General features: G+C 43.0%; 4 protein-coding genes and 1 long non-coding RNA gene across 13 annotated transcripts in view; all 5 read left to right on the top strand.

Annotated features, from left to right (window-relative positions):
* Positions 1-9,282: 9,282 nt before the first annotated feature.
* LOC115176796 (CUGBP Elav-like family member 3) lies at positions 9,283-20,145 on the top strand (the record flags this gene model as incomplete). Of its 5 annotated transcripts, none has more annotated exon segments than XR_003872282.1 (9): positions 9,283-9,444; positions 10,597-10,732; positions 11,254-11,454; positions 11,745-11,810; positions 12,770-12,874; positions 13,019-13,162; positions 14,485-14,630; positions 16,534-16,623; positions 19,126-20,145. XR_003872282.1 is itself a non-coding variant. In XM_029737106.1 (8 exon segments), coding segments are annotated over 7 exon segments (882 nt in total), but the record flags the coding sequence as incomplete, so codon positions are not given.
* Positions 20,146-30,941: 10,796 nt separating this feature from the next.
* On the top strand, positions 30,942-80,105 carry LOC115176538 (ceramide synthase 2). 2 transcript variants are annotated; one of them, XM_029736582.1, is made up of 11 exons: positions 30,942-31,524; positions 46,900-47,073; positions 62,999-63,116; positions 63,663-63,781; positions 72,460-72,517; positions 72,956-73,006; positions 73,508-73,600; positions 74,278-74,406; positions 74,731-74,837; positions 75,049-75,202; positions 76,432-80,105. In XM_029736582.1, the coding sequence occupies exons 2-11, from the start codon at positions 46,901-46,903 to the stop codon at positions 76,561-76,563; spliced, it is 1,134 nt and encodes a 377-aa protein (XP_029592442.1). In that variant the 5' UTR covers positions 30,942-31,524; position 46,900; the 3' UTR covers positions 76,564-80,105. The 2 variants fall into 2 exon arrangements, with proteins under 2 accessions (XP_029592442.1, XP_029592443.1); XM_029736583.1 differs by lacking the exon at positions 30,942-31,524 and adding an exon at positions 37,016-37,126.
* Positions 80,106-80,493: 388 nt separating this feature from the next.
* On the top strand, positions 80,494-93,222 carry LOC115176537 (aryl hydrocarbon receptor nuclear translocator). 4 transcript variants are annotated; one of them, XM_029736577.1, is made up of 19 exons: positions 80,494-80,809; positions 81,751-81,844; positions 82,035-82,085; positions 82,208-82,252; positions 84,495-84,708; positions 84,895-85,108; positions 85,228-85,330; positions 85,415-85,480; positions 87,113-87,198; positions 89,199-89,275; positions 89,363-89,497; positions 89,863-90,089; positions 90,466-90,588; positions 91,050-91,131; positions 91,378-91,571; positions 91,650-91,824; positions 92,320-92,494; positions 92,616-92,752; positions 92,902-93,222. In XM_029736577.1, the coding sequence occupies exons 1-19, from the start codon at positions 80,773-80,775 to the stop codon at positions 92,983-92,985; spliced, it is 2,319 nt and encodes a 772-aa protein (XP_029592437.1). In that variant the 5' UTR covers positions 80,494-80,772; the 3' UTR covers positions 92,986-93,222. The 4 variants fall into 4 exon arrangements, with proteins under 4 accessions (XP_029592437.1, XP_029592439.1, XP_029592438.1 ...); XM_029736579.1 differs by having other exon boundaries at positions 82,186-82,252; XM_029736578.1 differs by having other exon boundaries at positions 80,495-80,809; positions 92,323-92,494.
* A 6,449-nt stretch (positions 93,223-99,671) lies between these two features.
* On the top strand, positions 99,672-100,534 carry LOC115176615 (uncharacterized). The gene is made up of 2 exons (XR_003872252.1): positions 99,672-100,055; positions 100,115-100,534. It is a non-coding gene; the product is annotated as an uncharacterized LOC115176615 (long non-coding RNA).
* An 18,154-nt stretch (positions 100,535-118,688) lies between these two features.
* The window catches only part of crabp2a (cellular retinoic acid binding protein 2, a), an 11,900-nt gene continuing 8,420 nt past the window's right edge, over positions 118,689-122,168 (top strand). Inside the window, exon 1 of the mRNA XM_029736590.1 lies at positions 118,689-119,238. Coding sequence (XP_029592450.1) covers positions 119,157-119,238 — 82 coding nt within the window. The 5' untranslated portion in view covers positions 118,689-119,156. The remainder of the gene's footprint in view (positions 119,239-122,168) is intronic.

The raw sequence follows: 122,168 nt of genomic DNA, 5'->3' as shown, positions 1-122,168 counted from the left end.
AGCGTGATTTTCACTATCTGCAGGTGGCAATATGACAATAGCTCTAGGCTATTTTTAACAACTTCCGGTTGTCACAGGAAGCTCTTGCTTCACACACGTTGTCTTTGGGGTAGACAGAAACAGAATCCTGAATAAGAAGTCTCTACCTTAAGAATTGACTGAGTAACAGATGGTTGAGTTGCGTGATTTTCACTATCTGCAGGTGGCAATATGACAATAGCTCTAGGCTATTTTTAACCACTTCCGGTTGTCACAGGAAGCTCTTGCTTCACACACGTTGTCTTTGGGGTAGACATAAACAGAATCCTGAATAAGAAGTCTCTACCTTAAGAATTGACTGAATGACAGATGGTTGAGTTGCGTGATTTTCACTATATGCAGGTTGACCATATGACAATAGCTCTAGGCTGTTATAACCACTTCCCGTTGTCACAGGAAGTTCTTACTCAACACACGTTGTCTTTGGGGTAGACATAAACAGAATCCTGAATAAGAAGTCTCTACCTTAAGAATTGACTGAGTAACAGATGGTTGAGTTGCGTGATTTTCACTATGCGCACGTAATATGACAATAGCTCTTGGGTGTTTTTAACCACTTCCGGTTGTCACAGGAAGCTCTTGCTTCACACACGTTGTCTTTGGAGTAGACATGAACAGAATCCTGAATAAGAAGTCTCTACCTTAAGAATTGACTGAATAACAGATGGTTGAGTTGCGTTATTTTCACTATCTGCAGGTGGCAATATGACAATAACTCTAGGCTATTTTTAACAACTTCCGGTTGTCACAGGAAGCTCTTGCTTCACACACGTTGTCTTTGGGGTAGACAGAAACAGAATCCTGAATAAGAGGTCTCTACCTTAAGAATTGACTGAGTAACAGATGGTTGAGTTGCGTGATTTTCACTATCTGCAGGTGGCAATATGACAATAGCTCTAGGCTATTTTTAACAACTTCCGGTTGTCACAGGAAGCTCTTGCTTCACACACGTTGTCTTTGGGGTAGACAGAAACAGAATCCTGAATAAGAAGTCTCTACCTTAAGAATTGACTGAGTAACAGATGGTTGAGTTGCGTGATTTTCACTATCTGCAGGTGGCAATATGACAATAGCTCTAGGCTATTTTTAACCACTTCCGGTTGTCACAGGAAGCTCTTGCTTCACACACGTTGTCTTTGGGGTAGACATAAACAGAATCCTGAATAAGAAGTCTCTACCTTAAGAATTGACTGAATGACAGATGGTTGAGTTGCGTGATTTTCACTATATGCAGGTTGACCATATGACAATAGCTCTAGGCTGTTATAACCACTTCCCGTTGTCACAGGAAGTTCTTACTCAACACACGTTGTCTTTGGGGTAGACATAAACAGAATCCTGAATAAGAAGTCTCTACCTTAAGAATTGACTGAGTAACAGATGGTTGAGTTGCGTGATTTTCACTATGCGCACGTAATATGACAATAGCTCTTGGGTGTTTTTAACCACTTCCGGTTGTCACAGGAAGCTCTTGCTTCACACACGTTGTCTTTGGAGTAGACATGAACAGAATCCTGAATAAGAAGTCTCTACCTTAAGAATTGACTGAATGACAGATGGTTGAGTTGCGTGATTTTCACTATATTCAGGTTGACCATATGACAATAGCTCTAGGCTGTTTTAACCACTTCCCGTTGTCACAGGAAGTTCTTACTTAACACACGTTGTCTTTGGGGTAGACATAAACAGAATCCTGAATAAGAAGTCTCTACCTTAAGAATTGACTGAATGACAGATGGTTGAGTTGCGTGATTTTCACTATATGCAGGTTGACCATATGACAATAGCTCTAGGCTGTTATAACCACTTCCCGTTGTCACAGGAAGTTCTTACTCAACACACGTTGTCTTTGGGGTAGACATAAACAGAATCCTGAATAAGAAGTCTCTACCTTAAGAATTGACTGAGTAACAGATGGTTGAGTTGCGTGATTTTCACTATGCGCACGTAATATGACAATAGCTCTTGGGTGTTTTTAACCACTTCCGGTTGTCACAGGAAGCTCTTGCTTCACACACGTTGTCTTTGGGGTAGACATAAACAGAATCCTGAATAAGAAGTCTCTACCTTAAGAATTGACTGAATAACAGATGGTTGAGTTGCGTTATTTTCACTATCTGCAGGTGGCAATATGACAATAACTCTAGGCTATTTTTAACAACTTCCGGTTGTCACAGGAAGCTCTTGCTTCACACACGTTGTCTTTGGGGTAGACAGAAACAGAATCCTGAATAAGAGGTCTCTACCTTAAGAATTGACTGAGTAACAGATGGTTGAGTTGCGTGATTTTCACTATCTGCAGGTGGCAATATGACAATAGCTCTAGGCTATTTTTAACAACTTCCGGTTGTCACAGGAAGCTCTTGCTTCACACACGTTGTCTTTGGGGTAGACAGAAACAGAATCCTGAATAAGAAGTCTCTACCTTAAGAATTGACTGAGTAACAGATGGTTGAGTTGCGTGATTTTCACTATCTGCAGGTGGCAATATGACAATAGCTCTAGGCTATTTTTAACCACTTCCGGTTGTCACAGGAAGCTCTTGCTTCACACACGTTGTCTTTGGGGTAGACATAAACAGAATCCTGAATAAGAAGTCTCTACCTTAAGAATTGACTGAATGACAGATGGTTGAGTTGCGTGATTTTCACTATATGCAGGTTGACCATATGACAATAGCTCTAGGCTGTTATAACCACTTCCCGTTGTCACAGGAAGTTCTTACTCAACACACGTTGTCTTTGGGGTAGACATAAACAGAATCCTGAATAAGAAGTCTCTACCTTAAGAATTGACTGAGTAACAGATGGTTGAGTTGCGTGATTTTCACTATGCGCACGTAATATGACAATAGCTCTTGGGTGTTTTTAACCACTTCCGGTTGTCACAGGAAGCTCTTGCTTCACACACGTTGTCTTTGGAGTAGACATGAACAGAATCCTGAATAAGAAGTCTCTACCTTAAGAATTGACTGAATGACAGATGGTTGAGTTGCGTGATTTTCACTATATTCAGGTTGACCATATGACAATAGCTCTAGGCTGTTTTAACCACTTCCCGTTGTCACAGGAAGTTCTTACTTAACACACGTTGTCTTTGGGGTAGACATAAACAGAATCCTGAATAAGAAGTCTCTACCTTAAGAATTGACTGAGTAACAGATGGTTGAGTTGCGTGATTTTCACTATGCGCACGCAATATGACAATAGCTCTTGGGTGTTTTTAACCACTTCCCGTTGTCACAGGAAGCTCTTGCTTCACACACGTTGTCTTTGGGGTAGACATAAACAGAATCCTGAATAAGAAGTCTCTACCTTAAGAATTGACTGAATGACACATGGTTGAGTTGTGTGATTTTCACTATCTGCAGGTGGCAATATGACAATAGCTCTTGGGTGTTTTTAACCACTTCCGGTTGTCACAGGAAGCTCTTGTTTCACACACGTTGTCTTTGGGGTAGACATAAACAGAATCCTGAATAAGAAGTTTCTACCTTAAGAATTGACTGAATAACAGATGGTTGAGTTGCGTGATTTTCAATATCTGCAGGTGGCAATATGACAATAGCTCTAGGCTATTTTTAACAACTTCCGGTTGTCACAGGAAGCTCTTGCTTCACACACGTTGTCTTTGGGGTAGACATAAACAGAATCCTGAATAAGAAGTCTCTACCTTAAGAATTGACTGAGTAACAGATGGTTGAGTTGCGTGATTTTCACTATGCGCACGTAATATGACAATAGCTCTTGGGTGTTTTTAACCACTTCCGGTTGTCACAGGAAGCTCTTGCTTCACACACGTTGTCTTTGGGGTAGACAGAAACAGAATCCTGAATAAGAAGTCTCTACCTTAAGAATTGACTGAGTAACAGATGGTTGAGTTGCGTGATTTTCACTATCTGCAGGTGGCAATATGACAATAGCTCTAGGCTATTTTAACCACTTCCGGTTGTCACAGGAAGCTCTTGCTTCACACACGTTGTCTTTGGGGTAGACATAAACAGAATCCTGAATAAGAAGTCTCTACCTTAAGAATTGACTGAATGACAGATGGTTGAGTTGCGTGATTTTCACTATATGCAGGTTGACCATATGACAATAGCTCTAGGCTGTTATAACCACTTCCCGTTGTCACAGGAAGTTCTTACTCAACACACGTTGTCTTTGGGGTAGACATAAACAGAATCCTGAATAAGAAGTCTCTACCTTAAGAATTGACTGAGTAACAGATGGTTGAGTTGCGTGATTTTCACTATGCGCACGTAATATGACAATAGCTCTTGGGTGTTTTTAACCACTTCCGGTTGTCACAGGAAGCTCTTGCTTCACACACGTTGTCTTTGGAGTAGACATGAACAGAATCCTGAATAAGAAGTCTCTACCTTAAGAATTGACTGAATGACAGATGGTTGAGTTGCGTGATTTTCACTATATTCAGGTTGACCATATGACAATAGCTCTAGGCTGTTTTAACCACTTCCCGTTGTCACAGGAAGTTCTTACTCAACACACGTTGTCTTTGGGGTAGACATAAACAGAATCCTGAATAAGAAGTCTCTACCTTAAGAATTGACTGAGTAACAGATGGTTGAGTTGCGTGATTTTCACTATGCGCACGCAATATGACAATAGCTCTTGGGTGTTTTTAACCACTTCCCGTTGTCACAGGAAGCTCTTGCTTCACACACGTTGTCTTTGGGGTAGACATAAACAGAATCCTGAATAAGAAGTCTCTACCTTAAGAATTGACTGAATGACACATGGTTGAGTTGTGTGATTTTCACTATCTGCAGGTGGCAATATGACAATAGCTCTTGGGTGTTTTTAACCACTTCCGGTTGTCACAGGAAGCTCTTGCTTCACACACGTTGTCTTTGGGGTAGACATAAACAGAATCCTGAATAAGAAGTTTCTACCTTAAGAATTGACTGAGTAACAGATGGTTGAGTTGCGTGATTTTCAATATCTGCAGGTGGCAATATGACAATAGCTCTAGGCTATTTTTAACAACTTCCGGTTGTCACAGGAAGCTCTTGCTTCACACACGTTGTCTTTGGGGTAGACATAAACAGAATCCTGAATAAGAAGTCTCTACCTTAAGAATTGACTGAGTAACAGATGGTTGAGTTGCGTGATTTTCACTATGCGCACGTAATATGACAATAGCTCTTGGGTGTTTTTAACCACTTCCGGTTGTCACAGGAAGCTCTTGCTTCACACACGTTGTCTTTGGGGTAGACATAAACAGAATCCTGAATAAGAAGCCTCTACCTTAAGAATTGACTGAATGACACATGGTTGAGTTGCGTGATTTTCACTATCTGCAGGTGGCAATATGACAATAGCTCTTGGGTGTTTTTAACCACTTCCGGTTGTCACAGGAAGCTCTTGTTTCACACACGTTGTCTTTGGGGTAGACATAAACAGAATCCTGAATAAGAAGTTTCTACCTTAAGAATTGACTGAATAACAGATGGTTGAGTTGCGTGATTTTCAATATCTGCAGGTGGCAATATGACAATAGCTCTAGGCTATTTTTAACAACTTCCGGTTGTCACAGGAAGCTCTTGCTTCACACACGTTGTCTTTGGGGTAGACATAAACAGAATCCTGAATAAGAAGTCTCTACCTTAAGAATTGACTGAGTAACAGATGGTTGAGTTGCGTGATTTTCACTATGCGCACGTAATATGACAATAGCTCTTGGCTGTTTTTAACCACTTCCGGTTGTCACAGGAAGCTCTTGCTCCACACACGTTGTCTTTGGGTTAGACATAAACAGAATCCTGAATATGAAGTCTCTACCTTAAGAATTGACTGAATGACAGATGGTTGAGTTGCGTGATTTTCACAATCTGCATGTTCCTTATATGACAATAGCGCTAGGGTGATTTTAACATTTTCCAGTTGCTCCAGGAACCTTAGAATCGACACAGGTAGACCTCACAGTAGCCTGATGGATTGTTATAGAAGACAGGTTCATAAGGCATTCATAACCCACATAGACTTCAGGTTGAATTTAGGAGAATTGTCAATGTATTCCTATGGGGAGAGAAGTCATTGCACACAGTTTGATCTAAACACCTTCTTTTCACTGTGAAGGGTTAATGCCACAGGGTCAAGGTTAGGCTTGCACAGATCGGGAGGACCTCAGGAACGCTCCTGAGGTTGAATTGTGCTTCTAACCCTAATGGTTCTCTCACTGTCACCCATAAGCACTTGACATATTGGTGCAGGCCTCATTTTGGGCCTAGTTTTCTCACGGTCGCTGCGCTCATACCGAGCAAGCTACGGTCAAGCGGGGCATCTCATTGAACTCGTCTCAGCCTAGAGATAATGGTAATGCCATTGCAGGCTCTTTGTGTCTTTAAGCACCGCACTGTGTCACTCCGTCCTTGCTGTGTGTGTGTTTGAGAGAGCTTTTCTTTGACATCTGATGGGATAAATGACTGATTTACAGTTCATGAGGGTTGCCTAGTCACACATATGAAGTTGTGGAAAGATCTGACCTTTTTAACCCTTCAAAACAGCCCCTATGACACCATTTTAAGGCATTTCTGGTTGACACAGGAATCTGAACGTTAGGCTCTTATAGAATATTGAGTTTTAAGTGTTTCTGTTAAGAACTGACTTATTTACAGAGGGTTGAACAAGTGTGTGTTGTTTCAGAAAATCACAGAAAATCACAGAAATCTCGCAGAGCTCCGAAACCTGCCTTAACGGACTCATCTGAACACGCTGCAACTGGATATGTAACTTTTTGGAAAAAAAACCTCTTGTTGTTGAATATCACCAATGTGTCATTGTACAATTTCTCTGAAATGAACATTGGTAAATGCATGGTTCCTTTTCTCCTGACACCGTAGGCTCATGTAGTTTGATGTGAAGCGGTCAAATCAGCACTCTATTTTCCTGTTTGACTTTCAATCCCAGAAAAATAGCCTTAACTCGAAAAGGGTTGAGGCCTCGACTCCATCCTGTTTGGGGCCAACTGCCCATTATGCCAAACCCACGCAGACCGAGTTTCGTCTTCTAATTATTTTCCGTTTAGGAGAAAAAGCCGTGTCGCGATTGGTGATATATGTTACATTTGCAATATGATTCCATTCGCCCTCTCGTGGAATAATCCGGGACTGCAAGGAAATGACCAAAATTTGAAAATTTAATTAAACGGAAACGGAAGGTCCGAGAGACTCCGTTCGATGACTTCCTGGAAGATCCGGCCCCTGTGAGCGGCCCGACGCCGTCCGCGGATTTATCGGACGTAGTCAGACGTCTAGTGAGGGAGCGTACATTTGCAATATGGACTTTCTCACTAACCATACGGATGGCGCACGTGATGTCCCTTCATGTATGTAAGTCACAGACAAGTCATCCTACCTCTCTATCTGTAAGTCACAGACAAGTCATCCTACCGCTCCCTCTGTAAGTCACAGACAAATCATCCTACCTCTTCTTATGTAAGTCACAGACAAGTCTTCCTACCTCTCCCTTTGTAAGTCACAGACATGTCTTCCAACCTCTCCCTCTTTAAGTCACAGACAAGTCTTACTACCTCTCCTTTGTAAGTCACAGACAAGTCTTCCTACCTTTCCCTCTGTAAGTCACAGACAAGTCATCCTACCTCTCCCTCTGTAAGTCACAGACAAGTCATCCTACCGCTCCCTCTGTAAGTCACAGACAAGTCTTCCAACCTCTCCCTCTGTAAGTCACAGACAAGTCTTCCAACCTCTCCCTCTGTAAGTCACAGGCAAGTCTTCCGAACTCCCTCTGTAAGTCACAGACAAGTCACCCTACCTCTCCCTCTGTAAGTCACAGACAAGTCTTCCAACCTCTCCCTCTGTAAGTCACAGAGAAGTCTTCCAACATCTCCCTCTGTAAGTCACAGACAAGTCTTCCGAACTCTCCCTCTGTAAGTCACAGACAAGTTTTCCAACCTCTCCCTCTTTAAGTCACAGACAAGTCTTCCAACATCTCCCTCTGCAAGTCACAGACAAGTCTTCCTACCTCTCCCTCTTTAAGGCACAGACAAGTCTTACTACCTCTCCCTTGTAAGTCACATACAAGTCTTCCTACCTCTCCCTCTGTAAGTCACAGACAAGTCTTCCAACCTCTCCCTCTGTAAGTCACAGACAAGTAATTCTACCTCTCCCTCTGTAAGTCACAGACAAGTCATCCTACCGCTCCCTCTGTAAGTCACAGACAAGTCTTCCAACCTCTCCCTCTGTAAGTCACAGACAAGTCTTCCAACATCTCCCTCTGTAAGTCACAGGCAAGTCTTCCGAACTCCCTCTGTAAGTCACAGACAAGTCACCCTACCTCTCCCTCTGTAAGTCACAGACAAGTCTTCCAACCTCTCCCTCTGTAAGTCACAGACAAGTCTTCCAACATCTCACTCTGTAAGTCACAGACAAGTCTTCCGAACTCTCCCTCTGTAAGTCACAGACAAGTTTTCCAACCTCTCCCTCTGTAAGTCACAGACAAGTCTTCCAACAAATCCCTCTGTAAGTCACAGACAAGTCTTCCTACCTCTCCCTCTGTAAGTCACAGACAAGTCATCCTTCCTCTCCCTCTGTAAGTCACAGACAAGTCTTCCTACCTCTCCCTATGTAAGTCACAGACAAGTCTTCCTACCTCTCCCTCTGTAAGTCACAGACAAGTCTTCCGAACTCTCCCTCTGTAAGTCACAGACAAGTTTTCCAACCTCTCCCTCTGTAAGTCACAGACAAGTCTTCCAACATCTCCCTCTGTAAGTCACAGACAAGTCTTCCTACCTCTCCCTCTGTAAGTCACAGACAAGTCATCCTACCTCTCCCTCTGTAAGTCACAGACAAGTCTTCCTACCTCTCCCTCTGTAAGTCACAGACAAGTCTTCCTACCTCTCCCTCTGTAAGTCACTGACAAGTTTAACTACCTCTCCCTCTGTAAGTCACAGACAAGTCTTCCTACCTCTCCCTTTGTAAGTCACAGACAACTCACCCTACCTCTCCCTCTGTAAGTCACAGACAAGTCTTCCCACCTCTTCCTCTTTCATTGTTATGTGGTAAGTTAATCTATTCTCTACAGTAACAGTATAGAACATGTCCTGTCTCTTTAAATCGTTTGAAAGGTACTTTATTTACCTTTCAAAATAAATACGCGATTCAAAACAATGCACCAAATCTTGGTTTATTGTATTCCCAATAAGGGGTAATTCAGTAAATCCATGTGTTTAACCTAAAGACCGGTGTGTGTTTCCTTGTAGGGTGCGTCGTCCAGTTTGGTGGTGAAGTTTGCGGACACAGAGAAGGAGAGAGGGCTGAGACGGATGCAGCAGGTGGCATCTCAGCTGGGCATCTTCAGCCCCACCATGACACTTAACTTCCCTGCTTACAACGCTTACACACAGGCCGTCAGCGCACAGGCGGTAAGCACACACACCGTTACACACACGCCGTTACACATGCACACATTCACGGAGGCACTCATATACAAACATTCACAGGTTTGAGTGGTGCTTTTGGTATGAGAGGATGTGATGTTTTTCAAGGGGCTATCACTGTTCTAATCTGCGCTAATGTTATTACTGAATGGACACGTCATTTAGCATTAGCCATCTCTCGACAAAAACCACAGCAACACACACACACACACTTCCTAGTAACCCCAGCTTTTCTGCTGCACAGCCATTAACCACGTGGCTGGATATAATGTAATTACATCTCTATTCATCCTCTCTCTCTCTTTCTTTCTCTCTGTCTCTCCCTCTCTTTCTCTCTCTCCCTCTGTCTTTCTCTCTATATTCCTCTCTTTCTCCTTCTCTCTCTCCCTGTCTCTCAATTCAATTAAATTGAAGGGCTTTATTGAGATGGGAAACATATGTTTACATTGCCAAAGCAAGTGACGTAGATAATAAACAAAAGTGAAATAAACAACACAAATTAACAGTAAACTTTACACTCACAGAAGTTCCAAAATAATAAAGACATTTCAAATGTCATATTATGTCTATATACAGTGTTGTAACGATGTGCAAATAGTTAAAGTACAAAAGGGAAAATAAATAAACAAATATAGGTTGTATTTACAATGGTGTTTGTTCTTCACTGGTTGACCTTTTCTTGTGGCAACAGGTCACAAATCTTTCTGCTGTGATGGCACACTGTGGTATTTCACCCTATAGATACATGAGTTTATCAAAATTGGGTTTGTTTTCAAATTCTTTGTGGATCTGTGTAATCTGAGGAAATATGCATCTCTAATATGGTCATACATTTGGCAGGAGTTTTTTTTTCTCATGATTTGGTTGGGGCTCTGTTTGTGTTTGTGAACAGAGCCCCAGGACCAGCTTGCTTAGGGGACTCTTCTCCAGGTTCATCTCTCTATAGGGGATGGTTTTCTTATGGAAGGTTTGGGAATCGCTTCCTTTTAGGCGGTTGTGGAATTTAACGGCTCTTTCCTGGATTTTATAATTAGCGGGTATCGGCCTAATATCTCCCTGTCTTTCCTCTCTCTCTCTCTCACTCTCTTTCTCCCATTTCTCTCTCTCCCCTCTCTCTCTTTTTTTTTCTTTCTCTAGATTGTCCAGCAGCAAGCTCTTGTTGCTCAGTCAGCGTACCTGTCTCCCGTAGCAACAGTTGCCAGTTTACAGATGCAGCAGATGGCAGCGCTCAACGCAAACGGAATCCTCACCACGCCCATCACATCTTCCTCTGGTACACACACACACACACACACACACACACACACACACACACACACACACACACACACACACACACACACACACACACACACACACAGACACACATAGACACACACACACACACTTACAGATGCTTACGGATACTGTATGTTAGTAATAACATGGATTGATCTTATGTTTACTATGCAGATCAAGTCTGTCTATTTGATGTACATTTACTTGTGTTCATTAGTTTCTAAGTTCATCTGCTTATAGGTGCATCTCAATAGTGTAAAGTGGCTTCTTCTCCTCATCTAATCAGCATCCTTTACAGTCTACAATAATCGATTCTACACTCATCTGAAAGCTGGGAATTACCTTTTACCAGTCCAGTTTTCTTAACATTAATTCAGATTGAGGAAGGTAGACAAGAAGAGGAAGCCACTTTACAATAAGATGCACCCTTCCCTTAACTCCCTTTGCCCCACTAACCAATCATTGCTTCTCCCCTGCATTTATGCCCTGCCTTTTTCTCTTTCTTATACACTATAGAGTCTAGTAGCTGTCAATCACAATATCTCCTCCACTGTGATTGGTCCTCCCGGTTTGCAGGTACGAATACCCCTCCAACCATCTCAGCCACGCCCGTGCCATCACTACCTCCACCTCTAGGAGTCAATGGTTACAGTCCACCAACCAATGGACAGCAAGCATCGGAAGCACTATACACCAATGGCATTCATGCGTACCAAGGTACGAGCTGAATTACCAAAGATAGAATTTTTACCACAGAAATACTGATATCTCCATTTGTTCCCTATATTCACTCTCTCTGCTCTGCCACTCCCTCCATACTTCCCTCCCTCCCTCTCTCCCTCCCTACTTATCTCCCTTCCTCTCTCTCTCTCCCTCCCTTCCTGCATTCCTGCTTCCCTCGCTCTCTCCCTCCCTACTTATCTCCCTTCCTCTCTCCCTCTCTCTCTCCCTCCCTCCCTGCCTCCCTCCCTCCCTCCCTCCCTGCTTCCCTCCCTCTCTCCCTGCAGCCCAGAGTCCAGCATTATCTCTAGACCCTCTCCAGCAGGCGTATGCAGGCATGCAGCACTACACAGGTGGGCCACAGTCACACACTACCAGCTCCTATGACACTTATAATGACTGGGTTAATTTTGCATTGTCAGAATGGAGTCCTCAATGCTCTCAGAGTAGGACAGTAATTAACTGCTACAGCAGGGTTCCCCAGCAGTGATTTTATTTAGCCACCCAAATTTTAGGAGATAAAAGAACAAAAACACCAGCAAGTGATTTTAATTTTGCAAATCTAGTTGATGATCCCTGTGGTACAGAGTCAGAAGTGAATCTAGTTGATGATCCCTGTGGTACAGGGTCAGAGGTGAATCTAGTTGATGATCCCTGTGGTACAGGGTCAGAGGTGAATCTAGTTGATGATCCCCGTGGTACAGGGTCAGAGGTGAATCTAGTTGATGATCCCTGTGGTACAGGGTCAGAGGTGAATATAGTTGATGATCCCTGTGGTACAGGGTCAGAGGTGAATCTAGTTGATGATCCCCGTTGTACAGGGTCAGAGGTGAATCTAGTTGATGATCCCCGTGGTACAGGGTCAGAGGTGAATCTAGTTGATGATCCCTGTGGTACAGGGTCAGAGGTGAATCTAGTTGATGATCCCCGTGGTACAGGGTCAGAGGTGAATCTAGTCTATGACCCCTGTGGTACAGGGTCAGAGGTGAATCTAGTCTATGACCCCTGTGGTACAGGGTCAGAGGTGAATCTAGTCTATGACCCCTGTGGTACAGGGTCAGAGGTGAATCTAGTCTATGACCCCTGTGGTACAGGGTCAGAGGTGAATCTAGTCTATGATCCCTGTGGTACAGGGTCAGAGGTGAATCTAGTCTATGACCCCTGTGGTACAGGGTCAGAGGTGTGCTCCTCCCTACCATCTCTGCCACTGAGGGAATGTAGGGTAATCTGATCCTAGATCTGTGGTTAGGGGTGACTTGGACCTCCAACCAGTGTTTCATCATCTGATGTCACTCTCTCTCTCTCATCACAGCGGCGTACCCTGCTGCCTATGGATTGGTCGGCCAGCATTTTCCACAGCAACCTACCCTGGTTGCCCAGCAACACCAGCAGCCCCAGCAACAGCAGCAGCGAGAAGGTGATGTCACTTCCTGTCTCTCAGACAGCACCTGTTGTGTGTGTGTGTCTCAGATTAGTGTGCATGTGAATCACAGATCCTCATGAATATTTGTGTGAGTGTGTCTCCCCATCGCAGACCCTAACGTGTGTGTTCCTCCCCTAGGGCCAGAGGGTTGTAATATCTTTATCTACCACCTGCCTCAGGAGTTCAGTGACAGTGAGATGCTCCAGATGTTTCTGCCCTTTGGAAACGTCATCTCAGCTAAAGTCTTTGTAGACCGCGCCACCAACCAGAGCAAGTGCTTCGGTAAGACAGAGAGAGGGATTGGAGGGGGAGAGATAGGAGAGAGGCAGAAATGGTGAATAGTGAGTATCCAGGAGAAAAGGAAAGAAAGGAGGAACGGAGGAGAAATGGAGGGAGATAAGAGAGAATTGCAATTCCACCTGTTGCTATGATACATTATGATCATAACTGACAGTTGCTGGTAGCATATTGTATGACTGTATCTCTGACTGTTGCTATGATACATGATGATCATAACTGACAGTTGCTGGTAGCATACTGTATGACTGTATCTCTGTCTGTTGCTATGATACATGATGATCATAACTGACAGTTGCTGGTAGCATACTGTATGACTGTATCTCTGACTGTTGCTATGATACATGATGATCATAACTGACAGTTGCTGGTAGCATACTGTATGACTGTATCTCTGACTGTTGCTATGATGCATGATGATCATAACTGACAGTTGCTGGTAGCATACTGTATGACTGTATCTCTGTCTGTTGCTATGATACATGATGATCATAACTGACAGTTGCTGGTAGCATACTGTATGACTGTATCTCTGACTGTTGCTATGATACATGATGATCATAACTGACAGTTGCTGGTAGCATACTGTATGACTGTATCTCTGTCTGTTGCTATGATACATGATGATCATAACTGACAGTTGCTGGTAGCATACTGTATGACTGTATCTCTGTCTGTTGCTATGATACATGATGATCATAACTGACAGTTGCTGGTAGCATACTGTATGACTGTATCTCTGTCTGTTGCTATGATACATGATGATCATAACTGACAGTTGCTGGTAGCATACTGTATGACTGTATCTCTGTCTGTTGCTATGATACATGATGATCATAACTGACAGTTGCTGGTAGCATACTGTATGACTGTATCTCTGACTGTTGCTATGATACATGATGATCATAACTGACAGTTGCTGGTAGCATACTGTATGACTGTATCTCTGTCTGTTGCTATGATACATGATGATCATAACTGACAGTGGCTGGTAGCATACTGTATGACTGTATCTCTGTCTGTTGCTATGATACATGATGATCATAACTGACAGTTGCTGGTAGCATACTGTATGACTGTATCTCTGTCTGTTGCTATGATACATGATGATCATAACTGACAGTTGCTAGTAGCATACTGTATGACTGTATCTCTGTCTGTTGCTATGATACATGATGATCATAACTGACAGTTGCTGGTAGCATACTGTATGACTGTATCGCTGTCTGTTGCAATGAAACAATGTGATGATACATGTTATATTACATTTCAGAATGTTCCTCTCTCGTTCCTCGTTCCCTCCCCAGGTTTTGTGAGTTTTGACAACCCATCCAGTGCCCAGACTGCCATCCAGGCTATGAATGGGTTCCAGATCGGCATGAAGAGACTCAAGGTGCAGCTGAAACGACCTAAAGACGCCAACCGGCCCTACTGAAGGAGAGAGGAGAGAGAGGTGAGAGAGAGAGAGAGAGAGGAGAGAGAGGAGAGAGAGAGAGAGAGAGGTGAGAGAGAGAGAGGAGAGAGGGAGAGAGAGGGAGAGAGAGATGAGGAGAGAGAGAGAGAGAGGTGAGAGAGAGAGAGGAGAGAGAGGAGAGAGAGGTGAGAGGAGAGAGAGGAGAGAGAGGTGAGAGAGAGAGAGGAGAGAGAGGAGAGAGAGAGAGAGGAGAGAGAGAGAGGTGAGAGATGAAGAGAGGAGAGAGAGGGAGAGAGAGGGAGGGAGGGAGAGGAGGAGAGAGAGAGGGAGAGAGAGGTGAGAGAGAGAGGAGAGAGAGGGAGAGAAGAGGTGAGAGAGGAGAGAGAGAGAGAGAGGAGAGAGAGGAGAGAGAGGTGAGAGAGAGAGAGGAGAGAGAGGTGAGAGAGGTGAGAGAGAGAGAGGAGAGAGAGGTGAGAGAGAGGAGGAGAGAGAGGGAGAGAGAGAGAGGAGAGAGAGGAGAGGGAGGTGAGAGAGTGAGAGAGAGAGAGGTGAGAGAGGTGAGAGAGAGAGAGGTGAGAGAGGAGAGAGAGGAGAGAGAGGAGAGAGAGGTGAGAGAGGTGAGAGAGAGAGAGGAGAGAGAGGTGAGAGAGAGAGAGGAGAGAGGGAGAGAGGGTGAGAGAGGTGAGAGAGAGAGAGAGGTGAGAGAGAGAGAGGTGAGAGAGAGAGAGGAGAGAGAGGAGAGAGAGGTGAGAGAGGTGAGAGAGAGAGAGAGGTGAGAGAGAGAGAGGTGAGAGAGAGAGAGAGAGAGAGAGAGGGAGGGAGGAGAGAGAGGTGAGAGAGAGAGAGGTGAGAGAGAGAGGTGAGAGAGAGAGACAGAGAGGTGAGAGAGAGAGAGGTGAGAAGTGATAGGGGCTGGGAAAGAGAGAGGGAGGAGAAAGAATGTGTGGATAGAGGGATGGAGGAATGGGAGGCAATAAAGGGAAGAAGAGAATGAGGGAGGAGAGGAAGGTAGAAGAGAAGGTAGGAGAGAGGAGGGTAGAAGAGAGGAGGGGAGGAGAGAGGAGGGGAGGAGAGAGGAGGGTAGGAGGAGGAGAAAGGAGGGTATGAGGGAGGAGAGAGGAGGGTAGGAAGCAGGAGAGAGGAGGGTAGGAGGAAGGAGAGTAGGAGGCAGGAGTGAGCCGGGGAGGAGAGAGGAGGGTAGGAAGCAGGAGAGAGGAGGGTAGGAGGGAGGAGGGTAGGAGGCAGGAGAGAGGCGGGGAGGAGAGAGGAGAGAGGTGGGGAGGAGGGAGGAGAGAGGAGGGTAGGAGAGAGGAGGGGAGGAGAGAGGAGGGTAGGAGAGAGGAGGGTAGGAGGAGGAGAAAGGAGGGTATGAGGGAGGAGAGAGGAGGGTAGGAAGCAGGAGAGAGGAGGGTAGGAGGAAGGAGAGTAGGAGGCAGGAGTGAGCCGGGGAGGAGAGAGGAGGGTAGGAAGCAGGAGAGAGGAGGGTAGGAGGGAGGAGGGTAGGAGGCAGGAGAGAGGCGGGGAGGAGAGAGGAGGGTAGTATGGAGGAGAGAGGAGGGAGGAGGGATACTTAGGTGTGTAAGAGAGAAGTGATGGGAAGGAGGAGGGATACTTGGGTTTGGGGAGGAAACAGGAAAGAATGACAATGGAGTTTATGCAAGATGCTGTCAGTCACAGCTTTCTAAAATGCTGATTGGTGAAAGGGCTATATGGAGCGAATGGGCGGGATCTTAAATAAGCAGTGCATATGTGGTAAAGAATATTAAACACATGAAATAACAAAACATGCTTTGTAGATAGTTCAATCATTTATAGATATTGTAGCCAAATTAATCAAAACTAAATTATTGAAATATTGTTATCCAACTTTATATTTTTTATTTATTTTTATTTTCTGATGTTTTTTAATCTTTTCCTGAAACAACAACATACCTCACCCGAGATCCTCCCGTCCAATCATAATTCGCGGGATCCCATCACTATGGTTACCTAGCGACCGATAAAGCCCCGACCCCCCTTCCTCTCACGTGTTGTAAGTTGATTGGTTGGCCTGTGTCTGGGTTGCTGTGGAGGTGGATTGCCTGTGCTGGTTGCCCTTGGCGATTTTTTTGTTTGTTCCGTCACCCCGAGCAACCGGCCATGCGCTGACCTGCATGCCCTGTTGCCGTGGTGACCACAGACTGTGTTTGGTGCATTGTGACTTTCTTTTGTATTGACCTGTGCACATACTGATCAATAACTGTCAATAACTGGGATCAGATTAATTTAGTATCAATTGATTCGATTGAATATCCGCATTGACTGATGGATAATTGTAATGGATATTTGGATAAATTCTGTATTAATGGTCGTTGTTTTTCCGCAGTTTAGTTTTTGATCAGTTTCTGTAGTGTTCTGTTTGGTGTCATTATCATTATAGTGCTACTGTATATTTGGGCTAGACTGAGGTGGGCAAGGGGGCTGTGTGTGTGTGTGTGTGTGTGTGTGTGTGTGTGTGTGTGTGTGTGTGTGTTGTGTGTGTGTGTGTGTGTGTGTGTGTGTGTGTGTGTGTGTGTGTGTGTGTGTGTCCAAAGTTAGCTGTGTGATTACAGTAGGTTTATGAATGTTTTCCTACAGTCTCTAACCAGGCCATTCAGTGTGTAATGGGGTAACAGGTAATGGGGCCCCTTCATGTGTTGTTGGGTTTGAAGTACAGATTTACGCCGTAAACTATCCCAGTCTAGCCTAGAACTATCCCAGACTAGTCCAGCCTAGTCCAGCCCAGCTCAGTCCAGCCCAGCTCAGTCCAGCCCAGCCCAGCCTAGTCCATCCCAGCCATCTGCATTTGGTGCTGATCATAGCCTGATCATAGCCTATGTGGATATAGAGGTGGGTAACCCCTTTGTAAGGAAAATGTGTGAAATTATTTAGCATGTGTAAGCTAAGCAATGAATTGTAAATAACTCCCCATAAACAGCACACATTCCTAGGATAAGTCCAAGTCCATCTCATAGTTTAAAGAGCCTTCATCACCTGGTCGCATTTCCTTCATCTGCACTGAAACCAAATAATAGGTGAAAACAATATGGTGGAAGATGAGCAGATGAGCGTAGAGAGGAAAGAGACAGGGAGAGGAAGTTACTTCAGACTATTCAGATGCAGCACTGGACTGTGGACCTCTGATGACACTAAACTCTGCTGAGCTGGATTCTGATTGGTAGGCTGTGTGTCCTTGGCTTCTGATTGGTAAGACTGTGGACTGGCCTGACTTTCTGATTGGTGTCTATTTCCCCTTCTTTTCTACCAGCCTATTTCCCCCTTCTGTTTTATATCTCTCTATCCCTCCATCTCTCCTTTTCTCCCCTCCCATCTTTCTTTCTCCCCTCCTCTCTTGCTTCCTTTCTCTCTCCCCTTCTCTCACCCCCCTGGCCGGTGTTTTGAGGTAATGGTATGTGGTTGTGATGGTGCTAAACATTGCCTCTTGCCGATTGGAGAACAGACATAAACTATAGGAATTCTGGGAGAATTAATATACATGGGGGAAAAAATTGTCTCTTGGTACGGGTAGAGGTTACCCATAGAGGCAGATCTAGGATCAGCTAACCTGCCCCAAATCAAAACGTTAACCATATGGGAGAAAACACAAAACTGACCTTAGATCAGTTTTTCTGAATAATCTAATAATAACATTAAAAGACTACAAATTAGAAAAATGTATTTTAATGGCTTTAATTTACATGAGAAGCTACCACACAGAATTCTAGGCTACTTGTGGACTCAGGGAGACTGTTACCCAGAATTTCTATACTGCAACTGCCAGAGAGTGATGCATGTTGGGAACCTTTGCTTGCCGTGATCTAAGACACAAGTACAACGTGTGCGTGCACGGACACACACATACACACAAACACACAGACATACATACAATTACAGAAAAGGCAAAAGGCCTGCCAAATGACAACAACTTTGATGTATATTTCACTGTGTTGAGTTGCATGCCCTGGACACTCTGTATGTCTATGTGTAAAAGCACCATGACGTTATCCCTGTTGAAAAACACAGAGGTTTACTATAGTAACCAATGATGCAGACTTAGTAGAGGTAAACTGTTTTGTGCAAATGGTTTCTGGTAATAGATTTTTTTGTTGGAAATCTCATCCACATGAGGGATGAATTGTTTCCATACTGTTATTTCTTTGTTCTCTGATATATAGAGGATTACAGTAGAGGGAAACCAGAAAACTATATCCATGTCCTAACAAGCTCGCTCTCTCTCTCTCTCTCTCTCTCTCTCTCTCTCTCTCTCTCTCTCTATCCCCCTCCCCCTCTCTCTCTCTCTATCCCTCTCTCACTCTCTCTCTATACACCTCTCTCTCTCTCTCTCTCTCTATACACCCCTCCCCCCCACTCTCTCTCTCTCTCTCTCTCTTTCTCTCACTCTCCCTCTCTCTCTATCCCCCTACCCCTCTCTCTCACTCTCTCTACCTCTTTCTCTCACTCTCTCTACATCTGTCCCCCAACCCCTCCCTCCCTCTTCCTTCCTTCGCTCTTACAGGTGAAGTTTTCTGACTCCGCCTGTGGTGGAATCCCAGCGTGCATTGCGCCCTCAGACCTACTACCTTTCTTTTGAGCGACGGGGAACAGGACACACATACACACACACACCACTCACACTTTGCACTCGAAAAGGACCAAGGCACAGCTATTGACCAATGTACATATTATAGTCCTCACACACACATACTTTCAAATACATATATGTCAGTAATCGTACCCATTGAACTGGACTCAGTTTGAAAATAGTTTGTGAGGAGTTTGTCTGGAGTGTGTAGGGCAGTGAAGATCACACACACGACCCAGGAAGTACTTACTAAAGTCATTGATGAAATGATGAATAATGGTGATATATCACTTCTTTGGACCATAACATGTCATATAACATGGCTATTACATGTGTATAACATGATACAAATAGGAAGGCCTCCATTTCGTAATAAAAAAAGGAAAACAGGAAAAAATATTGCGACAAAATGAGTAGTTTAGAGAAACTTTGGAGAGAGATCCTTATGGCCTGTAAATAATTTACTTTAAGAAGAGTAACATTACAAAAAAACGCAAAAAGAAGAGTACTTTAGATAAATCACTGAAAAATTACACAATATTATTATTATTATTATTATTATTATTATCTTCGTTAGGGGATATTGTATTAGAAATAAAGAAAGGGGAGAATCACAAACATATTTTCAATTTCTACTTAGATTTTAGGATAAATGTGGGTGGGAGGGACTGCACCTTTTCTGAGAGGTTTTAATATTTTAACAATTTTTTATTTATTGACTAATTTATCAATTATTTTTGTTAATAGGGAGAAATGATGAAGGGTTTAAAGGGCTTACGAGTTTCTGATTTTAGAATTTTTTAGAGCAAAAAAGGGTCTGTTTCTGTCAGACTGGGTCAGAGTAATTATAATTATGAATGAATTATTACAACAATGATATTTATTTCTTATTTATTGAGTCTGTTTTTGATCCAATCTCTTTTTAAGTTAAAATAAAAAGTATTATACATCAAATACGTTTTTCATGATTTATTGTGTGTTTGTGTGAGAGAGAGAGAGAGAGAGAGGGGGAGGGAGAGTGCGGGACAGAGGAGAGTGAGAGAGACAGAGAGAAGCGTGTGAGAGAGAGGTAGAGGGGAGAAGGAACAGTTAAAATATGTAAAAGAGAGAGAAGGAACAGTACAGATTGTAATTGACCAGTAGAGGGCGAGACAGGCACAGATTCCAGTCTCCACCTCAGTAGGTAGTTCTCTCTCAAGAGAGGGTCTGGTAGATATGGTAGGTAGGCTATAGCCCTGCCCCAAACCACCAGTAGTTATCTAGGTTGATGTGTTTAAGGGTGAGAGAGTTTATCAGTCATTCTTTATGAGAGCCTGAGTGTGCATGGTGTTTATAAATAGTTGGGAAAGCTACTGCATGATGGCTATGTGATTGTAATCAGATCACAGTCAAAGGTTGGCTCTGCACTGAAGTCTGAGGTGGTGTGTTCACTTAATAATATGTAGCCTAAATGTGCATTAAATAATGTAGTTAAACTTGTTTGCAATACATATCTCAACTTCAATATATAAATATAATAACATAAGGTACGCCATGAGTAGCTTAGGCCCACACAGCAAATTCTCCAGTGTTAAATCAACACTAGCCAGTGTCTATACGGGTCCACACTTTTGAGTGTTAAATTATTAGTGTGCTAGTGCTGACGCTGTTACACTTCCTGGTCCCTTCCTTTATGCAAATGATTTCACAGCTGTTCTTTCAAAATAATATTTATTTATTTATTGTAAGACACATATTCATGTAATCAGTTAATGGTGCCACCTGTCAATGCTTTTATAGGGCAGGATAATTATGATTCAAATGGTTTCTCTGTCCAGATCTGTCTACACTTGTACGATATACAGACAAAATATGTCTGACTACCTCTGGAGGCGTATGGGGTCTTTTGATTGTCTACACCTGTCTACAAATGTGGACACTATGAGAATGTGGACAAGATCAGGACAAAGGACGCAAGTTAGAACCATGTGTTAACAGAGCTAGAGTCAGTGTTTGGGAATGAACACTTTCAGTGTTATGCACATACATACTACATGTTAATATCTTTAAATGTATGTAAATTGTAAAGTATTTTGTCTGTAATGTCTTTCTCGTTATATGTCGGGCCCCAGTAATACTAGCTGTCACCATTGGCATCGGCTAATGGGGATCCTAATAAATCAAATGCAATAACAACTCATATAGTATTTTGATCACTATGAAGTGTATATAGTTTACAACAATGGTGTTATGCAATAACACCTTATATAGTATTTTAAGTCTTTATTGCTACATGCTCTTATGTTTCTAAAGACTTCAGAAATGGCAGCAGACATGCTCAAATGTTAATTACCATAACCATAGACCCATAAAACTGGTACATCACTTCCATTTACGGGTGGCCAAAAATAATGATTTGAAAGCCACACCCCCACGAATCCAATAAATTTCCCAGTGTGCCTTGCCTTTTCGAGTGAATTGTAGAGTTACCGCCCATGACTGTATTTGTTAGTGAAAGAGACATGGTTGTTGAATTCGTTCATTTTCAGTTCCGTGGAATTGATCTGGTGAGTTTCTACTGTATGCGAATGTTATCATTAAAACTAAACTGTTTATTACAATATATCACAATTATTCTGGCTTGCAAAGTGACATGTAACTCCTATTGGAATCCAGCCAGAGTTAGGACATCCGACAGTTTACATTTTTATTCACACGCAACCTGCATTCAGAACAACTTTCAGGGTTAGGAACATTGATAAAGGAGACTACCTAAACCATTTAAACTGGAACAACCATTTCAGTAACTCTGAAAAAAACTGTTTTTGCGTTGTCATTATGGGGTATTGTGTGTAGATTGGTGAGGTAAAAAAACTATTGAATACATGTTTGAATAAGGCTGGAATGTAACAAAATGTGGAAAAAGTCAAGGGGTCTGAATACTTTCTGAATGCACTGTACATATAACGTGGGTAAAACAGTATGTAAACATTATTAAAGTTACCAATGTAAGCTAGTGACATTGTCTAAGGTTCAGGGCAGAGCGCTGCTCCTTTTTCAGTATAACATTTATAATGTTGATTCAGGCGTTAACTCTCTAAGAGTGCAATTAACACTCATTGGTGTAACTCAATAAATCTAACTAACTGATTGGATAAGTTAAAAAATATATATGTTATTTATCTTTGTGTAGCATAAGATTAATCAATCAATTAGTGTAATGCAAAAACACAGTTATTAAAAACAATCCTAAAAAAAATGTAGTTGCAGTAGACATGCTGGGAAATATGATAATGTTGGGCGTGGTTTTGATGGGAACGTTTTATTCTCCACTGAGTAAAACTGACACAATCAAACAACAAAGGAGTGGCTCAAGAAGAAGCACATTAAGGTCCTGGAGTGGCCTAGCCGGTCTCCAGACCTTAATCCCATAGAAAATCTGTGGAGGGAGCTGAAGGTTTGAGTTGCCAAACGTCAGCCTCGAAACCTTAATGACTTGGAGAAGATCTGCAAAGATCAGTGGGACAAAATCCCTCCTGAGATGTGTGCAAACCTGGTGGCCAACTACAAGAAACGTCTGACCTCTGTGATTGCCAACAAGGGTTTTGCCACCAAGTACTAAGTCATGTTTTGCAGAGGGGCCAAATACTTACTTGCCTCATTAAAATGCAAATCAATTTATAACATTTTTGACATGCCTTTTTACTGGATTTTTTTGTTGTTATTCTGTCTCTCACTGTTCAAATAAACCTACCATTAAAATTATAGACTGATCATTTCTTTGTCAGTGGGCAAATGTACAAAATCAGCAGGGGATCAAATACTTTTCCCCTCACTGTACGTAAGTAATTTCTAAAAACCTGTTTTCGCTTTGTCATTATGGGGTATTGTGTGTTGATTGATGAGAATTAAAAAATATATATATTTTAGAATAAGACTAATGTAACAAAATGTGGAAAAAGTCAAGGGGTCTGAATACTTTCCAAATGCATTGTATATACTGTATTCTAGTGATGGCTTATCTTATATAACTACTGCTGTACACACCTTTTCTATTCACATACTGTCCATACTGTCTTTACACACACCATTCACTTAGGGTGAGTTCAGAAAGAGTGGGACATCATATAAACTGGCACAGCTTAATCCTAAGGGTTTATTTATTGGTCTTGGTTACTAAATCCTTGCTGAGAAACCACATGATCGAAATCACATCAATTCATTGGTGTGACCTCATCGAGGGGGGCAGAGCAAACTTCAAAGGTTTTTTTCTATTTTTTCTGTTAAGGTATAAAACTGTCAAATAATGCACTGTGCCAAGTGGTGATGTAAATGTGCACACTATGTACTGGTGCATCAAAATACATAAAAAAGTTGCTAATATTGTGTTTCCATTTTGTAATTCAGTAATTGTTTTTCGACCATAGCTAGCTAAAGTAGGACGGCATGGAGTAGCTAAAGTAGGACGGCATGGAGTAGCTAAAGTGGGACGGCATGGAGTAGCTAAAGTGGGACGGCATGGAGTAGCTAAAGTGGGACGGCATGGAGTAGCTAAAGTGGGACAGCATGGAGTAGCTAAAGTGGGACAGCATGGAGTAGCTAAAGTGGGACAGCATGGAGTAGCTAAAGTAGGACAGCATGGAGTAGCTAAAGTAGGACAGCATGGAGTAGCTAAAGTAGGACAGCATGGAGTAACTGAAGTGGGACAGCATGGTGTAGCTGATGTGGGATGGCATGGAGTAGCTAAAGTGGGACAGCATGGAGTAGCTAAAGTGGGACAGCATGGAGTAGCTAAAGTGGGACAGCATGGAGTAGCTAAAGTAGGACAGCATGGAGTAGCTAAAGTAGGACAGCATGGAGTAGCTAAAGTGGGACAGCATGGAGTAGTTGAAGTGGGACAGCATGGAGTAGCTAAAGTAGAACAGCATGGAGTAGCTAAAGTGGGACAGCATGGAGTAGCTAAAGTGGGACGGCATGGAGTAGCTAAAGTAGGACGGCATGGAGTAGCTAAAGTAGGACAGCATGGAGTAACTGAAGTGGGACGGCATGGAGTAGCTGAAGTGGGACGGCATGGAGTAGCTAAAGTGGGACAGCATGGAGTAGCTGAAGTGGGACAGCATGGAGTAGTTGAAGTGGGACAGCATGGAGTAGCTAAAGTAGGACAGCATGGAGTAGCTAAAGTGGGACGGCATGGAGTAGCTAAAGTGGGACGGCATGGAGTAGCTAAAGTGGGACGGCATGGAGTAGCTAAAGTGGGAGAGCATGGAGTAGCTAAAGTGGGACGGCATGGAGTAGCTGAAGTGGAACAGCATGGAGTAGATAAAGTGGGACAGCATGGAGTAGTTGAAGTGGGACAGCATGGAGTAGCTAAAGTAGGACAGCATGGAGTAGCTAAAGTGGGACGGGACGGCATGGAGTAGCTAAAGTGGGACGGCATGGAGTAGCTAAAGTGGGACGGCATGGAGTAGCTAAAGTGGGACGGCATGGAGTAGCTGAAGTGGAACAGCATGGAGTAGCTGAAGTGGGACAGCATGGAGTAGCTAAAGTAGGAGAGCATGGAGTAGTTGAAGTGGGACAGCATGGAGTAGCTAAAGTGGGAGAGCATGGAGTAGTTGAAGTGGGACAGCATGGAGGCATGGAGTACCTAAAGTGGGACAGCATGGAGTAGCTGAAGTGGAACAGCATGGAGTAGCTGAAGTGGGACAGCATGGAGTAGCTGAAGTGGGACAGTCTTATAGGCTTTTCCAATGGAGGAAAGAGATCCAGTTTACATTAGGGACCTCCTGTACTTAGGCTAGACAGGGCTCTGGTGTTGTATAGCTATATCCTGTTCATGTTTTCTTGTAGTACTGTTATTAGTTCTGCTATTTGAGTGAATTCAGAAAGTGTGACCCTTTTTGCATTTCCCTCTTCTGTTACCTCTTCAGACCTCAAGACAACAAATTAGCCCAAAACATGATACATTTCTGAAATCCTCAGATGTCTCCTAATCACACAAAATGTAATTGTCATTGGGTTACAATTAACACTATAATAATGGGTTCTAGTTTACCTGACCTGCTGTCCCAGTCTACCAATGCAAACTGAAAATATGGTTTTGACTCAGCGTACACAAATGTGTGTGTTATGACTCCTGTGAATATGATATTTTTTGTGTGTGTGTGATAAGGAAACGTCTTGAGGATTTCAGAATTGTATTATGTGGCATTGGGATAATATGTTGGACAGATGTTGAAAAAGGTTACAAGAGACAGAAATGCAAAAGTGTCCCACCTATTCCAAATTCCCCCTGCCTACTGTATTTTTATATTCCAGACTCTGATCCGGAAGCTAAATTCCTGCAATTCTATCCATTTTGACATGGGATTAGCCTTCCCTGTAGCTCAGTTGGTAGAGCATGGTGTTTGCAACACATGGTGTTTGCAACGCCAGGGTTGTGGGTTCAATTCCCACGGGGGGCCAGTATGGAATTTTTTTTTTTTTTAAATGTATGAAATGAAATGTATGCATTCACTACTGTAAGTCGCTCTGGATAAGAGCGTCTGCTAAATGACTAAAATGTAAATGATTATGTACTGTGTATTTAAATACTGTATTCTCCACAAAGCTCATTCTATTATTTCTATTACTGTAGCATTTTGGTTACATAGTTTATGCACACCACATATTTACTAATATACTAGATTTTTGACATAGAGTAGCTCACTGTAATATATCTACTGATGTACATTGTTGTGTTGGCTGTACATGGCATTCTTAGGATATCTTGTGTAAATTCATCAGGTGTATATCCTTATAGATTGCATTTGGATAACTGTTACAGAGCCATTTGGGTTAACTGGATTCATTCCGAATTTCAAGATTTATTTATAATATTTTATTATTTGTGGAGCCTACTTGTTTCACATTTTACTGCATTGTTAGGAGCTAGGAACATAGGCATTTCACTGCACCCACTATAACATCTGCTAAACTGTGTATGCGACCAATAAACAGTGATTTGAGCATATATATGACTTTACATTAATTACCGCGATGTTCAGCACTGTGCTTGTCTGGTCTCATCTCGTCGTCCCCGAGACGCAGAACTCCGCTGACCTCGCCCTTTGAACCCGATGTTCAGCTTCACGTGCAAATTGCCCGATCAGCCACTTACTATCTGGTTGCATAGAAGTCAGTGATGTTTTAACTCTTGTCTCCATCTGCCCCTCCCCCCTCAGCTATGGGAGAGCAGTGGTGACATAATTCAGAATGCTATTCCAATTACGCGCAACTTTTGGTATCGCCTACAGGTCTCAGTGGAAGTGGTGTAAAAGTACTTAAGTAAAAATACTTTAAAGTACTACTTAAGTTGTTTTTTGGGGTATCTGTACTTTACTATTTATATTTTGGACTACTTTTACTTTTACCTCACTACATTCCTATAGAAAATATTGTACTTTTTACTCAACCCATTTTCCCTGACAACCAAAATGACTTGTTACATTTTGAATGCATAGCAGGACAGGAAAATTACGAAATCCATGCACTTATTGAGAGAACACGTGGTCATCCCTACTGCCTATGGTCAGGCTGATTCACTAAACACAAATGCATCTTTTGTAAATAATGTCTGAGTGTTGGATTGTGCCCCTGGCTATCTGTACATTTTAAAAATAAGAAAATTGTGCTTTCTGCTTTGCTTAATATAAGGCATTTTTAATTATTTATACTTTTACTTCTACTTTTGATACTTAAGTATATTTTAGTAATTACATTTACTTTTGATACTTAAGTATATTTAAAACCAAATACTTTTAGACTTTTACTCAAGTAGTATTTTACTGGATGGTAATTTTTCCCCCACTGCTCAGTGGCATGTATTCATGGATGCCAAGGGAAACCAGGCTTCCCCACATATTTGACCAATAAATAAATAAAAATGACAAAATAATGTTGCTTTCCTCGCTCTCTGTGTTTTCATCATTTTCCGTAATTTCGCAAGTGGCTGAATCTCACCGGCGAAATCATCCAAGCAAGGGAAACATCGTCCCTCTGTCTCAGTATGTGTAGCCCATGTATCTGATCCTATCTGTATCAAAATAGTATAATATGTTTCCGCTGCAGCATTTGATTGATTGATGCCAGCAAGCGTTTGGCCACCCTTGATCCTTTTTTAAAATAAAATAATTAGCCAATCAGCATTGAGCAGAGCTCAACTGTGGGTTGTCCTGGTACAGAAAAACGCCCCCATGAGAGGCCAGTTTGGATTTGGCTTCAGATCAATCAAATCCCTTCCTTTGCAAAACACATTTTTCAGAAAAAGGTGTCTATTCTGGTCTGTGTGTGTTGATGTCCTGCAGTAGCTAGCTTGCTAAATTGGCGCTTTCCTAAACCATGGATGGAGATGGGGATTTGGACTTGTGGTTTTGACTTAATTCGCTGCACAGGCCAATGATTATGACACCAATTCTAATCTAACCATAAATTAATGTTGTGCTACTGGCCTGAGATGATTTAAGTCTAGTAGGTTCACGTTAACTAGCTAAATTTGAACATATTATTCCAGTGCTAGCCTTTCTACACTGGCTTCCTGTTAAGGCTAAGGCTGATTTCAAGGTTTTACTGCTAACCTACAAAGCATTACATGGGCTTGCTCCTAACTATCTTTACGATTTGGTCGTGCTGTACATACCTACACGTACACTACGGTCACAAGACGCAGGCCTCGTTACTGTCCCTAGAATTTCTAAGCAAACAGCGTGAGGCAGGGCTTTCTCCGAAACAGCTACATTTTTATGGAATAGTCTGCCTATCAATATGAGAGACGCAGACTCGGTCTAGACCTTTAAGTCTTTATTGAAGACTCATCTCTTCAGTAGGTCCTATGATTGGTCCTATGATTGAGTGTGAAGGTGAAGGCCCAGGAGTGTGAAGGTGAACGGAAAGGCACTGGAGCAACGAACTGCCCTTGCTGTCTCTGCCTGGCCGGTTCCCCTCTCTCCACTGGGATTCTCTGCCTCTAACCCTATTACAGGGGCTAAGTCACTCGCTTACTGGTGCTCTTCCATGCCGTCCCTAGGAGGGGTGCGTCACTTGAGTGGGTTGAGTCACTAACGTAATCTTCCTGTCCGGATTGGCGCCCCCCCTCCCCTCGGGTTTGTGCCGTCTGGGAGATCTTCGTGGGCTATACTCAGCCTTGTCTCAGGATAGTAAGTTGGTGTTTGAAGATATCCCTCTAGTGGTGTGGGGGCTGTGCTTTGGCAAAGTGGGTGGGGTTATATCCTGCCTGTTTGGCCCTGTCCGTGGGTATCGTCGGACGGGGCCACAGTGTCTCCTGACGCCTCCTGTCTCAGTCTCCAGTATTTATGCTGCAATAGTTCATGTGTCGGGGGCTAGGGTCAGTCTGGTTTATCTACAGTATTTCTCCTGTCTTATCCGGTGTCCTGTGTGAATTTAAGTATTCTCTCTCTCTCTTTCTCTCTCTTTCTCTCAGAGGACCTGAACCCTAGGACTATGCCTCAGGACTACCTGGCCGGATGACTCCTTGCTGTCCCCAGTCCACCTGGTCGTGCTGCTGCTCCAGTTTCAACTGTTCTGCCTGCGGCTATGGAACCCTGACCTGTTCACCGGACGTGCTACCTTGTCCCAGACCTGCTGTTTTCAACTCTCTAGATACAGCAGGTGTGGTAGAGATACTCTGAATGATCGGCTATGAAAAGCCAACTGACATTTACTCCTGAGGTGCTGACCTGTTGCACCCTCTACAACCACTGTGATTATTATTATTATTTTGACCCTGCTGGTCATCTATGAACATTTGAACATCTTGGCCATGTTCTGTTATATTCTCCACTCGGCACAGCCAGAAGAGGACTGGCCACCCCTCATAGCCTGGTTCCTCTCTAGGTTTCTTCCTAAGTTCCGGCCTTTCTAGGGAGTTTTTCCTAGCCACTGTGCTTCTGTACCTGCATTGCTTGTTGTTTGGGGTTTTAGGCTGGGTTTCTGTACAGCACTTTGTGACATCAGCTGATGTAAGAAGGGCTTTATAAATTCATTTGATTGATTGATTGATTGATTTATTGAACTTAGCTGGTTCATTGTCCATGCAAGGAAGTCAGGCTAGCAAGCATTTTAGCTATGTAGCCTATGACAACCAAAACAAAAACTGTACTGTGTGACAGAGCCATAGACTACCTTAAAAAAAACTAAAAAAACAACGTCCTCTCTGGGCAGCTATAAAAATAAAGCAAAAATATGTTTGATGTCTTCTGTGCCCATATGAATAACCCCTATGATGTAACTGGAATGATGAGATAGATGTTCTTCTTCTGTTTTTGTTGTATTATTTCACTGCCATACTGTGTTGGATCTTGTCCAGCCATCTTGTGTCAAGAGGACCACAATGGAAATAAGTCCCAGACTTTATTGTGTGTTATCCTACATGATTTTATTCATGTGCATGTCTTTTTCAAGTTTTATGTCTGCTTGTTTTTAAAATGGTCGAATTAATAAACTAAACTAAACTAAACTAAATAGACCGTTTTGCCAACATGAAAGAGAGGAGGATGGCATTGGCGTTCAACTAGTCTTCAAGTAGGGTGAGTCAACATTTATTGTTTTACATGCACACATACACACAGAAATCAGTACCATGGACAGCCACAGGATATTTAGCATTATTGATTGGACTAAATTTATTTAGGTATCTTTAAGTTTGTTTTTAGTATATTAAACTAAGCATATATAGCCGTGTTGATTTGATGTTTAAATGTTAAAGTCTAAATGGTGCTGGAATAATGAAGGCAGTGTTCCTGTTGTCTTTGTGCTAACTTGGTAACTCAGTGGTTCTACATCAGTAGTTACTTAGTAAACTGTCGAAAGCACGAACTTGATTGACCCTGCTGCAGGTGATAAAGCTGATTGTATGCAATATTTGCTTTGTGGACTTCACTAGACAAGTGTTGCGATCCTATTTTATGATGAAACAACCGTATGTGTTGTTGAATTTATTCCGCCAATGTGTGACATCTTTTTGCTGTCACAGCCTTACTGAATATCACCGTGGGGTATGAACGAATGGGTTATAGAGCAAGCAACACAATTATCACAACATAGGTTGTAATATGGCTTGTTTACTGGCTTGGCTGCCTCACTGATTTTATCCACACACAGCTACTGATAGGCCTACATTCAAGTCACCAAATAATGTCTAAAGTCCAAACCCTTAAAATAAGTTACTTTTAGACTACTATTTGTTTATAATTGTATGTATTTAGATGGCCTCTTGCAGGGGTCCCAAACTACATTCAGCTGCCAGACGATTTTTTTCTTGAGTGGATGGTTGGGGGGCCGGAACATAATTACAAATAACATTGTACACTGTAATTGACCACAAGAAGTCCAAACATATATAATATTTGACCAAAACAAACCATGATTACATTGGAATACGATCTAATGTGTCTCTCTATTACACGTGGGAATACATGAAAATCACTTAGAGCTGATTTCATGGTGTTTTTACAGTCTTTAATGTCCAACAATGAAAACTCAGCTAAATAAAATCCCCCCGTGTGCTGCCAGTTGGGGAACCCTGGGCCCTATTGTTTTTCTAGGTTAGCCTATATTGTTTTTTTGTCATTTACGCACTAATAGTTGGTAATGTAAATAGCCTTAATCACACCATTATTATAGAGAGAAGGGTAAAAGTGTTTATTGGGGGCCGGAAACAAAATGCGGATGTGTGTGTGTCAGCCAAGTGCTCTCGTGTGCCTAAACGTCATCTGTGACTCTTCCTCCCAGTTATTTTCTATTTCACTCCTAGTCTCACCCCTCTCGCGGCCCGTTCTCCAGACGCAGCAGCTCGGCTGGTCTACGCCTATTCCCGGCCAACCACCCTATCCCCCAGAGAGAAGAGAAAGAATACGTGGGACACAACGAAAGATAAAGTATCCTAGCTTGTAGTTTAGATTTATCCAGGACAATCAGAGCGGATATCCATCGACACAGAAAGAAACCCCGCCTTTACTCGTCTCGTGGTCTCTCAACTTCTCCCACCTACTCTTTCTTTTTTATCTCAATCCTTCTTTCTATTAAAATTGTTTTTGACTGGATGGAAAGATGTGGATAAACGGCGGAAGTGGTCAGGTCGGACCCTAATCTAAAACAACGACACACCCGGGCCGTCACGAGCGCAGCAGGCAGATTATATTCAACAGGACGGAGCTATACTTTCTCCGGTTGGACTGATTTTCTGCTCACCCGTCGAACTTTCTGAAAATTGCATATAGGCTACCGCTGTCTGTTCTGTGTGCTCTAACCTAAAGTCTCATATATCGCCTTGGACCTCAGTGAGAGGGGATTGGGACCAAAGTAAGTACCGTTATCTCAATCACATCAATAGGACTGTTATTGTGATATAAACTGAATAACGGTTTCGTCTGAATATGTAGTGTTTCTACAATAGCCAGCACTCTACTCTGTTGTCTGTTCAAGTGTTGGTTTTCAACCTAATCCTACCCGTAACCCTAACTTTAACCACACGGCTAACCTTATGCCTAACCCTAACATTAAATTACTAACAAAAGGCATCTTTTTTTTCATGAATTTTTTTACAATAGCCAATTTTGACTTTGTGGCTGCGCTAACCTTTCGGTTATCTCGGCATGCAGCCCACAATGAAGCGCGATCACTTGGACTCGCGTCATTACGCAAGCCACGTACGTTTATCCTATGATTAAGGAACGCCGTTTGGGTCATTGCGTGTAAAAAAAAAATACACTTCAAATAAGCTTGTTGGACCTGAATAGGACTGCACGTCACATAATTATTGAACGCGTTCATAAATCTTTTACGTAGGTATTACACATTGATTACACTATCACTCGTATGTCATATGTCACAACGATTCATCGATACGTATGCTATGATCCTGGTAAAGTTGTCTCGCGCACCAACAACGTTTGTCATAAAAAAAAAAGCTGGATGCAAAAAATGTTCTTCCCCAAAAACATAGCAAAACGACATTATCTGTTTCAGTAGCAATAGTTAGACAATTAACTATATAGCTAGATGTCATAAGTTAAAATAACCATAATTTATAACAGTTTATATTTGATTAATGGTGGTCGGACCATCTATGTGAAGCTAGTCACAATAAGGATTAGCCACAATAGTGGACTTGCGGTTTGCCTTCAAAATAAAAGTATGTCATTGACAGTGACGCAAATCGCGGTCAACTATGCCATAATTAAATAGATCATGCTAAACGAGTTTGGAATGTTGTTTTATAAAGTCAAAAAATATATAATAATTTGTTCATTTGAAAAAAAGATGTTGAAATTACACTGGATATATTAGACTTTAGCATTGCATTGGGGGCATACTTATTTCACTGTACAGCCTTACCTATGGATTGTGGATCAATGACATGGGGTATCAGTCTACTCAGTGACACCCAGAGAACATTAGCATCGTAGCTCTTATTGTGGGACTCTGAAACATCTGTGAATTGAACCACATTTATAGTCAACCTACTATGTGTAACTCTGTGTTGTTGTTTTTGTCACTCTGCTTTGCTTTATCTTGTCCAGGTCGCAGTTGTAAATGAGAACTTGTTCTCAACTGGCCTACCTGGTTAAATAAAGGTAAAATAAAAACTTCACAGTCACAGTCATGCGATAAGAGCTACAATGCTAATATTTGCATAAACTCTTCACAGTTGTGTTCTGTGGGTGTCACTGAGTAGACTGATACCCCATTTCATTGCTTCACATTCCAACTTTGTTTAACATGATCTAGTCTAAATATGGCATGATTCCACCAGTAACCTTCTGCATCACTTTCAAAGAGGTACTTTTATTTTGAAGGCAAACAGCAAATTCCACTAGTGTGCCTAATCCTTATTGTGACTAGATTCACAACACAATCCTTCCAGTCAAGCCTCACTCCTCTGTCATCAAATCAAATGTTATTTGTCACATGCGCTGAATACAACAGGTAGACCTTACAGTGGAATGCTTACTTTCAAGCTCTTAACCAACAATGCAGTTTTAAGAAAATCCCCCAAAAAGTAAGAGATAAGAATAACAAAAAATTAAAGAGCAGCAGTAAATAACAATAGCGGGCTATATACAGGGGTACCGGTACAGAGTCAATGTGGAGGCTATATACAGGGGGTACCGGTACAGAGTCAATGTGGAGGCTATATACAGGGGGTACCAGTACAGAGTCAATGTGGAGGCTATATACAGGGGGTACCAGTACAGAGTCAATGTGGAGGCTATATACAGGGGTACCGGTACAGAGTCAATGTGGAGGCTATATACAGGGGGTACCAGTACAGAGTCAATGTGGAGGCTATATACAGGGGGTACCAGTACAGAGTCAATGTGGAGGCTATATACAGGGGTACCGGTACAGAGTCAATGTGGAGGCTATATACAGGGGGTAACAGTACAGAGTCAATGTGGAGGCTATATACAGGGGGTACCGGTACAGATTCAATGTGGAGGCTATATACAGGGGTACCGGTACAGAGTCAATGTGGAGGCTATATACAGGGGTACCAGTACAGAGTCAATGTGGAGGCTATATACAGGGGGTACCGGTACAGAGTCAATGTGGAGGCTATATACAGGGGTACCGGTACAGAGTCAATGTGGAGGCTATATACAGGGGTACCAGTACAGAGTCAATGTGGAGGCTATATACAGGGGGTACCAGTACAGAGTCAATGTGGAGGCTATATACAGGGGGTACCAGTACAGAGTCAATGTGGAGGCTATATACAGGGGGTACCGGTACAGAGTCAATGTGGAGACTATATACAGGGGGTACCGGTTCAGAGTCAATGTGTCAATGTGCGGGGGCACCGGTGTCGAGGTAATTGAGGTAATTATGTACATGTAGGTAGAGTTATTCAAGTGGCTATGCATAGATAATAACAGAGAGTAGCAGCAGCGTGGGGGGGAGCAATGCAAATAATCTGGGTAGCCATTTGATAGCACTGATCTGATAGAAGTGGACAGGACAGCTGGACCTCTAATGAAGCTAGCTGGCTGCTTATAACGTTAGCTTTGGGCAACAGCGTTAAGTAGCTGGCTAACTATTTCGTTCCATGAACTGAAGTTCAATTTCAATAGGCGAACAACAAGTGGCTACCTAGCTAATACTTACTCGCAAGGATTCCTAAATCATTGCTAAGAATAATGAAAATGACTGCAGTTTCGACTGGTCATTGTTTTCAGGCTGGTTGTATTGCTGCTAGCTAGGTACCCTAGAAGTTGCGGTTGAACAAATAATGCCTTATTATTAAAGCGGTATTGTAAACATATCGTTCGTGTCCGGCGTGTGCTTGTTTGCAGACTTTTTATGTACAGCTGACAGTGCTCCTGATACTAGTGGTGGCGCTTTGCTTACACGTGCAAATTCAGCGCACACAACATTCTATAATAGAATTGTGTTATTTGACGTGTCAAATTAAACGCTTATTTAATGTGTCAAATAGTGTTATTTGACGTGTATCTTTTTTGACACACAAAGACCCAAACGGTGTTCCATATATGATGAGACAATTGTGAACTCGGAAAAATATGAAGTCAAATCATGACGTCAGTGATCTTCAGGTCAAAAGGTCTGAGTTCTAGAAAGAGGTCCGTTGGAATTCTGAGTGTGGTTATTTTTCAGAGTGGGAGCTTGTTTTTTTCGAGTTATCAGTTGTTTTAAACGCACTGAAGTCGGAGATTTCCGAGTTCGCAGATGTTTTGAACACGGTATATAGCCTATTGTGTTTTGCTCCTTCTGACAAATTGTAAAATAGAAAAGCTTAAAGGTACAATATGCAGAAATCACTCAGCCATTTCCTGGTTGCTAAAATTCTAATACTTCACCTAATTTCAGTTTGTGACAAAACAAGTGTAGATAATCATTGCACAATCCAAACCACTGTGAAATAAATAACCCAAAATATTGAATTTTCAGCTGTTTGAAGCAGGTGTACAAAAGCGAAGGTAAAAGCGGTAAAAACGAAACGTAGGAATGGGAAGCATATAGAGTGGCATGTAGCAATGAATAAGATCAAATTAATTAGCTTAAACCTCACATTTACTCTTCATAACTTTTATTTTAAACTATATCTTAAACTTTTGACTGTCGGAAATGCATCCTTATTAAAAAGAACAGGCAAAAAGTGAGGTGCTCACAAAGACAACATGATGTCACACAGACAGCATGATGTCACACAGACAGCATGATGTCACACAGACAGCATGATGTCACACAGACAGCATGATGTCACACAGACAGCATGATGTCACTGATCTTAAACACACTGATAGATCAATAGCTGACTGTTAACACATCAAAGATCCGAGTCATAACTCTCTACCCTCCATCTATCCATTAGGCTTTACTCCTTCAATCATTTGTATTTTTTATGTGTACATTTTATTGCATGTCTGTCTGTGTGTGGCCCTCTAATTTCAGTAAAGTGCTCTCTTACAGGGTCACAGCAAGGAGGACAGTCCAAACATCCTCTCCCTCTGCCAGTTGGAGAAGGAGAGGGAGACAGAACAGAATATTGCCGTTAAAAATGTCTCAGGCATGACCTGCATTAAAGTTAATTTGCAGTCATAATAATATAACATCAGTGTGTGTGTGTGACTGGTGAGGATACAGAGGGTCACGCTCTGGATCTCTAAACCTTGTAATCCGAGGTCATGAAATCCCATTTTCAGTTTGAGATTAACCAAACCAGAATGTGGACTTTAGTCTGGTTATGGATTGTATTACTTTATGTTGAAATTACACTGACTCTAAATCATTTAACCTGACATAATTTAGACCCGCTGTTGGACAAAGTCTATCTTGTTCAAGAGATTTTATCTCAGTAGGCCAAATCCTAACTTGAGGTCTGCCTGTCACGCAAACCTCCCATTGACTGGAAGCATGATTTACAACATGGAAGTCTCAGTTATGAACGCTGATCTAAAATTACCATTAAGGTCACTGAAACTAGACAGGTCTCTCTCATATATATATATATATATATATATATATATATATATATATATATTGCTCTACACTTCTCTACTCTACTCTGCTCAACACTTCTCTATCCTGGTCGTCTCTGTGTGTCAGAGGATGTATGATATGCGTTATGACTCACCATGAATAGACGGTTTAATCTGATAGACCAACAAGCACTCTCTCTCCCCTCATCCCCCCATCCCCCTCTGCCCCCCCAGGGGTTGAGAAACTCTGTTAGTGTTAGTCTGCTTTGACTACTCACATTCTCCTGTCAGACAGTGCCACAGAAACAGAGGGAGGAAGAGAGATAGCACTTCCACTCTCCCAACCAGCCAGAGGCATCCTCCGTCTGATTGGCTCACAAAAATGACCAGAGTCCGGTCACATGATCCTGTCAGCCAATAGGAAGGGGAGTTGGGCTTACGTCAATAAAAGTGCTGTAGCAGGCTGGATCCTCTGGCTGACCTGAAAAAGTATTTGTCTTTGATCTGTTGCGATGCGCACACACACACACACACACACACACTGACGCTCTTAGACTCAAGAACACTGGTATTGACTGAAATGTCACCATGTTTCTAATGTTTATCTAAATTAAATCTATGATTCCTCCCATGGAGAGATCTCTAGACCATACGTTAGCATACTGAAACCCCCAGTTAGGCCTACTCTACTGTTTACTGCAGCTACGGCTGCTTTAGGTCCACATAATATTGTGAGTTGGGACCAGTGGTTATTACACAGGGAAGTGAGTCCGGCCTTTATTGCTTCTCTCTGCTGTGTGTGATGTGTTATGATCACCTTTGGACTGCACTGTGGCTCTGTTTTGTAGCAGGGAAGATCCCTGTATCTGTGCTGTTGTGGTTAACTCTGCCTAGAAGACTCACCGATACAAGAATCAACTGCCTAAAGCACAGTAGGACAGAGGCATTTCTATATCTACAATGTATGTTGCTTTTAAGAATTGTCTGTGAGAATGAAAATGTCTAGGGCATTTGGAATTCTTCTTAGGAGTGTGCGGTCGTTGTAAGCAGTGTACTGTACCCTACCCTCTTTGTTCTGTGTACATCTGCTCGTTCCTGTTGTGATCTTCAACAGCATTTTACAGAGTTCCTTTCTACATTTCTGGAATAGCAGGCAATCTGAGAGATGTGCCCTAAAGGCATGGAAAGTACAAGAGTTCAATATCTCTGCTAGTGTGCTCACAGAAAGTCAACGGGGTTCTTCACCTGTCCCCCCCCCCTCCTGTCTTTGTTGTGGAGGTGTTGGTTTCCCAGTGAATACATGGACCCTCCCTCCCTTCCTCCCTGCCTCTGAGTTCAGCAGGATAATGTTGTATCAGTAATCCCATGATGCTAGCAGGAATGCTATGCTGCAGAGAAGTGACGGGTGAAACAAAAGCACTAATGCTGTCTCAATAGCAGTAGCAACCACCCAGGACTCAGTGTCATCAACCTTGCAGCGTTTCTACAACAGGGTGCAGGGTTTTGCCAAAACCTGCATCCTATAGCCTACGTTTGAGAAGCTACTTTTGACACATCAACATGTGTCTATCTCACCACTTCTTGTTTTTAACATCATCTGCACTGATCTCAATAGACTGGATAGGTGGAAGCTTTATAGCAGATGTCCAGCTGTCCTGTCCACTTCTATCATATCAGTGCTGACAGAGGAGATAAGATGACGAGAGGAAGGCATTTTAGAGTATTGAGATACACCCCTGATGAAAGAAAGGAGATGAGGGAAGACGATCGAGATGCACTCTGAGTTGTGACAGGAAATGTGTCTGGTGTTGATGAGTAACCTGCTATGATGTGGAATTAACTGAACAATGACAGTGTCTCAGGGGGGAGTGGTCCCGTGTGGCTCAGTTGGTAGAGCATGGTGTTTGCAATGCCAGGGTTGTGGGTTCGATTCCCACCGGGGACCAGTATGGAGAAAAAAATGTATGAAATGTATGCATTCACTACTGTAAGTTGCTCTGGATAAGAGCGTCTGCTAAATGACTAAAATGTAAAATGAGTGTGTGTGAGAAGTGAAGGCTTCTGTAGCCATAACTTAGTGTTGTAACTTCATTTACCGTCTTGTATGGGGATCCACGCCTACTTAACCTAAGCTAGCCTAGCGTTAGCTAACATTTTTTATTGAAGCTCAAAGGGTCAGTTCTGTATTAGCCGGAAGCTGCTATCAATTTCATGTTCACCAATGTGAAAAGCCCAGTTCATCTCAGTGTATGCTACCGTTGGGTGTCAGCGGCACTCCCTTCCATGGTTGTATATCAGTCTTTAATATGTGTTTAAATCCAGCTGCATAGTTGAAAGAGAGCCAGGCCTGCTCTGTGTCTGGGAGTGATGTTAGGCAGGGAAGGAAGGAGGGAGGGAGGGAGGCCTCGCTCTGCCTCTCAGAGCTTCCATCAGCTGGGGAGGGAACCAACTCAATGAGGCAAGTCCTGGAGGGATCAGGGAGGGGGAGTGGATAGGGGAGTGGTTTGGGGGCTGAGGAGAATCGGGGGAGTGGTTAGGGTAGGGTGTAGGAGGGTGGCGTAAGAGAGGATTAGGGTAGTGGTTTGGAGAGTGGGTGGGGTTTAAAGAGGGGTGATGGGTTTAGGGTGCAGGGTTGAGTGGTGATAGGGGAGTGGTGTGTAGGAGGACATTCTGACTCAGCACAGATGGATGATTAACAGCAAAGAATTCAGCCATGTTTCATACTGTCCCCCACTCAACTCCCGCCCCCATCCTACCACACCCAAATCACAGTCAAAGTAAAGCTTCTCTCTACTTTTCTCTCTCTGAAACCACGAAGCGCCTGTCATAAATCAGGAAGCCAAGTGTTTGTTTCTTGGGCTTCAGGAATGTAACTGAAGAAGTGCCTCAGGCCTTGAATAAGAAGAAAATAACTGATTGAAAGTAAGGTGATATCATCTTGCAATGTGGTCTCAGAGCATTTTGTATTTTTCTGTACATTAATCCAAAAAACTCCATTTATACTGAACATATAAAAATGCAACATGCAACAATTTCAAAGATTTTACAGTTCATATAAGGAACTTGTCAATTTAAGTAAATTCATTAAGCCTTACAATATGGATTTCACATGACTGGGAATACAGATATGCATCTGTTGGTCACAGATACCTTAAAAAGAAATAATTAAGGGTGTGGATCAGAAAACCAGTCAGTATCTGGTGTGACCACCATTTGCCTCATGCAGCGTGACACATCTCCTAATCAGGCTGTTAACTGTGGCCTGTGGAATGTCCTAGTCCTCTTCAATGGCTGTGAGAAGTTGCTGGATATTGGCGGGAACTGGAACACGCTGTCGTACACATCCATCCAGAGCATCCCAAATATGCTCAATTGGTGACATGTCTGGTGAGTATGCAGGCCATGGAAGAACTGGGACATTTTCAGCTTCCAGGAATTGTGTATAGATCCTTGCAACATAGGGCCGTGCATTATCATGCTGAAACATGAGGTGATGGCGGCAGATTAAAGGCACGACAATGGGCCTCAGGATCTCATCACAGTATCTCTGCGCATTCAAATTGCCATTGATAAAATGCAATTGTGTTTGTTGTCCGTAGCATATGCCTGCCCATGCCATAACCCCACCGCCAGTATGGGTCTCTCTGTTCACAATGTTGTGAGGCTAGTTTATGGTAGAGAAATTAACATTACATTCTCTGACAACAGCTCTGGTGGACATTCCTGCAGTCATCATGACAATTGCAACATCTGTGGCATTGTGTTGTTTGACAAAACTTCACATTCTAGAGTGGCCTTTTATTGTCCCCAGCACAAGGTGCACTAGTGTAATGATCATGCTTTTTAATCAGCTTCTTGATATGCCACACCTGTCAGGTGGATGGATTATCTTGGCAAAGGAGAGATGCTCATTTATATTAGCTAGGTGGCTAATGCTAACGTTAGCTAGCTATAAGGGTTAGGGTTAAGGTTAGGTTAAAAGGGTTAGGGGAAGGGTTAGCTAATATGCTACATAAACTCAGCAAAAAAGATATGTCCCTTTTTCAGGACACTGTCTTTCAAAGATAATTCCTAAAAATCCAAATACTTTCACAGATCTTCATTGTAAAGGGTTTAAACACTGTTTCCTATGCTTGTTCAACGAGCAATAAACAATTAATGAACATGCACCTGTAGAACGGTCGTTAAGACACTAACAGCTTACAGACGGTAGGCAATTAAGGTCACAGTTAGGATACTAAAGAGGCCTTTCTACTGACTCTGAAAAACACCAAAAGAACTGCTCATCTGCGTGAATGTGCCTTAGGCATGCTGCAAGGCGGCATGAGGACTGTAGATGTGGCCAGGGCAAATAAATTGCAATGTCCGTACTGTGAGACGCCTAAGACAGAGCTACAGGGAGACAGGACGGACAGCTGATCGTCCTCGCAGTGGCAGACCACATGTAACAACACCTGCACAGAATCGGTTACATCCGAACATCACACCTGGGGGACAGGTACAGGATGGCAACAACAACTGCCCGAATTACACCAGGAACGCACAATCCCTCCATCAGTGCTCAGACTGTCCGCAATAGGCTGAGAGAGGCTGGACTGAGGGCTTGTAGGCCTGTTGTAAGGCAGGTCGTCACCAGACATCACCAGCAACAACATCGCCTATGGGCACAAACCCACCGTTGCTGGACCAGACAGGACTGGCAAAAACACTGAGGCCTGTGCTCTGGAGCGGGATCGATTTGGAGGTGGAGGGTCCATCATGGTCTGGGGCGGTGTGTCACAGCATCATCGGACTGAGCTTGTTGTCATTGCAGGCAATCTCAACGCTGTGCATTACAGGGAAGACATCCTCCTCCCTCATGTGGTACCCTTCCTGCAGGCTCATCCTGACATGACCCTCCAGCATTACAATGTCACCAGCCATACTGCTCATTCTGTGCATGATTTCCTGCAAGAGAGGAATGTCAGTGGTTTGCCATGGCCAGCGAAGAGCCCGGATCTCAATCCCATTGAGCACGTCTGGGACCTGTTGGATCGGAGGGTGAGGGCTAGGGCCATTCCCCCCAGAATTGTCTGGGAACTTGCAGGTGCCTTGGTGGAAGAGTGGGGTAACATCTCACAGCAAGAACTGGCAAATCTGGTGCAGTCCATGTGGAGGAGATGCACTGCAGTACTTGATGCAGCTGGTGGCCACACCAGATACTGACTGTTACTTTTGATTTTGACCCCCCCTTTGTTCAGGGACACATTATTCAATTTCTGTTAGTCACATGTCTGTGGAACTTGTTCAGTTTATGTCTCAGTTGTTGAATCTTGTTATGTTAATACAAATATTTACACGTTAAGTTTGCTGAAAATAAACGCAGTTGACAGTGAGAGGACATTTCTTTTTTTGCTGAGTTTAGTTGCAAAGTAGATAAAAAGTAGTTGCAAAGTTGGCAATTAGCTAAAATGCTAAAGTTGTCTGATGAGATTGAAACACGCAACCTTTGGGTTTCTAGATGTTCGTGTTGCTAGACATTTGCGTTATACTCACACCCATCCACCCCTAACAACCACCCTCCTTTAATTTTTGCTTTAAGTAACCTTATATCTTATGTAAGCATACCAAATGTAACATATCATACTCATTTGAGTGTTCCGGATTTATGTTTACTATGTTACGTCTAGTCTATGAGACCAGACTGGGATATCAGTGAACAACAAATGTTGTGGTAACAGCTATGAAGGTGCCAGTACAATGAGGAGCTTACTCAGTTGTTCAAAAGCACATATGAGACCGAGAGCCTAATGCTTCATAGGGAGTTTTTTAATGAGTTTTAGTTTTGAAAACGATCTCTCCGCAAAAGCGACAGTTACAGGGATGGTAAAAACATCTTGATTGCCATAGCAACATCAGGGGAACTGGGCAGAAGAGTTGTTCTTCAAATACAGCAGTTCTGCAACATCTTTAATTGAGCCTCCCATTCTCCTTAATTGCCGGCCTCAACAGTTTACGGAAAGAGATTAACTGTAGCCTGTTGAAAGCTCTGGGGACAGGTTGTCTGGATACTTAACAGTCAATAAATTGGCAGATGCAAACAGATTATCATCTTTAGCGGCCAACAGTTCTTGAGGGTTTGAACAAAAAAAGCTGTTTGCTATTTTGTTCATACTGGTGAACCGGCATTTGAGTTGTGGGGTTGCAATATCAACAGTGCCTTATCTCAGGCATACCTTGGCATACATCATTCAAGACTGTTTAAATTGTGTGCAGCGCAATGGACATATAATGTCACAGGAAAGACTGTCTGGGTTGGCAATACTCCCGCAACCTGGACCTACAGGCCGTGGGGAAAAAATGTGTACACAAGAAAGCAAGGCGACAGTCGCAAATACTGTAGCTACTATAGGCCTCTACATAGAACAAAAAGAGAGACACAAGCACAGACACAGAGAGAATATTTTCTAAGAGAAAGAAAGAGAAAAAGAGACACAGAGTGAGAAGGTGCAAGGAGGACTTCAGACCAGGGGAGTCTCTCAAGTTGGATTTAATTTAATTTACCTTGAATATTGCAGCCCATTTGTGTAAGCTATAAGCCAGACAAAACCCGCTTAGTTCAACAATCGGCTGAATAGTGGCTGAATTAATCCTCAAGCCGACTTTTTTCCACATTGTTAGGCTATTTGATGTAATTTTTATAAAAAGTTGATGAATAACAGCTAAATAGCAGCTAAATACGGTATATACTGTAGCTATAGATACTAGGCTACACTGCATAATGATGCAATCCCTAGTAAGCTAGTGTTTTGAAGGTGGACTGACTGTATTATTTGGCATTAATACACTGGTTTTACGCACATTTCTTATGGTGTAGGCCTCCCACTAAAAATGTATCCATTAGCTAAAGCAAAGTGAACTCCGACCTTGCGGGGGGGATCCAGAGAAACGGTGTTTCGCCAGTGCTGGCTGTATATAGGCATTGCTATGACATGTCCATGTGGCCATGTCCATGTGGTGGATGAATGAAGAAGTGATTTATGTTCAGTTGTACTTCCCCTCTGTGGGCCACTGGGTATCTCCTACACCTGTTGTGTTGTGTTGATAGTATGTTGACCACTAGTTAGGAGTCTGCAGGTCTCTGTCCTAAATGTTGTGTTGATAGTATGTTGACCACTAGTTAGGAGTCTGCAGGTCTCTGTCCTAAATGTTGTGTTGATAGTATGTTGACCACTAGTTAGGAGTCTGCAGGTCTCTGTCCTAAATGTTGTGTTGATAGTATGTTGACCACTAGTTAGGAGTCTGCAGGTCTCTGTCCTAAATGTTGTGTTGATAGTATGTTGACCACTAGTTAGGAGTCTGCAGGTCTCTGTCCTAAATGTTGTGTTGATAGTATGTTGACCACTAGTTAGGAGTCTGCAGGCCCTGAACCTAAAGATGTTGGATTTAGATTTAAAGATGTAGCATTTAGCAGTAACTTCTTCAGAACGTGAAAAGGGACTACTTCTAAATGGTATTCAGTAAAAACAGCCAAATATATCAAATCAGACTTTATTAACCACAGTGTTAGCCTGTTACAATACATCAATCATGACGGATTTGACGAATATCCACTTTGTTAGATCAGATTTATTGATTGTGCGCTAATCCAGTGTCCTTCTTCTATCCCTCACGGTCTGTGTTCCATGTCAACCATCTGCATATGTAAGCTAGTTTAAATAAATTCTTTGTTAAAAATTTGTAATGTTACAAAACAGTCAGAATACAGAAGATGTTAGCTAGTAAGTAGACGTGCTAGCTAGCTTGAATATTGAACACACTAAGGTTATCATCTAACGTAGCTGGCAGGGTAAAAACGCAACACAACCAAACATTTACCTATCAGTCCATGCGAACGGTGGCCATTTCAGCATCACTCTTCCACCTTTCAAAATTAATTCCTATGTTTATCAGGTTTCTGGATGTGTGTCACTGAACCAGGTTGCTGGTTCAGTGACACACATTTTTAATCTAACATTAAGCACAGGAATTATCCCTAAGGTGTGGAAAGCAGCTTTTGTTCTGCCATTACATAAGGGAGGTGACGGTAGTGATTTGGATAACTATCGACCCATCTCTAGGCTCCCTTGTCTGGCAAAGATCCTAGAATCTATAGTCAACAAACAGTTACAGTCTTTTCTTTCTGCTAACAGTATTCTTAGCACCAATCAATCTGGTTTTAGATCTAAACACAGTACCACATCGGCCACTATGCTTGTTGTAAATGATATTGCAAATGCCTTAGATGATAGAAAGCACTGTGCTGCGTTGTTTGTCAAAAGCTTGTCAAAAGCTTGTCAAAAGCTTTTGACACTGTAGACCATGCTATCCTTTTGAGTAAGCTGTCATCTATAGGAGTGGGCACGGATGCCTGCCGATGGTTTTATGACTATCTTAAAGATAGAACTCAGGCCGTCATGGTCGACGGGGTCAAGTCTGACTCCTTACAGTTACTTAAAGGGGTCCCTCAGGGTTCAATAATTGGCCCACTATTGTTCTCACTTTATATAAACAACATTGGTGATGATGTCAGATATTGTAAATTCCATTTATATGCAGATGACACAGTGATGTACTCTATTGCTCCAACAGCGGACCAAGCTTTAATGCAGTTGGAGTCTGATTTTAGGATACCACAGGGATCTCTTTTACAGCTTAAACTTGTTTTAAACGCTAAGAAAACAAATGTCATGTTTTTTTCTAGGTCTAAACTCTCAGTTAGAAACACTTTTGTAATCACTAGCTTGGATGGTACTCAAATCAAACAGGTCTCTGCATATAAATATTTAGGGGTATGGTTAGATGATAGGCTTTCTTTTAAAAAACATGTTACTGAATTGGGAAAAAAGCTCAAATTCAAGATAGGGTTCCTTTACAGAAACAGGGCTTGTCTGTCCTTTGTAAATAGAAAACAAATTGTGCAGGCTACTTTTATGTCCGTTTTAGATTATGGTGATATTATCTATATGCATGCATCGGCAAACACATTAAAACCACTGGATGCTATTTACCATTGTGCACTCAGGTTTATCACGGGTGATAGTTACAAAACTCATCACTGTATCCTATATACACATGTGGGTTGGGCCTCTCTATCTGTGAGGCGAGAGCAACATGCTCTCTTGTTTATTTATAAAGCGCTTCTTTTAAAACTACCTCCATATATATCATCATTAATTTCCACTAGATATACAAATTTTAAAACCAGATCACAGATGTGGATTACATTAGAGACTCCTGCGGTCTCCACAGAGTTGGGTAGGACTGCCTTTAGTTCCTTTGCGCCTTATTTATGGAACAAACTGCAGATCCAATGTAAGTTAGACCCTCTGGTGTCCCTTGCCCATTTTAAAAATGTTATGGAGGATCAATATGATGTTGTCTGTGATTGTTTCTGTTGAATTGTGTCTTTGTTTTGTATGTTTGAAATGTTCTTGTCTGTATGCCTAAAACTGTACATGTCAACATGTTTACACAGGGCACAGCCGTAAAAGAGATCCAGGTCTCAGTCTGTTTTCCCTGTTAAAATAAAGATTAAAAAAAAAAAAAAAGGTAATGAGCAGTCTTTTTCTCGCTTTTCTCTTTTGTGGTCAAGTTTATTCAGATCCAAGAACCGAGAATGGTGCTTGTTGCTGTCGACATTTTCTGAAAACTTTGTCCCTGCAATCAAAACAGTTTATCGGCAAACAAGTTAGCTAGCTAGTGACTTCCACTCCAGAGCCATGGCGCAACAAGGGTCGTTTGAGTGGGTGGGATTTCGAGCAAAGACACACCTTTCCCAGAAGGCCAGTCCAAGGTGGCTTGGGCTCAACCCCCTTGTTTTTGTTGAAAGTGGGAAAACAGCACAACAAGTGGGGGCAGCATGAGGTTGCCCGCGACCTTTGGATTCCATATTTAATTTGAGCCAGTTTGTTACAGCAGGAAAATAATCCTACAGCAAAATGAATGTGATTATTATGTATATTATAATCAATTGACATTTTTATAGTGGTTGATACATTTTTCGTAAGGGATTATTAAGTCTGAAATTTCTAAATGGAAATGACAAACTTCAGAAGCCTTTTTAAACCTCAAATACACAACAAGTTTTACATTTCCTGCATTGCAGGAAAGTTCTCCTGCACAGGGTGATCAAATGACGATCCTACATCTGTAATTTAATGGGGAAGATTTGCACAATGTCATTACATCTAATTAGTTGGTGCCAATTTTTCCTATTCATTTGGCCTGCAGATTTCTCCCAATGCGTGTTACGTCCAGTTTACACAACAGATGGTATAGATTAGAATATGGATTTGACTTCAGATGATTGTTGAGGTATGAACATTTCCTCTAGACTGATTGGGATGGTTCTTGTTGTTTAACTGAGGTGAGAGAAATGGATAAATAAACATTCACTCATTCAGTTAATGATTTTAACCCTTTCTTTCCATTCTTCCTGTGTCTGGCTAGGATGAGATAGAGAAGGATTAGACAGACATTGTGTCATAAAAGAGACCAGGAAGTAGCCTACACGTGGGGGCCAACTGGTCACATCCTTTCATTCACTGGCAATTCAAATAACCACAAAGGATGATGTAACCACTCCTTCCTCCCATCCCCCTGAGGCAGCATGCTACCAGCGGTGTGCTGTGTTTGTGTGTGTATCTTTGCGTTTGTGTGTGTGTGTGTGTGTGTAAATGCCAGTATATTAACCCTATCTCTGTTCTCTCCCCAGTATGGTGTCCAGTCTGAGCGAGTGGTTCTGGAATGAGCGGCTGTGGTTCCCTGAGGGGCTGGGTTGGGCTGACCTAGAGGACAAAGATGGCCGTGTCTACGCCAAGGCCAGGGACCTCTGGGTGGTGCTACCCATCGCCCTAGCCTTCCTCGTAATACGACAGATCTTCGAGAGGTAGGTCTGTCTGTCTGTCCGTCTGTCTGTCTGTCTGTGTTTGGCTGGCTGTCACCCCTCATAAGATTAATCCTCTGCCTCTTTCCCCCATCTGTCTACATGTTTATACCTCTTCTCTTTCCCCCATCTGTCTACATGTTTATACCTCTTCTCTTTCCCCCATCTGTCTACATGTTTATACCTCTTCTCTTTCCCCCATCTGTCTACATGTTTATACCTCTTCTCTTTCCCCCATCTGTCTACATGTGTTTATACCTCTTCTCTTTCCCCCATCTGTCTACATGTGTTTATACCTCTTCTCTTTCCCCCATCTGTCTACATGTGTTTATACCTCTTCTCTTTCCCCCATCTGTCTACATGTGTTTATACCTCTTCTCTTTCCCCATCTGTCTACATGTTTATACCTCTTCTCTTTCCCCATCTGTCTACATGTTTATACCTCTTCTCTTTCCCCCATTTGTCTACATATTTATACCTCTTCTCTTTCCCCATCTGTCTACATATTTATACCTCTTCTCTTTCCCCCATCTGTCTACATATTTATACCTCTTCTCTTTCCCCATCTGTCTACGTGTTTATACCTCTTCTCTTTCCCCCATCTGTCTACGTGTGTTTATACCTCTTCTCTTTCCCCATCTGTCTACGTGTTTATACCTCTTCTCTTTCCCCCATCTGTCTACATGTTTATACCTCTTCTCTTTCCCCCATCTGTCTACATGTGTTTATACCTCTTCTCTTTCCCCATCTGTCTACGTGTTTATACCTCTTCTCTTTCCCCATCTGTCTACATGTGTTTATACCTCTTCTCTTTCCCCCATCTGTCTACATGTTTATACCTCTTCTCTTTTCCCCATCTGTCTACATGTTTATACCTCTTCTCTTTCCCCATCTGTCTACATGTGTTTATACCTCTTCTCTTTCCCCCATCTGTCTACATGTTTATACCTCTTCTCTTTCACCCATCTGTCTACGTGTTTATACCTCTTCTCTTTCCCCCATCTGTCTACATGTTTATACCTCTTCTCTTTCCCCCATCTGTCTACATGTGTTTATACCTCTTCTCTTTCCCCATCTGTCTACATGTGTTTATACCTCTTCTCTTTCACCCATCTGTCTACATGTGTTTATACCTCTTCTCTTTCACCCATCTGTCTACATGTGTTTATACCTCTTCTCTTTTCCCCATCTGTCTACATATTTATACCTCTTCTCTTTCCCCCATCTGTCTACGTGTTTATACCTCTTCTCTTCCCCCATCTGTCTACATATTTATACCTCTTCTCTTTCCCCATCTGTCTACATATTTATACCTCTTCTCTTTCCCCCATCTGTCTACATATTTATACCTCTTCTCTTTCCCCCATCTGTCTATGTGTTTATACCTCTTCTCTTTCCCCATCTGTCTACATGTTTATACCTCTTCTCTTTCCCCCCATCTGTCTACGTGTTTATACCTCTTCTCTTTCCCCATCTGTCTACGTGTTTATACCTCTTCTCTTTCCCCCCATCTGTCTACATGTTTATACCTCTTCTCTTTCCCCATCTGTCTACATGTGTTTATACCTCTTCTCTTTCCCCCATCTGTCTACATGTTTATACCTCTTCTCTTTCCCCCATCTGTCTACATGTTTATACCTCTTCTCTTTCCCCATCTGTCTACATGTGTTTATACCTCTTCTCTTTCCCCCATCTGTCTACATGTTTATACCTCTTCTCTTTTCCCCATCTGTCTACATGTGTTTATACCTCTTCTCTTTCCCCCATCTGTCTACATGTGTTTATACCTCTTCTCTTTCACCCATCTGTCTACATGTGTTTATACCTCTTCTCTTTCCCCCATCTGTCAACATGTTGTTAGGTTCTAATTTTGAGTAAATAACTCAGACACTAGAGAAGCTTAACCATTCTTCCCAAAGCTGTAATTCAGACAAAAAACATTTCACACAAGCACTAATATTTAACCCTTTCTCCTAGGCTGAGTCTCCTACTCCACAACTGAACAGCCAATGCAGCTCTGTTGCTAGACAGAACCTTAGTGATATCTGTTCTTCCTCACTTCATCTAACCTGACCTCTACCCCAAAGTGCTCACTCCTCCCCAACTCAAGGTTGTCATAGTTATTGATACCAGGCTGTCTCTTCTCCTCCCAGAGGATCCCTGATGTCTAACAATAACATATCATGACATAATGTAAACGTTATACATTACCCTCTCTCCCTCAGTGACATATCCTGACATAATGTAAACATTATACATTACTCTCTCTACCACAGTGACATATCCTGACATAATGTAAACATTATACATTACTCTCTCTCCCACAGTGACATATCCTGACATAATGTAAACATTATACATTACCCTGTCTCCCTCAGTGACATATCCTGACATAATGTAAACATTATACATTACTCTCTCTCCCACAGTGACATATCCTGACATAATGTAAACATTATACATTACTCTCTCTCCCACAGTGACATATCCTGACATAATGTAAACGTTATACATTACTCTCTCTCCCACAGTGACATATCCTGACATAATGTAAACATTATACATTACTCTCTCTCCCACAGTGACATATCCTGACATAATGTAAACGTTATACATTACCCTGTCTCCCTCAGTGATATATCCTGACATAATGTAAACATTATACATTACTCTCTCTCCCACAGTGACAGTGTTAGTTTCTAAGATCTCCACCCGTCTCTCCTCAACAATACCTGCCAAATGTAATCGCTTCCCTGTACTCAACACATTCCAAGCTTAGTTGCACACACTATATAACTTCCTCCTATAACCCTTAACTTCTGGTGTAGACCCTCTAACCCTTAGCACTCCATCAGTGACATGAATAAGTATATTTTCATATTCCCAGAATCCAACAATGTGTTTATACCTCTTCTCTTTTCCCCATCTGTCTACATGTGTTTATACCTCTTCTCTTTCACCCATCTGTCTACGTGTTTATACCTCTTCTCTTTCACCCATCTGTCTACAAGTGTTTATACCTCTTCTCTTTCCCCCATCTGTCTACGTGTTTATACCTCTTCTCTTTCACCCATCTGTCTACATGTGTTTATACCTCTTCCCTTTCACCCATCTGTCTACATGTGTTTATACCTCTTCTCTTTCCCCCATCTGTCTACATGTGTTTAAACCTCTTCTCTTTCACCCATCTGTCTACATGTGTTTATACCTCTTCTCTTTCCCCCATCTGTCTACATGTTTATACCTCTTCTCTTTCCCCCCATCTGTCTACATATTTATACCTCTTCTCTTTCCCCCATCTGTCTACATGTGTTTATACCTCTTCTCTTTCCCCCATCTGTCTACATGTTTATACCTCTTCTCTTTCCCCATCTGTCTACATGTGTTTATACCTCTTCTCTTTCCCCCATCTGTCTACGTGTGTTTATACCTCTTCTCTTTCACCCATCTGTCTACATATTTATACCTCTTCTCTTTCCCCCATCTGTCTACATGTGTTTATACCTCTTCTCTTTCCCCATCTGTCTACATGTGTTTATACCTCTTCTCTTTCCCCATCTGTCTACATGTGTTTATACCTCTTCTCTTTCCCCCATCTGTCTACATGTTTATACCTCTTCTCTTTCACCCATCTGTCTACATGTTTATACCTCTTCTCTTTCACCCATCTGTCTACATGTTTATACCTCTTCTCTTTCCCCATCTGTCTACGTGTTTATACCTCTTCTCTTTCCCCCATCTGTCTACGTGTTTATACCTCTTCTCTTTCCCCCATCTGTCTACATGTTTATACCTCTTCTCTTTCACCCATCTGTCTACGTGTTTATACCTCTTCTCTTTCCCCCATCTGTCTACATGTTTATACCTCTTCTCTTTCCCCCATCTGTCTACATGTTTATACCTCTTCTCTTTCACCCATCTGTCTACGTGTTTATACCTCTTCTCTTTCACCCATCTGTCTACATGTGTTTATACCTCTTCTCTTTCACCCATCTGTCTACATGTTTATACCTCTTCTCTTTCACCCATCTGTCTACATGTGTTTATACCTCCCTTCTTTCACCCATCTGTCTACATGTGTTTATACCTCTTCTCTTTCCCCCATCTGTCAACATGTTGTTAGGTTCTAATTTTGAGTAAATAACTCAGACACTAGAGAAGCTTAACCATTCTTCCCAAAGCTGTAATTCAGACAAAAAACATTTCACACAAGCACTAATATTTAACCCTTTCTCCTAGGCTGAGTCTCCTACTCCACAACTGAACAGCCAATGCAGCTCTGTTGCTAGACAGAACCTTAGTGATATCTGTTCTTCCTCACTTCATCTAACCTGACCTCTACCCCAAAGTGCTCACTCCTCCCCAACTCAAGGTTGTCATAGTTATTGATACCAGGCTGTCTCTTCTCCTCCCAGAGGATCCCTGATGTCTAACAATAACATATCATGACATAATGTAAACGTTATACATTACCCTCTCTCCCTCAGTGACATATCCTGACATAATGTAAACATTATACATTACTCTCTACCACAGTGACATATCCTGACATAATGTAAACATTATACATTACTCTCTCTCCCACAGTGACATATCCTGACATAATGTAAACATTATACATTACCCTGTCTCCCTCAGTGACATATCCTGACATAATGTAAACATTATACATTACTCTCTCTCCCACAGTGACATATCCTGACATAATGTAAACATTATACATTACTCTCTCTCCCACAGTGACATATCCTGACATAATGTAAACGTTATACATTACTCTCTCTCCCACAGTGACATATCCTGACATAATGTAAACATTATACATTACTCTCTCTCCCACAGTGACATATCCTGACATAATGTAAACATTATACATTACTCTCTCTCCCACAGTGACATATCCTGACATAATGTAAACGTTATACATTACTCTCTCTCCCACAGTGACATATCCTGACATAATGTAAACATTATACATTACTCTCTCTCCCACAGTGACATATCCTGACATAATGTAAACGTTATACATTACCCTGTCTCCCTCAGTGATATATCCTGACATAATGTAAACATTATACATTACTCTCTCTCCCACAGTGACAGTGTTAGTTTCTAAGATCTCCACCCGTCTCTCCTCAACAATACCTGCCAAATGTAATCGCTTCCCTGTACTCAACACATTCCAAGCTTAGTTGCACACACTATATACCTTCCTCCTATAACCCTTAACTTCTGGTGTAGACCCTCTAACCCTTAGCACTCCATCAGTGACATGAATAAGTATATTTTCATATTCCCAGAATCCAACAATGTGTTTATACCTCTTCTCTTTTCCCCATCTGTCTACATGTGTTTATACCTCTTCTCTTTCACCCATCTGTCTACGTGTTTATACCTCTTCTCTTTCACCCATCTGTCTACATGTGTTTATACCTCTTCTCTTTCCCCCATCTGTCTACATGTTTATACCTCTTCTCTTTCACCCATCTGTCTACATGTTTATACCTCTTCTCTTTCACCCATCTGTCTACATGTTTATACCTCTTCTCTTTCCCCATCTGTCTACATGTGTTTATACCTCTTCTCTTTCCCCCATCTGTCTACATGTTTATACCTCTTCTCTTTCCCCATCTGTCTACATGTGTTTATACCTCTTCTCTTTCCCCCATCTGTCTACATGTTTATACCTCTTCTCTTTCCCCCATCTGTCTACATGTTTATACCTCTTCTCTTTCCCCCATCTGTCTACATGTTTATACCTCTTCTCTTTCCCCCCATCTGTCTACATGTGTTTATACCTCTTCTCTTTCCCCCATCTGTCTACATGTGTTTATACCTCTTCTCTTTCCCCCATCTGTCTACCAATTTATACCTCTTCTCTTTCCCCCATCTGTCTACATATTTATACCTCTTCTCTTTCCCCCATCTGTCTACATATTTATACCTCTTCTCTTTCCCCATCTGTCTACATGTTTATACCTCTTCTCTTTCCCCATCTGTCTACATGTGTTTATACCTCTTCTCTTTCCCCATCTGTCTACATGTGTTTATACCTCTTCTCTTTCACCCATCTGTCTACATGTGTTTATACCTCTTCTCTTTCACCCATCTGTCTACATGTTTATACCTCTTCTCTTTCACCCATCTGTCTATGTGTTTATACCTCTTCTCTTTCCCCCATCTGTCTACATGTGTTTATACCTCTTCTCTTTCCCCATCTGTCTACGTGTGTTTATACCTCTTCTCTTTCCCCATCTGTCTACATGTGTTTATACCTCTTCTCTTTCCCCCCATCTGTCTACATGTGTTTATACCTCTTCTCTTTCACCCATCTGTCTACATATTTATACCTCTTCTCTTTCCCCCATCTGTCTACATGTGTTTATACCTCTTCTCTTTCCCCCCATCTGTCTACATGTGTTTATACCTCTTCTCTTTTACCCATCTGTCTACGTGTGTTTATACCTCTTCTCTTTCACCCATCTGTCTACGTGTGTTTATACCTCTTCTCTTTCACCCATCGGTCTATGTGTTTATACCTATTCTCTTTCCCCATCTGTCTACATGTTTATACCTATTCTCTTTCACCCATCTGTCTACATGTGTTTATACCTCTTCTCTTTCCCCCATCTGTCTACATGTTTATACCTCTTCTCTTTCACCCATCTGTCTACATGTTTATACCTCTTCTCTTTCACCCATCTGTCTACATGTTTATACCTCTTCTCTTTCACCCATCTGTCTACTTGTTTATACCTCTTCTCTTTCCCCCCATCTGTCTACATGTTTATACCTCTTCTCTTTCCCCCATCTGTCTACATGTGTTTATACCTCTTCTCTTTCACCCATCTGTCTACATGTTTATACCTCTTCTCTTTCCCCCATCTGTCTACATGTGTTTATACCTCTTCTCTTTCCCCCATCTGTCTACATGTGTTTATACCTCTTCTCTTTCACCCATCTGTCTACATGTTTATACCTCTTCTCTTTCCCCATCTGTCTACATGTGTTTATACCTCTTCTCTTTCCCCATCTGTCTATGTGTTTATACCTCTTCTCTTTCCCCATCTGTCTACATGTTTATACCTCTTCTCTTTCCCCATCTGTCTATGTGTTTATACCTCTTCTCTTTCCCCATCTGTCTACATGTGTTTATACCTCTTCTCTTTCCCCCCATCTGTCTACATGTTTATTTCTCTTCTCTTTCCCCCATCTGTCTACATGTGTTTATACCTCTTCTCTTTCCCCATCTGTCTACATGTTTATACCTCTTCTCTTTTCCCCATCTGTCTACATGTTTATACCTCTTCTCTTTCACCCATCTGTCTACATATTTAAACCTCTTCTCTTTCCCCCATCTGTCTACATGTGTTTATACCTCTTCTCTTTCACCCATCTGTCTACATGTTTATACCTCTTCTCTTTCCCCCATCTGTCTACATATTTATACCTCTTCTCTTTCCCCCATCTGTCTACATGTGTTTATACCTCTTCTCTTTTCCCCATCTGTCTACATGTGTTTATACCTCTTCTCTTTCCCCCATCTGTCTACATGTGTTTACACCTCTTCTCTTTCCCCCATCTGTCTACATGTTTATACCTCTTCTCTTTCCCCTTCTGTCTACATGTTTATACCTCTTCTCTTTCCCCATCTGTCTACATGTGTTTATACCTCTTCTCTTTCACCCATCTGTCTACATGTTTATACCTCTTCTCTTTCCCCCATCTGTCTACATGTGTTTATACCTCTTCTCTTTCCCCCATCTGTCTACATGTGTTTATACCTCTTCTCTTTCCCCCATCTGTCTACATGTTTATTTCTCTTCTCTTTCCCCCATCTGTCTACATGTGTTTATACCTCTTCTCTTTCCCCCATCTGTCTACATGTGTTTATACCTCTTCTCTTTCCCCCATCTGTCTACATGTGTTTATACCTCTTCTCTTTCCCCATCTGTCTACATGTGTTTATACCTCTTCTCTTTACCCCATCTGTCTACATGTTTATACCTCTTCTCTTTCCCCCCCCATCTGTCTACGTGTTTATACCTCTTTTCTTTCCCCCATCTGTCTACATGTTTATACCTCTTCTCTTTCACCCATCTGTCTACGTGTTTATACCTCTTCTCTTTCCCCATCTGTCTACATGTTTATACCTCTTCTCTTTCCCCATCTGTCTACGTGTTTATACCTCTTCTCTTTTCCCCATCTGTCTACATGTGTTTATACCTCTTCTCTTCCCCCCATCTGTCTACATGTGTTTATACCTCTTCTCTTTCCCCATCTGTCTACGTGTGTTTATACCTCTTCTCTTTCCCCATCTGTCTACATGTGTTTATACCTCTTCTCTTTCCCCCATCTGTCTACATGTGTTTATACCTCTTCTCTTTCACCCATCTGTCTACATATTTATACCTCTTCTCTTTCCCCCATCTGTCTACATGTGTTTATACCTCTTCTCTTTTACCCATCTGTCTACGTGTGTTTATACCTCTTCTCTTTCACCCATCTGTCTACGTGTGTTTATACCTCTTCTCTTTCACCCATCTGTCTATGTGTTTATACCTATTCTCTTTCCCCATCTGTCTACATGTTTATACCTATTCTCTTTCACCCATCTGTCTACATGTGTTTATACCTCTTCTCTTTCCCCCATCTGTCTACATGTTTATACCTCTTCTCTTTCACCCATCTGTCTACATGTTTATACCTCTTCTCTTTCACCCATCTGTCTACATGTTTATACCTCTTCTCTTTCACCCATCTGTCTACTTGTTTATACCTCTTCTCTTTCCCCCCATCTGTCTACATGTTTATACCTCTTCTCTTTCCCCCATCTGTCTACATGTGTTTATACCTCTTCTCTTTCACCCATCTGTCTACGTGTTTATACCTCTTCTCTTTCCCCCATCTGTCTACATGTGTTTATACCTCTTCTCTTTCCCCATCTGTCTACATGTTTATACCTCTTCTCTTTCCCCATCTGTCTACGTGTTTATACCTCTTCTCTTTCCCCATCTGTCTACATGTGTTTATACCTCTTCTCTTTCCCCCATCTGTCTACATGTTTATACCTCTTCTCTTTCCCCCATCTGTCTACATGTGTTTATACCTCTTCTCTTTCCCCATCTGTCTACATGTGTTTATACCTCTTCTCTTTACCCCATCTGTCTACATGTTTATACCTCTTCTCTTTCCCCCCCATCTGTCTACGTGTTTATACCTCTTCTCTTTCCCCATCTGTCTACATGTTTATACCTCTTCTCTTTCCCCATCTGTCTACGTGTTTATACCTCTTCTCTTTTCCCCATCTGTCTACATGTGTTTATACCTCTTCTCTTCCCCCCATCTGTCTACATGAGTTTAAACCTCTTCTCTTTCCCCCATCTGTCTACATGTGTTTATACCTCTTCTCTTTCCCCATCTGTCTACGTGTGTTTATACCTCTTCTCTTTCCCCATCTGTCTACATGTGTTTATACCTCTTCTCTTTCCCCCATCTGTCTACATGTGTTTATACCTCTTCTCTTTCACCCATCTGTCTACATATTTATACCTCTTCTCTTTCCCCCATCTGTCTACATGTGTTTATACCTCTTCTCTTTTACCCATCTGTCTACGTGTGTTTATACCTCTTCTCTTTCACCCATCTGTCTATGTGTTTATACCTATTCTCTTTCCCCATCTGTCTACATGTTTATACCTATTCTCTTTCACCCATCTGTCTACATGTGTTTATACCTCTTCTCTTTCCCCCATCTGTCTACATGTTTATACCTCTTCTCTTTCACCCATCTGTCTACATGTTTATACCTCTTCTCTTTCACCCATCTGTCTACATGTTTATACCTCTTCTCTTTCACCCATCTGTCTACTTGTTTATACCTCTTCTCTTTCCCCCCATCTGTCTACATGTTTATACCTCTTCTCTTTCCCCCATCTGTCTACATGTGTTTATACCTCTTCTCTTTCACCCATCTGTCTACATGTTTATACCTCTTCTCTTTCCCCCATCTGTCTACCAATTTATACCTCTTCTCTTTCCCCCATCTGTCTACATATTTATACCTCTTCTCTTTCCCCCATCTGTCTACATATTTATACCTCTTCTCTTTCCCCCATCTGTCTACATGTGTTTATACCTCTTCTCTTTTCCCCATCTGTCTACATGTGTTTATACCTCTTCTCTTTCCCCCATCTGTCTACATGTGTTTATACCTCTTCTCTTTCACCCATCTGTCTACATGTTTATACCTCTTCTCTTTCCCCATCTGTCTACATGTGTTTATACATCTTCTCTTTCACCCATCTGTCTACATGTGTTTATACCTCTTCTCTTTCACCCATCTGTCTACATGTTTATACCTCTTCTCTTTCCCCCATCTGTCTACGTGTTTATACCTCTTCTCTTTCACCCATCTGTCTATGTGTTTATACCTCTTCTCTTTCCCCCATCTGTCTACATGTGTTTATACCTCTTCTCTTTCCCCCATCTGTCTACGTGTTTATACCTCTTCTCTTTCCCCCATCTGTCTACATGTGTTTATACCTCTTCTCTTTCCCCATCTGTCTACATGTGTTTATACCTCTTCTCTTTCCCCCATCTGTCTACATGTGTTTATACCTCTTCTCTTTCCCCCATCTGTCTACATGTTTATACCTCTTCTCTTTCACCCATCTGTCTACGTGTTTATACCTCTTCTCTTTCCCCATCTGTCTACATATTTATACATCTTCTCTTTCCCCCATCTGTCTACGTGTTTATACCTCTTCTCTTTCCCCATCTGTCTACATATTTATACATCTTCTCTTTCCCCATCTGTCTACGTGTTTATACCTCTTCTCTTTCCCCCATCTGTCTATGTGTTTATACCTCTTCTCTTTTCCCCATCTGTCTACATATTTATACCTCTTCTCTTTCCCCCATCTGTCTACATGTGTTTATACCTCTTCTCTTTCCCCCATCTGTCTACATGTGTTTATACCTCTTCTCTTTCCCCCATCTGTCTACATGTTTATACCTCTTCTCTTTCCCCATCTGTCTACATGTTTATACCTCTTCTCTTTCCCCATCTGTCTACATGTGTTTATACCTCTTCTCTTTCACCCATCTGTCTACATGTTTATACCTCTTCTCTTTCCCCCATCTGTCTACATGTGTTTATACCTCTTCTCTTTCCCCCCATCTGTCTACATGTTTATTTCTCTTCTCTTTCCCCCATCTGTCTACATGTTTATACCTCTCTTCCCCCATCTGTCTACATGTTTATACCTCTTCTCTTTCCCCCCATCTGTCTACATGTGTTTATACCTCTTCTCTTTCCCCCATCTGTCTACATGTGTTTATACCTTTTCTCTTTCCCCCATCTGTCTACATGTGTTTATACCTTTTCTCTTTCCCCCATCTGTCTACATGTGTTTATACCTCTTCTCTTTCCCCCATCTGTCTACATGTTTATTTCTCTTCTCTTTCCCCCATCTGTCTACATATTTATACCTCTTCTCTTTCCCCCATCTGTCTACATGTGTTTATACCTCTTCTCTTTCCCCCATCTGTCTACGTGTTTATACCTCTTCTCTTTCACCCATCTGTCTACATGTTTATACCTCTTCTCTTTCCCCCATCTGTCTACATGTTTATACCTCTTCTCTTTCCCCATCTGTCTACATGTGTTTATACCTCTTCTCTTTCACCCATCTGTCTACATGTTTATACCTCTTCTCTTTCCCCCATCTGTCTACGTGTTTATACCTCTTCTCTTTCACCCATCTGTCTACATGTTTATACCTCTTCTCTTTCACCCATCTGTCTATGTGTTTATACCTCTTCTCTTTCCCCCATCTGTCTACATATTTATACATCTTCTCTTTCCCCCATCTGTCTACGTGTTTATACCTCTTCTCTTTCCCCATCTGTCTACATATTTATACATCTTCTCTTTCCCCATCTGTCTACGTGTTTATACCTCTTCTCTTTCCCCCATCTGTCTACATGTGTTTATACCTCTTCTCTTTCCCCATCTGTCTACATGTGTTTATACCTCTTCTCTTTCCCCCATCTGTCTACATGTGTTTATACCTCTTCTCTTTCCCCCATCTGTCTACATGTTTATTTCTCTTCTCTTTCCCCCATCTGTCTACATATTTATACCTCTTCTCTTTCCCCCATCTGTCTACATGTGTTTATACCTCTTCTCTTTCCCCCATCTGTCTACATGTTTATACCTCTTCTCTTTCACCCATCTGTCTATGTGTTTATACCTCTTCTCTTTCCCCCATCTGTCTACATATTTATACATCTTCTCTTTCCCCCATCTGTCTACATGTGTTTATACCTCTTCTCTTTCACCCATCTGTCTACATATGTTTATACCTCTTCTCTTTCCCTATCTGTCTACATGTGTTTATACCTCTTCTCTTTCCCCATCTGTCTACATGTTTATACCTCTTCTCTTTCCCCATCTGTCTACATGTGTTTATACCTCTTCTCTTTCACCCATCTGTCTACATGTTTATACCTCTTCTCTTTCCCCCATCTGTCTACATGTGTTTATACCTCTTCTCTTTCCCCCCATCTGTCTACATGTTTATTTCTCTTCTCTTTCCCCCATCTGTCTACATGTTTATACCTCTTCTCTTTCCCCCCATCTGTCTACATATTTATACCTCTTCTCTTTCCCCCATCTGTCTACATGTGTTTATACCTCTTCTCTTTCCCCATCTGTCTACATGTTTATACCTCTTCTCTTCCCCCCCATCTGTCTACATGTTTATACCTCTTCTCTTTCCCCCATCTGTCTACATGTTTATTTCTCTTCTCTTTCCCCCATCTGTCTACATGTTTATACCTCTTCTCTTTCCTCCCATCTGTCTACATATTTATACCTCTTCTCTTTCACCCATCTGTCTACATGTGTTTATACCTCTTCTCTTTCCCCCATCTGTCTACATGTTTATACCTCTTCTCTTTCCCCCATCTGTCTACATGTGTTTATACCTCTTCTCTTTCACCCATCTGTCTACATGTGTTTATACCTCTTCTCTTTCACCCATCTGTCTACATGTGTTTATACCTCTTCTCTTTCCCCCATCTGTCTACATGTTTATACCTCTTCTCTTTCCCCCATCTGTCTACATGTTTATACCTCTTCTCTTTCCCCCATCTGTCTACATGTTTATACCTCTTTTCTTTCCCCCATCTGTCTACATGTGTTTATACCTCTTCTCTTTCCCCCATCTGTCTACATGTTTATACCTCTTCTCTTTCCCCATCTGTCTACATGTGTTTATACCTCTTCTCTTTCCCCCATCTGTCTACATGTGTTTATACCTCTTCTCTTTCCCCCATCTGTCTACATGTTTATTTCTCTTCTCTTTCCCCCATCTGTCTACATATTTATACCTCTTCTCTTTCCCCATCTGTCTACATGTGTTTATACCTCTTCCCTTTCACCCATCTGTCTACATGTTTATTTCTCTTCTCTTTCCCCATCTGTCTACATATTTATACCTCTTCTCTTTCCCCCATCTGTCTACATGTGTTTATACCTCTTCTCTTTCCCCCATCTGTCTACGTGTGTTTATACCTCTTCTCTTTTCCCCATCTGTCTACATGTTTATACCTCTTCTCTTTCCCCATCTGTCTACATGTGTTTATATCTCTTCTCTTTCCCCCATCTGTCTACATGTTTATACCTCTTCTCTTTCCCCCCATCTGTCTACATGTTTATACATCTTCTCTTTCCCCCATCTGTCTACATGTGTTTATACCTCTTCTCTTTCCCCCATCTGTCTACATGTGTTTATACCTCTTCTCTTTCCCCCATCTGTCTTCATGTTTATACCTCTTCTCTTTCACCCATCTGTCTACATGTTTATACCTCTTCTCTTTCCCCCATCTGTCTACATGTTTATACATCTTCTCTTTCCCCCATCTGTCTACATGTGTTTATACCTCTTCTCTTTCCCCCATCTGTCTACATGTTTATACCTCTTCTCTTTCACCCATCTGTCTACATGTTTATACCTCTTCTCTTTCCCCCATCTGTCTACATGTGTTTATACCTCTTCTCTTTCACCCATCTGTCTACATGTGTTTATACCTCTTCTCTTTCCCCCATCTGTCTACATGTTTATACCTCTTCTCTTTCACCCATCTGTCTACATGTTTATACCTCTTCTCTTTCACCCATCTGTCTACATGTTTATACCTCTTCTCTTTCCCCCATCTGTCTACATATTTATACCTCTTCTCTTTCCCCCATCTGTCTACATGTGTTTATACCTCTTCTCTTTCCCCCATCTGTCTACATGTTTATACCTCTTCTCTTTCACCCATCTGTCTACATGTTTATACCTCTTCTCTTTCCCCCATCTGTCTACATGTGTTTATACCTCTTCTCTTTCACCCATCTGTCTACATGTGTTTATACCTCTTCTCTTTCCCCCATCTGTCTACATGTTTATACCTCTTCTCTTTCACCCATCTGTCTACATGTTTATACCTCTTCTCTTTCACCCATCTGTCTACATGTTTATACCTCTTCTCTTTCCCCCATCTGTCTACATGTTTATACCTCTTCTCTTTCCCCATCTGTCTACATGTTTATACCTCTTCTCTTTCACCCATCTGTCTACATGTTTATACCTCTTCTCTTTCACCCATCTGTCTACATGTTTATACCTCTTCTCTTTCCCCCATCTGTCTACATGTGTTTATACCTCTTCTCTTTCCCCCATCTGTCTACATGTTTATACCTCTTCTCTTTCACCCATCTGTCTACATGTTTATACCTCTTCTCTTTCCCCCATCTGTCTACATGTGTTTATACCTCTTCTCTTTCCCCCATCTGTCTACATGTTTATACCTCTTCTCTTTCACCCATCTGTCTACATGTTTATACCTCTTCTCTTTCCCCCATCTGTCTACATATTTATACCTCTTCTCTTTCCCCCATCTGTCTACATGTGTTTATACCTCTTCTCTTTCCCCCATCTGTCTACATGTTTATACCTCTTCTCTTTCACCCATCTGTCTACATGTTTATACCTCGTCTCTTTCCCCCATCTGTCTACATGTGTTTATACCTCTTCTCTTTCACCCATCTGTCTACATGTGTTTATACCTCTTCTCTTTCCCCCATCTGTCTACATGTTTATACCTCTTCTCTTTCACCCATCTGTCTACATGTTTATACCTCTTCTCTTTCACCCATCTGTCTACATGTTTATACCTCTTCTCTTTCCCCATCTGTCTACATGTTTATACCTCTTCTCTTTCCCCATCTGTCTACATGTTTATACCTCTTCTCTTTCACCCATCTGTCTACATGTTTATACCTCTTCTCTTTCACCCATCTGTCTACATGTTTATACCTCTTCTCTTTCACCCATCTGTCTACATGTTTATACCTCTTCTCTTTCCCCCATCTGTCTACATATTTATATTCCTTTGCCTCTCCCTCTCCCCCTCCCTCCACCCTTTTTCTTTCTCCCTCCCTCCCTCTCTCCCTCTTCCCTCTGTCCATCTTGCCCTCTCCTCCGCTAGTCTTTAATTACATTATTTTACCTTCAATCTGTAATTTAATCTCGGTCTGTTTTCACTGAGTCACTCTGATCATATCTCTGCTTCCTCTTCTCCTCTGTGTCCTTTCCTTCCCTCTCTTCTCCTCTTCTCTCATATTTTTAGAACCCACCTGTATGTTGTCTGTTAGCTTAGCCATAGCAATCAATCAAGACGTAACCTTTCTCTGTCACTCTCCACTCTCTCTGTCACTTTCTCTCCCTTCCTTCATACCTCTCCATCCTCCCTCATAATAATATCAAACCCACATGCTCCAATCAACTGAACAATTGTGCCCAGCAATACCATGCCCTCTCTCTCTCTCTCTTCCTCCCATCTCATCCCTCTCTCCCCCTCTCTGTGTGTGCAGGTTAGTGGCCACCCCACTGGCTGCTGTCATGGGGGTGAAGGAGAAAGTTCGGCTCACAGTGTCACACAACCCCACACTGGAGTCATTCTACTGTAACACAACCAAGAACCCCTCACAGGTAACACAACTAAAAAAGACTACACCAATGCACGCAAGCACAGAGACACATCCACACAGGTACGCACGCACACACATGAACACATTAACACTACACAATTGCTACAGATCTTAATTTGTTCAGTCTTTTGTTGAAAAAACAGTTTTGCACAGCAGGAAATGCAAACTTGTAGTGTATTTCAATTTTAAAAAGGCTTCTAAAGTTTGTCATTTCAGACTTGATTTGCCCTAACAAAAAAATGTATCAAACCCTAATTATAATCCATATAATAATTCACACATCCTGTTGCTGCAGAATTATTTTCCTGCTTTAGCAAACTGACTCAAATTAAGATCCTACATCTGTATACAGCACCACACAAACTGACTCAAATGAAGATCCTACATCTGTATACAGCACCACAGAAACTAACTCAAATTAAGATCCTACATCTGTATACAGCACCACGCAAATCATTATGCTAAACTGTATCCCTTTCTACCCTTCTCTCTCTCTCTCCCTCCCTTTCTCTCTCCCCCTATCCCCCGCTCTCCCTCCCTCCTACAGAGTTCTATAGACAGTCTGTGTAAGCAGACAGGTTGTTCAGAGAGACAGGTGCAGAGATGGTTCAGGAGACGCAGGAACCAGGACCGACCCAGTCTACAGAAGAAGTTCAAAGAGGCCAGGTACACACACACACACACACACACACACACACACACACACACACACACACACGCGCACGCACACGCACAAATACCCATATGCATACACACTCCCACACATGCACACACATACACATGCATGAACACAGGCACAAAACAAGGTAACAACACAACAGCTTCACAAACAGCTGCTCAATGCAAATCTCTCACCAACACACCCACATGCACAGACACACACACTTGCTGACATTGGCCTGTGAGCACGTCTGAGTGTTAAAGCATGAGTCTATTTACAGAATATCTGACACTCATTATATTTCCAGCCTGGTTTTATCAAGGCTCCTCCTACCCCCCGGGCCACACACACACATACACACACACACACACACACACACACACACATACGCCGCCCGCCCCTCGCATCCCTCACCAGTCCCAGGAGACAGTTTGGCCCTATCAGCAGAATCAATTTATATCCCAACAGTGTGTGTCATTGTTATTGGACTGAGATAGTGGCTGTGTTACACTAATACTGAGATCACTACATGAGACAGTGGCTGTGTTACACAAATACTGAGATTAATATCACAATCACTAGTGTAGATAACAACCTGTAGTTAATATCACAATCACTAGTGTAGATAACAACCTGTAGTTAATATCACAATCACTAGTGTAGATACAACCTGTAGTTAATATCACAATCACTAGTGTAGATACAACCTGTAGTTAATATCACAATCACTAGTGTAGATAACAACCTGTAGTTAATATTACAATCACTAGTGTAGATACAGCCTGTAGTTAATATCACAATCACTAGTGTAGATACAACCTGTAGTTAATATCACAATCACTAGTGTAGATACAACCTGTAGTTAATATTACAATCACTAGTGTAGATAACAACCTGTAGTTAATATCACAATCACTAGTGTAGATAACAACCTGTAGTTAATATCACAATCACTAGTGTAGATAACAACCTGTAGTTAATATTACAATCACTAGTGTAGATACAACCTGTAGTTAATATTACAATCACTAGTGCAGATACAACTTGTAGTTAATATCACAATCACTAGTGTCGATAACAACCTGTAGTTAATATCACAATCACTAGTGTAGATACAACCTGTAGTTAATATCACAATCACTAGTGTAGATACAGCCTGTAGTTAATATCACAATCACTAGTGTAGATAACAACCTGTAGTTAATATCACAATCACTAGTGTCGATAACAACCTGTAGTTAATATTACAATCACTAGTGTAGATAACAACCTGTAGTTAATATTACAATCACTAGTGTAGATAACAACCTGTAGTTAATATCACAATCACTAGTGTCGATAACAACCTGCAGTTAATATCACAATCACTAGTGTCGATAACAACCTGTAGTTAATATCACAATCACTAGTGTAGATACAACCTGTAGTTAATATTACAATCACTAGTGTTGATAACAACCTGTAGTTAATATTACAATCACTAGTGTCGATAACAACCTGTAGTTAATATTACAATCACTAGTGTCGATAACAACCTGTAGTTAATATCACAATCACTAGTGTAGATAACAACCTGTAGTTAATATCACAATCACTAGTGTAGATACAACCTGTAGTTAATATCACAATCACTAGTGTCGATAACAACCTGTAGTTAATATCACAATCACTAGTGTAGATACAACCTGTAGTTAATATCACAATCACTAGTGTAGATACAACCTGTAGTTAATATCACAATCACTAGAGGCACCATCATATCATTATGTCATTATCGTCAAATTCACACAGATGATTCTCATGAGATTATGGATGTGATTTGTATTGAGATGGTATTCTCTGTTCAGTGTGTTTGTGTGTGAGTTGTTCATTGTTAATGGTGTGAGTCACTGTGTGTGTATTGCGACATCCCTGTCCTGAATCAGTCTAGTGTTTCTCTTCACACAGCCTCACTGTCCCTCTCTCTCCCTTTGTCTCACTGTCTCTCTGTTTCTCACACTGCGGTATCCTACTCTCTCTCAGCCTTCTCTCTCTCCTTCCACTTAATCTCTCTCTCCCTTATTCCCCTGTTGAGTGTATTATTTCTCTCTATGTCTTTGTCAGGAGGTCTATGTGTAGCTGGTGTATAGGAGTAGGACAGCAGATAAGAGTAAATAAACGTATTTTACTCAACATATAAATAAATGCAATATAAAAACAGAGTCCACAATAACGGACCAACCTACATAGAAACAATCACTCAAAACAAACATAGGAGAACAGAGGGTTAAATAATGAACAGGTAATTGGGGGATTGAAACCAGGTATGTAAGACAAAGACAAAACAAATGGAAAATGAAAAGTGTATTGGCGATGGCTAGAAGGCCGGTGACGTCGACCGCCGAACGAACAAGGAGACGGATCGACTTCGGCAGAAGTCGTGACAGTCTTCCTTTCTTTCACCCCCTCATATATCTGTAGTCAGCAGGTTGTTGTGTTGTACAGTACTGGAGGTCTCTATCTGTAGTCAGCAGGTTGTTGTGTTGTACAGTACTGGAGGTCTCTATCTGTAGTCAGCAGGTTGTTGTGTTGTACAGTACTGGAGGTCTCTATCTGTAGTCAGCAGGTTGTTGTGTTGTACAGTACTGGAGGTCTCTATCTGTAGTCAGCAGGTTGTTGTGTTGTACAGTACTGGAGGTCTCTATCTGTAGTCAGCAGGTTGTTGTGTTGTACAGTACTGGAGGTCTCTATCTGTAGTCAGCAGGTTGTTGTGTTGTACAGTACTGGAGGTCTCTATCTGTAGTCAGCAGGTTGTTGTGTTGTACAGTACTGGAGGTCTCTATCTGTAGTCAGCAGGTTGTTGTGTTGTACAGTACTGGAGGTCTCTATCTGTAGTCAGCAGGTTGTTGTGTTGTACAGTACTGGAGGTCTCTATCTGTAGTCAGCAGGTGTTGTTCAGTACTGGAGGTCTCTATCTGTAGTCAGCAGGTTGTTGTGTTGTACAGTACTGGAGGTCTCTATCTGTAGTCAGCAGGTTGTTGTACAGTACTGGAGGTCTCTATCTGCAGTCAGCAGGTTGTTGTGTTGTACAGTACTGGAGGTCTCTATCTGTAGTCAGCAGGTTGTTGTGTTGTACAGTACTGGAGGTCTCTATCTGTAGTCAGCAGGTTGTTGTGTTGTACAGTACTGGAGGTCTCTATCTGTAGTCAGCAGGTTGTTGTGTTGTACAGTACTGGAGGTCTCTATCTGTAGTCAGCAGGTTGTTGTGTTGTACAGTACTGGAGGTCTCTATCTGTAGTCAGCAGGTTGTTGTGTTGTACAGTACTGGAGGTCTCTATCTGCAGTCAGCAGGTTGTTGTGTTGTACAGTACTGGAGGTCTCTATCTGTAGTCAGCAGGTTGTTGTGTTGTACAGTACTGGAGGTCTCTATCTGTAGTCTGCAGGTTGTTGTACAGTACTGGAGGTCTCTATCTGTAGTCAGCAGGTTGTTGTGTTGTACAGTACTGGAGGTCTCTATCTGCAGTCAGCAGGTTGTTGTGTTGTACAGTACTGGAGGTCTCTATCTGTAGTCAGCAGGTTGTTGTGTTATACAGTACTGGAGGTCTCCGTCTGTAGTCAGCAGGTTGTTGTACAGTACTGGAGGTCTCTATCTGTAGTCAGCAGGTTGTTGTGTTGTACAGTACTGGAGGTCTCTATCTGCAGTCAGCAGGTTGTTGTGTTGTACAGTACTGGAGGTCTCTATCTGTAGTCAGCAGGTTGTTGTGTTGTACAGTACTGGAGGTCTCTATCTGTCGTCAGCAGGTTGTTGTACAGTACTGGAGGTCTCTATCTGTAGTCTGCAGGTTGTTGTACAGTACTGGAGGTCTCTATCTGTAGTCAGCAGGTTGTTGTGTTGTACAGTACTGGAGGTCTCTATCTGTAGTCAGCAGGTTGTTGTGTTGTACAGTACTGGAGGTCTCTATCTGTAGTCAGCAGGTTGTTGTGTTGTACAGTACTGGAGGTCTCCATCTGTAGTCAGCAGGTTGTTGTGTTGTACAGTACTGGAGGTCTCTATCTGTAGTCAGCAGGTTGTTGTACAGTACTGGAGGTCTCTATCTGTAGTCAGCAGGTTGTTGTGTTGTACAGTACTGGAGGTCTCTATCTGTAGTCAGCAGGTTGTTGTGTTGTACAGTACTGGAGGTCTCTATCTGTAGTCAGCAGGTTGTTGTACAGTACTGGAGGTCTCCATCTGTAGTCAGCAGGTTGTTGTGTTGTACAGTACTGGACGTCTCTATCTGTAGTCAGCAGGTTGTTGTGTTGTACAGTACTGGAGGTCTCTATCTGTAGTCAGCAGGTTGTTGTACAGTACTGGAGGTCTCTATCTGTAGTCAGCAGGTTGTTGTGTTGTACAGTACTGGACGTCTCTATCTGTAGTCAGCAGGTTGTTGTACAGTACTGGAGGTCTCTATCTGTAGTCAGCAGGTTGTTGTGTTGTACAGTACTGGAGGTCTCTATCTGTAGTCAGCAGGTTGTTGTGTTGTACAGTACTGGAGGTCTCTATCTGTAGTCAGCAGGTTGTTGTGTTGTACAGTACTGGAGGTCTCTATCTGTAGTCAGCAGGTTGTTGTGTTGTACAGTACTGGAGGTCTCTATCTGTAGTCAGCAGGTTCTTGTGTTGTACAGTACTGGAGGTCTCTATCTGTAGTCAGCAGGGTGTTGTGTTGTACAGTACTGGAGGTCTCTATCTGTAGTCCGCAGGGTGTTGTGTTGTACAGTACTGGAGGTCTCTATCTGTAGTCAGCAGGTTGTTGTATTGTACAGTACTGGAGGTCTCTATCTGTAGTCAGCAGGTTGTTGTGTTGTACAGTACTGGAGGTCTCTATCTGTAGTCAGCAGGTTGTTGTGTTGTACAGTACTGGAGGTCTCTATCTGTAGTCAGCAGGTTGTTGTGTTGTACAGTACTGGAGGTCTCTATCTGTAGTCAGCAGGGTGTTGTGTTGTACAGTACTGGAGGTCTCTATCTGTAGTCAGCAGGTTGTTGTACAGTACTGGAGGTCTCTATCTGTAGTCAGCAGGTTGTTGTGTTGTACAGTACTGGAGGTCTCTATCTGTAGTCAGCAGGTTGTTGTACAGTACTGGAGGTCTCTATCTGTAGTCAGCAGGTTGTTGTGTTGTACAGTACTGGAGGTCTCTATCTGTAGTCAGCAGGTTGTTGTGTTGTACAGTACTGGACGTCTCTATCTGTAGTCAGCAGGTTGTTGTGTTGTACAGTACTGGAGGTCTCTATCTGCAGTCAGCAGATTGTTGTACAGTACTGGACGTCTCTATCTGTAGTCAGCAGGTTGTTGTGTTGTACAGTACTGGAGGTCTCTATCTGTAGTCAGCAGGTTGTTGTGTTGTACAGTACTGGACGTCTCTATCTGTAGTCAGCAGGTTGTTGTGTTGTACAGTACTGGAGGTCTCTATCTGTAGTCAGCAGGTTGTTGTGTTGTACAGTACTGGAGGTCTCTATCTGTAGTCAGCAGGTTGTTGTGTTGTACAGTACTGGAGGTCTCTATCTGTAGTCAGCAGGTTGTTGTGTTGTACAGTACTGGAGGTCTCTATCTGTAGTCAGCAGGTTGTTGTGTTGTACAGTACTGGAGGTCTCTATCTGTAGTCAGCAGGTTGTTGTGTTGTACAGTACTGGAGGTCTCTATCTGCAGTCAGCAGGTTGTTGTACAGTACTGGAGGTCTCTATCTGTAGTCAGCAGGTTGTTGTGTTGTACAGTACTGGAGGTCTCTATCTGTAGTCAGCAGGTTGTTGTGTTGTACAGTACTGGAGGTCTCTATCTGTAGTCAGCAGGTTGTTGTGTTGTATAGTACTGGAGGTCTCTATCTGTAGTCAGCAGGTTGTTGTGTTGTACAGTACTGGAGGTCTCTATCTGCAGTCAGCAGGTTGTTGTACAGTACTGGAGGTCTCTATCTGTAGTCAGCACGTTGTTGTGTTGTACAGTACTGGAGGTCTCTATCTGTAGTCAGCAGGTTGTTGTACAGTACTGGAGGTCTCTATCTGTAGTCAGCAGGTTGTTGTGTTGTACAGTACTGGAGGTCTCTATCTGTAGTCAGCAGGTTGTTGTACAGTACTGGAGGTCTCTATCTGTAGTCAGCAGGTTGTTGTGTTGTACAGTACTGGAGGTCTCTATCTGTAGTCAGCAGGTTGTTGTACAGTACTGGAGGTCTCTATCTGTAGTCAGCAGGTTGTTGTGTTGTACAGTACTGGAGGTCTCTATCTGTAGTCAGCAGGTTGTTGTATTGTACAGTACTGGAGGTCTCTATCTGTAGTCAGCAGGTTGTTGTGTTGTACAGTACTGGAGGTCTCTATCTGTAGTCAGCAGGTTGTTGTGTTGTACAGCACTGGAGGTCTCTATCTGCAGTCAGCAGGTTGTTGTACAGTACTGGAGGTCTCTATCTGTAGTCAGCAGGTTGTTGTGTTGTACAGTACTGGAGGTCTCTATCTGTAGTCAGCAGGTTGTTGTGTTGTACAGTACTGGAGGTCTCTATCTGCAGTCAGCAGGTTGTTGTACAGTACTGGAGGTCTCTATCTGTAGTCAGCAGGTTGTTGTGTTGTACAGTACTGGAGGTCTCTATCTGTAGTCAGCAGGGTGTTGTGTTGTACAGTACTGTGTGACAGGACTGAACTGGGAGGCTACTGTATGACTGTTCCCATTGTATGCTGGGAAGTTTGCAAGGGACTGTTACACTACAGTTTAGCAGAATGTGTGTATGTGTGTATGTTCTCTTTACTGTACATATACAGTGCATTCAGAAAGTATTCAGACCCCTTCACTATTGACACATTTTTTTTACATTACAGCCTTATTCTAAAATGTATTACATATATTTTTTCCCTCATCAATCTACATACAATCCCCATAATGACAAAGTGAAAACAGGTTTTTGGAAATTTGTGCAAATGTATTAAAAATAAAAAATTGAAATACTTTATTTACATAAGTATTCAGGCCATTTGTTATGAGATTTGAAATTGAGCTCTGGTTCATCCTTTTTCCATTGATCATCCTTGATGTTTCTACAAGTTGATTAGAGTCCACATTTGGTTAAATGTATTGATTGGACATGATTTGGAAAGGCACACACCTGTCTAGATAAGGTCCCACAGTTGACAGTGCATGTCAGAGCAAAAACCAAGCCATGAGGTCGAAGGAATTGTCCATAGAGCTCCGAGACAGGATTGTGTCGGGGCACAGATCTGGGAAGGGTATCAAAAAATGTCTGCAGCATTGAAGGTCCCCAAGAACACAGTGGCCTCCATCATTCTTAAATTAACTAAGTTTGGAACCAGCAAGACTCTTCCTAGAGCTGGCCGCCCGGCCAAACTGAGCAATCAGGGGAGAAGGGCCTTGGTCAGAGAGGTGACCAAGAACCCGATGGTCACTCTATGGGAGAACCTTCCAGAAAGGGAGATACCTAGTCAGTTGTACAACTGAATGCATTCAACTGAAATGTGTCTTCCGCATTTAACCTAACCCCTCTGAATCAGAGAGATGCGGGGGGCTGCCATAAATGACATCCACGGCCCGGGGAACCATCTCTGCAGCACTCCACCAATCAGGCCTTTATGGTAGAGTGGCCACTCCTCAGTAAAAGTCAGATGACAGCCCTGCTTGGAAAAAATTATCTGTTCTGATGAAACCAAGATTGAACTATTTGGCCTGAATGCTAAGTGTCACGTCTGGAGGAAACCTGGCACCATCCCTACGGTGAAGCATGGTGGTGGCAGCATCATGCTGTGGGAATGTTTTTCAGCAGCAGGGACTTGGAGATGAGGGAAAGATGAACGGAGCAAAGTACAGAGAGATCCTTGATGAAAACCTACTCAGGACCTCAGCCTGGGGTGAAGGGTCATCTTCCAAAAGGACAATGACTCTAAGCACACAGCCTAGACAACACAGGAGTGGCTTCGGGACAAGTCTCTGAATGTCCTTGAGTGGCCCAGCCAGAGCCTGGACTTGAACCTGATCGAACATCTCTGGAGAAATGTGAAAAGAGCTGGTCAGCGACGCTCCCCATCCAACCTGACAGGGTTTGAGAGGATCTGCAGAGAAGAATGGGAGAAACTTCCCAAATACAGCTGTGCCAAGCTTGTAGGGTCATACCTGGTCCCGTGTGGCTCAGTTGGTAGAGCATGGTGTTTGCAACGCCAGGGTTGTGGGTTCGATTCCCACAGGGGACCAGTACGGGGGGAAAAAAATAATGTATGAAATGTATGCATTCACTACTGTAAGTCGCTCTGGATAAGAGCGTCTGCTAAATGACTAAAATGTTTTAAAAAAAAGTAAAATACCCAAGAAGACTTGAGGCCATAATCGCTGCCAAAGGTGCTTCAACAAAGTACATTTACATTTAAGTCATTTAGCAGACGCTCTTATCCAGAGCGACTTACAAAGTACTGAGTAAGGGGTCGGAATACTTATGTAAATATGATACTTAAGTTTTGTATTTTTAATACATTTGCAAACAAATCTAAAAAGCTGTTTTTGCTTTGTCATTATGGGGTATTGTGTGTAGATTGATGAGGGGGAAAAAACTATTTAATCAATTTTAGAATAAGGCTGTAGCGTAACAAAATGGGAAAAAGTCAAGGGGTCTGAATACTTTCTGAATGCACTGTAGTATAAAGTCTGTGTGTGTGTGTTGTCCAATGATTTTGTGTGTTCTCTTGCAGTTGGAGATTCACCTTTTACCTTCTTGCTTTCATTGCTGGCCTGGCTGCCCTCATTGACGTGAGTACTGCTGTTTCACCTTTGACCTTTAAAACTCTCACCTGTCTCCAAGCTAATCTCCCTGCACCCTGTCATAACTCATCGTTTAAACTTTAGATCCTAGTTAAACCATTGATAGGAGAAACAGAGCTTGTTCACTGACAGCATTAATGTGTTACAGGATACTAAGATAGAATAGAAGCCTTGTCAACAACAGTGCTGGTTATATCAGGGACAACTGAGGATCCAATACAAATGTTATACAATTTAATGTTTTTATAACATGATTAATAAAGAACTTACGAATGACACTGGAAGAGAATTATAAAGCCACATTAATATATAGAGGGAAAGAGGGTGTGAAAATGATTTATCACTTCTTCTGTTTCATTGCTGTATTTCTCTGTGACTGAAATTAGAACTGTCCGATTTATGTATGACTCTCTCTCCCTCTCTCAGAAACCCTGGCTGTATGACTTTAAGGAGATGTGGCAGGGCTTCCCTATTCTGGTATGTCCCTCTGGTTATTGATGAGTGGTAACTAATACATTGTAACATAGGAAAGTCATTGGAAGGCATAAATCATAATCAATCCTATCATGTTATGTCCAGTGTTTGACTGTGTTCAGAAAGCATATTATGGAAGTATCAATGTATGTTATTGATATTATCTTGCTCTTTCTATCCTCTCTCTCTCCCCTATAATCTCCCCATCCCATCTCTCTCCCTATCCCTTCATCTCTCATAAATTTCTCTCCATCCCTCCCTCCCTCATCAATTTCCCTCCATCCCTCATCAATTTCCCTCCATCCCTCATCTATTTCTCTCTCCATGCCTCCATCTCTCATCAATTTCTCTCCATCCCTCCATCTCTCATCTATTTCCCTCTATCCCTCATCTATTTCTCTCCATCCCTCCATCTCTCATCAATTTCTCTCCATCCCTCATCTATTTCCCTCCATCCCTCATCTATTTCTCTCTCCATCCCTCAATTTCTCATCTCTCCCCCAGACTCTCCTGCCGTCTCAGTATTGGTACTATATGATAGAGCTGGGTTTCTACGTCTCTCTAGTCTTCAGTGTGGCGTCAGACGTCAAACGGAAAGTAAGTGTGCAACATGCCTGCTCTACGAAACACACTATGCTTGTAACAATCAAGTATACAGTATACAAATGAAGCACTAAAAATGGTGGTACAGAATCCCTTTACTTACAGTCCTATTCACTTTAAGAGTCAATCAATTACAGCACGCAGATCACCTGAAGATTCTTCCATACATGGGGGAGTGCAGTTTACAAGATCAGGGATAGTGGTTAACCAAGCCTGCACACTCTGTTAGCTACAAGTGATTCATTGAAAGCAGTAAGCAAGTCTTTCCGATCCCTCTCCTGCTGTCGCCATGGTGTTGCCCCTGTACTGACGACCAGGGGTTACTGTCATGACACTGATGTCAGTGTGTATAGGGCCAGGGGGCAACTTCAGGAGGTGGACATTAGACTGATATGACGTGTTTGTGTGTGTGGAGCCGGAGGTTAAAGGGGAGTTTGTCAGTGGACTCTACTCCACTAGGGTCAGGTCAGTACAGACAGTGTGTACATGCTAAAGTCACCTGATGGCCCTCTGGCATGATTTACTATAGTGTGTGTGTGTGCGCTCATGTGCATGTGTGTGTGTGAAGGATCAGAATGTTATCAAGGTAACAAAACACAAACTCTAACCTTCTCTCTCCCTCCCTGCATGTCTCTCTTTCCCTCCTTCTCTCCCTCCCTTCCTCTCTGTAGGACTTTAAGGAGCAGATGGTTCACCATATGGCCACCATCTTCCTTATCAGTTTCTCCTGGTGTGTCAACTACATCAGAGCGGGCACGCTCATCATGCTGCTGCACGACTCCTCCGACTATTTACTGGAGGTACAACCAATTACAGGAGAGCTGGGTCTCCAACATAACATGATAATAATATCACTGCCATGATACGATAATAAACACAATAATACTATGGTGATTTAGTAGTTGCTGTTATACAGTTAGCACATGTAGTTTGTACGTGAGGCCCACAGGGGAATCACCCACAAGGAAATCCCATTTTATTTGATAAACCAGGAAGTGGACAAAGTACTACTGATATTGGAGAAGTGGAGAGATGGAGAGATTTAGTACTGTCACCTGGTGGAAGAAATATGACATTACAATTATTTTCTAACAACAACAACAACCTTTCTCTCTCTCTGACAGTCCGCTAAGATTTTCATCTATGCTGGATGGAGAAACACCAGTAACTACGTCTTCTTCCTCTTCGCTGCCGTCTTCATCTTCACTAGACTCTATATCTTCCCCTTCTAGTGAGATGACACCTGAACACTCCCACCACACACCAATGTTATCTCTCTCACACCCATTCTGATTGTTTTATTTATGGAACCTTTATTTAACTAGGCAAGTCCGTTAACAACACATTCTGATTAGCATCATAAATGTCTGTTAATTGTCTATTGGTTGTTACTGATGTTATTCGCTCTTCTTGCCCCCCCCCCCCCCTCCTCTCTCTCTCAGCATAATTTATTCTACGTACATTTATCCAATGACTATGTACTCTCCGTTCTTTGGATACTACTTCCTGAATTTCCTTATGATGGTGCTACAGTGTCTCCATATCTTCTGGGCCATCCTCATTCTGCGTATGGCCGTCCGCTTCCTGAGCAGCGATGTATGTACACAACACTGTACACACACCCTGACAATACTGCACACCCTCTGACAACACTACACACACACACACCCTAATAACACTACACACACCCTGACAACACTACACACACACACATCCTGACAACACTATACACACCCTGACAACACTACACACACACCCTGACAACACACACTACACACACACACATCCTGACAACACTATACACATCCTGACAACACTATACACACCCTGACAACACTACACACACACCCTGACAACACACACTACACACACACACATCCTGACAACACTATACACACCCTGACAACACCACACACACACATCCTGACAACACTACACACACTCATCCTGACAACACTGAACACACATCCTGACAACACTGAACACACATCCTGACAACACTACACACACATCTAGACAACACTACACACACATCCTGACAACACTACATACACAGCCATTACAGCACTGCACACGCATCCTGACAACACTAAACACACAACACAGTCTATCTTTATTGTTTTTCTTGTATGTGAGAGAGAAATTAATATGTGGGAAACAGATGTAGAGACATAGAGAGACTGGGAGAGGAGGGGTGGGTGGAGGAGAGAGACTGGGAGAGGAGGGGTGGGTGGAGGAGAGAGACTGGGAGAGGAGGGGTGGGTGGAGGAGAGAGACTGGGAGAGGAGGGGTGGGTGGAGGAGAGACACTGGGAGAGGAGGGGTGGGTGGAGGAGAGAGACTGGGAGAGGAGGGGTGGGTAGAGGAGAGAGACACTGGGAGAGGAGGGGTGGGTGGAGGAGAGAGACTGGGAGAGGAGGGGTGGGTGGAGGAGAGAGACTGGGAGAGGAGGGGTGGGTGGAGGAGAGACACTGGGAGAGGAGGGGTGGGTGGAGGAGAGAGACACTGGGAGAGGAGGGGTGGGTGGAGGAGAGAGACTGGGAGAGGAGGGGTGGGTGGAGGAGAGACACTGGGAGAGGAGGGGTGGGTGGAGGAGAGAGACTGGGAGAGGAGGGGTGGGTGGAGGAGAGAGACTGGGAGAGGAGGGGTGGGTGGAGGAGAGAGAAAGTTTATTCAGAAATCACACGTTGATATGTGTTGGAAAGCCCAGCTGATAAAGAACAGCAGTCTGGTTTGGGTTTAGTTTGCGGAAAGGAAAATTAATGTCTCTGGACGGATGACATGTTTCTAAACACACCTCTCTTTCTTTCCCTCCTTTCGCTTCAGGAAAAGGTGGAGGACGAGAGGAGCGATAAAGAAGAGACAGACGAGTCAGGGGAGGAAGAGGAGGGGGTGGAGAAGAAAGGCGCGGTGCTGAATGGTCACACCGCTCACAACAACCACCGCAAGACGGAGTAATGAAAACGTGTGCCAGGAAGTAAGAGTGTGAAGAATTCACATCCCTCACTCAGCAGAGTGGGAGAGATGGAGGGAAGAGGAAAGGGAGAGAGTGGTAGGGAAAATGGATGAAGGAGAAGGAAAGGCATTCCTAAAGCCTGAGAACTACAGGTAGACCTGTACCTGTGGTTAGATACACTGTACTACATTATAAACACTCAGTCACACACACAATGTTAGATGTACTACATTAATTGGCATGGACCTGTTATTATAGTCCATTAATAACACACACACACACACACACACACACACACACACACACACACACACACGGGTAAATCTCACAAAACTGTAAAAAAAAAAAAAACATTTTGTCATTTTTCACGAAATGTCCTCTTGAATAACTGAGATTAGGATCTATACGTATCCATTTCATAATGATTTTTTTTTTTTATCCGATATTATGCATTCTACCAACATTTTCACCAAATTCTCATTTGTTTTCGAAGTCCAAAAAAGTTATAAATCAATATATATAATATTTTTTAACATTGCTCCCCTAATGAAAATGCCTGAGTTAAACATAACACTGAAAATACAAATATTTTTAAATGACAATTATTATAAAATTAAAATCAGACTTTTTCCCAATTTGAGCTCTTTAGCTGTTTTCTAAGGACTATAGATGATGCATCATGGGTAAAGAAATGTTTATTTAAAATCTGGAGTTTTATAGGAACTTGAAAAAAATGGTAATGAGAAATATCCACAGACACTGCTTGTATGTAACAAATATTACAACCTACTTACAGTTTAATGTAAACTTCAAGTAATATACCATTTTTATAATTTATGGACAAACTACAGCAACATATTTTGTTTTATTTAAATAAGTTAGGTTTTTCTAAAGATGTATTTTTATAACATTACCATGAATTTAATCAGGACGCATTTCAGTAAGGAAAATGTTTAAAAAATATATATAATTCAAGACACTTTCCCCAAAAACTAGACATCTTAGTCCTCAGGATGTCTAAAACTAGACATCTTAGTCCTCAGAATGTCTAAAACTACATTTACATTTTAGTCATTTAGCAGACGCTCTTATCCAGAGCGACTTACAGTAGTGAATGCATACATTTCATAATTTTTTTTCTGTGCTGGCCCCCCGTGGGAATCGAACCCATAACCCTGGTGTTGCAAACACCATTTTAAAACTGGTTTCATGAGAATAGCCCCCCCCCCCCACACACACACACACAAGTTAAGGAATAGCATTGGGAACGTCAGTGTGATTTCAGTCCCTCTAAAAGAGTGTTCAAAAGGATGTGAAAGGAAGAGAGGACAGAATGATGAGAATGAAGGGAAGAAGAGAAGGGGAGAAAGTGTGATGCTGCTTCTACTATGGCTCTTCTTACTGTACTCATGTGCCTTACAGCCAGACTATGGTGCTTCTACCTTATTCTTTTATTTTTCACTTACCTTGTTGTTGCTTTAAGCATGTTTTGTCCATGTGCCTTTATGTCCAATACTCCAGTTGCCATGAAAGACAGACTTTAGAAAAGAGACACAACAAGATTTAACCTGACACACAAATACACAATCATGTGAATGTGTCCTTGTGTGAATGTTGATTTGGGGCTGACTCGCCGGCCCTGGTTTTTATGATTCTATGCAATTATGTTTTTTTCTGCTCAGCTCCTGTAGTGCATCTGAATGGGCGTTGTTTGACGTTGTTTGGGACACCTCTAAGCTTGTAGAAGCCATGCAGTAAGATAGTGAGGGAGTCTGGTTGTCTCCCTCACTGGTAGCATGGGTTTAAATACTGCACTGTATGGACCTTGATTTGAGGCCTGTTTATAAACTGCTTTATTGAATGGTAAAGTAAACAATGTAAAAATGTGAATAACTGTAATAATGTTTAACTGGATAATAAACGATGTAATCATGTTTATAAGCAGTTTATAAGCAGTCCTTCAAACGAAGTGTTAAATAGTTTTTTGGGTATATTGAGATTCTGCTGATTCTGAATGATGCTCTCCTTCCTCTGCTGATGTCATGTTTATGTGCCAGTGGTAACGTTCTGTCTGTAGACACTCTCCTTTGACATTGGAGAGGAAAATACTTTTTATCACACAGTTTTATCATGTTTTCGCTCTGTACGTCGTGACTAATTCAGTATATCTTCTGAGTGTCATCTTACAAAGGTCACACAGGCAGAACTTTATTTTCAGTATATTTCAATAGTTTTTGCAAAAACAAAAATTGCCATTGTAAATGTAAAGGCAAAAAACAACAACAGTCCAGCCAATCAGGATCCCAAATAGAATGTCAATAATTCAGATTTTTTTAAAGCAATATTTGAACTGTTTTCCAGTCTAGACCAGTTAAGACCAGTATGGACCAGTTAAGACCAGTATGGACCAGTTAAGACCAGTATGGACCAGTTAAGACCAGTATGGACCTGTTAAGACCAGTATGGACCAGTTAAGACCAGTATGGACCAGTTGTGTTTCATTCCAGTGTGGTATGACGCATGTCATCGACTAGATGCATTCAACTCCTCTAACGTTAATGAAGCTCCCAACTCTGAGCGCCCACCAACAATCCAATTCACCAAGAATGTTCGACAACAGGAGCAAACTGTTCTATTCTATTGAAAACACTTGATTGTGTACTCTTTCTTCCAACAATGACCTTGTAAGGACGAAAGTTTTCTGCAAATGTTTGCAGAGTTGAACGCCAGTCTGGTTTGGTCCAGTCCAATCTGTTTCTGGGCACAATGATCCAGTAGAATCCTGACCCACACTGATGATATCATGCATCATGATGGATATTCATCGGGGGCCTGGGTTGGTTGGTCAGAACAGGACATTTCTTCTCAGGAGACTGGAAAGGGCCATTGTAATTTAGGATTTATTTAGGGCAGATTTTTTAGGCCATACTGCCCTGGATTAGATTATCCTGTGTGTGTGTGTGTGTGGTATGTGTTTTTCTGTTATTCTAGAGTGATTTGAGGTATGATTCCTATGAGAAACAGGTTTACAGTCATGTTTCATGTTTGACATCATTGTTTCAGAAAAGTTAGGATTTTTCTTGAGTTTGGATTTTAGCAACTCAATTGCTCAGTAAGCAAAAATATGATACATGGAACAATGGAAGTGTTGTATTTTTATCATTATATATTTTCAATTGTTGTTGTATGTTAAGTGCCTTATCTGTAATGTATGGGATAGACTACCCTCTCACCTTTGTACCTTCTTCAGCTCCTCATCCTCATTCATCCTTTCTCCCTCTTTCTTTTCCTTCTTATTGTTCCATATGTCCCCCACTCCTTCTACTCATCCATCTCCTCCCTCATTCTGAGATCCTCCCCTCACAGCCTTTCACATCCCCATTCCAACCCTCATTCATTTGTACTAACCTTGACCAATCTTCCTCTCTTCCCCTGCCGCTTTGGAAAAACAGTCACGTAATTAGTGTTATTTTTGTGTCTGTATTATGACGCTTAAGTATTATCATTAATAATAAAAACAACGATCATGAATCACTACGCCAAACCTGTCTACTCCAATGTTTGTTTTACACTCAAATGATGAAGTTCTCCTCACTGATGGATAACGGGAGAGTATCTATAGGTTTCCTATGTCTTGGTTTAGGTACTGAGGCCTATAACCTATAAACACAGGGATTATATATTGTGCACTTATTTTAGTGTACACACAATACGTTTCTGAAATAGAAGTAGTAGGTTTATTACATTATAATACACAATTACATTATAATGTGAGTATAACATATCACTCACATAATCTTAAAGGTTAAGATCTTGCTTTGACTCAAATAAAATATTATACAGATGGTTCTGGCCTGTGATTCTGTGTAAGTGGTCAAACATTGGATGTCACTTGTATCCCGCTAGTGATGAAGAAAAGTGTTACATAGCTAGAGTAGACTTGGGCGCCTATACAGTTATTGCTGTTAGCCGTGAACGCCATCTTGGATCTAGATGGTTTTTAAACGGGGGAAACAGGAAAAGGGACAGGGAAATAGATCATTTTGTTCTTATTTTGTAATTTCCCCCCACTGGCTGATGATGAAGAAACACGAGTCATGACATCGCCTCTTTATTTGCTGATATAGTTGTCCATAAAATCGGTCAATCTGAGAGGAAATAGGATTGTGGACTGAGGAAATTTCCGCAGTTTACTGTAACTTGGTTTGTTTATGTTATTCAACCCGGACATGGACTCTTCTAACCCAGGTACTGTAAAGTTTAAGCTTGTGGGAATAAGTTCAAATGTTACAGGTGATAATGCCGATGGAAAATTGGTGATCCATGGCCCTTTGACCGAATCTGTCACTTTCTCCCGATTGCGTCTGATGACAGCATTAGGGAGCTAGATAGCTCAGCTGGGGCTAAGCTAACTGGCAAGCGAGAGCAAGCTAACTGGGTATTTGACTTTGACATTTGACTTGAATAATTTAACTAGCTATTGACGTTTCTGTCTTTCTTGCAAAATCCTAGTTAGCAAGTTAGCTACCAACCTTGGCAAATAGCTTGCCTTTAATTTAGCTGGCATGACCTGAGGTTAATGTTGCCAACTCGCCGTGTTAGCTAGTTATCATTTTTAGCTAGCTTGCTAGGTGACAGACTTGCGTAGGTTATGCTCAGATAAGTTAGCTAGTTAACTAGCTAGCTAGTTTGTGTCGATATTTCATCAAAACAAGTGTTATTTTGAACGAACGATTAGCTTTTCTGGCCAGCTAACAGTTAGCTTGTTCTGCTTGGCTTAGCATAGCTAGCTAGTTAGTTGTAGCTACAGTATTTGTTAGCTAGTTAGCTTTGTGGCTAGGTACGTTAACGCATAGCCACTTTCATTACCAGAGTCAATAGCTAGCTCGCTATACTCACAACTGCAGTGGTCACACGCTCTGGCTTGGAGAGCTGCATGGTTCAATCCAGCATTCACACACCTTCATTTTATTCGTCTAATCAATTCTTACAATTGGTTGATTAACGTTAGTTGACTCAGGTGTGTTACTACATGGCTGTCTGCAACAACATATGTCCTGGTAGATATGTTTATGGCTAAATAAATTAAACAAACAGTTGTGTTACTGAAGTGGATACACTTGTAGCATCGTGTAACGTTACGTTGCATAATTTATCTTTGTGTGTGTGTGTGTGTGTGTGTGTGGCAGACATACCAGATGACTCTCTGGGTTTGGGAGCCGGTGGGGCCCAGGCAAGCAGCAGTGCTGTTGTGCCAAAAGGGTCCAATAAGAGGCGAGCTGCGTGAGTATAGTATACAATGCCAATGAATCAGTCAATCACTATGTCACATAACTTTAACAGACGGTCTATAGCTATGACAGCGCAGGGTAGAAGTTGTCCATAGGTGCAGAATCAGAATCACACCGATAAGTTGTTGATCCATTCTTGTGTGTTAACTTTACAAACATGGATTCTGTCTACTTCCTCACAGGCCAGACTTCGATGATGATGATGATGATGATGATGGAAGCAAGCTCTTCAGGTCGGACTGACACCTGTCTCTCGCTCTTTCTTGCTCTCTCTCATCTCTCTCCCTCTCTTTATCTGATCTGACAGTATTGTGTTGGTTGTTTTGATGACAGATCTTCTTCTGTCTTTGACCAGGTGTGATGACGACGGAGGAGGAGGAGACAAAGAGCGATTTGCCAGGTAGAATAAGGAGGTTGTTGGTGTGTGTTTGTGCGTGTGTATAATACAGATATTCTGCATGCACACACCAGATTCCCTATCACAGCACTGTGATTCTTGTCACTACTACTAACCTCTGAGCTCAGGGACACCTGTTCACTCCTATCAATCCCTTTCTTCTGAGCACAACCTCTTTCTCTCCCTCCTTCCCTCTCTGCTTCTCTCTCTCAGGATCTCTGAAGTCTTTTTCTTTCAGCACTTCCTCTCCTCTATCACTCCGTCTCGCTTTGAAAGACCAGGTTCTCTCTATCTCGATCTCTACATTTATCTATCTATCGTATTGATGGATCATTCACTCCTTGTTATACACTGCTCAAAAAAATAAAGGGAACACTTAAACAACACAATGTAACTCCAAGTCAATCACACTTCTGTGAAATCAAACTGTCCACTAAGGAAGCAACACTGATTGACAATACATTTCACATGCTGTTGTGCAAATGGAATAGACAACAGGTGGAAATTATAGGCAATTAGCAAGACACCCCCAATAAAGGAGTGGTTCTGCAGGTGGGGACCACAGACCACTTCTCAGTTCCTATGCTTCCTGGCTGATGTTTTGGTCACTTTTGAATGCTGGCGGTGCTTTCACTCTAGTGGTAGCATGAGACGGAGTCTACAACCCACACAAGTGGCTCAGGTAGTGCAGCTCATCCAGGATGGCACATCAATGTGAGCTGTGGCAAGAAGGTTTGCTGTGTCTGTCAGCGTAGTGTCCAGAGCATGGAGGCGCTACCAGGAGACAGGCCAGTACATCAGGAGACGTGGAGGAGGCCGTAGGAGGGCAACAACCCAGCAGCAGGACCTCTACCTCCGCCTTTGTGCAAGGAGGAGCAGGAGAAGCACTGCCAGAGCCCTGCAAAATGACCTCCAGCAGGCCACAAATGTGCATGTGTCTGCTCAAACGGTCAGAAACAGACTCCATGAGGGTGGTATGAGGGCCCGACATCCACAGGTGGGGGTTGTGCTTACAGCTCAACACCGTGCAGGACGTTTGGCATTTGCCAGAGAACACCAAGATTGGCAAATTCGCCACTGGCGCCCTGTGCTCTTCACAGATGAAAGCAGGTTCACACTGAGCACTTGACAGACGTGACAGAGTCTGGAGACGCCGTGGAGAACGTTCTGCTGCCTGCAACATCCTCCAGCATGACCGGTTTGGCGGTGGGTCAGTCATGGTGTGGGGTGGCATTTCTTTGGGGGGCAGCCCTCCATGTGCTCGCCAGAGGTAGCCTGACTGCCATTAGGTACCGAGATGAGATCCTCAGACCCCTTGTGAGACCATATGCTGGTGCGGTTGGCCCTGGGTTCCTCCTAATGCAAGACAATGCTAGACCTCATGTGGCTGGAGTGTGTCAGCAGTTCCTGCAAGAGGAAGGCCTTGATGCTATGGACTGGCCCGCCCGTTCCCCAGACCTGAATCCAATTGAGCACATCTGGGACATCATGTCTCGCTCCATCCACCAACGCCACATTGCACCACAGACTGTCCCGGAGTTGGCAGATGCTTTAGTCCAGGTCTGGGAGGAGATCCCTCAGGAGACCATCCGCCACCTCATCAGGAGCATGCCCAGGCGTTGTAGGGAGGTCATACAGGCACGTGGAGGCCACACACACTACTGAGCCTCATTTTGACTTGTTTTAAGGACATTACATCAAAGTTGGATCAGCCTGTAGTGTGGTTTTCCACTTTAATTTTGAGTGTGACTCCAAATCCAGACCTCCATGGGTTGATAAATGGGATTTCCATTGATTATTTTTGTGTGATTTTGTTGTCAGCACATTCAACTATGTAAAGAAAAAAGTATTTAATAAGATTATTTCTTTCATTCAGATCTAGGATGTGTTGTTTAAGTGTTCCCTTTATTTTTTGGAGCAGTATATTTATCAATCCATGCTTGTCCCACCTACCTCATCCTAATCTGCAAATATCATTTGGTTACACCAACACTAAACTCTACTCCATGTTGTCTACCTACCTGCCCACCTCTTCCCATTTATATTCCTCCCTCTTTCTCTCCTCCCCCGTCCCTCCTCTACCTCTTCCTCTCTGCCCTTCCTATTTCTCTCCATCTCTACCCCATCCCTGTCCCTCCTCCTACTCCATGTCTGTCGCTCCTCCCCATGCTCTCCCCATCTCTACCCCCATCTCTGTCCTTCCTCCTCTCCTCTCTTCCTCTCCTCCCTCATTCCCTCGCTCCAGGGAGAACCACAGTGAGATTGAGCGGCGGCGGAGGAACAAGATGACTGCTTACATCACAGAGCTGTCGGACATGGTTCCCACCTGCAGCGCGTTGGCACGGAAACCAGATAAGCTGACCATCCTGCGCATGGCCGTGTCCCACATGAAGTCTCTGAGAGGGAGCGGCAACACTGCAGCAGACGGGACATACAAACCATCCTTCCTCACCGACCAGGTTAGAGAAAGAGAAGGAGGAAGGAAAGGGAGGAGAGGGGGCTGAGGGATGAAAAAGGGAAAATGTTATCATGTGTTTGTTGCATAATAATAACTGAGTATATCTTCCATGTCATCTCACCCTCCATCGTTCTCTCTCTCCTCTACCTCTCCTTTCCTCTCTCTCTCCCCATCCCTCTCTTTGTAGGAGCTGAAGCACCTGATCCTGGAAGCTGCTGATGGCTTCCTGTTTGTGGTGTCGTGTGAGAGTGGGCGGGTCGTCTACGTGTCAGACTCCCTGACCCCTGTTCTTAACCAATCACAGTCCGACTGGCTAGGCTCTTCACTCTACGACCAGCTCCACCCGGACGACGGAGACAAACTACGAGAGCAGCTCTCTACTGCAGAGAATAACAATACAGGTACACACAGGTGGTACAGATGAACTACAAGAGCAGCGCTGTACTGCAGAGAGTTATAATACAGGTAGGAGAGACACACAACACTAATGACTGTGGGAAATGACCCTTCTCTTTCTCAGGGAGGATGTTAGACCTGAAGACAGGAACAGTTAAGAAGGAGGGACAGCAGTCCTCTGTCAGGATGTGTATGGGAGCCAGACGATCCTTCATATGTAGGATGAGGTGTGTGTGTGATGAGCTTGCATGTGTATATGGCTGTATGCATCTGTGTTGGGAGTGTGTATTCTGAAATGTGTGTGTTTGTAGATGTGGTTCGTGTCCAGTGGAGCCCATGTCTATGAACAGATTGAATTTCCTGCGGAGCAGGAACAGGTGAGATAATTCTTATATATTTTACTGTAAAAAGTACATTCGGAAGTATTCAGACCCCTTGACTTTTTCCACATTTTGTTATGTTACATCCTTGTTTTAAAATGTATTAAATACAAATTATTCCTCATCAATCTACACACAATACCATAATGACAAATCGAAAACAGGTTTTTATACATTTTTGCACATTTATTAAAAATAAAAAACATAAATACCTTATTTACAAGTATTCAGACCCTTTGCTATGAGACTCGAAATTGAGCTCAGGTTCATCCTGTGTCCATTGATCATCCTTGAGATGTTTCTACAACTTCATTGGAGTCCATCTGTGGTAAATTCAGTTGATTGGACATGATTTGGAAAGGCACACACCTGTCTTTAAAAGGTCCCACAGTTGACAGTGCATGTCAGAGTAAAAACCAAGCCATGAGGTTAAAGGAATTGTCTATAGAGCTCAGAGACAGGATTGTGTCGTGGTACCAGAGACAGATCTGGGGAAAGGTACCAAAATATTTCTGCAGCATTGAAGTTCCACAAGAGCACAGTGGCCTCCATCATTCTTGAATGGAAGAAGTTTGGAACCACCAAGACTCTTCCTAGAGCTGGCTGCCCAGACAAACTGAGCAATTGGGGGAGAAGGGCCTTGGTCAGGGAGGTGACCAAGAACCCGACGGTCACTCTGATAGAGTTCTTCTGTAGAGATGGGAGAACCTTCCAGAAGAACAACCTTTTTCTGCAGAACTCCACCAATCAGTCCTTTATGCTAGAATAGCTAGACGGAAGCCACTCCTCAGTATAAGGCTCATGACAGCCTGCTTGGAGTTTGCCAAAAGGCACCTAAATGACTCTCAGACCATGAGAAACAAGATTGTCTGGTCCAAGATTGAACTCTTTGGCCTGAATGCCAAGCGTCACGTCTGGAGGAAACCTGGCACCATCCCTACGATGAAGCATGGTGGTGGCAGCATACTGTGGGGATGTTTTTCAACGGCAGGGACTACGAGACTAGTCAGGATCGAGGCAAAGATGAACGGAGCAAAGTACAGAGAGATCCTTGATGAAAACCTGCTCCAGAGAGCTCAGACTGCGGCGAAGGTTCACCTTCCAACAGGACGACGACCCTAAGCACACAGCCAAGACAACGCAGGAGTGGCTTCGGGACAAGTTTCTGAATGTTCTTGAGTGGCCCAGCCAGAGCCCGGACTTGAACCTGATCGAACATCTCTGGAGAAACATGAAAAGAGCTGGTCAGCGACGCTCCCCATCCAACCTGACAGGGTTTGAGAGGATCTGCAGAGAAGAATGGGAGAAACTCCCCTCATACAGGTGTGCCAAGCTTGTAGTGTCATACCCAAGAAGACTCTGGGCTCTAATTGCTGCCAAAGGTGCTTCAACAACTGAGTAAAGGATCTGAATACTTATGTAAATGTGTTATTTGAGGGTTTTTTTTATAAATTTGCAAACATTTCTGAAAACATGTTTTTGCTTTGTCATTGTGGGGTATTGTGTGTAGATTGATGAGGAAAAAGGCTTTAACTTAACAAAATGTGGAAAAAGTCAAGATGTCTGAATACTTTCCTGAATGCAATGTATAGTGAACTATGCCTTGACTGGTAGTGTTCTCCTCTGTAGGAATGGTCTGGGCCCACCCAAGGATGGGGAGCCTCAGTATGTGGTGGTCCACTGCACTGGATACATCAAGTCCTGGCCCCCCACAGGTAACTAACTAACTAACCTATGTCTTAGCTCTCATATCAAATCAAATTTTATTGGTCACATACACATGGTTAGCAGATGTTAATGCGAGTGTAGCGAAATGCTTGTGCTTCCAGTTCCAACAGTGCAGTAATGTCTAACAAGTAATCGAACAATTCCCCAACAACTACCTAATAAACACAAATCTAAAGGGGTAAATGAGAATATGTACATGTAATTATATGGATGAGCGATGGCCGAGCGGCATAGGCAAGGTGCAATAGATGGTATAAAATACAGTATATACATATGAAATGAGTAATGTAAGATATGTAAACATTATTGAAGTGACATTATTTAAAGTGGCTAGTGATACATTTATTAAAGTGGCCAGTGATTGGGTCTCAATGTAGGCAGCAGCCTCTCTGAGTTAGTGATGTCTGTTTAACAGTCTGATGGCCTTGAGACAGAAGATGTTTTTCAATCTCTTGGTCCCAGTTTTGATGCACCTGTACTGACCTCACCTTCTGGATGTTAGCGGGGTGAACAGGCAGTGGCTCGGATGGTTGTTGTCCTTGATGATCTTTTTGGCCTTCCTGTGACATGGGGTGCTGTAGGTGTCATGGAGGGCAGGTAGTTTGCCCCCGGTGATGCGTTGTGCAGACCGCACCACTCTCTGGACAGCCTTACGGTTGAGGGCGGTGCAGTTGCTGTACAAGGCTTTGATACAGCCCGACAGGATGCTCTCGATTGTGCATCTGTAAAAGTTTTGCAGGGTTTTGGGTGACAAGCCAAGTTTCTTCAGCCTCCTGAGGTTGAAGAGGCGCTGTTGCGCCTTCTTCACCACACTGTCTGTGTGGGTGGACCATTTCAGTTTGTCTGTGATGTGTACGCCGAGGAACTTAACTTTCCACCTTCTCCACTGCTGTCCCTTCGATGTGGATAGGGTGGTGCTCCCTTTGCTGTTTCCTGAAGTCCACAATCATCTCCTTTGTTTTGTTGACGTTGAGTGTAAGGTTATTTACCTGACACCACACTCCGAGTGCCCTTACCTCCTCCCTGTAGGCCGTCTCGTCATTGTTGGTAATCAAGCCTACCACTGTAGTGTCGTCTGCAAACTTGATGATTGAGTTGGAGGTGTGCATGGCCACGCAGTCGTGGGTGAACAGGGAGTACAGGAGGGGGCTGAGCACGCACCCTTGTGGGGCCCCAGTGTTGAGGGTCAGCGAAGTGGAGATGTTGTTTCCTATCTTCACCACCTGGGGGGTGGCCCGTCAGAATGTCCAGGACCTAATTGCACAGGGTGGGGTTGAGACCCAGGGCCTCAAGCTTAATTGTGAGCTTAGAGGGTACTATGGTGTTGAATGCTGAGCTGTAGTCAATGAACAGCATTCTTACATAGGTATTCCTCTTGGGGCAGTGTGCAGTGTGATGGCGATTGCATCGTCTGTGGACCTGTTGGGGCGGTATGCAAACTGAAGTGGGTCTAGGGTGTCAGGTAGGGTGGAGGTGATATGATCCTTGACTAGCCTCTCAAAGCACTTCATGATGACATTTAGTTCAGTTATCTTTGCCTTCTTGGGTACAGGAACAATGGTGGCCATCTTGAAGCGGGGACAGCAGACTGGGATAGGGAGCGATTTAATATGTCCTTAAACACACCAGCCAGCTGGTCTGCGCATGCTCTGAGGACGCGGCTAGGGATGCCGTCTGGGCCAGCAGCCTTCCAAGAGTTAACACGTTTAAAAGTTTTACTCACCTCGGCCGCGACGGTGGCACGGTATTATCTTCAAAGCGGGCAAAGAAGGTGTTTAGTTTGTCTGGAGGCAAGATGTCAGTGTCCGTGACGTGGCTGGTTTTCTTTTTGTAGTCCGTGGTTTCCTGTAGACCCTGCCACATACGTCTGGTGTCCGAGCCATAGAATTGGGACTCCACTTTGTCCCTGTACCGGCATATATCCAATGTATACACTACTGCTGCATACTGAGTCATATGTGTGTGTGTTTGCGTGTGCGCATTTCAGGGGTGAATCTAACAGATGAAGAAGCAGACAATATTCAGGGGAGTCGCTACTGTCTAGTCGCCATCGGTAGACTTCAGGTAAGATGGGACAACTTAATGTCCAATGTTTGGATGGGCTCATGGAACCACCATCTTGCAGACACTTGTTTTCCCTTTGTTGTCTAGGTGACCTCTTGCCCGAGCAACACAGACATAAACAGCATCAGCATTCCGGTGGAGTTCATCTCTCGTCACAACTGCCAGGGCCTCTTTACCTTCGTAGACCACCGCTGCATGGCCACAGTGGGCTACCAGCCTCAGGTAGGCCTCACTCACAGCCTGGGGCTAGAGTAGGACAAACACCCAGCATCGCATTTCATAGTGTATCAGGATACAGAATGTGTTTAAACTGTGTATCAGGATACAGAATGTGTTTAAACTGTGTATCAGAATACAGAATGTGTTTAAACTGTGTATCAGAATACAGAATGTGTTTAAACTGTGTATCAGAATACAGAATGTGTTTAAACTGTGTATCAGAATACAGAATGTGTTTAAACTGTGTATCAGAATACAGAATGTGTTTAAACTGTGTATCAGAATACAGAATGTGTTTAAACTGTGTGACAGCTGTAAGCTTGATCTAACTTTTTCTGTGTTGGCGCGTGTGTGTGTGTGTTCCCCAGGAACTGCTGGGTAAGAACGTCTTGGAGCTGGCCCACCCTGAGGACCAGGGTCTGCTGAGAGACAGCTTCCAGCAGGTGGTCAAGCTGAAGGGTCAGGTGCTGTCCGTCATGTTCCGCTTCCTGTCCAAGACCAGAGACTGGCTCTGGATCAGGACCAGCTCCTTCACCTTCCAGAACCCCTTCTCTGAGGAGATAGAGTACATCATCTGTACCAACGCCAACGTCAAGTACGTGCTGTATACACACACAGACGCACATCATCTGCACCAACGCCAAGTAGGTACACACACACACACACACACACACACGTACACACACATCTACACCAACTCAAACTTCAAGTACCAACACACACACACACACGTATTATCTGCACCAACGCAAGTCACCTGAGTGTGAGATGCCTACAACACATAGACACCACAACTCTATTCCACCTCAACGTCTGAACATCTCCACTCTGTCTAACCAATCTGTTGAAGGAAATGGAAATGTGATGCCATCTCTTCTAGGATGTGTGTTTGACAGTATGCTCACCTCCCCTCCATATTTCCCTCTCCCTTCCTTTCCTCCTCACCCCTTGTTTTTGTTGTGGGCCAGTAGAACCTCGACTCAGGACACCCTCACCCCCCTCTCGTCCTCGGGGGTGTCTTTGCCCCCCTCGCTGGGGGAGAGCAGTCCTAACTTCCCACCTGTGTCCCCCAGCCCAGGGCAGGTGGCTGCCAGGTGAGACCAGTCCCCCTCAACCCCCCCCTCTGGCATGGGTCAGCTGGGGCTGCTGCTGCTTCACTGAAGACTACAACTCTTTTTCTCTCTTGTTTCCCTTTATTTTCTTGTTCTCTCTGGTCTGGTCCAGAGTTCACCCCTTGGTAAGGGCTGTGGATTGTTACTTGACTTGACCGGGCCTTTCTGTTTTTGGGTGATTTTCCCCCCCTCCCTCTCCCTCCTCAACAGCAGTGTTGGCAACGATCCCCCTCCCCTTTCCTCTTTTCTTCTTGGTTACCATAGTGACTGGTGGTGGGGCAAGTGCTGTTGGTCGGCAGGTGTTTTGGTTTCCCGAGCAGCGGTGGAGGGCCTTGATGAAAATGTAATTTCTGTTGTCACTGCTAACACTCTTTTTTTCTCCCTCTACTACTCCCTCTCTTTTCTCCCTCTCTTTTGTCTCTCTCCCTTTCCCCCCTTTCCAGGCAGTTGCAGCAGCAGCAAGCAGAGTTGGGGGGAGGAGGGAGAGATGGTCTGTACGAGGCAGGACAGGTTACACTTCCACAGGTAAGACTAGCACTGACTAAAACACACACCTAACTGGGGCCTTAACCTCACAACATGTCCTGCATCCAGCGGCGCTGCACTGCAGCTTGATCCTGTTCTTATCTCAACTGTATGTGTGATGTGTGCTGTCTTGGGGGCGAGACCGTTCTATTGTTCGCTGTAACATGGACAATAAAGTTGTATTGTTGTACCTACCTCCAAGCCTTTAGTGAGTATTGACCGCTGGTTGACTGTTGTCCATGTCAGATGCCTGTCCAGGCCGTGACCGCAGCTGGAACTGACCACAGTAAGACCATGGACAAGGCAGAGATGCACCCCTCCATGTACCCCAACCCAGACCAGGCCAAGTTCCTGCCCTCCACCTCTGCCCCCGGAGTACCCATCTACCCTCAGGACAACAACTACACCACTGCCAACCGCTCCAACGACACATACAGCAGGTATGTTGTTTTAAACTGATCTAAGGGCAATGTATACTTTATAAGCGATTCTAATTTCCTGTTATGAACTAATTCCAGGTCAGTAGGGATGGCCCCTCAGATGGTGCAGCCATCCCACTCCGCAGGCCAGATGCTGGCTCAGATGTCCCGTCAGAACGGGGCACCCCCCTCCAACAGCAGCCCCCTACAGGGAGGGGCAGCGGTGGGCTGGCCGGGGCCAGCAGCGGGGGCTAGACCCCCCTTCAACAACCAGGTGAGACAGCTGGCAGCTGCAGATAGAAGCTGTCCAAACAGCCTGAAGTTTAGATCCACTGTTGTCCAAAGTGCTACAGATGTATAATCTTAATTTAAGACTGTTTTCTACAGCAGGAAAATAATCCTGCAGCAACAGGAAATATGAATTATTTAGTGGATTATCGTTTTTTTGTGTAAATTACAAATGTCAGAAGCTTTTTTTTAAACCTCAAATACAATATAAGTTTAAAATTGGCTGCATTGCAGGACAGATATCCTGCAACAGGGTGATCACATTTAAATCCTACATCTTTAGCTGGTGTGATGGGGATGAGTGCTCTGAGGTTCTTGCATCTCTGTATCTTAGTGTTGTAAAGGACCTGATCTTTTATCCCCTGTGTAATCTCTGTTTTGAGTATCACACCCAGACAGTTTCAACAGTAAATGCATAACAGAAACCTTGTACGTTCATAAAGTGTGAATAATAACACAGTGTTTTTCACCACCCGCCCAGCAGGTGGTGCCCCAGGCAGGGAAGGCCCTGTCTCCCCAGTTTGCCATGGGGAGTTTTGTGGGGGGCTCTTCCTCCTCATTTGGGTTGATGCCCACCACTGCCGCTCCGACCCCCATCACGGGGGCTAACTACCCAAATATCAACCCCCGCGCCAGCCTCAATACCAACGGATATGGTACGTGACCCTGAGAGAGTGTGTGTGTGTGTGTGTCAACAACTACAGTACAGTGTTTTTATGTGTTTGTGTATGCTGGTGTAGTTAGATACTGACTCGCCCATTGTCCTATCTCTGATAGATGGCTTGGGGTCGGGGCAGCAGTTCCCCTCCAGGGCAGCGGAGGCAGTGTGGCCCCAGTGGCAGGGCCAGCAGCAAGCTCAGAACAGGGCAGAGCAGCACCCCCACGCACAGAACAACCAGCCTGACATCTTCCCTGTAAGTCTCTCTCCCTCTACCCATATCAATCTGCCTTTCTCTTCCCCATGTCTCCATCTCTCTTTGTCTTTCTCCTTCTGACTGTACCTTTTGTTATGTATTGTCATGTTGCTTTGAAGTTAAATCTCTCGCTCTCTCTCTCGCTCTAGGATGTTCTCGCCATGCTGGACCAGCCGGCCAACTTCAACAACGATGACTTTGAGATTCCCATCTACCCCTCTTTCAACGAGTGACTCCACATACACTCTTCCACTTACCTCTCTGTCTCTCAAATGTTTCCTTCTCTCTCATTTGGTGCACTTTTGCTCTCTTTCTTCGCCTTTTGTGATCCAAAGAGAGCATGTCTAATTATCGGTCAGATGATTGCACTGCCAGGATGGAGAGGGCGAGTTAATCAGGGAAAAGAAAGAGTGAAATCAAGTATAGGTATGCAAATGCAGGTTCAATAAACACGTAAAAGGCCAGAGGAAGAAAGGGGGAGAGAGAGAGAAGAGATTCAGGGTTCAACGATAGTTGGGCAAAATGGCACATCTGTAGCTAGCACTGCCCAAGCTCCACAGCCAGTGGATTTGTTGTAGAGATGCAACACACAATCCCACCTGAGCATGCACAAGGCCCTGAGGCAGGCACTGCTTCACCAGTAACACACAAACATGGCCTTTCACTAACAGAGTCAGCTGTGTGTTTAGATCTGCTGCTCCACTGGTCTGTACATCATATGGATAGATCAGTACAATCATTCACTTGAAGTCTCAGGCAATCCAGGTGATCTACAGCTTTGGGGGAATATGTGGGAATATATATATATATATATATATATATATATATATATATATATATATATATGGGAATATTCTGATCTGAAGCCTGTGAATATCCTCTATCTGCTCCCCTCGCTGTTTTAGCTTAGCGACTCTTAGCATGTTCAAAAGGACACTGTCCTCACGCAGGCATTTTAAACTTTGGGCAGATTTATACGAACACTGTACAAACACTTTTATATTTGTACACAGTGTACATTGACGATGTCACCTATGAATGTGGTTATGGTGGTTTCAGGTGGAAAAGAGGGGGAGAGAGAGAGATGTCTATGACTAGTAAAGGGAAGAGGTGATATGAAACTAGAACCTGATGTATTCCTACATATACCCAGTATATAAGTCAAGTGTTTATATACAGTTATATGTCTACTGGAGGTGTTTGTATAACTTTATTGATCTCAACCTGAATGCACAGCAATCCCTGGGTCCCTTTCTCACTCGTTTGTATTCTTTCCTCTGTTGCCCAGGGTTACCCAGCACACTCTTCTTCCTCTCGCGCTCTTCCTCAATCACCCTCCCAAGTGTGTGTTTTTTTCCCCTTCTACTTACACTAGGAAAATTAAAATTAAAAAAGACATTGGAAAGCAATAATTTACGAGCAGGAATTATGTTATTTTTTAAAGCCAATCTTTATTGTGGTCCTACATGTTTTTATCTTGATTATTGTTCTTGAATATGGAAATACACAGGAAATAGTAATTATTTGATTGATTGAAATTTTCCCCAACTGATGTTTTTATTTTCTGGCCTTTTGATTGGCTCTTCCTGTTTTGTAGCCCTCTCCATTGCTATTTCGTGATAGGTTGTTTTTGATGTATATTGATCAGGGCATCTTGTTCAGGACAGAAAGGTCTCGTTTAGAACTGACAAGATTCCTCATTCAACATGACACAGAATCATGCCATGATGTTTGGCCTGAAATTCAAGTCATCCTAATCATGTTCCAAACACATCACCCAATAATCAACTAAGCAGTAGATGTTGATTGTGAGTTTGGCAATTAATAAACTTTTTTTTTTGTTTTGCAGTAGATTCAATCAAAGTTCATCCTTATCGAGAGAGTTTGGCATTCATAAATATGATCTAAATCAAACACATTTGTTTTCTGAAATCGATTGTGATGTTTCGTAAGTTACTACAACACTTATACTGGGAATTAAGAATTCTGATTGACCAACAGAGGGCTGTGAATTTTAAGGTTCTGAAATACAAAAATTGTTATTGTGTAGGCCTTTAATTTTAAGTCCGATAATGTATACATGTCTGTGAGCGTAATTCACAGACATGCCGAAACATGTGAATTGTATGTAAACCCATCATGTGTCAATAGTCACACGATGAAAATGGCAGTTTGATGACTGTGTTGTCTTGTTATTGTTTTAAACCACTTTGGTTGTTCCCTGTCCAGGTTTTTACAATGATGTGAGCTGCAGTTTATATAGCGCACACAGACACAAATATAGGAATATATATGTATATGAAATGTTAAACAAGAGAAAGTGAAATGTTTGGTTTTTCTATTAAATTGTTATATTGTCAAGAACTAGTGGGTGGATGTTTGTTTCTTTTAGGGGTTGGGGGGCTGTAACATTTCAACTGTTCCTTTTGAGAAATGTGATGATTGTACAACGTCACTCCTATGTATAAAATGTGTAGGCCTAGTCATCACACCTGGGTAATAACACTATTTCAGGTATTTCAATTACTTTTCAATACATTTCAAAGCAAGTATTCAGATAACCTTTTATTTGGAAAAAAACAAGTAGTTTAATATTGGATTGTGTTTGAAGTACTCGAATACACTCCCAGGTATTTAAATAGTATTTGAAAACACTTTCAAATACAATTTGGTCAACTACTTGGTTTTTACAAATACATTTTCAAATAAAAGTATTTGTTTTAGGTTGTGTATTTGGAAATACCAAAATACACAGAAAAAAAATATTTAAATAACACACACTCAAATTCACATTTGAAATGAAGTCTGAGTCATATGCAAAAAACCCATGACTTTGTACTCAACAGTCTTTAGGATGTTCAGTATGTTCACATGGTCTCTACCTACATAAGAGAGGAACAGAGATATAGTCCATAAATCCATCCATCCTATGTGTCCATCTATAGAAACACAGAATTTCACTACGTAAGAGAGGAACAGAGACAGTCCATAAATCCGTCCATCCATCTATAGAAACACAGATGGTTTCACTACGTAAGAGAGGAACAGAGACATCCATAAATCCGTCCATCCATCTATAGAAACACAGATGGTTTCACTACGTAAGAGGGGAACAGAGACAGTCCATAAATCCATCCATCCATCTATAGAAACACAGATGGTTTCACTACGTAAGAGGGGAACAGAGACAGTCCATAAATCCATCCATCGATAAAAACACAGATGGTTTCACTACGTAAGAGGGGAACAGAGACATCCATAAATCCATCCATCCATCTATAGAAACACAGATGGTTTCACTACGTAAGAGGGGAACAGAGACATCCATAAATCCATCCATCCATCTATAGAAACACAGATGGTTTCACTACGTAAGAGAGGAACAGAGACATCCATAAATCCATCCATCCATCTATAGAAACACAGATGGTTTCACTACGTAAGAGAGGAACAGAGACATCCATAAATCCATCCATCCATCTATAGAAACACAGATGGTTTCACTACGTAAGAGGGGAACAGAGACATCCATAAATCCATCCATCCATCTATAGAAACACAGATGGTTTCACTACGTAAGAGGGGAACAGAGACATCCATAAATCCATCCATCTATAGAAACACAGATGGTTTCACTACGTAGGAGGGGAACAGAGAAGGATAGGAAGCTTACGTAGTGAAAGGTTGCTCTTTTTAGAATAAGCTTCTCTCTCATTCTCCCTCGTCGTTTGGCTCATCATAGGCTAGTTGTTCCACAGACTTTGTCGTTAGATGTGTTTAGTACCAATGGACGAACACTAGATGGCTAAAAAAACACCATCAGCGTCACCAACCATGGAGAGATACAGGGTGAACAGGCTTTTGTTCTAGCCCAGCACTAACAAACACTCATTTAACTCATTCAGGTCTTGAAGAGCATGTATTGACACATCTTAGTCACACACATGCATCCTACATACGCTAGCCCCACCCATCCTACATACGCTAGCCCCACCCATCCTACATACGCTAGCCCCACCCATCCTACATACGCTAGCCCCACCCATCCTCCCCACTGGACTGTATTTTTTGCTGAAACCTGATCCCTTCAGCAACAGAGAATGAAGGCAACACTGCAAAACCCCTGCCTTTAACTAGCTGCGTGGACACACACAATAACCCATTCTGACATGCAGACATACACAGTGTGACGCAGACACGCAGCAGGACGTTACGTACACATGGGGACACACCCGTCTACAGTCCAGTAAGGAAAATAAAAGAATGAGACGTGTGAGCTGAGGGCTGAAGTTATTCTCCACCAATCTGGAACAGAGCTCCATTACAGAGACTCACTGCAGCAGATATTACGGATCCATAACCAGGTAATGTACAACTTAATGTATACCCATATCTCTGGGTGTTAGAGAGGGATACGTGTGGAAATAGTAGTATGATTCAACTTTTACCAGCAGACGTAAGCCACAGAGAGCTGTGTGTGAGTCAGACTCAAGCCCTTCCTGTGTGTGAATACTTTCCTCAGTGCAGACAGCCTGTCAGACTAATATGGCCAGATTAAATGGGCACGTTTAAACAATGGCCTGTTTTGGAACCCTGTTTGATTGTAGATGGGAGGAAGAGAGATCCTGTTCACATTATATATTTAATTTTGATTGAATAACCAATGGGTTGTAGAACAGTTGTAGAAGCTCTGAGTGTTAACGGGGTCAGAGAGTGACAGGGAGCCAGGGATCAGATAGGGACGGCCCCATTCAGTTCCAGTGCATATTTTAATCCAGAGAGGCATCTGTAATAGATTTTAAAAAATAAAAGGGGGGAGGGGCCTACAAGCAACTTCACTCACTGAGCTAGTTGTTTCTCTGCAGCTTCAAGACTTCTAAAGGATGAAGAACCTTAGACTTCTCCTCCTCTCTCGCTCCATCTGCCTGTTGCTGGGCAACCTGGGGGTGAGTGGCTACAGTAATGTCGAACCCTGCCAACGGTCCCGATGCAATAACTGCCATGAAAAGTTCCTATACCGGCATGTGCGTCCAAATACCCCGTTAACAACGGACCGCAACGCGTGGGAGAAGTATCTACGTGAACAAAATGACTGCTCAAGACCCACGCAGTCCTTCCTCCATCCCAAAGACCGGGAGAGGGTGGACGCGGTCTGCTCCAGCTCTGGGGGAAAGATGTACCAGGGGAACCTGTGCATCAGCCAACGCCCGTTCACATTTCTAACAGTGAGGAGCAAGACTGGGACCTGCGGCGTGTCCAGCGTGCAAGAAGAGACCAAGCATTTGATCCTGGCATGTGAGGTGCTGGAGAACAGGTGTGTGCCGGTCCACTTCGAGGGGAACCGCAAGGGGAGCAAGCCCGACAATAACGCTGCAGGATGTGGCAGCACGGAGAAAGGGAAGGGCTCAAGCTTCAGAGTATCAGGAATGTGGCTGGCATCTTTATTGATACTCATGTTTCTCTCACAACTCCTTTTCTGAACAGTTAATGGGGAGGGGGGGGCAGATAGTCAAACAATACATCAAATGGAAGTTTGTTTTAAAGTGTCTGTCCTACACTCTAAAAGAAAAGGTTCCTGGAGTATCCTTTAGGGGTTCTTCAAATTTAAAGTGTGGGTGAACCGCTATGAGTTCTTCAAAGAACCCCTTTTAATGGATCCTCAAAGTACCTTTTGAAGAACCTTTTGGGGTTTATTTTTGACCTACCCCTCTCCCCTATTATTAATAATAGTAATACACATAACAAAAACAACAATAACACAATATTTTATTGTTCTCAGTGTTTATTATGATTTTAGTGGCAAAGCAGAATAAAAAAATCCAAATATGAGGTAAACTCCCAGCAGAGCCCCATGTCCAGTGGAAGTCCAATGGAAGTATATCCTCTGGCGTGTTGACGTTATTGTGTTGATGTTCTCCGTATCCATAGCCAGAATGAGGCGTATTTCTGTCTGTAATAATGCCCTTTTGTGGGGAAAAACTCATTCTGATTGGCTGGGTCTGGCTCCACAGTAGGTGGGCCTATGCCCTCCCTGGCCCACCCATGGCTGCTCCACTGCCCAGTCATGTGAAATCCATAGATTAGGGCCTAATTTATTTATTTCAATTGACAGATTTCCTTAACTAACTGTAACTCAGCAAAATCTTTGAAATCGTTGCATGTTGCGTTTATATTTTTGTTCAGTATACTTCCATATATACTTCCATTCATTGGTGTGTAGCCCAAACTGTTCTGAAGCTACAGACAGAAGTTGGCAGATCGGTGGTACCGACTTGTGCGGGTCGTAAAAAACTGAGAACACCATCATGTTGGTCATCTTTCCATAGAGGGGTCATATTAGTTTGTTGGCCAAACCGTTCGGACGCTACAGACGTTTTTGTGAGAAGAACGATTTTCGCCATGTCTCATGGTCTGACAAACAGTAGCTTGGTCACCTTCCACCGCAGATGCAGAAGGACGCCATTGGCGGATGTGGTGAATTGAGACGCAGCCCATCCAAAAACCTACATATCTCTAGCTCAAAGCTACAATATGTAACTTTTTGGGCAACCCGACCAAATTCACATAGAAATATGAGTTATAGATCTTTCATGAAAGAAAGTCTAAGAAGGGGTAGATCTGTTCTATGTGTGCTATTTTTGCATCTTTTACTTTCAGTTTTGTACACAAGCAATATTTTTGTTATTGAAAAAATATTTCACAGCAGTTTAGGTGGTACTATGATTCTCTACACAATGACTGCTTGTTTTGTCATAAACTGAAATTAGGTGAGCTATTAGAATTTTATCAACCAGGAAATGGCGGAGTGATTCCTTAATAGTACATCTTTAAACAGACGGATTTTGATGGGGATTTTTGTATTATGCTAATTAGATTTCAGCGGGGGGGGGGGGGGGGGGGGGGGGGGGGGGGGCGCGGACATCGACTCTAGGGGGTGTAGACTGGCCAGGTCTGGCCCTGGGCTATAACGTTTCACTCACAACATTTAAAAGACTGCCATGTATTCAGGTCTGGCCCTGGGCTATAATGTTTCACTAACAACATTTAAAAGACTGCCATGTATTCAGGTCTGGCCCTGGGCTATAAAGTTTCACTAACAACATTTAAAAGACTGCCATCTATTCAGGTCTGGCCCTGGGCTATAATGTTTCACTAACAACATTTAAAAGACTGCCATGTATTCAGGTCTGGCCCTGGGCTATAAAGTTTCACTAACAACATTTAAAAGACTGCCATCTATTCAGGTCTGGCCCTGGGCTATAATGTTTCACTAACAACATTTAAAAGACTGCCATGTATTCAGGTCTGGCCCTGGGCTATAAAGTTTCACTAACAACATTTAAAAGACTGCCATCTATTCAGGTCTGACCCTGGGTCTGACCCTGGGCTATGATAGGCTGGGTACCTTGTACTCTGTGTCATATGCCAAAGATGTTTAGCATAAAAAGAGTGGCAAGGAGGGGAATGATAGCTAAACAGACTGGTACCTGTACCAGACTAGGGCTATGACGTTTCACACACAACAGTTAAAAGACTGCCATGTTTTGTTCTCTCACAACATCTATTCTGAACAGTTGAAAGACGGCATTTGTTTTGTCATATGTATGTTATGGACGGTGTTGCCCGTTCCTGTGTGCCAGTCAGGGATCTGTCTATGGCTGTGGGCCCCAGCCTAATGTTGGCGTCAGCATTTCATTACCTTGTACTTCATTTGAAAAAGTGTATTGTACCATGCTGAATATATGCACTATCAATAAAGGTTGATTTTGGTAGAATGTTGAAGAGCAGCATCATCAGCCAGCATCATCAGCCAGCACCATAGGCCTTAACGCAGGGGTTAAACCACATGACCTCATCTGAGAGGTCACACACAAGCAGCACATTCCGAGTTGGCAGGCAAGTGCTTTACTATGAGCATGTAAACATGTAATACACCCCCATCAGCCTACAACATGGATTGGCTTTTGTAGGCCTGCAAAAAAAAAGGACAAAGAAAGAAGATTTTTAGGAACTCAGTCGGGGTCTCAACTTACTGTTGAGTTACAATAATAGAAAACACAAGGTGACATTTCTAAATGTGGTTGTGCATCAGTAGTTTTTCTGTTGTTTTGTCAGTCACTGACATTCACTCAGTTAGCCATGTCTGCTAACATTGTTTAGATTGGTAAGTTAGTCTAGCGTCCAGCTATCTAAACATGTAGTAATCATGGACCGGGGGGCCCTATTGATTATGTTAGTCACTCTCACTTAGATATCATATTAAAAACTGCAAACATTTCTCTTCACCCTATTGCAAAATGTGTAGAATTGAAGGAAATTTGCTGTAAAATTGCAAATGTTTCTCTCCGCCCCATGGCAAAATTAGTAGAATGCATTAAATGTGTTATAAAACTGCCAAATCTTATCTCCACCTTATGGCAAAATGTGTAGAATTGCAGAAAATGTACTCTAAAACTTCCATCACAAGGATAGGAGCGCATAAGGATGCATTGTGAAAGTATTGGAGCAGTGCCATGGTCAGGAAGAACTTCAAAAGTATTGAGATGGAATGTGGGCATTCTTCAGTGTTTCTATAGGGTGGGCAGCATGCACTTTTAGCCTAGTTCTGCTCAATGGGCAATTGAACAGGAATAGAATGTGAAAGAGGAAGTTCATTTGTGGTTTAGACAATTCTCAACTATTGGGCTATTCAGGACTCCACTGTGACCCCTTTCCTTGTTCTATAGGCCACTCAGATCGAGCTTCTCTATCACACATGCACTGTGTGAGGGACGTCTAGAAATAGAGGGCCGTATGTGGAGCTCACCTGGTGAAACTTGTTCTGCATGCACACACAAACACAGACACATGCATGTACACCAGTGGAGGCTGGTGGGAGGAGCTATAGGAGGACGGGCTCATTATAATGGCTGGAATGGAATTAATGGAATGGTATCAAACACATCTAACGTATAAAAACCACACGTTTGACTGTGCTCCATTTATTCCATTCTAGCCATTACAATGAGCCCGTCCTCCTATAGCTCCTCCCACCAGCCTCCACTGACGCGCACACTATGTAATTGAACTCACATAAAGGGCCGGTTCCAGGGAACTCACATACACGGCCGGTTCCAGGGAACTCACATACACGGCCGGTTCCAGGGATAAGCAACATAAACTCACATACACGGCCGGTTCCAGGGATAAGCAACATAAACTCACATACACGGCCGGTTCCAGGGATAAGCAACATAAACTCACATACACGGCCGGTTCCAGGGATAAGCAACATAAACTCACATACACGGCCGGTTCCAGGGATAAGCAACATAAACTCACATACACGGCCGGTTCCAGGGATAAGCAACATAAACTCACATACACGGCCGGCTCCAGGGATAAGCAACATAAACTCACATACACGGACAGTTCCAGGGATAAGCAGTCACTAAGGGCTTTTTCTGGAACTTTTTTTATTTAATTTATTTTACCTTAATTATCTAGGCAGGTCAGTTAAGAACAAATTCTTATTTACAATGATGGCCTACCAAAAGGCAAAAGGCCTCCTGAGGGAATGGGGGCTGGGATTTAAAAAGAAATCTTCAAATAAAATATAGGACAAAACACACATCACGACAAGAGAGACAACACAACACTACATAAACAGAGACGTCACACGACAAAATAGCATGGACGCAACACATGAAAACACAGCATGGTAGCAACACAACATGACAACAACATGGAAGCAACACAACATGGCAGCAGCACAACATTGTAGCAACACAAAACATGGTACAAACATGAGTCCCTGAACTGAGTCAGGGTCTCAACTTAATATTGAGAGTAAGAATAGTAGAATTAATCAGGTGCAATCTCAACATCTGGTTGTGCATCAGCAGTTTTTCCTTTTTATTTTATATCTGACGTCAGTCACTGACAGCAGGTTTCCATCCAATTGGTGACAGATTTTCATGCGAATATTCTAACATCAGCATAAAAACAATCTGCACGTTTTCCCATCAGAGATGTGTTTCTATCAAATTGACTTGTTGCAGATAAAACCCTGTGCGTGATGATGCGTGTACAGAAGCATACATTTTCCGTATAAATTCCCATGTACCGAATATACAGTACCAGTCAAAAGTTTGGACACACCTACTCATTTAAGAGTTTTACTTTATTTTTTACTATTTTCTACATTGTAGAATAATAGTGAAGACATCAATTCCATATGAAATAACATATATGGAATCATGTAGTAACCAAAAAAGTGTTAAACAAATCAAAATATATTTTAGATTTTAGATTCTTCAAAGTAGCCACCCTTTGCCTTGATGACAGCTTTGCACACTCTTGGCATTCTCTCAATCAGCTTCATGAGGAATGCTTTTCAAACAGTCTTGAAGGAGTTCCCACATATGCTGAGCACTTGTTGGCTACTTTTCCTTCACTCTGCGGTCCAACTCATCCCAACACATCTCAATTGGGTTGAGGTCGGGTGATTTTGGAGGCCAGGTCATCTGATGCAGCACTCCATCACTCTCCTTGGTCAAATAGCCCTTACACAGCCTGGAGGTATGTTTTGGGTCATTGTCCTTTTGAAAAACAAATGATAGTCCCCCTAAGCCCAAACCAGATGGGATGACGTATCACTGCAGAATGCTGTGGTAGTGTAATGGAAATTATATGATTAAAGGTTTGACTAAATGATTTCACCCTGAAAATGTATAACCGAGTGATTATAAATCAAATCAAATGTATTTATATAGCCCTTCTTACATCAGCTGATATCTCAAAGTGTTGTACAGAAACCCAGCCTAAAACCCCAAACAGCAAGCAATGCAGGTGTAGAAGCACATAAGGTTAATGTACTAATGTGTGTGCATGGGACAAGCTGAGACTTTAATATGTAGCAATGTAAGTGAGACGTTCAAGGAGAAGTGGAACTATTAACAGACAGCAGACAACTTGTGACCACGGAGGAACTGATAACAGGAAGAGGAGGGGAGGGGAGAAACATTGAGGCTACAGTAGATTAGGTCCCAGGTGCAAGATATGATAAACAATGTATGTGTTGTAGAAAAGTTTGTAAACTGCATTGTCAGTGTTAGAGAAGAGGAGGGGCATTTGTATGACGAAATGTGTAATATAAAAGGCATTGTATGGATTTTAGAGCTCTCGTAAATAAACATCCTGATTATTGTAGGCTGGATCTCAGTCTGTTTCTTTCAACCGGAACCTTACACCTTCTGGTATACAAACTGAGTAGTTAAATTGAAGTTCGGCTTAAGAACATTGATAACTTAATTCCCGTAACAGGAAGCCATGCTGGTTAAGTGTGCCTTGAATTCTAAATAAATCACTGACATTGTTACCAGCAAAGCCCCCCCACACCATCACACCTCCTCCTCCATGCTTCATAGTGGGAACCACACATGTGGAGATCATCCGTTCACCTACTCTGCGTTTCACAAAGACACGGTGGTTGGAACCAAAAATCTCAAATTTGGACACATCAGACCAAAGGACAGATTCCCACCGGTCTATTGTCCATTGCTCGTGTTTCTTGGCCCAAGCAAGTCTCGTATTATCATTGGTGTCCTTTAGCGCTGGTTTCTTTGCAGCAATTCGACCACAAAGGCCTGATTCACACAGTCTCCTCTGAACAGTTGATGTTGAGATGTGTCTGTTACTTGAACTCTGTGAAGCATTTATTTGGGCTGCAATCTGAGGTGCAGTTAACTCTAATGAATGTATCCTCTGCAGCAGAGGTAACTCTGGGTCTTCCTTTCCTGTGGCGGTCCTTATGAGAGCTAGTTTCATCATAGTGCTTGATGGTTTTTGCGACTGCACTTCAAGAAACTTTCAAAGTTCTTGAACTTTTCCTGATTAACTCACCTTCATGTCTTAATAGGGACAGACGTTCCGCTAGCGGAACGCCTCACCAATATCCAATGGTATAGAGTGGCGCGAATTACAAATACCTAAAAAATGCAAAAACTTCAATTTTTCAAACATATGACTATTTCCCACCATTTTAAAGACAAGACTCTCCTTTATCTAACCACATTGTCCGATTTCATTTACATTTACGTCATTTAGCAGACGCTCTTATCTAGAGCGACTTACAAATTGGTGCATTCACCTTAAATTCAAAAAGGCTTTACAACGAAAGCAAAACATTAGATTATGTCAGGAGAGTACCCTGACAAAAATAATCACACACCCATTTTTCAAGCTAGCATATATGTCACAAAAACCAAAACCACAGCTAAATGCAGCACTAACCTTTGATGATCTTCATCAGATGACACTCCTAGGACATTATGTTATACAATACATGCATGTTTTGTTCAATCAAGTTCATATTTATATCAAAAAACAGCTTTTTACATTAGCATGTTTTGTTCAGAACTAGCATACCCACCGAAAACTTCCGGTGAATTTACTAAATTACTCACGATAAACATTGACAAAAAACATAACAATTATTTGAAGAATTATAGATACAGAACTCCTTTATGCAATCGCGGTGTCCGATTTTAAAATAGCTTTTCGGTGAAAGCACATTTTGCAATATTCTGAGTAGATAGCCCGGCCATCATGGCTAGCTATTTTGACACCCACCAAGTTTGGCACTCACCAAACTCAGATTTACTATAAGAAAAATTGGATTACCTTTGGTGTTCTTTGTTAGAATGCACTCCCAGGACTTCTACTTCAACACCCAATGTTGTTTTGGTTCCAAATAATCCATAGTTATATCCAAATACCGCCGTTTTGTTCGTGCGTTCAAGACACTATCTGAAGGGTGACGCGCCGGCGCGTTTCGTGACAAAAAATGTCAAAATATTCCATTACCGTACTTCGAAGCATGTCAAACGCTGTTTAAAATCAATTTTTATGCGATTTTTCCCGTAAAAAAGAGATAATATTCCGACCGGGAAACGTCCTTTCCGTTCAAAGACTCAAAATCTAAAATTGACTCTTCGCGTGTGCCCGTCTCATTGTTCTCAGATCGACCACTTACCAAATGCGCTACTGTTTTTCAGCCATGGGCTGCAAAGTCATCATTCAACGTTCTGGCGCCTACTGGGAGCCTATGGGAGCCTCAGAAAGTGTCACGTTACAGCAGAGATCCTTTGTTTTCAATAAAGAGAGTGTAGAAGGCCAAGAAATGGTCAGAGAGGGCACTTCCTGTACAGAATCTTCTCAGGTTTTTGCCTGCCATATGAGTTCTGTTATACTCACAGACACCATTCAAACAGTTTTAGAAACTTTAGGGTGTTTTCTATCCAAATCAAACAATTATATGCATATTCTAGTTTCTGGGCAGTAGTAATAACCAGATTAAATCGGGTACGTTTTTTATCCGGATGTGAAAATACTGCCCCCTACCCTGGAGAGGTTAAAGTAATGATGGACTATCATTTCGCTTTCCTTATTTGAGCTGTTCTTGCCATAAAATGGGATGGCAGGTATCCTAGTTGTTAGAGCGTTGGGGCCAGTAACCGAAAGGTTGCTGGATTGAATCCCGGAGCTGACAAGGTAAAAAGATCTGTCGTTCTGCCCCTGAATAAGGCAGATAACCCACTGTTCCCTGGTAGGATGTCATTGTAAATAAGAATTAGTTCTTAACTGACTTGCCTAGTTAAATAATGTTTTTTTTTTTTTAAATGGACTTGGTATTTTACCAAATAGGGCTATCTTCTGTATACCACCCCTCACAGCAAAACTGATTGGCTCAAATGCATTAAGAAGGAAAGAAATTACACAAATTAACTTTTAAGAAGGCACACCTGTTAATTGAAATGCATTCCATTCCAACCTCATGAAGCTGGTTGAGAGAATGCCAAGAGTGTGCAACGCTGTCATCAAGGAAAGGGTGGCTATTTGAATCATCTCAAATATAAAATATATTTTGTGTTATTTCGTAGTGTTGACGTCTTCACTACTATTCTACAATGTAGAAAATAATTATAAAAATAAATACAAATCCTGGAATGAGAAGGTATGTGGAAACTTTTGACTGGTACTGTATTTTTTTAAATGGGTTTCCATCGCATTTTTAATACTGATGGTTTTGTAACAAAAATGTTTACGTTATATAGCGAATGTGCCGGTCAGGTCTTCGCACCAGCGCTCTATCGAACAGCTTGCAGATCCAGTGCGGGTATAGCCTACATGATGAGATCATTACAAAAGAGCAAGATTATTTTTGTTTGTCAAATGGCAGCCAATCATGTCACCATAATTAGACCTTCGATATTTATTGGAAAGGAGCATCAAGCTCATTGCGTGCACTTTCACATCCCCGTGAAGTTCATCATCATTTATTTCATCTGTAGCCTAGTTAACTGCATTTCCCGAGTCGTGGTGGGCGGACCACACACCATCACCAGGTGACTCCGAGTTTACTTCGATATGATGTGATATGATATTTGCGCATAAAGTCGTTTCCACCACCGTTTCTCGCATAATTTTGACAACACAAAAAGATCCCACCTTGTCTAGCTTATTGTTTTGTGGACATTTGAAAAGTTTACTGACAAATGTAATGTTTCCATTAGGCCTGTAGTGATTTTTATCTCCTATAAAAAGTTAGGATGTAAACCTGGTTAGTCATTCAATCAGCTATGTCAACACATTTTGGGGATTGGTAGTTATCCTACTCACCTATCTAAACGTTGGCCGACACCAACGGGCATGCAGGACAAGTGCCCAGGGGCTCTTACCTCCAGGTGGCCCCCATGGATTTTGTTAGTCATTCGCACTCAAATATTATATTAACATAAGTCATTACAAAATGTGTAGAATTGCAGGAAATGAGCTTTAAAACTGCAAAAATGTATCGACACCCAATGGCAAATGGGTAGCATTGCAAGAAATTAACTGTAAAACTGAAGAAGAGAAAAAGTAGCTCTGCCAATGGCAACATGAGTAGAATTGCAGTAGCCCTCTGAGTAGCCCTCTGCTGCAAGATCAAATAAAAAATATAATTTATTCATCACTTACACAGTTTACAGCAGGTATAAAAGGTGCAGCGAAATGCTTAGGTGCTCCAGTTGTGTGAGAACGGAGCAGGAAAAAAACACACAAAAACAAGCTTTTATAACATTACCTCCAGCCCAGTTTAGTGGGGCGGGCCATCCTTCCAAAGCTGAGAAACATGGGCTTCTAAGGCTACCTCCAGCCCAGCTTAGTGGGGCGGGCCATCCTTCCAAAGGTGAGTAACATGGGCTTCTAAGGCTACCTCCAGCCCAGCTTAGTGGGGCGGGCCATCCTTCCAAAGGTGAGTAACATGGGCTTCTAAGGCTACCTCCAGCCCAGCTTAGTGGGGTGGGCCATCCTTCCAAAGCTGAGAAACATGGGCTTCTAAGGCTACCTCCAGCCATTGGGACACATGGGACACTACACTACCATGCTGTCACCACTAGGTGGTGTGAGGGCTCCAGTTGTTATTTATGCACCAACACTCTTGAATCTTTCATGAAGCAAAGCACATCACTTTTCACACTTTCATTGCTCTCTATTCTACATCCCTCCTTTTCTCCCTCTCTCTTTTACCCCTCCATTCACCTCTATCCTTCTCTCTCTCTCTCTCTCTCCTTCATGTGACTCCATTGTCTTCAATGGAACAGGAATGTTTCCTTTCTGTTCAAGAAATCAGCTTTCTTTCACTTTTTCCATGACCCTTTGTCCGTTTCCATCCTTTCTTTGTTGGTTCCAGGGTAACTCACCCGGTCATGCACAAATCACAGGACCAAAGTACCGTCAGTCTTAGTTCACAGAGAGAGCATCACACCAAGTAGTCCACTGATGATAAATGCAATGGCGTGAGATTGTCATGAATGTGTGCACTGAATAGTAACATGTGATATCTGTAACAGGTGATATCTGTGAAAACAACCTGCAGAGAGACTTATGGTGTCACACACACACACGCACACAAAACTGGTTATTTGCGTACTGTCACAGTCTCTATCTATTCCGAGTCACAGTGAGGTGAAACGAAACAGTCATTATAGGGTCAGAATCTAGTATAGTCAGAACTCCCATGAGGACTTGCAATGGTCAGAGGTTGACTGTTGAGCACTGGTCATAACACAACCATGACATTAGAGGGCAAAACACACGCACACACACGCATACACACACACACAAGGGGTGGGGCACATACACAAAAAACGCAAAAGCAGGAAACAATCGTTCACTGAGAGAAAAGAGGAAAAGCTATGAGAAGAATAAAATAATGAGTGCAGAGTGAGATGCAATGGAGGAGTTGAGAGATGGAGGAAACAGAGGAGGGTGGAGGGATGAGGGGTGCAGGGAGAAGAGGACGGTGGAGCGATGGAGGGAGAGGAGGAGGGTGGAGGGATGAGGGAGAGGAGGAGGGTGGAGGGGTGCAAGAGAGGAGGAGGGTGGAAAGATGGAGAGAGAGGAGGAGGGTGGGGGATGAGGGAGAGGAGGAGGGTGGAGAGATGAGGGAGAGGAGGAGGGTGGAGGGGTGCAAGAGAGGAGGAGGGTGGAAAGATGGAGAGAGGAGGAGGGTGGGGGATGAGGGAGAGGAGGAGGGTGGAGGGGTGCAGGGAGAGGAGGAGGGTGGAGGGAGAGGAGGAGGGTGGAGGGGTGCAGGGAGAGGAGGAGGGTGGAGGGGTGCAGGGAGATGAGGAGGGTGGAGGGGTGCAGAGAGAGGAGGAGGGTAGAGAGCTGGAGGAAGAAGAGGAGGGTGAAGGTTGAGGTGATAAAAACTGGCCTGCACTTTTATTGAACCTTTTTCTAGTTAAAGAAAAAAATCAAAGTAATGAAAACTGCAGCATGTAAAGGAGGTGAGAGCATGGGAAACAGTGCTTGTTTTTTTCTCAGTTTTCCTCTTCGGCTCACTCTACAGTGAGGGAAAAAAGTATTTGAACCCCTGCTGATTTTGTACGTTTGCCTACTGACAAAGAAATGATCAGTCTATAATTTTAATGGTAGGTTTATTTGAACAGTGAGAGACAGACTAACAACAACAAAAATCCAGAAAAACGCATGTCAAACATTTTATAAATTGATTTGCATTTTAATGAGGGAAATAAGTATTTGACCCCCTCTCAATCAGAAAGATTTCTTTCTCCCAGGTGTCTTTTATACAGGTAACGAGCTGAGATTAGGAGCACACTCTTAAAGGGAGTGCTCCTAATCTCAGTTTGTTACCTGTATAAAAGACACCTGTCCACAGAAGCAATCAATCAATCAGATTCCAAACTCTCCACCATGGCTAAGACCAAAGAGCTCTCTAAGGATGTCAGGGACAAGATTGTAGACCTACACAAGGCTGGAATGGGCTACAAGACCATCGCCAAGCAGCTTGGTGAGAAGGTGACAACAGTTGGTGCGATTATTCGTAAATGGATGAAACACAAAGAACTGTCAATCTCCCTCGGCCTGGGGCTCCATGCAAGATCTCACCTCGTGGAGTTGCAATGATCATGAGAACTGTGAGGAATCAGCCCAGAACTACACGGGAGGATCTTGCCAATGATCTCAAGGCAGCTGGGACCATAGTCACCAAGAAAACAATTGGTAACACACTACGCCGTGAAGGACTGAAATCCTGCAGCGCCCGCAAGGTCCCACTGCTCAAGAATACATATACATGCCCGTCTGAAGTTTGCCAATGAACATCTGAATGATTCAGAGGACAACTGGGTGAAAGTGTTGTGGTCAGATGAGACAAAAATGGAGCTCTTTGGCATCAACTCAACTCGCCGTGTTTGGAGAAGGAGGAATGCTGCCTATGACCCCAAGAACACCATCTCCACCGTCAAACATGGAGGTGGAAACATTATGCTTTGGGGGTGTTTTTCTGCTAAGGGGACAGGACAACTTCACCGCATCAAAGGGACGATGGACGGGGCCATGTACCGTCAAATCTTGGGTGAGAACCTCCTTCCCTCAGCCAGGGCATTGAAAATGGGTCGTGGATGGGTATTCCAGCATGACAATGACCCAAAACACACGGCCAAGGCAACAAAGGAGTGGCTCAAGAAGCACATTAAGGTCCTAGAGTGGCCTAGCCAGTCTCCAGACCTTAATCCCATAGAAAATCTGTGGAGGGAGCTGAAGGTTCGAGTTGCCAAACGTCAGCCTCAAAACCTTAATGACTTGGAGAAGATCTGCAAAGATCAGTGGGACAAAATCCCTCCTGAGATGTGTGCAAACCTGGTGGCCAACTACAAGAAACGTCTGACCTCTGTGATTGCCAACAAGGGTTTTGCCACCAAGTACTAAGTCATGTTTTGCAGAGGGGTCAAATACTTATTTCCCTCATTAAAATGCAAATCATTTTATAACATTTTTGACATGCGTTTTTCCTAATTTTTTTGTTGTTATTCTGTCTCTCACTGTTCAAATAAACCTACCATTAAAATTATAGACTGATCATTTCTTTGTCAGTGGGCAAACGTACAAAATCAGCAGGGGATCAAATACTTTTTTCCCTCACTGTATCTCTCCCCCTGTCACGTCCTGACCAGTATAGGGGTTATTTGTTATTGTAGTTTGGTCAGGACGTGGCAGGGGGTGTTTGTTTTATGTGGTTTGGGCTATGTATTTAGGTAGAGGGGTGTTTGGTTTATGTGGTCCGGGGTTTTGTTAGTCTATGTTCTATGTTAGGTATTTTCGATGTTCTGTCTAGTCTATTGTAGTTCTATGTTTAGTTAATTGGGGTTGGACCTTCAATTGGAGGCAGCTGGTTATCGTTGCCTCTGATTGAAGGTCCTATAATTAGGAGTTTGTTTTCATGGGGTTTTGTGGGAGGTTGTTTGTTGCATAGCTGTGTGTTGCATGCAAGACTGTTTGGCGGTCGTCTTGTTCTGTTCGTATGTGTTCTAATAAAGTTAATATGAGCACTCAACCCGCTGCGCCTTGGTCCATCCACCACGACGACCGTTACACCCCCTTCCCATGTCATTCATTCTGTTCTTCTCTTTCTCTCCAGTGTCTTCTCTATCTCCTCCGCTTCCTCTCATTATATTTCCCTCCTCTTCTCCCTTCATTCTCCCTCCTCCTCTTCTCCCTTCATTCTCCCTCCTCTTCTCTCTTCATTCTCCCTTCTCCTCTTTTCCCTTCATTCTCCCTCTTTCCCTTCATCCGCCCCTCCTCCTCACTGTCTCATTGTTGAGTGCAATGCAATCGAGTGCAATTCAGCTGTAACTTGTACAATGCAATTTATCAATGCCATTGTCAGAGAGCACTTCAGAACTGTCTTTCTTCTATCTGAACTGGCTGACAGGATCGTATGACTGTAGATTAGCAAATAAAAAGAAGACTGGGACCAGGGGGATCAGGAACCAGGGGGGAAGTTGTAGAGTTGAAGTTGCACCAAGACACTGATCTATAGCCAGTTTTGCCAATTTACCCCTACAGATAAGGTTAGGATTTGGGGAGGGTAAGCTGATCCTAGATCTGTCCCAAAGGACAACTTCTACTTCTATCGCTCAATTCACCTCTCCTCCTCTCCCCCCAAATGCCTCTCCCTTCTGCTCTCCCTCTTTTTTTCTCTCCCTCCTGCTCTCCCTCCTACCCCCCTCCTGCTCTCCCTCCTAATCTCCCTCCTACCCCCCACATGCCCCCCCTCCTGCTCACCCTCCTGCCCTCCTCCTGTTCTCCCTCTGTCCAGACTAGCTCATAACAAATGATGGTGATAATTTGAACCACAAAGAGATGGGGGAGGAAATTAGATGGGGGGAGGAAAAGGGGGAATAACGAAAGGATAAAAGCAGTGTGAGTAATGCAGGCATCTGGACCCAACTGGCCACACATCTGGAGCTCAGGTCTCTCTCTCTCTCTTTCACACACACACACACACACACACACACACACACACACACACACACACACACACACACACACACACACACACACACACACACACACACACACACACACACACACACACACACACACACACACACACAATTAATCTATACTAATTGTTATTATAATAATACAGCTGTTCGTGTGTGTGTGTGTGTGTGTGTGTGTGTGTGTGTGTGTGTGTGTGTGTGTGTGTGTGTGTGTGTGTGTGTGTGTGTGTGTGTGTGTGTGTGTGTGTGTGTGTGTGTGTGTGTGTGTGTGTGTGTGTGTGTGTGTGTGATGGTCTGTGAGGAGAGTGGTGTGTGGTTGGGAAGTCCCAGAGAACTGTCTCCAGTATCCTCTATTATTCTCTGACTAATTCATGTAAAATCAGATTCTACCCAGGAGGGAGAATAAACAACAAACAAATGTTTGGTAGAGATAGATTTCAACACACAAACAAACAAACAAACACACGCGCGCGTGCGCACACACACACACACACACACACACAGTATTTCACACAGGGCTGGCCTTGATATACTTTAAGAACATTTTCTCACCTTTTCAATTTATAGAGAAAAAAACATTAATCCCCAACACAAATGTTTGGCAGAGGGAGATTTCTACACACACCATGGTTCAATCATCATCTTTTGTTCAGTGAGGTTGACATTTCATTTTCAGTAGCATAGTCCCTCTCTCTCTTTCATTTTTTTTTATTTAACTAGGCAAGCCAGTTAAGAACAAATTCTTATTTACAATGACGGTGTACACCAGCCAAACCGCTGGACCAATTGAGTGCCAACCAATGGCACTCCCAATCACGCCCAGTTGTGATACAGTCTGCAATCGAACCAGGGTGTCTGTAGTGATACCTCTAGCACTGATATGCAGTGCCTTAGACCGCTGCGCCACTCGGGAGCCCTTTCATACTTTCTTCCTAACTGTCTGTCTTCTATCTGTAGGCTCTCCCCTCTTTCTCTCAGCTCAACTTCACCCCCCTCCCCCGATCTCTCTCTTTTATTCTTGCTCCTTGTGTCGTTAAAACTCTGCCATCCTCTTCTCTAATCAAACCCACATGCTGGGTCAGCCTGCCAGCAACCTTACGAGCTAAAGAGTCACTGTTGCTGTTTGTGTGTGCGCGTGTGTGTGTTTGTGTGTGTGCTGTGTGGGTGAATGAGTTTACTTGTGCTACAGTGGAATAAACCTCAGCTATTAGAAACAAACACAGACATATTTACAAGAAAGTCAGATCTCGTGCTCTCTCTCTCTCTCTCTCTCTCTGTCTTTCTCTTTCTCTTTCTCGCTCTGTCTCTCTCAGAATCGGAATAGAGGGACAACCATTTCTCAGTAGCATTCTCTAAAATTAGAGGCAAGTAATGGGGTTCAGGGTTCAGAGTTCAGTGTGTATATGTGTGTGTGTGGCTCTCAGTAGTTTCCTGTGAGAATTACATTTACATTTTAGTCATTTAGCAGACGCTCTTATCCAGAGCGACTTACAGTAGTGAATGCATACATTTCATACAATGAAGTTCAGGGGTCAAAGGCTATATAGGTCAGGGTCAAGTTCCTCTCTGGTGGGGTTACCGGGGTGACTGGTTTTACTGGGGGTCAACTGGATGATAAAGTGGAGAACGCCACAGATGTGTGACTTTACTGCTGGCTGGCAGTACACATACAGTCACAGACATAGACACACATTCACCACTCAGTCATTCAAGGAGCTTGGGAGGCTGTGAGTAAGGGAGAGCTTCAGAACCACCATAGAACTGATAGAGACTATTCATAACCATACGTCTATATGACCCTGATGACTGTCTACTCTGCATATACATCCTCTGCTGGAATGTAAATAGAAGTCAGTATGAGCCAAGTCCATTCTAACCATTCTATTAGGGTGGAGTAGAACCCTGTGTCATTTGACTGAGGGGGAACCAGGAAGTGATACCAGGGAGAAGAGGAAGTCACAGTGGAGATAGGGGATGGTAATCCGTTAGAGTACTGGGGGAGAGTGTTGACACAAGACTGAGCCTGATTTGAATGAGAGAGGGAGACAGGAGGAGAGAGGGAGGGAGGGAAGGAAAACAGTAAAGGAGGAGATGGTGGAAATGAAAGGATAAGAGAGGGATTTTGAGTTATAATGACAAAGAGGGGAGAAAAGGGTCCCAATAAAAAGAGGAGGTGATGAGGGAGGGAGGGAGGGAGGGAGGGAGGGAGGGAGAACCAGAGATGCTGGGGTCAAGACTGAGAAATATCAGTCAGTCGGTTGTACCTATAGGGCCCTGAGTTGTTCCTGACTATGTGACCTGACCTGGAAAAAGCGACCTGGAAAGACCCTATAGTTATAAGGCCTCTTTGGCAACGTCGTTCTGAACAGGTAAAAGGCACCGATTGTTATGGCATGAATGTTGGTGAATGTTAGGTGTGTGTGTCTGGCTGGTTCAGCTTGGGGTTGTATGAGTTGACAGATTGGAGATATCACTTACCAATACTGTTCTTGGCAAGATAAAGAGGAGCGAGAAGAAAGGAGAGAACACTGTGAAGGGGCAGGGAGGGAGGGAGGGCGGGAGGGAGGGAGGGAGGGAGGGAGGGAGGGAGGGAGGGGAGAGAGAGCGAAAAATGAGCAGAAATTTGACAATGAGGCGGAAAATATTTCCGTACCCCTCAGAAGAATCAGAGGAGTCTCCTTTTACATCTGTCACCATCCCTCTGTTTACCAGTCTCTCTTTATTCCTCTCTAGTACCTGTCCATCTCTGTCTTCTTCCTTCCATACGTCTCTCTTTCACTCCATCTCTGTTACTCTCTGTTTGCCTTTGATCTCTCATTCTTTCTCTCTCTCTGCTGACTCAACCTCCTTCGCTTTTCTACAGGTGAACAATGAGCTAACAAATGACCTGCTCTCTGGTCCCTGACTCTCTCTCTCTTCTCCCTTTCACTCCTCTTCTCCTCTCCACTTCTGTCTTCCCCCTCTCCCTCTCCCTCACTCTCCTCAAAATGCTTGAGGAATGTGTCACACCAGCACAAAAGAATAAAAGCAAGAGAAACGGAGGGAGAAAGTTTGTGAGGTAAAGGAGAAGCAGAGGAGGGAGAGAAGGAGAAAGAATAAGAGAAAGGTTGAGAGGACGATTGCATGGTTGAGTGCAGATGAATGCTGAGGGCTGCTTTGTCATCAGGTGCAGACGTGCCACATCCCCCACACACACATTCACAACGCTGTATCAACCCCTCGTTCCACTGCTGGGATAACGTTTCCCTTCACACTGATCTAAGATCAGTTTCACCCCCCCTATTTCTAAAGGTTAGGATTGTGGATGTAAGATGAATAGCTGATCCTATCTGTGCCATGTGTTGGTTAAACTGCAGGGGGTTGTGGGCTTGATTCATGCACTCTGTAGGCTAACTAGGTCACTAAGGATAATATCACACTGGCCAAATTATCTGCATAAATATACAGCACAATACCAGCCACATCCCTCACAGCTTATTATATATGACCATGACAATGTTGTGGTCTGAATTCATATGACCACCAAGAATAATAGTTGCAATAAGGCTCTGCATTCAAATTATTGCAAGTATTCTTCTTGAGATTAAAATGCTACTACCATGCTTGACATTTATTATAAACTTAATTTTGATAATAATGTGGTTTTCTGTTTTAATCGTGGATAATGTATGTCACCCAAAGAGTTAATAGGTGCAGCGCACCGCAACGAGCAAAACCTGAAAGAGTTATGAGTGACATGGAGAAAGAGAGAAGAAGAAAGGACAAACGGAGAGATAGATGTATGGATAGATTAGAGAACTGATAAGAGTGGCTAATGACTCGTGTCTGCTGTTGGACAAGAGGAGGAACTTGTGTGGACATGCTGCAGTGTCTGTGTGTCTGTGTGTGTGTGTGTGTGTGTGTGTGTGCTTCTGCGTGTGTGTCTGCGTGTGCGTGTGTCGGGGGCGGCGGATGATGCATGTGGTCGCGTAGTGAGTCCAATATCACTCATCTCCAGCCATCATTGCCAATAGCTGAAACACAAGCAGCGCGCTTTGTTCACTTCAAACAAAACAACTCTCTATTCGAGGTGTTGGGTTGCGTTCCTTGGACAAGCGGCCTCTGCGTAAAAAGTGTATAACATTACCATATAGTTATATAAACGTACATGTGCAGGTTAGATTACAACTCGGCGGTGATGGTAAAGTATTCCCTGTGCGTTTAGCCAACGTGTCTGTATCAGACGGATGTGGACATGTGTGAGGTGGTGTCTGTGGGGCTCTAAGTGCGTGTGTGGTTTCCGGGGAGTGCCCCCCCGGTCGCCACGGTTACCCTGGAGTTAATCCAGCGTGCAGTGTAGTGGATGGGATCATCCATCAACAGTCAATAGTTAACGTCCCCTTTGTCCTGCAGTCATCCATCATACAGTGTCTTTATTAGGACCCTCGGTCCGACCCCGCGGCCCCCCGGCCCAGCCCGAGCCCCCCGGCCCAGCCCGAGCCCCCTCCCTCACTCTTCTCCTCCCTCTCACCCCTTTCTTCCAACCGAACAGCAGGGGGCTGCACCAAAGGCACTGAGAGGCTACCGCTCCCTGCCCTTCTCTCCACCTCTCCAACTCCTGCTCTCCCAATTCAAAGGGATTTATTGGCATGGGAAACATATGTTTACATTGCCAAAGCAAGTGAAATAGACAATAAACAAAAGTGAAATAAATAATTTAAAAAATGAACAGTAAATATTACACTCACAAAAGTTCCAAAGGAATAGAGACATTTCAAATGTCATATTATATCTATATACAGTGTTGTCACGATGTGCAAATAGTACAAAAGGGAAAATAAATCAACATAAATATGGGTTGTATTTACAATGTTCTTCACTGGTTGACCTTTTCTTGTGGCAACAGGTCACAGATCTTGCTGCTGTGATGGCACACTGTGCTATTTCACCCAGTAGGGAGTTTATCAAATTGGATTTGTTTTGGAATTCTTTGTGTATCTGTGTAATCTGAGGGAAATATGTGTCTCTAATATGGTCATACATTTGGCAGGAGGTTAGGAAGTGCAGCTCAGTTTCCTCCTCATTTTGTGGGCAGTGTGCACATAGCCTGTTTTTTTTAGAGCCAGGTCTGCCTATGGCGGCCTTTCTCAATAGCAAGGCTATGCTCACTGAGTCTGTACATAGTCAAAGATTTTCTTAAATTTGTGTCAGTCACGGTGGTCAGGTATTCTGCCCTCTGTTTAGGGCCAAATAGCATTCGATTTGCTCTGTTTTTTTGTTAATTCTTTCCAATGTGTCAAGTAATTATATTTTTGTTTTCTCGTGATTTGGTTGGGTCTAATTGTGTTGCTGTCTTGGGGCTCTGTGGGGTCTGTTTGTGTTTGTCTGTCTCAATTCAATTCAAAGGGCTTTATTGGCATGGGAAACATAGGAAACACCTCTCATGTCTCTTGCTCTCTCGTGAGTTCAGTATGTTTCTGCACGCGAAGTCAAACTTATTGACGCAGTCCGGTTAAATATATAGCCCGCTGGTCGAGGCCGGGGGCTGTATCCCGTTACCGCCTCTTTTATGACACATCGCTGCGGCGCTGGGGGAAGAGGGTAGAGAAAAGAGAGAGGGAGTGAAGAAGAATGGACAAGGGCGGTGAGGTGAACTTGTGGGAAATATTCTCAACATTCCATCCAATCGCTAGCCCTCGATCATGTCCAAGAATTGAAGCACCAAGTGTCTCTCTATCTCCCCTACATCAACACACGGACTGGTACCTGACTTCCTTGACACTCAACACTGCATCCATGCCAACGATAAATTGGCTAAATCCGAAACTGGCACTCAGAACAGTTTTTCCGGTTTCAATTACAACACAATGGCTTCAACCACGAACCACATGTCTGACAAACACCACAAATTACATCATATATTGCACCTCATAAAATAATATTTCCATGAGGTTTTGCCCTTGTGCGCGTGCGTCTAGGGCGCGGTCAATCCATTGGCACATTAAAGGTGCGCGGGGATAAAGAGGCGTGGCAAGTGGCTCAGCTGGGAGGTCCTAGAACGCACATGTTCTCTCCGGGCGTGGTCGTGGCGGGGCTTAGGAACCATAGACGATTCCCGTTGGCTCCTGGACATGACAGACGTGGGTCGGGCGTGTCTGAAGTGTGAAAGTGGGCATGTTATCAGCGGTCAAAGGAAGTGTCTAGTTTTCCATTCCATCCATTCATAGCGCAACCGCTCATAACGTGCACTGACGCATAGACGAGATAGGGATCAGCGAGAGAGAGACAGAGAGAGAGAGACAGAGAGAGAGGCAGAGAGAGAGACAGAGAGAGAGAGAGGGTTGGATTAGGGCACTGACAGCCACCTCAGTCAAACAGTTGAGAGACACACGGTCACAACCTGCTGAGGGGGCAAAACTAACGGGGCCGGATAGTCTAAATCCAATCCTGATCACCTCTTAACCGGTTAGGGAGAGAGGACCACCTCGAGACCCCGCATTGATTGAAAAGAGGGCAGAGTTGGAGAGTAAAACAATCCGTTTTGAAAAAGAAGTCAAACTGATCTATCCAGCCACCCTATACTCTGAACCATGGAGCGCAAAATCCCTGACTTCGCTGGTACCTGGAAGATGAAGAGCTCAGAGAACTTCGAGGAGCTTCTCAAAGCGCTGGGTGAGTGATGATAATGATGATGATGGTGGCGATGAAGGGGATGGTGGTAAATATTTGTGGTACATATATCACTAACTTTATTATAGCCTATTATTATAGCAGTTATTGAACTATTACTGATTGAATATAGCTATCTGAACACACTAATACATTGTAGGTCAGATACGTCCCCCCTCCCCCACCCACACACACACACACACACACACACACACAATGGTTCATGCATGCACTTATTAATCAGACATGTGGTGCACTCTGTGCGTTGCGTGAGTGGGGGGTCTTTGTAATTCTGGCGAACCCAAAACTCAATGCTTGGCCCCCTCCCTCACTGCCCCACTTCCCCAGCCAGCCTCCCCTCCCCCCTCGCCTCACTCCGCCAGACAATGGAGACAAACGGCGGCACCTCTGTCCGTGTCACCGCGCGGAGAAAAATAACATCACATCGTGCAAGTGTCTGTGTGGGATCGGAAGAAACAGACGCTTCAAAGAGAAGAGTCCGTTATGACGTGACAGCGCAGGCCATTTGGGATATTATCAGCCCGCATGCCGACCTTAAAACCTCTCTGGCGCACAGCCACTTGAATCCAGTGGCGCGATTTTTGAAACGTTTGAAATACTATTACTTCAATTTCTCAAACATATGACTATTTTACAGCTATATAAAGACAAGACTCTCGTTAATCTAACCACACTGTCCGATTTCAAAAAGGCTTTACAACGAAAGCAAAACATTAGATTATGTCAGGAGAGTGCCCAGCCAGAAATAATCAGACACCCATTTTTCAAGCTAGCATATAATGTCACAAAAACCCAAACCACAGCTAAATGCAGCACTAACCTTTTATGATTTTCATCAGATGACACACCTAGGACATTATGTTATACAATACATGCATGTCTGTTCAATCAAGTTCATATTTATATCAAAAACCAGCTTTTTACATTAGCATGTGACGTTCAGAAAAAGCATACCCCGCAAACTTCCGGGGAATTTACTAACAATTTGCTAAATTACTCACGATAAACGTTCACAAAAAGCATAACAATTATTTTAAGAATTATAGATACATTACTCCTCTATGCACTCGATATGTCCGATTTTAAAATAGCTTTTCGGATGAAGCACATTTTGCAATATTCTAAGTACATAGCCCAGCCATCACGGGCTAGCTATTTAGACACCCGGCAAGATTAGCCTTCACCAAAATCATATTTCCTATACGAAAAATGGTCTTACCTTTCCTGTTCTTCGTCAGAATGCACTCCCAGGACTTCTACTTCAATAACAAATGTAGGTTTGGTCCCAAATAATCCATCGTTATGTTCCATCAGCGACGTTTTGTTCGTGCGTTCTAGACACTATCCCAATGGTAAATCACGGTCACGAGCATGGCGCAGAACGTGACAAAAAATTTCTAAATATTTAATTACCGTACTTCGAAGCATGTCAACCGCTGTTTAAAATCAATTTTTATGCCATTTATCTCGTAGAAAAGCGATAATATTCCGACCGGGAATCTGCAATAAGCTAAACAGCCGAATGAAAATACTCCACGGGGTCGAATCGCGCACGCGATCATTCCATTGTCACCTAATGGGACACTTGGAAAAGGAGATAATGTGTTTCAGCCTGAGGCTGCCTCGTCATCGTTTAGGTTTTTCCCGGTTTCTGAGAGCCTATTGGAGCCCTAGGAATTGTCACGTTACAGCTAAGATCCTTACTCTTCAATAAACAGAGGCAAGAAGAACGACTCCTTGTCAGACAGGCCACTTCCTGCATGAAACCTTCTCAGATTTTTGCCTGCCATAGGAGTTCTGTTATACTCACAGACACCATTCAAACAGTTTTAGAAACTTTAGGGTGTTTTCTATCCAAACCTGAACAATAATATGCATATTCTAGCTTCTGAGTTGGTGTAGGAGGCAGTTAAAAATGGGCACATATTTTTTCCAAAATTCTCAATACTGCCCCTAGCCCCAACAGGTTTTAAGAGCTGTTTCACTGTCATTTCATTCTCAATCTTAAAGGCCTCTCTCCACACCTGCAGCAGTTTGCATGGAATAAAAAGACAACGCCTGTTCATTTATCTGGTAGGGTGTGTGAGTGTGTCTGTCAGTGGTTGCCAATTTTCGTATTTTTACTAAAATACAAGGGCATACCAGGAATACATGTATATCAACACATAAGCACATAAGGGAGGGAGGATCGAGAGAGAGACGCCTGTGTTCGTGTGCAAAAGTGCAATATGTGTCTGTGTTATGAACTAGTTCTAAATGCCACCATTGTTCCTGCCGGAATAACCGGAGTCAGTGGCGTGTCACCGGCCGGGCGCGCGCATTCCAATTTCCTGGTTTGACTGACGCACCAATTAACATAAATCTGCTCTCTGTCTTTACCCATCATTACCCACGCGAGGGGTGTGTGTGAGGGGTAGCGTGCTGGGAGATAGAGAAGGGGGTGAGGTGGGGGCCAGAGGATAGAAAGAGGAAAAAGGGTCAAACAAAAGAAGAAAGAAAAGAGAGAGAGATGATGAAATGAACCTGACAGAGAGATAGGCCAGGGAGATGGGGTGTGTGTGTGTGTGTGTGTGTGTGTGTGTGTGTGTGTGTGTGTGTGTGTGTGTGTGTGTGTGTGTGTGTGTGTGTGTGTGTGTGTGTGAAGGGAGGAGAAGGGGAGCTGTACCCATAAAAGGGAGGGACTGTATGTGAGGAAAGTAACTCACAGACAGAGAGGAGGAGAGGACAGACTGACTGGGTCTAGTGCTTTACCTGGCCTTACACACACACACACACACACACACACACACACACACACACACACACACACACAGGTGCAGGACATTCACAGACGCAGACGTGCACACAGACCTACTGGCATGGTGAGGAGCAGAAATATTTGGCCAGACTCCCTAGAGAGAACAGAGGCAACT

The sequence above is a fragment of the Salmo trutta genome, chromosome 37, assembly GCF_901001165.1.
Source record: "Salmo trutta chromosome 37, fSalTru1.1, whole genome shotgun sequence".
NCBI classification, from domain to species: domain Eukaryota; kingdom Metazoa; phylum Chordata; class Actinopteri; order Salmoniformes; family Salmonidae; genus Salmo; species Salmo trutta.
The sequence above is the reverse complement of the archived record's forward strand: the minus strand, read 5'-3'. Positions and strand labels throughout refer to the sequence as shown.

Excerpts from the sequence above, each read along its gene's own strand:
- LOC115176537 (XM_029736577.1), top strand. The coding sequence starts at position 80,773 with ATGTTATTCAACCCGGACATGGACTCTTCTAACCCAG. Across the intron at positions 90,090-90,465 it reads TGTACCAACGCCAACGTCAA|AACCTCGACTCAGGACACCC; the intron begins GTACGTGCTGTA and ends GTGGGCCAGTAG. Across the intron at positions 90,589-91,049 it reads CCAGGGCAGGTGGCTGCCAG|GCAGTTGCAGCAGCAGCAAG; the intron begins GTGAGACCAGTC and ends CCCCCTTTCCAG.
- LOC115176538 (XM_029736582.1), top strand. The coding sequence starts at position 46,901 with ATGGTGTCCAGTCTGAGCGAGTGGTTCTGGAATGAGCGGCTGTGGTTC. Across the intron at positions 72,518-72,955 it reads GCCTGGCTGCCCTCATTGAC|AAACCCTGGCTGTATGACTT; the intron begins GTGAGTACTGCT and ends TCCCTCTCTCAG. Across the intron at positions 73,601-74,277 it reads CGTCAGACGTCAAACGGAAA|GACTTTAAGGAGCAGATGGT; the intron begins GTAAGTGTGCAA and ends TCCTCTCTGTAG.